Below are 144,179 nucleotides of genomic sequence, written 5' to 3'. Positions count from 1 at the left end.
GGACTTTCAAAAAAATTTGAATTTCATCTAGATAATAAACTTTTTATCGTTAAGTATAGATCATGCAGTATTTGGAATATATACCAAAAAATGATACATTGTTTATCTAAAATTCTAATTTAACTGAACATCCTGTATTTTTATTTGCCAAATCTGGCAGCCTTCCATGATGCCACTGATAGGGTAGGAAGACAAAGTTCTACAGTTTGTGTAACTAGCCTGTTTAATTGGCTAACAAGCAGATAGGAAGTAAGTGGAGCCAAACTAAAGAAGCCAGGAGCCCCAGAGATGTCCAATGGGTGGAAAGAGACAGAAGAAGGAGATCAGAAACAAAGGATTGGAAGTGATTATGAAGCTACCACCAATGACCTAGGGTTTGTTCCTTGTTGCCAAACCCAAATCCATCTCAGGTCCTATGTGTATTTTAATTTATCATTTGGGGCAGCTAAACATGAGTCACAAAGGATTCACAAACTACAGACTCTCTTAACTGTGTTCATAGCATTTTTGACTGAGTTCTAGTTCACTTAGAGATTAACCTGTAGTCTGAATGGTCATTCTTTTCTAGGTGTCAGTGGTGTTGTTGTTGTTCAGTCACTAAGTCAAGTCTGACTCTTTTGCAACCCCATGGACTATAGCCCACCAGGCTCCACTGTCCATGGAATTTCCCAGGCAAGAATACAGGAGAGGGTTGCTGTTTTCTTCTCCAGGGGATCTTCCCAACCCAGGGACTGAACCCACGTCTCCTGCATTGGCTGGTGGATTCTTTACCACCGAATCAGTATAACTAACATCGTTTGTTGGTTCATTTTCATAACAAAATTCCCTTCTAGAAAATTCCAACTGGTCTAAGAAGAAAAGAATGTTTTCTCTACCCAAGACGGGCTACATAATTTATGAGACTCAGTGAAAAATAGTAATGCCAGTCCCCTTTTTCAAAATTGTTATGAATTTCAAGTGGGAGACATTAAACTGAGCATGGGATCCCTCTAAGTGCAGATCATACACCGGTGACACCAACACTTTTTAAACCTGAATCATGACAGTGAAAATCCATATACTTAGAACTAGGCATTATTATGGAAGAAGTTTGGACTCATTTCAGAACTCACAGAGATAAAATAAACCAAGCAGAGATAGGGTACACAGATAGGACAGACTGATTTTGAATGGGTGAACTCTTCCAGCAGGTCTCCCTCTCCGTGTTTCCTTCCAAGTTTTTTTTTAACATTTTCATGTGACATTATTTACTTACAGATCCTCTTAGTTCTATTACCTCTGACTGTCCTTTCCTTTCCATCTACTTCTGTTCTGCCTCATCACAGAAAATCATGTTTCATATACGACCTGACACCACACAGTAGAGTAAGACAATTCCTCTCTTTGATCTGGGCCCTACTTGCTATCACAGTCTAACAATATGTTAGCCTTTTCAATAGCTGTGTCATGCTTTGGGCTTATATTAAGCTAAGATTCAATGAAAATCCTTCAATCTAGTCCACATGACCTAATCTAAGTCAGGACCTGAGTTTCTGAAAATTCCCTTTACATTTGTCAGACTTTTCATCTGCCTGGCTTAAACTTCAGCTCATTGGTTTCATGCAGCATTCCAGCCAATTGAGATCACTTTGGAAATGGATTCTGTCATCTATGGCCTTAGCCATCTTTCCTGGCTTTGATCCACCTGCAGATTTGGTAATTTTGCCATCCATGTCTTCATACACATCCCTGTTTAAAATGCCAGGGCAGGGTCAAGGACAGACAGGACCCTCTACCAGAGACTTGGTCTGGAGTGACACAGACAATTATAGCATTCCTCTAGATAGGGCCTGTCAAGCATGGGAGGAAGTAGGGGAGGAATCATAAGAGGAGCTTATTTGACTTTCCTTAAGAAGTGAGCAGTTTGAAGAGTTACTTGAAATATTTTTTAAGGGAAAGTGTTAGAAACTCAAGTATCGCCAGCAGAAGAACTTAGATGTGCAAAGAGATACCAGTAAGCACAAGACAAGTTAAGAAAGGAAAAAAATAGGGGGCAAAAGAAAAAGAACCGGGGCAAATAGGAAGTATTAGAATAAAAAGGAAGGATGCAGAGAGGTCAAGAGGGAGAGATGGAGAGAGACCTCAATGATATCAGTTCTAAAAGTCATGTGTCCTTGTTTTAAGATTTATCACTTCCTGCCTCTGAATGCAAAATGAAGCTAATAGCCAGTCCTCAAATAACCTCTCTGGTGATTATAATAATTGAACTTACGGGCCACATCAGATAAAAATCAGGATTTCCTGAGGCTAATCCAAATGACGTGAAACTCTTTGAGGTTTGGATTCTACTTGACACAGTGGTCATATTCCTCTCTTATGAAAAATAGAATTAACATCCTTCTGATTTGAATGAAATACTGCCAGGAAAATCAACTGAGAATAACTGAGAAATTGTTCCCTTGACTGCTCTTATTAATAACTGTTGCCCTCAGCAAATAGTAAGAGTAACCTTAAAAGAAAGCTGAAGAGGTAAAAAATTTCCTTTGTTTCCTCTTCTGTATTTTGTAGTAAGGCACTTCTGGTTCAGTTCAGTCGCTCAGTCGTGTCCGACTCTTTGCGACCCCATGAACCTCAGCATGACAGGCCTCCCTGTCCATCACCAACTCCTTGATATAAAGTTATATTTTATTCGTCAGCTTTTCAAGAAGAGGATTAAAATTAAGGGCTAATTTTATTTTAAATTTTATTTTTTAATTTATTTTTGGCTGTGCTGGGTCTTTGTTGCTATGCGTGGGCTTTCTCTCATTGTGAAGAGCAGGGGTTACCTTCTAGTTGCGGTGCATGGGCTTCTCATGCACGTGACTTCCCTTGTTGTGGAGCGTGGGCTGTCGAGCGCAGGCTCGGTAGTTGCAGGCTCAGTTGTGGCACACAGGCTTAGTTGCCTCAAGGCATGTGGGATCTTCCTGGACCAGGGATAGAACCAGTGTCCCCTGCAATGGAAGGTGGATTCTTAACCACTGGACCATCAGGGAAGCCCTAATTTTATTTTGATTGCAATGCCATCATCTGAATAGGTGAGCAGAACTCCCCTTTATCCATTCACACAATATGCTCAGCCACGCCACCCATTTACCACCTCATGTACCCTCACTCTCCCAAGGTGTGGCCGTGATGTCTCTTCTGCTTGGAATGCCTTTTCTCCTTTGCCTGCTTGGGGTAATTGCTTCCCATCCTCTAAAGGAGGATTTCAAGCATCACTTCCCTAGAAATATTTCCTAATCACTTAGATAAGGGATGCAGATGTCCTACCTGGGCTCCTGAATGTAGTAATATAGTCTCTTTCCTCTCTTAAACAGAATATTAAGGAGGGAACTGATTATTGTTCATCACTAAGTGCTCAATAATTAATATAGGGCATAGAATATTGTGGGTGTTCAGTAAATGTTTACATAGAGAGGAGGGCAAGGAAGAAGAGAGGAGAAGAGAGAAAGGGCAGGAGATAGGAATGGACTGTAAAATCCATCCTGTGGAATGACTTTTGTAGTACAGCACCTGAAAAGAAGAGGTGACATTTAAAAGACTCTTCTAGTCTTATCATTCTAGTCTATCTTTTTATTTACAAGTTTTCATCTATCAGAATTCTGAAATTTGATTCTATGAGTCAAAGAGAAGACAGATGACTATTTGGCAGAGCTGTACCACAGATATTCAAGTACACTGATGAATGTCATCCTGTTAGTTCAAAGAAACCTTCAAGTTTCTGATGAATGTTCAAGTGCACTTCGTGATAATATTTATAGCCAGTGCATTATAATGAAAGAAGAGTATGTTGATTAGTCCAAAGCAATATAAGATACATTTTAAATATGTAAGGGAAAAGTAGTGGAGATTGATTGAACAATTTTCCATTAGAGAAATAAAACATAGCTTTATCAAAGGGAATTTGGAATATGATAAACTTCTGATGGGGCTTCCCATGTGGCACTAGTGGTAAAGAACCCACCTGCTAATGCAGGAGACACAAGAAATGCAGGTTCGATCCCTGCATTGGGAAGATCCCCTGAAGGAGGGCATGACAACCCACTCCAGTATTCTTGCCTGGAGAATCCCATGGACAGAGGAGTAAAGAGTCAGACACAACAGAGGTGACTTAGCACACATGCACGCAAACTTCTGAGGAGTAGTTCAAACTACTCCAAAGGCCAAAGACATGCTACCCAAGAGCTCATCAGCATTTCTTAGCCTCTGCCTCTTGCTACTGTAAATGTAGCAGATACTCTGTTAGGAAGTGGTACTCAGGGAAGGTTGACGTATCTGCAGATTAGTGTACTTTGACTCCCAGAGAAATAGTAAAGTCATTTTTTATCAAGAATTTTAGGAGACTTTCTTATATGGCTGCAAATTGTCCCTAAGTGACCTCTTAACCATGCAAAAATATAAAGTTCCTGACACGGACCCTGAGGAACACTGTCATTTCCTGCTCCATCATAAGAATAGGATGGATTCCACACCTAGAGATTGAGATGAAATTCAGAGCTGTAACATGTAGGTTTTCAATACCACTGAAATACCATTAAAATAAATATACTGGGCTTCCCTGATGGCCCAGAGGTTAAGAATCCACCTTGCAATGCAAGGGACACCGGTTCAATCTCTGGTTGGGGAGGATCCCACATGCTGTGGAGCAAGTAAGCCTGTGTGCCACAACTGCTGGGTCCACTCGCTGCCATCACTCATGCCCACATGCCTAGAGCCTGTGCTCCACAACAGGAGAGAAGTCACCGTAATGAGAAACTCAGGAACTGCAATGGAGAGTAGCCCCCACTAGGCAACTAGAGAAAGCCCAAGTGCAGCAACCAAGACCTACCACAGCCAAAAAATAAAATAAATAAGTAAATAAAAAATATTTCAAATAAATGTATTAATATGACAAAAACTTAAATACCCTTTGGGGGAAAAAACACTATGAAAAGAAACACTCAGGGACAAGCCCCTCTGTCCAAGTTCTTATATGCATAGTTCTATGCCTTTAATGTATGGATGTGAAAGTTGTCATGTATGGATGTGAGAGTTGGACTATAAAGAAAGCTGAGCACTGAAAAATTGATGCTTTTGAACTGTGGTGTTGGAGAAGACTCTGAGAGTCCCTTGGACTGCAAGGAGATCCAACCAGTCCATCCTAAAGGAGATCAGTCCTGGGTGTTCATTGGAAGGGCTGATGTTGAAGCTGAAACTCCAATACTTTGGCCACCTGATGTGAAGAGCTGACTCATTGGAAAAGACCCTGATGCTGGGAAAGACTGAAGGCAAGAGGAGAAGGGGATGACAGAGGATGAGATGGTTGGATGGCATCACCGACTCAATGGACATGAGTTTGGGTAAACTCTGGGAGTTGGTGATGGACAGGGAGGCTTGGCGTGCTGCAGTCCATGGGGTCGCAAAGAGTCAGACATGACTGAGTGACTGAACTGAACTGCACTGATGTGCCTTTAATGTATCAGAGTAAAGAAGAAAGTTGGATGTCCCAGACTGATCTCTCTCCTAAAAATGCATCTCCAGGATTCCTACTGTACATTTTTACTGGAATATCCCATCAAACTGTAAATTTAAGAAACTGAAGTCTCAAATCCTAATTCCTATTCCTAAAAATATTTCCCCTTTTCTGACTTACTTCTATCAGTGGGGCACCTGAGGAGATGCTCAAAGAAGATAATTTCCAGGTGAGGCAAAGGCCTAGTGAACGAGGATCTACATGGTGTAGAAGCTTCTGAGATACAATTAGAGAGGGAGACAATTGATAATACTGAGAGTTAGCTGATGGAGCAAGACCCATGAAGAGGTGAAGAGGGATAAAATTAAAGGCAGTTTTGGCTTCAGATTAGCTTTCCATCAGAAGATAAGCTTTAGACAAGAAGAAGGAGGAAAGGATATGAACAGATGAAGGTAATTTTGCATACTGGAGAAGAGGAACAGAGGCTTAAGGTAATTACTTTTAAATATGTTTTCTTTTCTCTGTAAGATATCAATTGAGACATTTTGTAAGAGCAAAGAAATGAGATGAGACAAAGAAGCAGTAGAGAATTTGAAAAGAAGTAAAGAAGTCTGAAATAACTGCTATAGGGAAAGAACACAGTTGACCCATGATGTGTCATGGAAGGCCCAGCTATTTTTTCAGGTATGTTAGGTAAAAGGTTGTTAAGGGGAAAAAAAGAACAGACTCTTTTGTCAACACAGTAATTGTCTGAAAAACTAAGAATTTATGTTGAATAGGAAAGAGACAAATAGACTGGAAGAAAATGGAAGAATCAAATACTTGGAGATCTTGTTAAGATCAAAGAGCAGGTTTAGAAGGAGCAATGAGTGAGAGAAATGGAAGATTGAAGACACAGAGTAAGATATCAGAGTTTAAAATAATGGAGGTGGAGTAGTTTGGGGCAAAAAGATCTAAGACTTGTCTGTGAAAGGGAGAAACTAAAGTTACACAGAGGTCATGGGGTTAAGAAAGTCAAGAAGCCTTTGGATAGATCATATGGCTTCCTCCATGACTCAGCAGGTAAAGAATCTGCCAGCAATGCAAGAGACACAGGAGATGCGAGTTTGATCCTTGGGTCAGAAAGATCCCCTGGAGGAGAAAACGGTAACCCACTGCAGTATTCTTGCCTGGAAAGTCCCATGGACAGAGGACCTGGCAGGCTACAGTCCAAGGGTTGCAAAGAGTCAACATGATTGAGCAACTGAGTATGAGAGCACATGGACATTGTGGTCACCCCTGGTGCTTGTGGGGCTAGAAGTGGATCAGGCATTGGAGGTGAATGTGGGGAAGGGACCAGGAAGATGTCTGTATGAGTTGTGGAAGGGAGCTGTGATACAGTGAGCCCGAAATTCAACAAAGGACAATTATGTACTTGAGGGTGTAGAAGTTAATTACTTCCCAGGTGGCTCAGTGATAAAGAATCTGCCTGCCATTGCAGGAGATGGCAGAAGATGTGGGTTCAGTCCCTTGTCAGGAAGATGCCCTGGAGAAGGGAATGGCTACCCACTCCAGTATTCTTGCCTGAAAAATCCCATGGACAAGGAACCTGGTAAGCTACAGTTCACGGGGTCACAAAAAGTCAGACATGACTGAGCACACACACACACCTAAGAGTTAATGGCCTGTAAATGATACTGGGATGTAAGAATGCTATTTTCTCTTCTGGGTCTTGTGGTAGATGGAGTATAGCAAGGGCAGTAGGAGAAATAGTGTTCTTAGGAGAGAACCTATGTTGTTTACAATAGGAGGAAAAGGTCAAAGATGTAGAGAACTTTGGTTATTATGGTCCAGGAGTGGGAGCGAGGGGAAAGTGAGAAGCTAGTCTTGGAAGTGGAAATAGAGTATGAAGGAACACAGCCTCCAGGGAACTTTTCTCCTCACTCCCCTTATCCCTCCTCCTCTGCACCTCTAAAAACGAATGTCCTCAAGTACAGAAACTGAAGGGCATCCTTTGGCATTCAGATCTTCTGAGTCATTGTACAATAATGTCTTCCAAGCATCCTCCTAGCTTCTGATGAAGTTACACACTGCCCTGAGTTCAGACTCTATGAATATCCCAGTTTTCCTTGGGTGGCCCAGCATGTTGAGATGTATCAAGGGTAGGTATTTATTACATGCTCTGACTGCAAGAAGCCTTAGTAATCCTGTCATATTCTGATTCCTGCCATCCTTCTTATTTTATGGCAAGGTAAATCAAAAGCCAGGGCTTCCCTGGCTCAGACGGTAAAGAATCTGCCTGCAATGTGGGAGACCAAGGTTCAATCCATGTGTCAGGAAGATTCCCTAGAGAAGGAAATGGCAACCCACTCCAATATTCTTGCCTGGAGAATTCCATGGACAGAGGAGCAGCCTATCGCCCATGGGGCTGCAGAGTCATACACAGCTTCCATTTTTTGGCCTCCCAAGTAGTGCTCGTGATAAAGAATCCACCTACCAATGCAGGAGATGCAGGAGACCTGGGTTCCATTCCTGGGTTGGGAAGATACCATGGAATAGGAAATGGCAACCTGCTCCAGTTTTCTTGCCCAGAAAATCCCATGGACAGAGGAGCCTGGTGGGCTACTGTCCACGGGGTTGCAAAGAGTCTAACATGACTAAGCACATGTGCAAAAAAAAAAAAAAAAAAAAAAATCAAAAGCCAGAGGAACCCTTACCAATAATTTCTCTGCTGTGTCCTTTCTAAGAGCTCAGGTCTTCAGCTCCAAACACAAGCATACTCTTAGGATTTAGGCATGAGATCCTAGCAAAGGATCGCTCTTGTGCCTTATCTTCTGTGAAAATCTTTTCCATCAAGTACCCCAAGTGAAGCCATTCAGTCACTGACATGAGTTGCATATACTTTTCACAACAGCAGATTGAAGTAAAGGCCATGGTCTAAAAGTTCCAGAAGATTGCTGGGCCATGACATTCAAACTAACAGTGCCAAGATGGCTGGTGATGAGGAATTCACAGCCATTCTGATCTCACTGGGCTTAGCTGTCCCATCTGGCAGAGAGGGGCACTTGAGCTCTCTTAAATGGTTAAACAGGAGATCTATGGGTAGAAAACTGCCCTTCACATTGAATATCTTCTACCTGCTTTTATGGTCTTTCCTCTCAATTACAATGGTCTGTCCCAAGATAAGATTTCTGAGGTCCCAAGATAGGACCTGAGGCTGGGCATGTCTCCAAACCAGATGGTTCAAGTTCTAGGTATTGGCTTCTCCCCACCAACTCTATTCTAAATATTATTATTAATAATAATAGAAATTATTAAAAGAATTAAGGGAAATTATTAAGAGAAATAATTAAGAGAAAATATTATTATTAACAATAATAGATGTTGATGAGATCTTATTATGTAACAGACACTTCATGTATGTAAATAGATTCATTTAATCACCTCAATAACCTTATCAGGTCAGCCTCATTGACCCCCACTTTTTAGATAAGGAAACTGAGAAGTTACTATATCCAAGATCGCAAAGCTAGTAAGTAAGTGGTAGACTCATTCTTTAAAATCAAACAGTCTGAATATGGAAGCCTTGCTCTTACCAGTATGTTATACTAGTTCACTTATTTTATAAAGATAGAGATAACAGATAGATGACCAACAGGTTCTTGAAAAGAGGTTCAACCTCCCTAATCATTAGAGAAATGCAAGTGAAAAAAACAATGAGATATCACCTCACACATGTCAGAATGGCTATCATCAAAAATACCACAAATAACAAATGTTGGAGAGGATGTGGAGAAAAGGGGAACACTTGTACACTGTTGGTGGGAATGTAAATCGGTGCAGCCACTGTGGAAAACAGTACAGAGGTTCCAGAAACAACTGAAAATAGAACTGTCATATGACCTAGTAATTCCACTCCTGGGTATATATCTGAAGAAAATAAAAACACTAATTTGAAAAGATACATGCACCCAGTATTTGTAGCAACATTATTTACAATAGCAAGGATATGGAAGCAACCTAAATGTCCATTAACAGATGAATGGATAAAGAAGATGTGATTCACACACACACACACACATACACACGGGGTACTACTCGCCCATAAAAAGGAGATTTTGCCATTTGTAGCAACACAGACAAGCTTGGAGGGCATCATGCTTAGTGAAATGAGTCAAACAGGGAAAGATAAATACTGAATGTTATCACTTATATGTGGAATCTAAAAAAATTATACAAACTAGTGAGTATAACAGAAAAGAAACAGACTTACAGATACAGAAAAAAAAAATTAATGGTTACCAGTGGGGAGAGGGAAGAAGAGAGGGGTAAGATGGGGCAGGAGATTAAGAGACACAAACTACTATGTATAAAATAAAAGATATATTGTACAGCATAGAGAGTATGGCCAATGTTTTATAACTATAAATGGAGTACAATCTTAAAAAAATTGTAAATTACAATGTTGTACACCTGAAACTTATATAATACTGTAAACCAAGTCTACCTCAAAAAAAAAAAAAGAGAGAGATATGGAGCAGTGTGTGGTTGTTGCAGATTGTATATTTCACTAAAATAGATCTCTCCATAGGTAGAATGAGTGCCAAAGCGAGGGGGTAAAATTCCTCAAGCGGTGGCTCAGTATCAGGGACAACATACTGGGGCTTCACCTCAAGGACGGATGGTAGGAGACAGTCAATTTAACAGAGAGCATTGAGTTGAAACTTAGGTGAACTTTTCAGAGTCATTTGAGTGGATCCACTAGATGTTAACCTGTTCTATACATACACATGTAGGATTATCCTATCCAGTAAAACTGGGGACACCCATCACTTCAAAGTGAAAAATATGTTATTATCGTTCTAATGAGACATCTCTTCCAATGAAACTCATACTGAAAAAATGGCAGGGGTGAGATTTCAAGTCACAAATAGCCAAGAGTATACCTGTTTCATGCCTGAACTTGAATCATTTGCCAGTCAACCCACTGCTCCAGGGTGCAAAATTGCAGTTGTCTTTACTGACAAGTGCAGCCTGGTGAAGGGCGGGGAGGGTGGAAGGGAAGGAGAAGAAAGGAAGTGGTCCTTTATCAGCCAGGTCCAGGGCCACCTGCATTTTAGACAAAATTGCATCTCATCCTCACAGCAACTTCATTAAATAAACATTATCTCCACTTTACAGATTAGGAACCTGGGAATCAGTCATATAACTAACAGAGGGGTTCTTCTCTGAGACTTCAAAGCTGCTAGGTTTTTACTATAACATTCCACATACTCATGTACAGGTAGGAGGAATGGCAACTTCCACAAGGGCTTAACGAACAAAAGAAGCTGAAGCTCAAGTCAGTATAAGTAATGTTTGGTGTGCCCAGGGCAATTATATCCTTGATTCACTTGGCATGAACTGAATCGGGAGAAAAGCCAGGGCTCTGTGCCTTTCAACCATATCTTCCCTTCTGTCCTAGATGCAGGCTCCACGGGGCTTACTGCCAAATCACCTTTCTGCTTCCAACCTCTGAAAGCCAAGTGGGGTAAAACCACAGCCTGGCACAACTAAATAAAGACCCGGTCCTCGTATTGTACAGATCAAGAGACTGAAGCCCAGAGAGAGGTAAAGATTTATTTAAGAACAGTCAAGAGTTAGGGTCAGAGCCGCAACTGGAACCTGGACCTTTTCTCCAGACAGGTTTTTAGGTGACAACAAGGCTGGTCCTGGAAAATTAACAATTCTATGCCACATCTCCTTAAATCCTGTGTTCAGGTTTAATTGCATCTTTCTGGGGATTTCCCGTATGAAAATATCAGTGAGGATGAAGAGGGTGTATTTAAGATCAGGAGACATATTTATTTGAGAGATAAGTATCAATGGGACTAGCGTTAGAAGTGACTGGGTAGAAACCAAACTCTCCATTATGAGGTCTAAATCCCAAGCTACATATGTATGAGGAGCATCAGAAAACCCTGGCCCTAGGCTGTTTCAGAGCAGGGTACCTGATGTGGACAGTGATGTTCACTCTGAATCTTGCTCCGTAAAGCTTGTGCTACATACTGTCTATGTTCTCACTCTGGTTTATAACTCCCTGGCCTTTCCATCAGAGGATTACAATCAAAGAACACGAATCTGCTTCCTACAACATACAGGATCTTTGGGAGAATGAGAAAAAGGGCCCATTCTCTGGGGCCTTAGCCTCATGGATTATTGAGCAGAACATGGGCTAGATTTCTGCCCAACTCACCTCCTTCAGACACTCTATTGATACATAGCCCAAATTGCACAACCATACTGGCCTATACTGGTCAGTGGCAGTGGCCTTCTGTTCCTCCTTCAAAGAGCCCAGGTAAGTTAGGAGAGTCTTTTCATCCATGTACTTATAATTGTTCACAGAACCTTACCAACCAAATGTGGGTGGAGGAGAGGGTGTTACTTAAGCAGATGCAACACTGATGGGAACTACTCAATTTTAATTGAAATTTGTTCCACTCATTCCTGAGGTAGAGTCTAACAAAAACCCATTTCAGCTCCTGATTTTGGGGTCTTTCAGACTTTCCTAAATGGGAAGTTGGCATGTAATTCTTAGCACCTTCTCTTTGAAGTAGTATCTGACACACATACCTCAAATGATGTCTGGTGAGTGAAGGAAGGAAAATGGGAAAAAGGAAAAGAGGGAGGGTGGGAAGAGCAGGGAAGGAGAATTCTCTGAGACAAAGATCACGTCTATGTGATGAAAAATATAAAATTCCGAGATTAACCTTGGGCCATGCAACATTCAGATGACTGATGCATGATTAATTGGGCTGAATGGTATGTCTAGGTGGTAATAATCTCTATATGTCTCTCTCCCCTACCCTCAGTCTGCAGGTCTGCAACTGCCAGACAAAACTTGAGTGGATGTGTTTGGCACCTGAGAGACAGGAACACACCACTTAATAATAGGCTTTCTGTGTATGATGCTTTGCTTGACTAGTAAGCACATGGCTTCCTGAATGGTAGGTTCCTCCCAAACACCGTGGGTTGCTCTCAACCACAGCATCAACTACTAAATGGAGAGAATTTCTAGAGTCAGGGCTATCAGAGATGGTGATGAGATATTTGGAAAACATATTTGGGGGGCAAAATGACATGCTAAGAGAGAACAAAAGAGAGACCCTTCATAGCAGGTAGAAGCCAAGGAGCTCATCCCAAGGGAAATGGGCAGTGGCATTGTTAACATACCTTTCTGAGGAAATCAGGGTGTTGACTCTTCACAAAGAAAGCTCCAGTACTTTGTTTTGTGGGGTGATGAAATGAGTTCTTGCTCATCTCCTTATTGGCGCTACCATAAACATTATCCACAATAACAACAGGAATGTTAGTAAGTCGTTATTGGATGCCTTCTCTATAATACTGTCAGCAGGATTTCTGGGCTGAGTTTCTGAAAGCCCTCATCTTCTTAAAAACCCTTACAGAGAGAGCCTTAAAAAGTAGCAATATTGTCAATTTAAGATTTAGAGATTAAAGCAAGTGGTTTTCCATAAACTCATTGAATAAAAGAAGAAAATCCATGTCCCAGGTTTGAGAGATCCCAAAGTGTAGACTGAGAAAAGTAAGCCTCCTCTTACTTGTTTTGGGAAATTTCATCCAAGGAGAAGAGTTCTGGCTGAACACTGAAAACCTGGTCAAAATCTCTGCAATGCCTCTCATGTGTTTTCTGACGAGGAAAAAGTCCTAATGATTGTTGACTGCTGTCCCCTGCCAGGGCAGCAGAAATTCAGGTATGTCACTTAAGACAGGAAGGACTGTTGACCTCAGTGTTAGTTGATGTCAGACTCTGTGGTTGTTACTGACAATAGTAAGATCAAAAAAAGTCTCAGAAATCCCAAGGAGATATGGTTCTTCTCAAGCCACATACCCAGTGGCTCTAGTTTACACTCCCAATAATTTGTTCAGGCTGCATAGTTCTTCGTGATGGGAAATGAAGCATGACACAGGCCCAAAGAGTGTGAAGAGTCCTGGTGTAGTAGTATTTAAATTTAAATTTCATTTTAATTTTTACTTTTATAGGAGTAATTTATGAATATGTAACATATCAAACAGTTCTGCTTATGATGAAAAGCAGTAGTCTCCTGCGCTATTCCACTTCCATCCCTGGTTCTGTTCTCAGGAGTTTAGAACTTTTATTAGTTACCTCCATCAGGTTATATTTCTTAAGGCCCACTGTGGTATTGGAGAAGACTTTTCAGAGTCTCTTGGACAGTAAGGAGATCAAAATAGTTAATCCTAAAGGAAATCAATCCTGAGTATTAATTGGAAGGACTGATGCTGAAGCTGAAGATCCGATAGTTTGGCCACCTGATGCAAAGAGCCGACTCATTGGAAAAGATTCTATTGCTGGGAAAGATTGAGGGTAGGAGGAGAAGGCGGTGACAGAGGATGAGATGGCTGGACGGCATCACTGACTCAATGGATGAGTTTGAGCAAACTCTGGGAGATGGTGAAGGACAGGGAAGCCTGGCATGCTGCAGTCCATGGAGTCACAAAGTGTTGGATACAACTTAGCGACTGAGCAACAAATCAGGTTATGCACACATTCTTATACCTCTACTTCTTGATTAATCAATTTTAAGCATTATCTGTTGACTCCCATTTCTGGAAGTTGAAGATTTGTTTCAGTATTCCCTTGAATAATTTTATATTAATATTTTTTGATTATTCTAGTGATCATATGTTTTATGGATTATATGTCTAATTTTAAATAATAAATTTCATTGCTTGTTCCATCAACTTTTGACAGGGCCTCTTGACTCCCTGTTTTATGTGAAGATGTTAATTTCCATTCAGTTTTTCCCCCTTCCATGTGCCACTACTGTCAGCACATTTTTATCTTTATTTCATTAAGCTGTTAACATATGCATTCTGCCTGCAATGACAACCAAGTCTTCCTTGGTTTCACCAAGATGAATCTAAAAGCTGCAAACCAATCAACAACACTTACATTAGTATGACAATGTAAATATCGTCCAATGCTGGTTCAGGTATCACACTAAGATTACATTTTCTCCTCCAATGTCAGGATCCCTCAGCTGTATAAAACAAACCAGTCCTAACATCAAGGTCAAATCAAGGCATCTGTTTTCTTCGCTATCAATCAGTTAAAATTATGCTACATTTTCATTTGTTTCTTATTCACCTTATATCATATTTATCTTATATTAGTATTGTTCCTACACAGTTAGTAGTTAAATGATCTGTTTCTATTCACCTATTTTCATCCTTTTTGGATATTTTGTTTTAGATATGTTTCCTAGACAAATAGAGTTAGACTTTTTAATACACAATTTTGGTCTTTATTTAGATGAGTTTAATTCATTACTATGTTTTGTGATTGAAAATGCATTTTAGATTAATATCACCATCTTAATTTGTGTTTTCTATTTACTGTCATTTTTCTTGTGTTTTTTTTTTCTTTTTTTCTTTTTGTCTACTTTCATACCCTCATACAATTTCTGGGATTCACTTCTCTTTTTTCCTTCCATTAATTAATTAAGCATTATTAAAGATAATATTTCTATTCTTAAATTTAAATTTTATTTACACTATGAGTTATTCATTTTTTCTTGTAAGATTTATAATAATTCAGTATTTCTATTATACTCCTAACCAAAACACAGGTCTTAAGATGTTAGACATTGAATACCATCCCCATCATCTTATTGTTACTTAGAGTTATGGTTTTAACTGTATTTAAAAATATACAGAAATTAGGGTTGTGTTTTTTACACAAAAGAGTTAAACTACTGACATATTTTATTCCATATCCCATGTCTTCTCTCTGTCTGTATTTTTCCTTACTAAATTACATCTTTAACAGTTCTTAATTTAATAAGGTTCTATGGATGATAAATTCTTTTGGTTTCATATAATTGAACATAACTTTTCCCCTCTCAGTAATGAATCACAGTTTGTCTGTATAAAAAATTTCTTGCAGATGCACATTTTTCATCAACTCCATTATTTGCTGTTTTCTGACTTCCACTACTGCTGATATTAAATCTGCTGTTGATATGTCACTACTCTGTATATAATAATTCATTTTTTCCTGGAAGATTTTAAGATTATGTCTTTATCCCTGATGTTCTCCAGTCTTATTGTGATGTAGTTTGGCATTTTTATTTATCTTGCTTGCTACTGGAAATACATGTCTAACCTGACTGAGGGCATAGATTTTATTTTGTTTGCTGTTATATTCCTAGAGCCTGGCACAAAACAGGTAACCAATGAGTATTTTGAAATAAATCAATGTCTTTCTTCAGTTTTTAGAAATTCTTAGCTGTTCCTGCTTCAAATATTTCTTCTCTAACTTACTTCCATCCCATTTCTGGAACTTTTATTAGGCAATTGTTGGAGCCTCAAAATCTATCCTCTATGTCTTTTAATGCTGTCTCAGTTTTAATTTGTCTCTGCATGACATAAGTTCCCCACTAATGTCTTCATTCTTAAATTTTCAACTGTGTCCAGTTTTGAAAGTATGCTTGACTATAAACACTATTTTTATTCCAATGATTATATCTTTAACAGCCTCATTGACGTATAATTTAAATATAAAATTCACCCATTTTAAGTGTACAATTTGAAGGTTTTTGGTAAATTTATAGAGTTGTAGATCCCTCCCCATAATCCAGTTTTAAAACATCTCCATCATTCAAAAAAAGTCCCTTTAACTCATTTGTAGTCAATCCTTATTTCCATTGTCAGTCTCTGGCCATCACTAATCTAATATGTTCCTCTATAGATCTGCTTTTTAAAAATTTTTTTTGACATTTCAAATAAACGTAATTGTACAATGTATGGTCTTTTGCATCTGGCTTTCATTTAATGTGTTGTTTTTAAAGTTCATTCCTGTTGTTATATATATATCAGTTCATACCTTTTCCAAATGATTATATGTTTTATTTTCAAGATTTTGATTTGGTTCTTTTAGTTAGCCAATGTTCTAGTTTCATTTCTACCTATTTTGTTTATAATCTTATGGCCTTTTAAAGGGAAATTATGTCTCAATTTATATATTTTAGTGTCCTCAACATATTTATGGTTAATACCTTATCAGACCATTCTATAAAGCATTTATCTGTATTGAATTCCTGTTCTAACTGTAGATTTTATTGGTTTATCTTTGTTAGCAATAAATTTGTGTCTTGAGATTTTGCTTCATTTTAAGTGAGAATTTGTTTTTTATCTTATGACTTTTTCTCTCTCTCAACCTCTCTACTCATCTTTCTTTGCCTATCAGTTTTTAAATTAACTTCACTCAGGCTTCTGTGTCCCTATTCAGAACCTGGTCTCATAACAGTGGATCAGCAATGATATTAAGGATAGGGCAGATCTCATCGTATACTGTTCATTGGGTGTCTCGGCTTACCTCCTGGTTGCAAGACTGTGATCTTGACACTGGCCTCCTTGGCCTGCAGTTCACTAGAAGTTATGGTCTTAGGCAACAATTAGCAGTAGTTCATTTTCATTCTCTTTTCAAAGTGTTGAGGGTGCCCCACTATCACTCAGGGCTTTGAGCCATGTCTCTGGATTCACTCTCCTCTCTCATTTGAGCGTTTTAAATCCTTTTCACTTTATAAAAGCCAAACTCCCTGCTGCCCCAGCTTCAGTTCTTTTCACTGTTTTGAGTTTCTAATCCTTTGGGGATTTTGAATATATTTACCTGGTATTTGAGCCCAGTTGCATCTTTTGCTTTTTTTTTCTTTACATTTTATTTTTATTTTTGCTGTGGATGGAGCAAAGTGAGTTTTCATGGTAAAAAGCCTCTGTACCACCCTGAAAGTCTATTTGCTTCATATTTGGGTCATGACTCTGTTTTCTTTATTTCTTAATTCTTTTCCTTGAATTTCTAGTAGCTTTTTTCTTCTTCATTTATTTATATTTATAGTTCCCTCAAATTTCCCAAGTTGTTAAAAATATTGTTGTTCAGTCACTAAGTCGTGATTTGGATAGAATTGGGAGATGAGCTGCCCATAAGACTACTAAAGCCAAAGATATGCTGAATACTTTCCATAATTTTAAGAAAATCCCATTTCAAAATCATTTTTGACTTATTAGGCATCATGTGGAAGCTTTGTTTGTTTATGTGGACATATAATCAACCTGTGTGGCCTCAAACACAGTTAACGATTAAGCCAGTTCTTACCTCTGTTGCCTCTGGGAATATCTATGTCAGTGATTCCTGTGAAGTTAAGAATTTAGGCGTACATCAGAAGAATGTCCCAATAACAGTAAGCGATGTGGTGTCATCATCAGCCCTTGAGCTGTGAAGTCAGGTTTCCAGGGTCTTCTTGGCTCTGTTGCTTATTGGCTGTGTGACCTGGGGCAAGTTACCTGTCTTCACTAACACTTGGTGGGTTTCTTCTTCTGCAAAATGTGATTAATAGTAGTCCTTACCTCACGGATTTGCTGTGAGGCCTTTCTGTCCCTTAGCAGTAATTCAAGTTCTGAGTGATGTATCATTCTGACTTTGAAGGTTCACAGTCATTGACAAACTGCCTAGGTGGTTTCTACTGAGAGGAACAATCCCTATTTCCCTTGTATTGGTTGCCTTTGTCTACTATAACTATGCTGAAACATCTGTGTCCCCTTGGCTCACCTGGCACAAGGACATTGCAGGTCACTCTATATTCCACCTTATCCTGACCTCCCCAGGCCCACTGGTCTCACTTTCATTTTTGTCTTTCTAATGTAGGCATGAGAACATTTTCACCTTGATTTTTTTAAATTATGGTAAAATATATACAGCTTCCCTGGTAACTCAGTGGTACAGAATTCACCTGCCAATGCAGGTGGGTTTGATCTCTGGGTCAGGAAGATCCCCTGGAGATGAAAATGGCAACCTACTCCAGTATTCCTGCCTGGGAAATCCCATGGATAGAGTAGCCTGGCAGGCTACAATCCATGGGGTTGCAAAAGAGTCAGACACAACTGAGGAATGAAACAACAACAAAATAAACATAAAAGTTTCCATTTCAACCATTTTTATGTGTACAATTCAGTGGTATTATTGTTTGTATTCACATTGGTGATGTACAACTATCACCACTATCCATCACCATGACTTTTTCATCATTCCAAACTGAAACCCAGTACCTATTAAATAATTACTCTCCATTCTCCCCTCCCCATCGCTGATAACCACTATTCTACATTCCATCTATGAATTTGACTATTCTAGCCACCTTGCATAAATGGAATCACACAGTTTTTGTCATTTGCCTCTGGCTTATTTCACTCAGCATGTTTTATAGGTTCATTCTTATTGCAGCAAGTGTCAGATTTCATTCCTTTTTAAGGTTGAATAATATTTCATAGGATGCATAATAATATTTCATTGTATGTGTATACCACGTTTTATTTATCTATTCATTCATCAGCAGATATTTGGGTTGTTTCCACCTTTTGGCCATTGTGAATAATGCTGATAGAACTAGTGTTACTCGCTCAGTCCTGTCCAACTCTTTGCAACCCCATGGACTGTAGCCCACCAGGTTCCTCTGTCTATGGGATTCTCCAGGCAAGAATATTGGAGTGGGTTGCCATTTCCTTCTCCAGGGGATCTTCCCCACCCATTGATCGAACCTTGGTCTCCCACCTTGTAGGCGGATTCTTTACCATCTGAGACACCAGGGAAGCCCTGCTGATAGATTATTGTTATGGAAATATATGTTTGAGTTCTTACTTTTAATTCTTTTCAGTATTTAGCTAAAAGTGAGATTGGTGGATCATAAGGTAATTCTACGTTTAATTTTTGGAGGAACGGTCACACAGTAGAATAGGAACTTTTGAAGGTTCTTCCACACCATGCAAGGGTATGCAGGACTCTGAGAAGCTGCCTAAGGCCCCTTTACATAGTGATCTCATTTAGGCAATGCTACTCTTCAGCTCAGGTGTCTTCTTAAAAACTAACACTTCACCACAAGCAGCGGCATCTCACCAGGCACCACCCTGGGGAGCTTGAAGGTGGTGCTCTTGCTCTAAGAGCCCCCTAAATGTTAGCAGAATAGCTGATGTGTTTCACCAATATTCTTCCTGAGACTCAGTCTGAAGAGTGAAAAGGGCAGAAACCACTCATAAAGCCAAGTTTCTTTCATGTCCCCTCTGATTTTCCTTCTCCTGCCAAGTCCTGGAAATTTTACTTCCTTTTGGCTAGGAAGACTGCTGTTACATCATCCTATATTGTTCCAAAGTCAATAATTATAGTATAAACTTTATATTTGGATTTTGGCTTTTGACTTTCAAAGCCAAACTTCTAAACTTAAAAATACTTTTACTTTCAAATAGCTTAACTCTTGCAATTTAAAAGTCTCTACTTGCACTCACTGTCTATGCTATCAATTTCAAGAGCTAACTTTAGAATTCAAAGCCAAGAATTTAACTTTTTGTTCTTGGCTATATAGGCCCTCCCCTCTAGGGCAATACCTTTAGAAACTATTGCTGCTACCCAACTGATCAGAAGAGGACAGTTTCTCAGAAAAGCACAAGGGCCAAAAGGAGAAAGCCTTCCGTATCTTAAAACAATTTATACTTGTTAGCTTGTTAGCTATAGTACAAGTTCATGGACACAAAGTCTGTTACTTAAAGTGGACTTTCCTGGTGGTACAGTGGTTAAGAATCTGCCCATCAGTGCTAGAGACATAAGTTCGATCCCAGGTCTGGGAAGATTCTACAGGCCTAGGTGTTAGGGGAAGCATACTGATTGAAACTGCCCACCCTGGCCAGGCACCATAGTAACCATTCCCATGAGTTGTTTTATGACAGGAGATCTTGGTAAGAAATACGGAACTAATAAGCCACCACCAACCGGAAGAGTTTGGGAAAGGTCGAAAGGAGACACTGCGTGTCCATCCACTTCCCAGAATCCCTCTCGCTAGCATCCATCTTGGCTGAGCGATGCATGCGCCACCAGGAAAGACTCTGAATTAGAATGATCAGCCAAAGACCACCCAGAAACTAATCCCATCACCATAAAACCCGATACTGTGAGCCAGGCGGCAAAGCAGTTCTCCTAGGTTCCCTTACCCTCCTGCTCTCCATCGGGGTGCCCTCTCCCAATAAAATCTCTTGCTTTGTCAACACATGTGGCTCCTCGGACAATTCATTTCCGAGTGTTAGACAAGAGCCCAGTTTCGGGCCCTGGAAGGGGTCCCCTTTCCTGCAACATAGGGACTACCAAGCCCGTGGGCCTTAATTACTGAGAGTGCTGCCCTAGAGCCCCTGCTCCACAAGAGAAGTCACTTATTCTGAAATAAGAAGCCCACACACAGTAACTGGATGCCACAACTAGAGAAAGTCTGCACAGAGCAACGAAGACCCAGTGCGGCCAAAAATAAATAAATAAATAAAAATTGAACAACAAAAAATTATTTTAAAAAAGAGCTTCTGTGGGTAGGAAACCAGTCCCAGAGAAAAGCCTGCAATGGTTTATAAAAACCACAGCATAAGAGAACATCAGAGAGTTCAGGGAGCTGGTAACACAGAATAACAGTATTCTCATGCACGCTGGGACTGGGATCCTAGGCAGATACCAGAGAGATGGTACTGGTGACTTTGACATACTCTATATGGGGCTGACTAAATTTAAAGGACCAGGAGCAGGGTAACATACATGGCATGGAAGTGATCCACTTACACTCTAAAGCGTTCCTGGTATCCCTGTGTTCAGCCTATAAAACCCCCCAAAGAGATTCAACAGGACCATGTACTTTTGATGCAGTTATCCTTTGATTATCTAGATGCTCTTAGTAGATCATTATCTGGGAAGGAATTTTCTCAGTAAATGTGTGTATGTGTGTGTACGTGTGAGAGATTTTTAAATGAAATTTGTTTTGCTTATTATATATATCAAGGAACAATAATAACAAAGCCCACTTCTGAATCCCACAAGCACAACCACAGAAAAGAACCATAAAATTGCTGAAGGCTAACAAAGTTTGATTGAACCAGGCTTTGTGATTTGAGATTCAAGTTTTGTTGAATTCTAGTCTTTAGGTTTGCCCTTGAGTAGCTGTGACTTTGGCTAGGTCATGTTGCCTCTTTCTGTGCTCTTCTTCCTTCTTTCACTTGCAAAATGAGGTTAATTATAGGTATCAGCTTCACTCCCAGAGTGGTTTGTGGTTGTTGACTATTTTAATTAGCAAGTCTTTTAGTACCAAGAATTATCAACACATACCATCTACAATCTTTACTGGTAACTGTATGGGTAGAGATGTAAATATCACATTTCAGAAGTTTTTGACAACACGACTTAGCGACTGAACAAAAACAAAAACCACATAAGTGCCAGTCTCTTTCAACAAGTACCCATTCGCAAGAAATAAATGTTTCTGATATTGTGCAGACATTAAGACACCTCTCCATGAATGCCCTTTTGGGAAAATAAAATCTTAAATCTCAAGATGCTGGAAGGAAATGCAAATTAGCTTCATCATCTTCATAATAAATATTAGGTCTTTGTCATTCTTGTAATATCTCCTTTGGCTTTGGTGAATCTTACCACGTTCTTTGTTGCCAAACTTCTCCATGTTTGTAGAACACAGGTCATAGAAATGGGGATATCTTTCCCAAGCAGAAAGAGGCACACAAATCTTCTTAAAGTTAATGGGACTATCCCATATTGTGTGATATTAGAATGGCTAATTGATCACTGGCCTTCAGACAATGTTCTCCTAGCACAAATTTGTTTCACCTGAAGGTTCATGGGACACAGTGGGAACATTATGTGCCAGCAACCTGCTAGTGCTTATGCACACCTGATCTCACCTAGTTCCACAACCACCCTAACAGTGTTTTATACTTGAATAAACTTAATATTAGAGTTTAAGAATCTTCTTCCTATGACCACACAGCTATAAAGTAACAGAACCAGGACTCAGACTCAGATCCCTATGATGCCTAGCCCAGATTTTTCCTGAGATGATATATGAAAAGTATTCAGAACAGTCTCTGATTCGTAGCAAGTTCCATTTAATATTGGCTATTCCTTAAGTCATTGTGAGACACTCCAGTGTTTCTCAAAAAAGCATTTCCTCTTTCTTCTGAGAATGATTCCCATGTGGCCAGGACAAATGTGGAGACACTGCTTGAAGATGACTTTCTTCCCACATCTCATTCATACCACGAACTTGAGAACAGGCATTTGTCCGATTTATAAATTCAGTTCAGTTCAGTTGCTCAGTCGTGTCCGACTCTTTGCGACCCCATGGACCGCAGCACGCCAGGCCTCCCTGTCCATCACCAACTCCCGGAGTTTACTCAAACTCATGTCCATCGAGTCGGTGATGCCATCCAACCATCTCATCCTCTGTCATCCCCTTCTCCTCCTGCCTTCAATCTTTCCCAGCATCATGGTTTTTTCCAATGAGTCAGCTCTTCACATCAGGTGGCCAAAGTTTTGGAGTTTCAGCTTCAACATCAATCCTTCCAATGAACACCCAGGACTCATCTCCTTTAGGATAGACTGGTTGGATCTCCTTGCAGTCCAAGGGACTCTCAACTCTCCAAGTCTTCTCCAACACCACAGTTCAAAAGCATCAATTCTTTGGCGCTCAGTTTTCTTTATAGTCCAGCTCTCACATCCATACATGACTATTGGAAAACAGCCTTGACTAGACAGACTTTTGTTGGCAAAATAATGTCTCTGTTTTTTAATATACTGTCTAGGTTGGCCATGACTTTCCTTCCAAGGAGTAAGCGCCTTTTAACTTCATGGCTGCAGTCACCGTCTGCAGTGATTTTGGAGCCCCCCAAAATAAAATCAGGCACTATTTCCACTGTTTCCCCATCTATTTGCCATGAAGTGATGAGACCGGATGCCATGATCTTGGTTTTCTGAATGTTGAGCTTTAAGCCAACTTTTTCATTCTCCTCTTTCACTTTCATCAAGAGGCTCTTAAGGACACCCTATTTTCCACTTTAAAAGCCAGTCGTTAAAAGTTGTTTGACATAATATCTTCCTTCCATATTTTGCCATCCATCTGACCTTTCCAGTAGATGTGAAGTTGCTGACATTTTCTTGAAGTCCCCAGAGGGCACTGGGCCAGCTACCATGGGTTCACCTCTTTCTTTAACCTCATGAAGATGTGATAACATCTTGTGACTTGTGTGGGATGTTCCTCTAAAGCACTGAGCACAGATACAAAATTTATGAATAAGGCAGACTTGTTTTGTCTTTGCTTGGGGGAGATATGAAAAGTCATGAGAGTATCACATAGGAAAGACTCAAGAGTATTTTCACCACAAAAAAAGACATGATAACTACAGGACGTGATAGAGGTATCAGCTACTGCCCCAGTGATAATCACATTACAGTGTATAAGTATACTAAATCAGCATGTTATACACTTTAAACATATGCAATGTTAGAGGTCAATTACATCTCAATTAAAAGAAGAATCAAGAGGATTTTATTGATCTATAAGCTTCTCTGTGCAAAAGTTCAATTTCTTATTAACATTCTAATCCTGTTGATTTTTTTTTAAAGGTTTTATTTTTTAAAAACTTTTTATTTTATATTTGAGTAGAGCTGATTAACAATGTTGTGAAAGTTTCAGGTGGACAGCAAAGGGTCTCAGCCATACATATACCTCTATCCATTCTACCCCAAACTCCCCTCCTATCCGAGCTGCCACACAACATTGACAGAGTTCTCAGGGCTATACGGTGGGACTTTGTTGGTTATCCAAAGCACTGTTGATTTTTCACACACTGAAAAGAGGCATAGAGTTCCTTCTCTAAAGGAAAAATATGAAATATGGACATATCTTTTACATAAATCGTGTGCCTCTACAGTAGCCGTAGCAATAACCACTCTGGAGTTCCCCCTAAACCTACACTTGTTTTGCTGCCATGTGTCGCTAGCCACTGAAGTTCAGTTATGTGTGAAACTAGTTTTACTTTTATGTTGAATTTAGCTTACGTTCTAGTGGTTAAGAATGAAAAAAAAGTAGCTGGGGTTATTAGAGGAGACATTAGCAAACTCTAAGGTTGCGAGGAAGAAGAATGAGAAAGTAGATTCAGAGAAAGAAACACTTCAGAAACTCTCTTTCCCTCCCCTTGTGAAATCCCAAATATATTGACACAAAAATGTAGTTTATTATAATATAATTAGGGTGACAATGCTCCCTGACTTGCCTGGGACAGCCTCTGTTTATTCTTGTTGCCCTGGCATGATTATTAACTTTCACCTAAATTCTTTGAAGTGTCAGGTTTAGAGAATAAACTGTATATGGTCACTTTATTTATAATCTAATCTTCAACATTCTGGTTTCATGCCTATATAGTATTTTTCAACTATCAAGGATTAGAGTTCAGCAAGTCAAAATTTTAATTTACATCTAATCTTCCTCACACATGGGTGTTTATAGAAATGTTGCCACCATTCTAAGAAGATCTGACAAACATTCTAGAATTAGTTTAACTAACAGAAGGTCAATAGCTTTAGCAGAATTTTTGAGATCATGTACTGTCCTTTCATACAAAATGCTGTTTTATTAGATTGTCAGATGAAATCCAAAGTCAGATTCTATACAGGGCTATGTAAAACTGTCTTTTTTTTCAGCCATGCCTTCACACCTAATTGGTTGAGGTAGGATGATATATGAGATGAGAATAGTCCTGTTTTGTATGATAGATATATCTACTGGCATAGAATGGTATTAGATTGAAGACCAGCCAGACACAATAGATTAGCAACAACAAAAAAAGTAAGTAGTAGACAGTTGGCTTCAGCATCCTCATTAGATCAGACTTACCTGCCTGGCATCAGTCTGTTATAGTTAGGCAGTCCTCACAAGGCAGTTAAATCTTTCAGCATTCACACTTCAGCTTAAGGGGCATTGTACAGGAGACAGGAATCAAGACCCTCCCCAAGAAAAAGAAATACAAAAAAGCAAAATGGGTGTCTGAGGAGGCCTTACAAATAGCTGTGAAAAAAGGGAAGAGAAAAGCAAAGGAGAAAAGGAAAGATATACCCATCTGAATGCAGAGTTCCAAAGAATAGCAAGGAGAGATAAGAAAGCCTTCCTCAGTGATCAGTGAAAAGAAATAGAGGAAAATAATAGAATGGGAAAGACTAGAGATATCTTCAAGAAAATTAGAGATACCAAGGGAACATTTCATCCAAAGATGGGCTCAATAAAGGACAGAAATGGTATGGACCTAACAGAAGCAGAAGATATTAAGAGGAGGTGGCAAGAATACACAGAAGAACTGTACAAAAAAGATCTTCATGACCCAGATAATCATGATGGTGTGATCACTCACTTAGAGCCAGACACCCTGGAATGTGAAATGAAGTAGGCCTTAGGAAGCATCACTTCGAACAAAACTAGTGGAGGTGATGGAATTCCAAATGAGCTATCTCAAATCGTAAAGATGATGCTGTGAAAGTGCTGCACTCAATGTGCCAGCAAATTTGGAAAACTCAGCAGTGGCCACAGGACTGAGGCCACTGAAAAGCTGGCCTTTTGAAAACTGAAAAATGAAAACTGAAAAAGGTCAGTTTTCATTCCAATCCCAAAGAAAGGCAATGCCAAAGAATGCTCAAACTACCACACAAATGCACTCATCTCACACGCTAGTAAAGTAACACTCAAAATTCTCCAAGCCAGGCTTCAGCAATATGTGAACCATGAACTTCCAGATGTTCAAGCTGCTTTCAGAAAAGGCAGAGGAACCAGAGATGAAATTGCCAACATCCACTGGATCATCGAAAAAGCAAGAGAGTTCTAGAAAAACATCTGTTTCTGCTTTATTGACTATGCCAAAGCCTTTGACTGTGTAGATCACAATAAACTGTGGAAAACTCTGAAAGAGATGGGAATACCAGACCACCTGACCTGCCTCCTGAGAAATCTGTATGCAGGTCAGGAAGCAACAGTCAGAACTGGACATGGAACAACAGACTGACTCCAAATAGAAAAAGGAGTATGTCAAGGCGGTATATTGTCACCCTGCTTATTTAACTTATATGCGGAGTACATCATGAGAAACGCTGGGCTGGATGAAACACAAGCTGGAATCAAGATCACCAGGAGAAATATCAATAACCTCAGATATGCAGATGACACTATCCTTATGATAGAAAGTGAAGAAGAGCTAAAGAGCCTCTTGATGAAAGTGAAAGAGGAGAGTGAAAAATTTGGCTTAAAGCTCAACATTCAGAAAACCAAGATCATGGCATTTAGTCCCATCACTTCATGGGAAATAGATGCGGAAGCAGTGGAAACAGTGGCTGACTATTTTTGGGGCTCCAAAATCACTGCAGATGGTGATTGCAGCCATGAAATTAAAAGACGCTTGCTCCTTGGAGGGAAAGTTGTGACCAACCTAGACAGCATATTAAAAAGCAGAGACATTACTTTGCCAACAAACGTCCATCTAGTCAAGGCTATGGTTTTTCCAGTGGTCATGTATGGATGTGAGAGTTGGACTATAAAGAAAGCTGAGCGCCAAAGAATTGATGCTTTTGAACTGTGGTGTTGGAGAAGACTGTTGAGAGTCCCTTGGACTGCAAGGAGATCCAACCAGTCCATTCTAAAGGAGATGAGTCCTGAGTGTTCATGGAAAGGACTGATGTTGAATCTGAAACTCCAAAACTTTGGCCATCCTGTTGTGAAGACTCATTTGAAAAGACCCTGATGCTGGGAAAGATTGAAGGCAGGAGGAGAAGGGGATGACAGATGATGAGATGGTTGGATGGCATCACTGACTCAATGGAGTTGAGTTTGAGTAGTAATAGTTTGATATACTTATCATAAGTATATCATTTATTCATAAATTTATTCATAAATGACTCATATGTTAATACACTTTGCATTAAGACATGTCTCAAAGGTAACATAAGACTTAAATGAAAATGTAGCAAAGGATTTAACAAAGGGATTGAACCACTGTAGATATTTTATAAATGGAGTTTTACATCCCTTATTTATTTACCATTTATTCTATTGTCAACTACAGATTGGCATTCCTTGAGTAAAATCTGTTTGGTTATGGTACATTCGACTTTTAAAATGCTTTTAAGTTTGCTGAAAAGTGAAAGTGGAGTTGCTCAGTGATGTCCAGCTCTTTGTGACCCCATGGACTGTAGCCTACCAGACTCCTCTGTCCATGGCATTTACCAGGCAAGAGTACTGGAATGGATTGCAATTTCCTTCTCTGGGTCTCCTACATTGCAGGCAGACGCTTTACCATCTGAACTACCAGGGAAGCCCTAATTAAGTTTGCTAGTATTTTATTTAGGATTTTTACATTTATTTCATTATTAAGATTGGGCTGTAGTTTTTTTCTTTTCTTCTGCTATTCCTCATTAATTTGGTTTCACAGAATTAGCCTCACAGAATGAGTTATCAAGTTTTCCACCTTTTTCAATTTTCTGTAAATAACAGTGTCTTAAAAGTTTTCATAGAATCCATGTTTAAAAGAATTGGACCTGATGCCTTTTTCAGAGGTAGAACTTTGGTAGTGTTTCTCATTTCTTTGGTTATTAATGAGTTCAATTTCCACCTCTTCATGTGTTTTCATGATATATTTTTCTTAGATAATACTTTATTTTGTGAAAAGTTTCTCTTTATGAACAGGTTAAACTTTGAGTATTCTCACAATTCTAAAGTTTTTGGATATTCACATTTTTCTGTTAATTTCAGGGGTTTTTTTGTTTGTTGTTTGTTTGCTTGTCTTTGCATTTTCTGCTATTTTCTCTTTCATCAGTTTTGCAAGATGACTGTTTGTTTTGTTAGTTTTCAGTGAACCATCTGAGACTTCCCTAATGACTCAGTGGTAAAGAGTCTGCCTGCAATGTAGGAGATGCAAGAGTTGCAAGTTCAATCCCTGAGTGGGGAAGATCCCCTGGAGGAGGAAATGGCAACTCACTCCAGTTCTTGCCTGGATAATCCCAAGAACAGAGGACTCTTGTGGGCTACAGTCCAAAGGGTCACAAGGAGTTGGACATGACTGAGTACAAGCATGCATTTAATGGATCAGCTATTGACTTTTAATCTATTTTACTTGATCTTTCAAAAGCATTAGACATATATTTTCTGTTTCATCACTTAGCTCTAAGTGACATAAAATTCTTTAAAAAGAAACTGGGAGCGATGAGTGGCCAATGTGGTGGACTCTGAGCTTACCTCCTCTCACTGGTATGTGAAAGTTATAGCTACTGTTTCCCTGGTGGCTCAGTGGTAAAGAATCTGCCTGCAATCCAGGAGATGCGGGTTCAATCCCTAGGTCAGGAAGATCCTTTGGAGAAGGAAATGGCAACCCACTCTAGTATTCTTGCCTGGAAAATTCCATGAACAAAGGAGCCTGGAGGGCTACAGAGGTCACAAGAATCAGACAAGATTTAGTGAGTAAACCACCACCACAGAGCAATTATTGATGAGAAAGATCAGAAAGCTAGCAGAAAAGATATACAACTAAAGATATAAAGAAGAAACCATAGTGAGATGGGAAGGAGGGGTGGAGACAAAGAGTCAAGATCTATATCCACAAATAGGAAGATAATAACAATAGCAGAGGTTCTCCCAAACGGACAGGGGTCCAAGCCCCATATTGAACTCCCCAGGTTGTGGGTTCTACACCAGGAAGGCAAGCCCCCAGAACATCTGGTTTTGTAGGCCAGTGGGGTTTTATTTTGGGAGAGCCAGAGGGCTGTGGAAAATAGAGTCTCCACTCTTAAAGGACACACACAAAATCTCATAAGCTCTGGGATCCAGGGCAGAGGAGTAATCTGAAAGAAGCCTGAATTAGACCCATGTGCTGACCTTGGAGAGCTGCCTGAAGAAGCAGGAAGCAACTGGAGCTCACTCTGGGGATATAGACTCTTGCAACAGCCTTTGTTCTACCACAAAGGCACTGGTACTGGCAAGCACCATTTTAGAATCCTCTGTTTGGCTTATTAGGGCTGAGACCTGGCTCAGCCTACCAGCCTGTCAGTATGTATGGGGCAACTTAGGCCACACAACTAACGCAGCTCCACCTACCAGGAGGCTGGATGGCTTAAGACTTCCTGAACTCACAGTCTCCCTAGTACCTAGCGCCATCCACCAAAGGACCCAGGACACAACCCCACATACCAGTGCACAGGCACTAGCCCCGGTGCCATAGGGCCCTGCAACCAGAGATCCTTAACCTAGCATCACCCAAGAGAGTGACAGAACTAGCCCCAGAACCTGGCCTCATGCAAGCCAGAACAAATGGATAAATTCCTTGAAATGTACAATCTCCCAAGACTAAGCCAGGAAAAAATAGAAATATGAACTGACCAATTACCAGTAATGAAATTGAATCAGTAATCAAAAAATTCCAACAAACAAACGTCTAGGACCAGACAGATTAAGAGGAACTAACATGGTGTTGTAGGCCAATTATACTTCAAAAATGAACAAACAATCACATAGAAAAAGAGAACAAATTTGTGTTTGCCAGTGAGTAGCAGGGGTTAGGTGGAAAGAGAAATGGACGAATGCGATCAAAAGACACAATCTTTTGTATATAAGATGAGTAAGTTCTAGGGATATAACATACAACATGATAAATATATTAACACTGTTGTGTGTTATATACAAACATTGTTAAGGAGTAAACCCTAAGAGTGCTCATCATAAAGAAAAATAACAACAACAAAAAAGAAAAATATATTTTTTTATGTCTTTAATTTTATGTTTATATGAGATGATGGATGTTCACTAAAGTTATTGCAATAATAATTTCTTGATGTATGTAAGTCAAATCATTATGATATACAACTTAAATTTTAAAAAGAGAGAGAGAAAGAAAAAGGGAGCGAGGAAGAGGAAGGAAGGAAAATGACAGTAATTTACAGGAAAGCAGGGCCCTCTGGAGGCTAAAATTTCAGTTTAGTGTTTTATTGAGATCGTACTCTATAATCAAAACTAATAAAGTAGAAACCAAAGGAAGATAACAGGGAAAAAATATTTCATTTGTAATAACGATGTATAAAGCACGAATTTAGTATGTAACATGAAATACATACAGTATATAAACACATAAAATACTAGGCAGTACTTATGTGGTACTTACTGTGTGCTATATACTATTTTAAGCACTTTTAATATATTAACCCATTTCATCTTCATAATAACTCTAGGAGACACTATTATTATTGTCCCCATATTATAGGAGGGAAAAATGCAGCACACAAAGGTAAATAGGTTACATGGTTAGTTAACAGGACAGCTAAGTTTGGTACCCAGGCCATCTGATTCCTGCATCCGTACTCTAGAGCACTATGCTTTACTAAAGGCTGCATGCATACAAATACACAGAAATTATAGAGTTGTAAAAGTACTGGGAGAAATAAGAGAAAACTTGAGTAAATGGGAAACCATATCAGGGTCTCTGATTTTGAAGATTCCATTTTAAAATATATGAATTCCCCAAACTAATCTATAACTTTTTATTCTATCTCAAGCACAAGTCCAGTTTTTTAAAAAATGTGGGATCTTGACAAAATATTTCACATGCTCATTTTTAAGAATAAACTTTAGAGTATCCATGAATATTTCTTTTAAAGAAGAGTAGTAAATGAGATTGCCAGCCAGAAATTAAAACTTTAATAATTAAGACAATATAAACAAGTAAATAGAAACAGGTCAGGAATAAGCCATCAATAGAACAAATGGCAAATGTAGAAAGTCTATATATTTATACATATATAAGAACTTGGCATATGGGAGTATGTAATTTAAAATCAGAAAGGAAGATGAATAAATAACTCACTAAACTATATAAGAAAAACATTAAATTAGTGCTTAATTGCTCAGTCCTGTCCAACTCTTTGCGACCCCATGGACTATAGCCCACCAGACTCCTCTGTCCATGGGATTTCTCAGGCAAGAATATGGTAGTGGATTGCCATTTCCTTCTCCAGAGGAGCTTACCAGAGATTCTAAATGTAAAGGATGACATGATTAAAACAGTAGAAGGAAACACACTTGAATCTTTGGAATGGAGGTTACCTTTCTAACCATGACCCTAAAAGCAGAAACAGTAAGAAATAAAATGATAAATTTGGCTACCTAAAAATGAAAAGCAAAAACTGAAAAATTATTCTCTCAGTTTCTTCCTACCTGCTGATTTTAAATAACATTTAAAAACTTGTTTGTTAAAGGTGTGTGGCACTGGTGTTTCTAAGAGGATGACACAGACTTCAACATAATGTTGCCTAAGATATTTTATCAGAATGGGAGGGTTTGTTTTCCTTCCGCCTAAATGAACAATAAATAACCATGTATGGGGATGATTGACATCCTAAAGTGCTCTTATTCCTGGTGGCCAATAAATCTTTCATGATTCTCAAACTGAAAGAATATGTTCTTAATAGACACTCATTCTTTCAGCACATATTTAATAACTACTCAGACCAACATACAGTGCTAGACTATACGGGAGGAGCCAAACTCAGAAGCCATTGATAGTGTAGTAAAAAGAACACTTAACAGGAGGCATAACTCTTGGGCTAGTGCTTAGGACAGTTTTTTCCTTTGACAGGTCTCTTGATCTCTCTGACCCTCTGTTTGCTTATCTTTCGTAAAGTAAAATCAAAACTTGGAGAACTGCTATGCAGATTAGAGTCAAACAAACAAACATTTATTGAGCTCCTACTCTTTGCCAGGTTCTTAGCATATATAATAGAGTTTCTGTAAAATTCTACACAAAATTATATTGGTATCATAACAAGTTCCCTGCTCTAGTGGATGTAAAAGTAAAGCGGGGGGGGGGAGCAAAATAGCATATATATAATTAGTAATAGCAAAATTTGAAAGTGAGGAAAGCTCTACCAGGGAGAAAAAAGAAAGGATCAGAGAAGATTAGGGAATTCATCTGGGAGGCTTGAGCTGGACTTGAAAGGTGGGTGGGTATTTGGGCCTTTAAAGTTGTATGAGAAGGATTACATAGACAGAGGATAGGATATGAGTAAGAGCAAACAGAGGAAACGAAAGCAAAGAGAATATGAAGAAGACAACAGTACTTTAACAAGAGTATGGGATAGACGAAGGTCAGCAGTGACTGGAAAAAGTTTGGAGTCAGATCACGCAGAATCCTGAAGGCTGAACTAAGGAGTTCGGACTTTATCCCTTAGGGAAGGAAAACTTCAGTAAAACGTATAACTGACATAATACTGCTGTGGAGTTGAATCCTGGCCCTGTGCTCCCTAGCTATATAATTCTGACATCACCTAACTTCTCTAAGAGGCTTCCTGGGTGCCTCAGCAGTAAAGAATCTGCCTACCAATGCAGGAGACGTGGGTTCGATCCCTGGGTCAGAAAGATCCCCTGGAGGAGGATATGGCAATCCACTCCAGTATTCTTGCCTGAAAAATCCCATGGACAGAGGAGCCTGATGGGGTACAATCCAAAGGGTCACAGAGAGTCGGACACGACTTAGTGCCTAAACAACAAACAAATCTTTCTAAGCCTCAGTTTCTCATCTGTATGATGGAGATATTACTACCTTAAGTCAAGTTCCAAGCGCAGCATCCTGTAAATAAAAGATGTTTGATATGGCATAGTCATAATGCATAAGCACTGGCTGACTACTGAAGGGCTCTGATGGAACAGTAGACACAATCTAAATTCTACAGCACTGTGCAACCTAGATCAGAGGCTAGGAGAACAGTTAGAAGAAAACTACTGCAGTCTAGGAGTCCTAGGGGATACAGAAAAGTTGAAGAAGGATTGAAATCAGTTTCAGAGAATATCTTAGGATAGAATATAATTAGGCAGATTTTGGACACAGAATGAAAATACAGTATAGCGGAGAGAATGACAGGAAATAAACTACAAACTAAATTCTGGAGGAGGTGAGTGGGGATGAGAAAAAGAATCCAAGGGGAATAGTAGTCTTTGCCTGATTTCTTATCTGTTTTTATTCTGTGATACAGAATGCATTTTTGTATGTAGCATAACTTGGGGAATAAGGTAGGGCATAAATATTGAATGAAAATAGTCTTAAAAGAGAAATATTTATCCATAGAAAGAAGAGAGTAAGAAAATGCCAAATGAGGCTACAAAGACATTTTGAGACAAAAAGACAAAAGTGAAGGAACACAGATTCTAATTCAAGAAGAATGTGACATCATCTGCAAGGAACACAGTAGGTTTTATATATATGACTATAAAATTGTAGAAATAGTTTAATTAATTTAGATCAAGATTTCTCAATCTGGGCACTATTGATATTTTGGACTGGATAATTTATTCTCTTTTAGGGAAGTGTGCGACTTACCTTTCCTTTTTAGAATATTTAGCAGCATCTTGGCTTCTACCTATTAGATGGCTGTGGCACACCTTCCCCAAGTTGGGACAAACAAAAATGTCTCCAGACATGCTTAAACGCCCCCTGGGAGACAAAAATACCTCTGGTCTAGGTGTTGTTGGGATATGATTAGAGGCCTAAAGATATGGACGTTGTCTTGTTTGAGGCTATTTCTCACATCTAGAACATTGCTGGCACATACTGACTCTCTAGATAGGTAGGTAGGTAGATAGATAGATAGAAAATGATGGGAAATAGTAACTGATAATTGGCATTGAAAGACTAGATGAAGTTGCATAGCATATATTTATATTTGAACCAATGAGATTGTTTTATAGTTTTCTTATTTTTCCCTCAAATTATGGAGAGACCAAGTACAAAACAGGTGAGACAGAAGCCAAAAGAGGAAATTATTTAAAGGAGAAGCTGGTAAAATAATGTTAGTTGTTTTTGCTTCCAGCTATTTTTCTTTTTGTTATTTCTATAAAAGGTAATACAAGTTTATTAAATGCCAATTAACTTTGTACATACTGAGCACAAAGTAGGTGTTAAAAAATTTATTTGTTAAGTTAATCTATATCCTAAAGCACAAGATTGGGTCTAAAGTTAAAATAAGAAGTGGTATGCAAGTGAAGTTGAGGAATAGGATAGAGATAGGTTTAAAAAGTAGACCTTAACTACATCTTTGTTACTAAAAAACAAAAGAAAACCTCATTGAAATAAATGATACAAAAATTGATTATTTGCTAGTTCTGGATGGTAGGAATATCTATGAATATTAGATATTCAAATAAATAGAAAAATAAGGAAAATAAAATATGAAGTGGTGAGAACTGCTGTTTATAAAATCTTTTGACTTATGGAAAAAGCTTACCCTCAGTTTTCCATAAAATTATTTTTCCTGCATATGGAAATGTAACTATTAATATAATATCCTTTTTATCAAATCTAGTTAAATGCCCTATCTCCTCTATTTTCAAAATATACAGTATAAATACAATGAAGGATACCCCAAACAACATTCAGTTCTGTTCAGGTCACTCAGTCGTGTCTGACTCTGCAACCCCATGGACTGCAGCACGCCAGGCTTCCCTGTCCATCACCAATTCTCAGAGCTTGTTCAAACTCAAGTCCTTCGAGTTGGTGATGCCATCCAACCATCTCATCTTCTGTTTTCCCCTTCTCCTCCCACCTTCAATCTTTCCTAATATCAGGGTCTTTTCCAGTGAGTCAGTTCTTTGCATTAGGTGGCCAAAGTATTGAACTTTCAGCTTCAGCGTCAGTCCTTCCAATGAATACTCAGGGCTGATTTCCTTTAGGATGGACTGCTTGGATCTCCTTGCAGTCCAAGGGACTCTTAAGAGTCTTCTCCAACACCACAGTTCAAAAGCATCAATTCTTTGGCACTCAACTTTCTTTATAGTCCAACTCTCACATCCATACATGACTACTTTAAGATTTCTTTTGGAGAGAATAAGAGAAGCAATGGTTTTCCCACCTTTTATAAGGATGACACTGACTATCATAGATATCTTTGACATTTGTTGTAACTAATTATAGCTTGAATTTGCAAATTTAGACCTTAGGAAATATTTATTTTATAAGTTGGTTCATTTTTCGTTAGGTACATAGTAATGCTGTGATGGCTTTTGTGGTTCAAACAGCTAGATTTCCACAGTTGTGGTTAATCTGGTGAAATATCTAAATGAGTTATCTAATCAATTCTTCTTTGTTAAACTAATACAGCATTATCTCCTTTTTATATTCCCATACCTCTCAGGACATTAATTTTCTCAGGGAACAACTAGTTATCGATGTGAATGTCTTGTTTTCCCTGCCATGTTGATAGAGTAGCATCATTTTCTCTCTCCAGTTAGCATGGTTCCTCCACATAATGTGTGCTTCAAAATAGTTGATGGATAAATCAGTGACTGAACAATTACACCTCACTGGGTGGAAGTCAGAAGACTTGTATTCTGGACCTACCTGTGTAATTCTGGGCAAATTTTAAACTTACTGGACCATAAGATACTGTAACTAAGTAGGCTTTCCCAGGCAGATTTCTCCCCCATATCCTCTCTGAAGTACTTAGATAACAGTAGTTGATGCACATTCCCTGAGTTGTTTTATAGATGCTAAAACCACCCCCAAATGGAAGAAATTAATCACTTGATGATCATAAGCATGCAGCCCCAACCTACTGGTGCCTAAGGATCAATAATGTTAACCCATGTGACATCGCCCTGTTACCCTCAGCCAATCAGAGAACTGTGTACAAGCTGATCACATGCCTTGGGATGTCCCTCCCGCACCTTGCCTTTTAAAATGCCTTGCTGAAACCCATGGGGTCGGGGGGGAGGTGGGAGGAGTTCTGGCTTTTTTGAGCGCTAGCTGTCCTGAACAACTTGCTTGGTCACCCTGCAATAAATGCTGCACTTTTCTTCACCACAACCTGGTGTCAGTAGATAGGCTTTACTGAACTAAGGCAAGTAAATAAGGATCCAAGTTTGGTTCGGTAACAATATGAAAGGTGTTAGGGTAAACGTTATCCAGGCATGTGTTAAAGTATAGAGTTAGCTTTTTCATTTTCCCCAAGGAAATGGACACCAGCGTAACTGTTTACACCCGCCTGTGTCTCCTTTGGAGGGTATGGAGTCAAGTATAAGCATGGATAAAGTTTTCATCTTGGCCTGAAACATAGCTTACGTGAATTTTCAGTATGCGAAAGAAACAGGGAGCGTGTGTGGTATGAGACGGCTCATACTTAGAAAAATGTTCAGAAGTTGGATATGTGAAACAGAAAATTACTGACAGTGTCTCCAGAGACAAATGTTGCAAACATAATCTACAATAACATTTGGCTTCTTTATGTGAAAACAAAGTAAACTACATGAATATGAAAGGTTATATTTCTCTTCTATACTTGTGAAAATGTCTTTACATGCTGATACTACCACAGCGCTCTTCTAGCACTATTACTAGTTTAATTAGATGACATATGTTGTGCTAAAATGTTTGGTCTCAACCTATTTATGTGAAGGAGTTCCTTACTGATCAAAAGATAGTATGTGAGGCTACACCCATAAATTTGCAAATTTGAGACAATAAGCTACTTATGCAACACATTTGTGCAATGTTATTTCATTCCATATATCCAGATTTTCTCCATGATCAGTTTCAGACTAATCTGCAATTCTGTTTCAAGATGGTTATCTGACATATTCATACTACGCTCACTTTGGCTGGTATGTGTGTGGCTGTAATAATTCATACACATTAGTGCTCTTGTAAAAACATAGAAAACCTAAAAATGAATAACAAACAAAATCTTGATAGCTACTATTTCAAAATAACCTAGTGCCAGATTTTAAGTGAATTAAATATTCATTTCAGACCTTACTCCAGATGGAGCACTGTACTAGTTACAAAGTATATAATTAAGACAAGGTCCATGGTTTACCATCTCAAGAAGCCTGTGGTCTGTTGGGGAAGCAGACACAAAACAAATTTAATGCAAAGCATGAAAATTTCCTAAAGCGGGATGTTGACGACAACTCCAAGTGCAGAAAAGGTAGCAACCAGTTCCAAGATTGTGCTTCCCTGTTGGCTCAGTGGTAAAGAATCCTCCTGCCAGTTCAGGAGACACAGGTTCGATCCCTGGGTTGGGAAAATACCCTGGAGAAGAAAATGGCAACCCACTCTAGTATTCTTGCCTGGGAGATTCCATGGACAGAGGAACCTGGCAGACTACAGTCCATGGGGTCACAAAAGAGACAGACATGACTCAGTGACTAAACAACAACAATTCCAATATTATCAGTGGGAGGTGGAAACATCTGAACTGAACCTTATAGAATAAATAGGATTTCAACCTGTGATTAGAAAACAAAATAAAAGAGCAGACTTCCCTGGTGACTCAGAAGGTAAAGCGTTTGCCTACAATGCGGAAGACCCAGGTTCGATCCCTGGGGCGGGAAGATCCTCTGGAGAAGGAAATGGCAACCCACTCCAGTACTCTTGCCTGGAAAATCCCATGGATGGAGGAGTTTGGTAAGCTACAGTCCAGGGGGTCACAAAGAGTCAGACATAACTGAGCGACTTCACTTTGCTTTGCTTCAGCGTGTGATTAGAAAACAAAATAAAACAGCAGGAACAAAGACTTGGAAGTGGTAGGGGGTGGGGGATGTTCAGAGAATGGCCAGTGGTTCAAGGTTTCAATGTAAATGGGGTTGAGTAAATAGTTGTTCCATTCCAAGGATTTCAGACTTTATCCTGTATGTAAAAGAAAGATGAAAGAGTGTATAGCAGAATGATATTCTCAGTAAGTTGTTTTAGAAATATCATCCTTGGGGACTTCCCTGGTGGTCTAGCGGTTGAGACTTTACCTTCCAATGCAGGGGTTTTGAGTTTGATCCCTGGTGGGGGAGTTAAGATCCCACATACTTAGTAGCCAAGAACAAGAAATAAAGGACTAAAACATGAAACGGAAGCAATATTGTAACACATGCAATGAAGACTTAAAAAAAAAATCATCCTGGCATCAGTGTACAGAATTATTTGAAGAGATGAAAAATAACTTCAGACAAGGATTTGTGAGCTTATTAAAGATTTTTTCCTCGTTTTTGCCTTTTCATTGCTTCCATACTGGGCCTGGCATATAAAGTATGTTCTCAAAAATGTTAAACATTATTGCTACAGCCTCAACAGCACAGCATGTGAATCCAACAATGAAACTTAACATCATCACAGGAGATTTCCACAAAAGTGTGGAATTAATCTAGATAGAAGGGGAGTTCCCCCCTTCCTTTATGGCTTATCAACTTAGCTTATATTCAAGTGTGTCTAAGCATTTATTTCCTCCTAGATTCAAAATAGTAGTGATGCAAATAAGGGTGAATTAAAACTTACAGGGAAAACTAATTGTCCTAAGATTCTCTTATATGCATAATTTTAGAAATGACTAGAAACATTAGCAACTGAGATAAAATATAGATGATTCAGATGTAAAGTTCAATGTAGATAAAAAAGAAAACTTTTAGAAATTTCCAAAGATAAGCAGGGAGAAAATCTTTGCAAAACATATAGCAGGCCAAGAACAAATATTCCTTCTAAAGAGTATATGGCCTAGCTAAAAGCCTGGATTCTGAACCAGACTACCTGGGTTTGCAATTCTGTCTTATACTTTTTAGCTACTCATACTTTTAACACTACTCATTAATAAGTTAATTAGATACTTAAGTTCTCAGTGTCCCCGTTTTCTTATCTGTAAATTGGGGTTTGCAATATGGTATCTAGTTTATAAACAGTGGCAAAATGTTTATAAAAGTATTTGTCACATAGTGAGTGCTCAATAAAAGTTAGTTATTTTTAAACTATTATTAATGTGGCAGAGACTACTATGTATGTCCCCAAATTTGTTCTCTCTTTCTTATTTTAGTAAAAGAATCTCCAAGTTGTGACTATGCAGATGACAGTCAGAATAAAACCTGAATTTTCTAACCTTTATTACAGATAGGACTTACCATGTGACTAGGGCATGGTCAATGAGGTGTAAGCAGAGATGTTACATGGCAGCTTATGGGAACCTTCCTGAACAGACAGCTAGATATGTACCAGATTCTCAAACAGAATGAAATTGATAAGGGTCAGTGAGAAAATAGGGCAACAGGAACTCTCAAATGTTGCTGGTGGGAGCATAAATTGGTACAATCATTTTGAAAAACAGTTTGTCATTATTGAATAAAAATGAAGATATACATATTTCTCAATAATCAAGAAATTCATTCCTAAATTTATATCCTAGAGGAAGGTATATACATACTAAGATAAACATACAAGGATGTTGACAGCAGCATTATTTGTAGTTTCCCAAAAATAACAATTCAAAGGCCCATCAATAGTAGAATGTATAAACAAGTGAGGTATATTTATATGATGGTAGTAATTCAATAATGAAATTGAAATAATATATACATACAACAACACCCACTGAATAGAAGAAGCAAGAACCAAGCTAACACAACAGTAAGATTTGAAAAATAGGCAAAACTGTATCATTTAGAAGTATGTACTTGGGTGAAACTCTAAAGAAAAGCAAGGCAATGATTATCATAAAGTCAGGATTATAGTAATCTCTAGATCTAGGAGGAGATTTCCTGTAGGGAGAATTGTGATTAGAAAAGAAAACAGAGAGCTCCTGAAATTCTTGTAATGCTCTGTTTCTCAGTGGAGTATGCATGGATGTTCCTTTAAAATAATTTTTAAACTATGCATTGTCTTATGGACTCTTCTATATGAACATTATATTTCATGATTTGAATTACAGATTATATAAGGAAACATTGTGCCCTTGGTCTCTCCTCTTTTTCATTCCTTCCTCAATCCTGCTGCCTGAAAACACAGATACTGTCACCTGAGACCATGAAAACAAGGATCACAACCTAGGAAGTTCAGTGTAATGAGCTGGAAGGTAAGTCCCTGAAGACTTTGTGGGAATAGCTGCCATATCAGTTTTGAAATGTTTGCTTCTATATGTCATTTATGTGAAAGAGAAGTAAATTTTATATTATTTTGGAATTTTCTGTTTTTTACATAGCTAGATTTGATATTAACTAATATACCTATATTTTAGATCTTATAAAAGACAACCTACTCAATAGAAAAATTGCCTGAACCTACTGCATGACACGAGGAACTCTACTCAATGCTCTGTGATGATCTAAACAGGAAGGAAATTTAAAAAAGGGGGATATATACATACATACATACATACATATATATACACACACACACACACACCTATAGTTGATTCACTTTGCTGTACAGAAGAAACTAACATAACATTGTAAAACAATTATACTCCAATGAAAATGAATTTTAAAAAATTGCCAGATTGCATCCACACACACAATCCTTAGGCAACTAGGTCTTGGAAGAAGAAATCCAAGAGGGCTCATAAACTTCTAAAAAGTACTTAATCTCAGCAGCAATCAGAGAAATGCAAATTAAAACAAGATAGTATCTTTCATGCATCAGATCAGCAAATATATTTGAAAGTGAAAGCCACTCAGTCACATCCGAGTCTTTTAGACCCTATGGACTATATAGTCCATGGAATTCTCCAAGCCAGAATACTGGAGTGGGTAGCCTTTCTACAGGGGATTTGCCCAACCCAGCGATCGAACCCAGGTCTCTCGCATTGCAGGCAATTCTTTACCAGCTAAGCCACAAGGGAAGCCCAAGAATACTGGAGTGGGTAGCCTATCCCTTCTCCAGAGGATCTTCCCCACCCAGGAATTGAACAGGGGTCTCCTGCACTGCAGGTGGATTCTTTACCAACTGAGCTATGAGGGAAGCCCAGCAAATAAATTTAAAGAGCAATGTATTCATTTCTTTTGCATATTTAGGAAAACGGTTTCTCTCAGGCACTCTTAACATAAAATGCCACAATTTTTGGAAAGTAAACTGGCAATATCTATTAAATCTGAAATGCTGCCATTATGTGAGTCAGCAAAACAACACAAATCTATACCATAGAAATATCAGGAATAATATTCAAGATCATATGTCCAAAAATTCTTACAGCAGCATTATTTTCACAGTAAAAAAGTGGAAACAATCTATAAAATCCATTAGTAGTAGAATGTTTGGATAAATTATGGTATATCCTTCCTATGAAATATGTGACTGTTTAAAAATGAGTTGAATCTGTTTATCTTGAACAGGAAGGTTGTTCAAGATGTATTGTTTAGGGAGGAAAATAAGTTACCCATTTTTAAATAGATGGCCAACTTATTTTGCATAGGCATGTCTGTATAAATTGGTATGAACATGCAGGAAAGTGTGAAAATATACACCCCAGATGTTAACATCATCTACCTGGGAGTTGGGGGTAGTAATAAAGACTACTTTTCTGTATCCATCTTTGGATAGTTTCACTGGCTACACTGAGTATAACTATGTGTTACTTTTGTAATTTTTGCAAAATTATTCAAATTAAAATCAGTTCTAATAAAAGATATAGAGCCAAGAATGCAAATAATTAATGTATCTCAATGCCAAATGAACATCTTCACACTTTATTCTTGTTGAACATTAAAACATAATGCTGTAGCAAATTGTACCAACCTGTACAAAATAGAATTAAGGTAACTTATTGTGGCTTAACCACTCACCTTTCATTGGTATTTCAATAATAACTTAAAAAGAACCCATGTATTAGGAATATAAATAAATGTAAGTGCTTGCAATTTTCTGGGAAGGAATCTAATGCCAAGTTATGTCACAGGAAGGAACTCAGAAGTTACGAAACAGAAAGGGATAAGTCTTCTTCCTCCTTGGGTGGGTCTAGAAACTTCTGAAAGAGTCTGTTGGTGAAAAGGTGGCTGCTAATCGAGATATAACTATACATGCTCAGTCGCTTCAGTCGTGTCAAACTGTGCGACTGTAGCCCGCCGGGCTTTTCTGCCCATGGGATCCTCCAGGCAAGAATACTGGAGTGGGTGACCATGCCCTCCTCCAGGGAATCTTACAGACCCAGGGATCGAATCCGTGGTGTCTCCTGCGTCGGAGGAGGATTCTTGACCGCTGAGCCACCCCAGAATCAAGGTATACACTTTGCGTTTCCCAATTACAACTCGTCATCTTCCTGCCCTTCCCCGAATGTTCTTCGTCCACTGAGGCACGACCAACACCTAGTCAGGCATGTTTAGAGTCATGTTTGCCTCCTCCCTTTCGCTTTCCTCTTTCCCTGAATGTGGTTGCTAAATCCTCTCAGTCTGCCCTCTGGGACGCTTCTGCCCTCGTGCTCATCAGGCCCTGCCACCTCAGGAGCAGCCACACCAAAGAATCCCAGACTCTGACTAGTCGTCGCAACTTTTCACACAGGCTCCATCGGGATTCCCACCACCATCCTCACTGTCACCGTTCAGCCTGTGCGGCGAAAGTCTGCTCACCCTTGAAGACCTCTGCGTTAACCATGTTCCTGCTTCGGCCCTCACCTTCTGAAGCCGCGGCAGCAGAAGGACCCGCTGCCCGAGTGACAGGATAAGGTGGGGCGTGGCCTGGCCTGGCTAGCCAATGGAAGCTCTGAGTCCAAGGTCAGAGGTCACGTGTCCAGTGGGCGGGAATTTTCTCTTGTGGAGAGCGGTAGTAGGCAATTTCCTGAGAAGCTGGAGAGAGGCGTTAGGCAAGGTATTCTTGAGCTGAGAGGAAGACAAGATCTTGATGGGGCTAGAGTATGGCAACTTTCTGGAAAACAGATCTGTGAGGTCCGGCTCACATGGTCCTGTGGGGACAAGACAGAACAAGAGTCCACAGAACCTGACTGGGCGAGAACAGAGGATGTGAAAGGAACAGAAAGGCCAATAGGATTTCTAACCAGAAATTAGGCTGCGTAAATTAAACGACTTGAGAATATATACGTGAACCTTACCTCCTCTGCCATTTGACATGGTGAAAGTGTGGTCTTTGTGTAAGGAAGTAAGGGGAGAAGTCTCCCGATGCCTGATGCTGTGGGAGATTACTCACCAGTGTGTGATCTTAAGTAGTCTTGAGAATAATATTCCACTGCATATTTGTACACTACAAATATATACAGTTTTTCTTTGTCAATTCTGCTCAGTAAAGCTGGGTGGAAAAAATCTTGAAAAACCTAACTTCTCTAACATTGTGCCTAAGATCCTGACCTAATGATTCGCATGCATTTTCATTTTGGCCCAGTGACAGGAGGAAGCATTTTCATTTTGGCCTCCTGACGGGAGGACGCACAGGAGAGATAAAATTTTTAGAAACAGGTAAGGAAAACTACTTTAGGAATTACTGCAATTCAAAAGATGAGTTTTTAAAATACTTTCTCTCGAACCATGATTTGCTTGTTTTCCCCCGTGTCTTGGATTTTAGAAGTAAGCCATTTTCTCTCCCTTCCTATCCACCCACCACTATGAGATGGATTCAGATATCTGTAATGCCGTGAAATACAGTTGATAGATGAAAGAAATTTTATGAATGTAATTGGCAAAGGTTTTTTTTTATTAGTATGTGTCTAGCATGGACTTAAATGGTTAACTTCAATACAACAGTAATTATTATTTAAGGTAGTTGATGGGAGTGATGAATCTGACATTGATAGAATATAGGCTTCATAAGAAAGGAACATTTAAGAAAAATGCCGACAATAACTTGAATGTTATTGAATAACTTGAATGTTATAATAACTTGAATGTAAAGTAAGTAGAGTTGTGATTTTTAACTTTTTCTGGTGTCAGGCACAATCGGCTAATTTTTTCTGGAAGTGTAGTATCAGGAAGTAGAAATTCTAGTATCAATATTTGCTTCAGATATCAGTGATACACTGTATGGAAAAGGTACAAAAGTACAATGGTTGGAAATATTTCCAGAGAAGTAATCACCAGTTAGAAGATGCTATGTTGGCATTGTTTAGCTAAGAGCAAAAGAGGGCACTGACATTCTGTGTTCCTCACATTTGTTGGTATCAGAATCTAACAGTATTTAAAATATTCAGATAGCTTATGGGGTTTGTTTTCATTGGAGCACTTACTGTAATATTCAAAATGTCTTCTGATTCATTAATGAAATGAAATAATTTTATTCTATATTAAGAAGTCAGCTCTTAGGTTTTTAATCCAGTAGTTGAGTAGTTAAGGATGTTCACTTGATAATAACTGTAAATAGGAATAGTTCATAACCAATTAATATAGATGAGTCCTGGTGAGCACTTTTACCATTAGGAAATAGGTAAACCTCAAACAAATTTAGAATGATAATAAAACCAAGGCAAGACCATTTGAATTAAAATATGTTTCATTCACTGAAAGCTTATTGACAAACTACTAGTGTATGAAAGCTAGTTTATATCTGAATTCCTCACAATATTTTAAATGATTGATCAAAATGCTAAGAACTTCCTGATAAGCTGGACTATGTCCTAGAGTAAATTTTCTAAGCTGTAATTCCTCTGATCTTGTTACCATCTTAGACTTATTCAGCTTTCAAAAGTTTATTTATTGGGACTATCCAGGACTAATGGATGTATTATTACTATTACTATTATGTATAATACAGTTCAGTTGCTCAGTTGTGTCCGACTCTTTGTGGCCCCATGGACTGTAGCATGCCGGGCTTCCCTGTCTATCACCAACTCCCTGGAGTTGCTCAAACTCATGCCCATTGAGTTGGGGATGCCATCCAACCATCTCATCCTCTGTCATCCCCTTTTCCTCCAGCCTTCTTTCCCAGCATCAGGGTCTTTTCCAAAGAGTCAGTTTTCCACATCAGGTGGCCAAAGTATTGGAGCTTCAGCTTCAACATCAGTCCTTCCAATAAATATTCAGGACTGATTTCCTTTAGGATTGACTGGTTTATCCATCCCAAACTATTAAATAGTTTAATGGTTTAGCTATTAACTGGTTTATCCATCCTAAGATATTAAATAATTTATTCATCCTAAACTATTATGTATATGATAGATAAACAGCAAGGTCTTACTGTATAGCACAGAGAACTATATTCAATATCCTGGGATAAACCATACTGGAAAAGAAAAGAAAAAAATTTTACTTCATTAGGTAAATTTTTTGATTTACTAAAAATGACCCAATGACCTAAAAATAATATACTATAGTTGCTTTATTCCAAATGGAGTAACTAATAGGGAATTTAACTTAAGGCTTTTTATTTTCTTGGGACTTCCCTGGTGGCTCAGACGGTAAAGCACCTGCCTACAATGCAGGAGACCTGGGTTTGATCCCTGGGTTGGGAAGATCCCCTGGAGAAGGAAATGGCAACCCACTCCAGTATTCTTGCCTCGAAAATCCCATGGATGGAAGAGCCTGGTAGGCTACAGCTCGTGGGGTCGCAAAGAGTCTGAAATGACTGAATGATTTCACTTTTTATTTTCTTAGAGAGTGGAATTTTCCAAATTCTACCCCACTGCTTCAGCACAGTTTTGCCCTTGGTTCACTTAAGAAATACGGTTATCATGAGAAAACCATGCTATTAGTCTTGTGAACCTCAGCCTCTTTTGCAACAAAATGATGATTTTAAATATATTGCAATCCACCAACTAGGATTGTATGGATAAAATAATATGAAAAATATATGAATAATTTTATACCAGTGTATATATTATTTTCATATTAGATTTAAATCATAGTAATGTTATTTTCATAGTTAAACTTTTATCATTCTGAGTCTTTTTAAAAAATGAATGAACCAATGTTTTGTGACTAAGAATGGTTTTCTGCTCCCAGCTTTGCTATTCTACCAAATATTTCTTTTTAATTTTTGTATTTCCAGATGTGAAATTTGTACTGCTTTCAAAGAAAGAAGATATGTTTCCAGCATTCAAATATTGTGCAATAGATTATTTGAATGAGGTAGGGTGTTATTAGGTCATGACCTGATTACTAAGAATTATGATATGAAAATGTTATCTACATGCACTATATATTGTGATCACTTTTTAATAGTCCTTAGAGTAATCCTTAGTCCTACTTTGAAATTCACTAAAAACTACTTTCCAGTTTTAATATACCTTAAAAACACTATTTGGGGAGGAAATTGTTGCCAATTTAATGTGAATTTGAAGCTGTCAATGGGAAAAAAGTGGAAACTGTTAGCAAGTTTGGGCTGCTTTTATGGATGATCTTGAGTGATTTTTCTCAGAAGGAATGGGGAAAAAATAATTCCAGTTATCTCTATGATAAAATGACTGTAACAGTATGTATTAGTCCCTTACTATTTTATCATTTGATCTTTTACTCTTTTGATGGATTATGTCATTTTGATGACCACAACTACTCCATGAGGAAGATACTATTATTACACAGGTTTTACAGTTTTATAGGTTAGACAAATGATGTCTAAAGAAGTTAAATACCTTGTACAAAGCTGAAATTCAAACCAGGTACGTTGTTAAGAAACTAATTAGATTAATTGTCACACACCAGTTCATAGTTCTTGCCATCTTATTATTGTATCATAACAGGGAGGCAAATGTAGCATTGCAAGGGAGGCATATGTACCACATATGTGGTAGGGAATCAGAAGTCATTGTTATACAGATGTATTTATGAATGTATTATCCACTTGAAAAAATTAGTCCATACACAAACTTCCTCAGACTTTTATTCTTGCCCATGGTATCTTAGTTTCCCACTGGTGTACCACACCCCCATGATACAGTACAAATATACTAATCAATGGCAAATCTTGCAAAATATACAGGGTTTTGTAAAGTTCATGAAAACAGTGTTGAAGAATCACTCAAATAACAGGTAAAGCTATTATCAGATGAAAATCTGACAAAATTAGATCAGATAACAGGTAAGACAAAGAAAAAGGTTTGAATATCAAAGGAGTCAGAGATGCCTTGGGAAATTTTGATTAAATCTTCAAATATTTTCTAGAAATATCTTGTTTATGATCACAGATGAAGTAATGACTAGTATCACGCATATCATCATATAATACAGTTTTGAGGGAAATTATGACAAAGCACTTATAAGCTAATTACAAACAAAATTTAATTAAAATAAATTTTAATTTTTATGACTTTATTTTGTTTTTTAGGTAATGTTCCATTTGATGATGAATCTTTGACTTTTGACTATGAAACTTTGGTCCTCATTATTTATGAATTACTTAACTCATCTTTTCTTCATACTATTTATTCTTAAATAATTAGGGCCTCTTATTTAGTATGTTATTAAGCCTTTGGCAAACATAAAACTCTTGGGAAATAATGAAAGAAACTATCATTTTTCCAAATACATAGAATAATGAATTCGTGAAAAGTTGGGAGTCACTGAGGAAATTTGCTTAAGATGAACCTTGAAAGGTGAATAAAATTTTGACAGCTAGAGAAGAGTAACAGGGCATTTTTCAAAGGCATCCTGTTGATGGGGAAGTGACCACTAAATGTTAAGAGGGTAGTGATTGCTCTATTTAAAGACTACAGTTAGTATTAAAGAGCAATGGGAAATAAAGCTGAAAAGTAAAGGCAGAACCAAGCATAAAGAATTTTTATTTACATGCTTACTTAACTGATTTAACATCCTTTTAAAATTTAATTATTAGATTGTTTTAAATTGAGTAACATATTTGCTGGATATCACAAGTGAAACAGTACAAAGATGTAGAAAACAAAAGTTAAGATAGCCATATTATACTAAAAGTGAAAAACAGCACTTTGCTAAATGGTGTATAAATGATACGATCCCATTTTTTTTTTATGAAACACACACAGACATTTTAGCCTAATCTAGAAAACAAAGTATGTAGGAAAATATACTAGACTAATTGGTATCACTAGGGACCATGACTTCCTCAGTTATGTGGTTCTGTGTTAGATATTTTATAGTGAACATGTATTACCTTTAAATGAAAATAATACAAATTTGAAACAATAGAGAATTTTAATATTTTGGAATATGACAGATAAATATTTTTAATTCAATATATATTAAAAGATTTCATAATCTTTCTTACACAGAGTGTGGTTAGAAAGAAGTTGTACAAAGATGCTTTATTGCTTCGGATCCCTTCATGTTTATATCAAGATGACAATTATCCTGCAAGTGTTACTGATAATAAGTTTAGGAGGCCATGGACAAGAGGTATGTTTTATTTTTATTTTTTAAAAATCTATTTTTAAAAGTATTTCAGAGTTTAGCATAATAAATTATTGAGAAAATGCACTGTTTTCTCATTATGTAAAAAATGTGTTCCTATCAGACTTCCAAGAAGTTTATAAATTAATATTTTTATGTGACAAAGAATTTAGGTGACAAAGTAAGAAATTGGAAAGCTTATACTAGACATGAATAAAGCAAATAAAAGATATGTAAATGATGAAGTCTTAAAATATTCTGACATTCTACTATTTGTATTACAGTAGGATCTTGCCCAGCTGTATGAAGGCTACTCTAAATTGTAGTGATACACTGACTATAAAACTATTTTTTAAATGAATATGTACAAAGTATCATCTTTTGCTTTGGAAAGTGTCAAGTAAGATGAAAATAGAATTGACCATTAGCTTAATTAAATGTAGATCGATAACCTTGATAGGAGTGGTTTCCCTGGAATATTATGTATGAAAACCTGATCAGAGTATTTTGAGAAGAGAATGCATAGTGGGTTGTGAGATGGTGGACATAGTGAGCTCTTTTGAAGAATTTTGCTATGACAGTACATAGAAAAATGTAGTTGCACTAGCTGAAGGGAGAAATGAGTTAAAGAGAATCTTTTTTAACATGTGAGATTAAAAATATATGCATGCATGATAAGGAAAGAGACTATGAAATGTTTGTTTGCCAAAGGAAATAATCTTGGTAAAAAGAGAGAAAATGATGATGCAGGAAAGAAAAAAGCTAATAAAAGAGAATAGAACCAAGAGCACAGTTGGAGGAGTTGGTGTTAGAAGCCAGGATGGTTCTTCTACTGTGATAGAGATGGAGGCAAAGATTGTAGGTACTTATGCCAGTTAGATGTTAGAATTGGTGGTGGAAGATGAGGCTGTTCTTCTCTACTTATATTAATTTTCTGACAGAGAGTGGGTAGGGGGATGAGTATCAAAAATTTGAAGGGAGGTGTCAAATGTCTTGAAGAATGAGAAAATCCTTTTTATTAAAAGGATATTAAGATGAATTACTATTATCATCTGTCAAAGTTGGATGCCCATTTAAAATTTATGGTCATAATTTGAAGTGAGCTCATTCAGAATGGCTGGGTGAATATTTTTTTCCAAATAATTTTTAATTGTTCTAGTGTACATATACGCATATGAGTTTCTGGGGGATCAGATGGTAAAGAATCCGCCTGAATTGCAGGAGACCCAGGTTGGATCCCTGTGTTGGGAAGATCCCCTGGAGAAGGGAATGGCCACCCACTCCAGTATTCTTGCCTGGAGATTTTAATGGACAGAGGAGCCTGGCGGGCTACCCTCCATGGGGTCACAAAGAGTCAGACACGACAGAACGACTAACATTTTCACTTTTAGTGTACATATACAAAGTGAAGACTAAGGGTTTTCTAAGTTGATATAAGGGAAAGAGAGGCAAGGGACTTGACTCTTTGTAAGAGAGTGATTATGAGGCTGTGGAAACTAAACTGTATGAGAAAGGAAATGAGGACATGAGGGAGGATGAATATTGTAAAAATGATAGGGTTAGTGAACTGAAGGTCTCGATCAGGTTGGAAACAAGATCAATAGTAGTGCGTGCTTCCTTGCATGCTAGGTCGCCTCTGTCGTGTCTGACTCTTTTCAACCCTATATACTGTAACCTGCCAGGCTCTTCTGTCCATGGGATTTTCCAGGCAAGAATGCTGGAAGGGGTTGCCATGCCCTCTCCAAGGGATTTTCCTGGCCGGGAGAAATATCAATAACCTCAGATATGCAGATGACACCATCCTTATGGCAGAAAGCAAAGAAGAAATAAAGAGCCTCTTGATGAAAGTGAAAGAAGAGAGTGAAAAAGCTGGCTTAAAACTCAACATTCAAAAAAGGAAGATCATGGCATCTGGTCGCATCATTTCATGTCAAATAGATGTGTAAACAATGAAAACAGTGACAGACTTTACTTTCCTGGGCTCCAAAATCACTACAGATGGTGACTGCAGCCTTGAAATCAAAAGATGCTTGCTCCTTGGAAGAAAACCTAAGACAAACCTAGACAGCCTATTAAAATGCAGAGACATTGCTTTGCTGACAGTGGTCCATCTAATCAAAGCTATGGTTTTTCCAGTAGTCATGTATGGATGTGAGAGTTGAACCATAAAGAAAGCTGAGCACTGAAGAATTGATGCTTTTGAACTGTGGTGTTGGAGAAGACTCTTGAGAGTCCCTTGGGCTGCAAGGAGATATAACCAGTCAGCCCTAAAGAAAATCAGTCCTGAATATTCATTGGAAGCTGTAATACTTTGGCCATCTGATGCAAAGAACTGACTCATTTTAAAAGACTCCGATGCTGGGAAAGATTGAAGGCAGGAGGAGAAGGGGATGACAGAGGATGAGATGGTTGGATGGCATCACCAACTCGATGGACTTGAGTTTGAGAAAGCTCCGGGAGTTGGTGATGGACAGGGAGGCCTGGTGTGCTGCAGTCCATGGGGCTACATAAAGTCAGACACAACAGAGCAACTGAACTGAGCTGATAACTTTGAAAAAATTACATTTGTGAACAAATAAAGGTAACACCATAATGTAAAAGGTGAATGTTTGGCTTCCCTGTGTTGTGTAAAAGAAAATTCCAGAAGCTAATGTTTACCATTCTCCTTTCTAGTTTCAGCTGTTTCAATTTTGGGAAAGACAGATATCTCAGTCTTGGATCAATGGAAAGCAAGTCTCACTGTGGAAGACTTCCTTGAGAAGTATGTGTCCTTAACCCCAAATTTCCCCTTTACATCTAGAAGATGAATAGTAAGTTCCTCAGTTACCTAAGAGAAAAAAATCCTTTCATTTATATCCTCACAGGTTTTCTTCTTTTATTCACAAAACAAATCCTAGTCTGAACCACAAAGAAGGGTTTAATCAAAATTATTTATAACCTCTTTTTTTAACCTTTCCCTCATTTATCACATATTAACAGTTTTCTGTGCATTATTTTGCAAGAGACAGAAATAAAACCAAGATGCTATTATGCTTTTAACAATAAGTGAAATTTTGGTAGAAAGTATCTATAGAAAATCCTTGATATTAAAATCAGTCTTTTTATCCTTGTAGTATAAATGCAGACTTAAGGCTATTTTCTAACATACTTTGTCAAAACATTATTTATTAGTAGTCTAGTCATTCATCAAATACTTATCAGATACCATGTTGTGTGCTGGATACAGGATAAAAAATTAGATTCAGTCACTACTCTCAAAGAACATAAGAAAATAGAGAATAAGAGATTTATAAATAAATAATACAATAGAATGTGCGAAGTACAATGACATAGATAGGAATGCAGAGCATAATATGAGGAAGAACATCTAACCCATTCTATGTTGTTCAGGTAAACACAAAATAGAGATTTTAGTGCAAATGTAAATAATTTACTCTGTTGCATCACTTCATGCAGAGTTCTGATCAGACCCAAAGGATTTAGTTATTTTTCAGATTTTCAAGTTTTAGTAATTTGCTTTCCTTAGTTACAATTTGAAAGAAACAAATCACCACCTTAAATGTGTCCAGACACTAAGAGAAGCCCAATATACTATTTCTGTCATCTAAGAATTTAAAATAAGGTTAGGAAGATAATATATGAACAGAAAAAACTGACAATGTTAAGAATTAAATGATAATATAAAATGACCCTCAAAAGGTCTATCACAAGGTATAAGGTCAATGCAAAGTATCTATCACAGGACTAAACTCTAGAGCAGGGAGGACGCAAAAAGGTGTAGTGGAAAGAGCTTTGTGCTGTGAACTAAAAGATGTGGATTTTAACTCTTCATTTGAAAAGTTAAGTACTAACTAGTCAATGAGCCGTTTTCTCTCTCTGACCCTCACTTTTCATTTATTTATTTTTGGCTGTACTGGGTCTTTGTTACCAGTAGGCTTTCTCTAGTTACAGAGAGCAGGGACTACTATTTGTTGAGACTCGTGGCCTTCTCCTTACCGTGACTTTTCTCCTTGCAAAGCACGGGTTCTAGAGCCTTGGCGCAGTAGTTGTGGCATACAGGCTTAGTTGCTCTATGGCACGTGGAGTCTTCATGGACCAGGGATGGAACCTAAGTCCACTGCACTGGCAGGTGGATTCTTCACTGCTGGACCACCAGGGAAGTCCCTGACCCTCACTTTCTGATTAAGTGTAAAGATGATGGGCCAGTGCTTCTCAAACTTTAATTTACATATGAATCACCTGAGAATCCTGTTAAAAATGAAGATTCTGATTCAGTTCAGTCTGCATTGTCTAATATGCAGAGATTCTGCATGTCTAATATGCCGTCTATAGGGACATGACTAAAGTGACTTAGCAGCAGCAGCAACAATATGCTCCTAAGTGTGCTGATGCTACTGGTCCAAGAACCTCATTTGAGTAACAAGATACAAGATAATCTCTAAAATCTCTCTTCTCCCTATGAGTTAGATTGGTAGAGCTGTGCGTTTATAAGCAGGAGAGATCAACTTCATAAAGAAGTGGGAATTGAGCTTGTGTTGGACAAAGGAGAAACTAACTTGAAAGAAAGCATTTCAAAGGAAATAGTACATCTGAAGAAACAGAGGCAAGAACGTGGAACAAGCAACAATCAGGCTACTTTGGCGCACACAAAAGACTCTTGTATGAGAGAAATTCGAGGCCCTGAAGGAATGGGCACCCTGTCGTGTCTGACCCTCCGTTCATTTTATAGTACCTTCAAGATAGAACCCATGGCAAAGAAGATGGAATCTGTGGCCCCATCCAAGGATAAAATTCACATTTCTCTGCCTCCCTACAGCCAAACGTTGCCATATGACTAAGCTCTTCCCAAAGCATATAAGCAAAAGGGACTTACGCAGTTTCTGGAGAATGACTTAAAAGGAAGCAGCGTGTTTTTCTCCTTCACATTTTCTCCGTCCTGATGTTAGAATGCAGATGTTGGCTGCAGCAACCACCTTGGAGTATACGTGATAAGAACTAAGTCTAGGAATGGCAGAGTGGAACAAAAGGAGTCTCAGTCCCTCATAAATGGGGAAACTACCTTACTAGCCATGACCTTCCAGCTTCCTTGTGTGTGTGTTAGCCATCATTAGTTTCAAGTTTGTCTCATGAAATAAAATTTAATTTTTAATGAACTTAATTTTTTAGAGCAGTTTTTGGTTCAGAGCAAAACTGAGCAGAAGGTTTAATAGGCTTTCCCAAATTGAAATTTAATTTTAAATTCAGGAGCTTTGTTACATAATGGAAATTAAGATCCCATAGGTTAAGGGTTTAGTCCTATGAAACTGCCCCTGCACTCTATGCTTCAGAGGCCATTTGCAAGGTTATCACCTATGCTTCTGACTGACCAGCTATAGATCAGAGATTCCAACAACCCCCTCTTTGGGTTCAATCAACTTGCTGGACTCATAGACTCCAGCAACTATGAATTCTAGACTCATATAATTCACAGGAATATTTTACTTGTTGAATTATCAGTTTACTATAAAAGGGTATGACTCAGAAACAGTCAGATGGAAGAGATAGATAGGGCAAGACGTGGGGAAAGGTCATGGAACTTCCATGTTCTCTCCCATCACCCTGCTTTCCCAGCACATCCATGTGTTCACCAACCTGGACGTTTTCTTAACCCAGTCCTTCTGTGTTTTTACAAAGGCTTCATTACATGGGCAGGATTGATTACATGATTGGTCACTGGCAGTTGATTCAACTTCCAGCCCCTCTCCCCTTCCTGTAGGTCAGAGGAGTGGAACTGAAAGTTCTAATCTTCTAATCACATGGTTGGTTCTCCTGGCAACCAGTCACCATCCTTAGGTGCTTCCCAAAAGTTACCCTATAAACATAGCAAAAGTCAACTTTAGCACTTAAGAAAGTCCAATGACCTTAGGAGCTTTGTGCAAGAAATGGGTATGAAGACCAAACATATATCTCTTATTATAAATCTCAATATCACACATATATATGTGATCCTTTGTGACCAGCCTCTTTTACTTGGCATAATGTTTTTAAGATTCACCCCTGGATCAGGAAGATCCTCTGGAGAAGGAGATGGCTGTCCACTTCAGTATTCTTACTCGGAGAATTCCATGGACAAAGGAGCCTGGAAGGCTACAGTCCGTGGGGTGGCGAAGAGACATGACTGAGTGACTAACACTTCTTTATTTTGTAGCATGTATCAGCACTTCATTTTTTATGATCAAATAATATTCCATTATATGAATATACCACATTTTATTTATCCATTCATCATTCGGTGGACATTTGTTTTCACTTTTTGGCTCTTATGAATAATGCTGCTATAAACAGTTGTTTTTCAGTAAGTATGTCCAACTCTGCAACCCCATGAACTGCAACATGCCAGGCTTTCCTGTCCTTCACTATCTCCCAGAGTTTGCTCAAACTCATGTCTATTGAGTCGGTGATGCCATCCAATCATCTCATCCTCTGTTGCTCCCTTCTGCTCTCACTCTTTCCCAGCATCAGGGTCTTTTCTAATGAGTCAGCTCTTTGCATTAGGTGACAAAAGTATTGGAGCTTCAGCTTCAGCATCAGCCCTTCCAATGAGTATTCAGGGTTGATTTTCTTTAGGATTGACAATCTCCTTCAAAAGCATCACTTCTTTGGCGCTCAGCCTTCTTTATGATCCAACTCTCACATCCATACATGACTACTGGAAAAACCATAGCTTTGCAGGCAGTTTGTTTACTGTCTGAGCCACCAGGGAAGCCCCATAAACAGTTGTGGACAAGTTTTTATGCAGACATAAGGTTTTATCCTTCCAGTAGTGAAATTGCTAGATCGTATGGTAACTTTGTAAATACTTGTTTTCCATGCAGATGTACCATTTTATATTCCCACTAGCAGTGTGTGAAGGTTACAATTTATGTCTTGCCAACACTTGTTATCTGTCTTTTTAATTATAACCATCTTAGTGAATAGCTCATTGCATGTCATTGTAGTTTTGATTTTCATTTCCCTGATGGCTAATGATGTTGAATGTCTTTCCCTTTAATTGTTGTCTGTTAGTATATCTTCCTTGGAGAAATTACTACTCAAGTTCTTTGCCATTTTTAAATTATGTTATGTGCCTTTTTATTAATGAGGTTTAAGAGTTCCTTATGTATTCTAGATCCAAGTCTCTTATTAGATATGTGATTTGCTAAAATTTTCTCCTGTGGATTGTTTTTTCCCTTCCTTGATGGTATCCTTTCAAGCAGAAAATTTTTGAATTTTGATGAAGTTCAATTTATCTAATTTTTCTTTTGTTATTTGTACTTTTGGTATCAAATCTAAGAAGGCTTTACCTAAACTAAAGTCACAAGAATTTACTCCTTTATTTTCTTATAAGAGTTCGCCTGTGATTTTTTTTAAGACACAAAGCAGTTCATGAAATATTTCAGTTATTGGTGGATTATGCATTTCATCATTGGTATCCCAATAAAATCCAGTGTTCTTACCACGTCCTCCAAGATCCAACATGATCTTGTCCTTGCCCACCTATCTAACCTTACTCAGTTGCAGTCAACCTGACCTTTCTGCTTTTCTTTGACTATGTCAACCTTGGTCCTCTTCTCCGAGCCTCTGTACGGCTTGCTCTTTACCATTATTTAGGTAACTGTAGCTCCTCAGAAGGCCGTTCACTAACTACTCTCTCTAAAACATACCTTTTGTTATCCCTCTGGCTATTACTTGATGTCCTAATATCTCGTTTTATTTCACTCATAAGAGTTTTTCACCCCCTGACCTTACGTTATTCACCTATGTATTTGTTTATCATCCCATTAGCATGTAAAACCTTACGAGGTCCTTACAAGGACCCTGCTTTGTTCACTGCTCCACTCAGCACCTAAAACGGTGCTGGCACTTTGTAGACACTCAGTAAATATTTCTTTTGAGTTAAGAAACTAGTGAACGGGAGTGGATGAATTTACCCAAAAAAGAATGACATAGAAAGAAAGCAAAGACGATGCAGACTGAAAGCCCAGGAAACATCGGGATCTACAAGTTAGGCAGAGGAGGAGGTACCAGTGAACAAAATATAGATAATATTGGACAAGGAGGGAGAAAGAAAACCTGGAAATACCGGTCTTTAAAGATCACTTATGGTGAGGGAAAGAGAATTGACAGGGTTTTCTCAAAACTTCACCAGGCTTCTGTGGTGGCTCAATGGTAAAGAATCTGCATGCCAGTGCAGAAGACACGGGTTCAATCCCTAATCCAGGAAGATCCTGTGTGCTATGGAGCAACTAAGCCCATGTGCCACAACTACTAAAGCCCACACGCCCCAGAGCCTGTGCTCCGCAACAAGAGAAGCCCCCATAGTAAGAAGCCCGTGCACCACAACTGCATAGCAGCCCCTGCTCACAGCAACTAAAGAAAAGCCTGTGCAGCTGCAAACACCCAGCACAGCCAGAAATAAATAAATAAAGTTATATTTAAAAAATAAAAAAACTATAGTACCAACAATTCCTATTGAATATTGTCTCTGTCAGTCATATTTTTAAAGTAGTTATCTAAGCACTAAATTTAGAAGTCTCTAAAGATCCACATAGGAATCATCATTCTCGTGAGTAATATGAAACTGAATGAGCTAAAAATTTTTTTCTGGTACCTTGTATTTTTATAAAGAATAAAGCAGAAACTCTAGAGATTTTTCTGCACATGATTTTAAGATACGGCATATTCATTATTTTCTCCAGTTCACTAGGGAATTATATTGATTTTAGTTCTTTCAATCTGTGTAGGGTTATTAAGGCTAAATATTTTAGGATATCATAAAAATATATATTAGAATATGTGGCCACATTGCCAATAGTGTATTTATTTATTGGAAAAATTCAGTAGAAAGTTCTCCTTTAAGTTCAAATATCCTGATGATATAAACAATGGTGGATATATCTGGGTCAGTCAGGAAACAAGCAAGGTACAGGTAGGGTCAAGGGAACCAAAAAAAGTTCCCAGGACTCACAATGCCTGGAAGTAATTACCACCCTAAGTTTGAAGGAAAAGGGGGACTGAAGTAACCAACACAGTAAGAATTGCAGCTACAAGAGAGATGCTGTCTGATTAAAGATGTAACTGTTGGTTGAAGAATGCAGCTATCCCTCCAAACTGTGGCCCCAAAGGGAAAGATTTGGGAAGAATAATATTTCAACCTATTTATTTTCCTACTTTTGATCTCCTGCCAATGCTTCCATTGGCTAAATTCAACCAGAAGACTGGGCAAGGGAGTTTAGTTGGTTCATTGAGATCCATCTCCTAGGATGTAGAATAGAATATAAAAGGTTGAATAATGACATGGAAAAGCAGACATTGACTATCCAGCACAAGGACATTTTGGCAATGCGTGGCAAAGTCTAAAAATCTATGTACCTTTAACCTCATCATTTCCATTTTTAGGAATTGCACTTTGAGAAAACAGATAAGTACACAAAGATATTCCTTGCATTGTTGCTCATAATAGCAAACAAGTATAACAAATTTAAATTTCCAGTAACAGGGAACTAGTTGAAAAAATTATTTAGCTATACAATGGGATCTTGTTCATCACTCAAAAACTGAAGTGAATGTACATTGATTGACATGTAAATGTTCTCATGCTTCATTGCTTAGTAGAAAAGAACAGGTTACAAAATACTATGTATATGAATCCACTTTTGTTTAAAAATATTCAAAAATAATTGAGAAAATACTTATTTTTTAATTGATCTCTTGAATGATGGATCTATAGGTAATGTTTTCTATATCTGTTGGAATTTGGTAGCTTTCTACAATGAACATGTATTGCTTGTTAATAAAGATGTTTTAAAATAAGATATACACAAAATCAGTAATTTTCGTATATCATAGAAAAACAGTTACAGGAATGGTGACCCAGCTTAACTGTGAATTTGATGAAATTGTTCCGAGTTCAAACCCAAACTCCCAAACTGAAGCAGAGGAAGCCAGCTTGTATACCCATATGGAATACAAGGAATTCTTTACACTTGTCAGCTGCTTAGAAAAATGTCCGTCACTTCAAGCACAGAAACAAGGTAAAACATTTGTTATTTCCATTGTTATAAAACATTTCTTACTAATATATAAATTTTCATTTCAGTGATTTTTTTGTTTTACTGGATTTTTTTTTAAAATTTTGCTAAGGATATCCACCTCAAAATTGAAATTCAAAGCTTTGCCACATTAGTGAAATATTTTCTTTCCCTTAATCTCCTTTTTGTAATTTAGTTGTTTTTGGAGTTTAAGTGTGCTGGGTTTCAAAATAGCCTCAGAGGTTTCATCATAGGTTGCTCACAACATATTGCTATAGTGATATTAGTATCTCTGTAGAGATCTGATGACATGACAATCTGGTATAACATTAAATTATTAGATTGTTAAGTAATAGTTATATTTTATTTTCCCATTTATTCTGAAGATTTTCAATCTTATCAAATTAATGTGAAACCATAATTCAACATGGAGATAAAATAGTTGCAGTGTTAGGTCAGGAAGTTCACTCAGTTTTTATGAATTTACAGTAAGTAATACTTAAAGATATATTTTATCCAAATTATATTCTAAATCTGATGTTGTAAAATGTTTATCCAATGTGACTGGCAAAAAATTATATTTTTACTTGCTTTTTTTTTTTTGACAAAGAAGTAGTGGTTTTTTTTTCTTTTTCTTTACGGATTTTTTTCCATTTATTTTTATTAGTTGGAGGCTAATTACTTTACAATATTGTAGTGGTTTTTGCCATACATTGACATGAATCAGCCATGGATTTACATGTATTCCCCATCCCGATCCCACCTCCCACCTCCCTCTCCACCCGATCCCTCTGGGTCTTCCCAGTGCACCAGGCCCGAGCACTTGTCTCATGCATCCAACCTGGGCTGGTGATCTGTTTCACCCTAGATAATATACATGTTTCAATGCTGTTCTCTCGAAACATCCCACCCTCGCCTTCTCCCACAGAGTCCAAAAGTCTGTTCTGTACATCTGTGTCTCTTTTTTGTTTTGCATATAGGGTTATCGCTACCATCTCTCTAAATTCCATATATATGTGTTAGTATACTGTATCTTCCATAGACATTCTGCACACTTCTGGTGTTTATTTCTCAATATTTGTATGTTTGTGGCCATAATGAACACGTTTTTCCATTAATTTTTGACTAGGTTCATATACATATATATATGCATATATATATATATATTTGAAAACCATTTTTTTATAATTTTTTATCAGTTTAGTGAACTCAATTGTTTTCATTTCGTTGTATTGGGTTTTCTGCCAAGAATAACTCTATCCTCTTTCCTGTCAGTAGATCTCTTTTTTGCTTTTTTTTCATAGCTAACTAGCCAAAATTTTGTTTCCTTATGACAACTTAACACTCCTCTACAACAGAGGAAAACAGTCTCCTTATATCTGTATTGGTACATATACCAGTGTCATAGGGTAAGAGATCCAGGGAATGTGTATAGTCATAAGACTATAAGGAAATAGCACCTCTGTTAAAACCTTCGTACAGGTAAAAAGAACATCGGTTGTGGTGTGATGCTGCCCTCAGGTGGCTCAACAAAACAGAGTGGTTAGAAAAAAAGACCTCAAAACTGATATGGGATGACCCAGAGGGATGGGATGGGGAGGGAGGTGGGAGGGGGGTTCAGGATGGGGAACACATGTAAATCCATGGCTGATTCATGTCAATGTATGGCAAAAACCACTACAATATTGTAAAGTAATTAGCCTCCAACTAATAAAAATAAATGAAAAAAAAAAAAACCTCGATATGAGATGTCCCCATGGACTCCCGAAGTACTAGGATGAGCCTTTAGGAAGGAAAGACAGCTAGAGGATCAGTGTTTCAAAGTGGAAAGTGGAGATGGGGATATAAATGAATGATTTTTGAGTCTTTACTATTAATATGACTTCATTACTATTTATGGAATGGATGTACGAATGAATCTTCTTTAATTATTTCAGCTAAAGCCTGCTTAGACTTGGTGGTGATTAGCCAGCTTTCTCTGGCATATCTTGGGACGTTCTCAGCCAAAGATTGTGGGGAACTTAACAAGTTCTGATAAACAATCTCTTATGTCTTATGTCTCTTATCTCTTAAACTAGGAGGCTAGTTTACATAACAATTTCTCTTTTGGTATTTTAAGTTAGCACCAGGCAGAGGCGTGGTCCTGGCCTACCTACTGGACACCGTATATTTATTATGTACATGCGTACCAATGATGTATCAAATAGTTGGTCATGGGAGACCTCAGTTCATACTATCCTTCTCGCATACCATTTAAAATTACTTAACTGAAAGGCCGCTGCCCAGAACAAGAGACCATTGCTCCCCCTTCCATCCCTGGACCTAGAAACTGCTAAAGCACTGATACTGTTAGCTAAGATTCTAGAGTGACCCAAACATGACAGAGTGAGGATAGAGAGGAGAAACCCGTTTCAGCAGTTAGGTGTTAGCAGTCGTGTTTTCTAACATGTAAGCTCCATCACACTTCTCTAGAAGATACTTTGCTATATAGCTTTCATTGTAATTTTATAACAAATGTGTTTGAACGACTTTAGAGTGCTAGAATCAGAGTCGGTCTCATTTGTAGGCTTTTTAGACCATCTCCATTCCCTAGGGTGAATCTCTGGAGACGAATTGGAGACCTTACGAGATAAAATCATGTAGAGAAGAAAAGACTGGGATCAGCAAAAGTCAAATGCTTTTATTTCTTTACGGTCTTGTTAAGGCTAACTGACTAGTTTGAGGCATAAGACCACGAGATAACTTCCTCCATTGATTACATTAATTTTACTGGGGAAAAAATCTGAGCCTTTACAGCTCTTTCAGGATATTTGGTTACTGCTCAGTGTACTGTACTGTGCTTTATCGATTGCTCAGTCGTGTCCGACTCTTTGTGACCCCATGGACTGAAGCCCACCAGGCTCCTCTGTTCAGGGGATTCTCCAGACAGGAATGCTGGAGTGTATAGCCATTTCCTTCTCCAAAAGATCTTTCCAACCCAGGGATGGAACCTGGGTCTCCTGCATTGCAGGCAGATTCTTTACCATTTGAGCTACCAGGGAAGCCCTGCTCAGTGTACTGAATGTGAATTGTGAAAGTGTTAGTCACTCAGTCGTGTCCGACTCTGCGACCCCATGGACTGTGGCTCACCAGGCTTCTGTCCATAGAATTCTCCAGGCAAGAATACTGGAGTGAGTTGCCATGCCCTGTACTAAACCGTGTTAAATTTTTTTGAGCTTCTACCTCTGTACCAGTACCATGCTACACGATTTATTTGCACAGTACAATGAAGAACTAAAGAATTTAAAATTTGTTTGACTATTATGTATAAAATAAGCTACAATGATATGTTGTACAACAGGGGGGAATATAGCCAATATTTTATAATAACTATAGGTAGAGTATAACCTTTAAAAATTGTGAATCGGTGTATTATACACCTGTAACTTACATAATATTGTACATCAACCATTCTTTAAATAAGTAAATAAATAAAATGTGTTTGTAAACCCCAACTGTATCAATGGCTGACTACAGTAATTATCTAGATCCTTTTGTATAACTTTTAGATTTGTTCTTATTCTATTTCTTATTTATTTTCAGATTTGTCTATTGATGAAGAAATAATTTTTGTAAGTTATTTGATGGCCTATAAAAGTCACCTACCAACTTTGCACACTCTGTTGAGTAGGCTAAAACTATTTTTAGTAAAGGATCCCTTGCCAGATTTCAAAGCACAGATCTCCACAGAAGCTAAATTTTTCAGGTACTTAATTGCCCAGTGTCGTAAATATTTTTAAGAGGAGAAAATATTCTTTGTATGTTCACAAGTCTAGATGCTATCAATCATAGTGTTTTATTATTACCTCAGGTCTAATTTTAATCACTATGTATTTTGACTAACTACATTTGGTATGTACCTTGCTTTTAGTAAACACTAATTTAATGTTTTATTTTTTGTTAAGGGAGTGTTTCTCTTTTCAAGGAGATGTAAAATGTTTTGTGAAAGAAGATTTTTACATGGATAAAGAGGACTTTTGTCAGGAGAAACTGGAAGATACAGTAGGTTTAAATGAAGCTGTAGTATTTGCTTTCAGTAATTTTTAAACTAAAGTTAGTAAATCATACTTTTACAAGTTGTGGTAATATACATTGACCATCTATTGTTGTCAAGTTAAAAAACTCAATAATGAGCCGAACATGTATCAATTAAAGAGTCAAATATACTTCAGAGGTAGCAGTCTAAACCTTGGCTATGCATTGAAATTACTTGATAAATTTTAATAAAATTCTGAAGCCTGGATCCTACTCAGATGTATTCTGATCTAATTGGTCTGGTGTGCATCCCAGGTATGGGGAATTTTAAAACCTCTCCCAATAATTTTAATCAATATACCTGGTATAGGACACTAAGAGGTTATATATACATTGGTCTTAAGACATTTAAGCGTTTCTATTTTTTACAAACAAAACTTTAACACACAGGGTAAAAATATTAATTCACCTGTTAGCTCCTTTTCTCCAGTCTCCTCCTTCTTCTCCTGTTAATTCTGAGAGCTATGCATATGTAGTCTCACGTGTTGAAGAATCCAGTTCTGCTGGAATGAGAGAAATAAATTCTGTGGAATGCAGTAAAGATCCATTCCATTCCACCTGCTCTTTTTACTCCATTCACCAACTTTCATTTTGAAATGTTATTAACACAAAAGAAAATGTTTCTGTATCTAGGGATATTGTACATCACTAATGTAAACAGTGGCCATGAAGGATTTTATTCAAAGAGAAAATTGCTTGTAATATATTATTTTTGGCTGCTACACTTACTTTTAAAATAAAATATCTGCAAAGCATTAAAGTTTTTGAGTGTGGATTTAGTTATTAAATTATACCAATTAAGCAAATGTATCTTTTTGTGAACTCAGAAATATTTGTTTGGAAAGCCTCACTAAAAACTTGTCTTACCTATATATTATTTTAGTCATCAACTTTGCTTGAATGTGAATTGTTAGTACCTATAAGCCACAAACCAGAAGTTGATATTCCATCACTCTCAGAACTGAAGGAGTCATTAAACTTAATGCCAGAAATAATAAATTATGCAGATGAAAATGAAAACCTTTCCAAAACAGGTGAGAATTAAATGGGTATGTTTGGGTATAAAGGGGCAACATTTGGAATCGTGGTGATAGAAATGTTCTGTGTCCAACTTCAGTGTTAGTATGCTGATTGTGATGTTGTATAAAGTTTTGCAAGCTGTTACCTTTTTACATGAAATCTCTGTATATTATTTTTATAATTCCACATGAATCTATAATTATGTCAAAATTAAAATATAATTTCAAAAGGCCTCCCCAAAATCTCTTACTTATTAGAACTTCTTAATAATGTTTGTTACAAAAGTTCTTGTTCATTAAACCTTTTCTGAACCTTCAGATTTTTAAAAAGTTTCCCTGGTGGTGATAGTTTAGTCGTTCAGTTATGTCTGGCTCTTTGCAACCCTGTGGACTGTAGCCTGCCAGGCTCCACTGTCCACGGGGTTTTCGAGGCAAGAATATTGTTGCTGCTTCCTTCTTCAGGGAAACTTCCCGATCCAGGGATCAAATCCGGGTATCCTGTATTGCAGGCAGTCTCCTGCATTGCAGGCAGATTCTTTACCAATTGAGCCACTAGGGAAGGTTCTTACCTGGCTCTAATGGTGCCTAAATGACTCCTCAGAGGAGTCATTGAGAAATGAACTGAGAAATGAACAAGATTACAGAAAACCAGTATCATAGTATTTTTGCCAAAACTAGACTTCCTTTTTTTGTCTTTTCAGATCTTACTATCAAGCATGGAGTTGACCTTGAGGATATAAAATGCAGCTCCATTGAAATTTTGACCATTCAAAATCAATATGAACCAGAGTACAGGCAACCAGGTAGAAATTTTTAATAAACCACTGAGTTTATCAGGGGATATCTATATATGATGTTAAAGTACAATACATTCACATATAAAGTCTACTAAGAGACAGTTTTCATGTTTAAAACTTGATTATTGCAAACCAAGTTCTTTTATCTATCCCTTACATTTGTTCCCATCATTAACATCCTTCTAGCATCAAAATTGAATAATACATAGAACAGTTACAAAGATTGAAGAAGAGGAATGAAGGAAATAGCATTAATATTAAAAACAGAAATCTTATAATTTATAGTTCAGTAATAAAATTTCACCTCAGTATTAACAATCTAGTTTTGTAAATTTAACTTTTTAATCCCCAACGCAATCCCATCATTATTGTTAATATTACTATCCTACCAAATTTGGAAGGTCAGAATCATCTTTTGTTCCAGTGTAATGCCAGACTATGTTGCTTTTGAAGTGTGCTGACAATACTGTTATTTAGTTACATTTTTATCTGGATCAAATTAATCATCTATTTGGAAGTTTGCTGTTTTGTTTATGAGAGTGATAGAAACACATTGGCTCCGTATCACAAATGATGATTATTTTTTCAAACCCAACCTATAAAAACATAATTCTGTGCTAGCCCACCTAGGCTCCAGACTTTTTTTTTTTTTTTTTTTACGGGCTCCAGACTTTTTAAGGTGAAGAATTACTCTCTATTAATACTGTTTGCTTAACATCACCAGTATTTAGTACAGAGATAAAAATAGCACTGTGTCCTAAGTACTGACAGTATTAGTTGTCAGAATTTAAAACATTATTACACATGAAGTCTTAGAATTTATCTTAAATGGTAAATTTAATAAAGTTCAGTTATCATTGTATTTTTTAAAAATCACCATTATCATAGCTGAGACACCATGTGATATATTATATCTATATATCTCCATCTATTATATAGATGGAAATCTAAAACTGTTATTTTGTATTTCAAATAACCCAAATTTATTTCGACTGAAAATTTTTGTTGTAACAGAATGACTGGACATAATAGTTGCTTACAGAAGTCACAAATTATACATATTTATTCAATGTTTATATAACATGATTTTTATTAATTTTTATATGTTCCAGAAGAGTTAGAAATGCCATTAACTCATCTAGACCTAACAAACCACCATTCTTCAGTGAATTCATTATGTGCAGAACTTCAGACATTTCCATCTTCTCCTGTTTGTAAAATGTAAGTAAAGATTATATCTAGAACTCAGATTGCAATTCAGAAGAAGCAATCTTTAATTAAATCTCTCCATATAAAGTTTCCAAGATATTTCTGTGAAAAAAGTGTAAGAGATTAAATGGTGTTTATAATAAGAAACTGATGGGAATATATGAATATATATGTACATAACTGTTTTTATATGCACAGAATATCTTTAGAAAAGGACACATGAAAATCAAGTAATGTTGGTTGAGCCCAGAAAGGAACTGGGCAAACTGGAAATATATAGGAGCTAGTAAATGATGGAGCTAGGCTCTTTTATACTTTAAATATTTTGAATGTGAATATAGCACTATCAAATATAAACAACTCAAAAATTTTAACTTTAAACCATCTGCTTAGAAAATTGCCAGTGGATGCTTACCAATGACACTGCCTCTATTGGCACTCATTACCATGAAATACAGTGTAGTAGTATATTGATTTGCTAGGGCTGCCATAACAAATACCATAGACTGAGTGACTTAAACAATAGAAATTTATTTCTTCATAGTCTAGAGGCTAGAAATATGAGATCTGGATATCAGCAGGGTTGGATTCTTTCTGAGTCCTCCCTCCTTGACTTGTAGAAAGCTGTCTTCTCCCTTTGTCTTCATGTGGTCTTCCTCCATGCTTGTCTATGTCCTGATCTCTTCTTCTTAAAAGGATACCAGTTTTACTGGATTAGGACCCACGCTAATCGCTCCATTTAACTTAATTACCTCTTTAAAAGCCTTACCTCCAAATATAGTCATTCTAAGGTACTGACAGTTAGGGCTTCAGGATATGAATTTGAGGGAGAACACAATTCAGCCCATAGTAAGTAGTTAATAGCCCTGAAGTACAGCCAGATTGTCTGGCTCTGTCATTTATCAGCTCTGTGATCTTAGTTGCCCTGGGCCTCACTTCCTTATCTATTATATTGGGATAATAATAGTACATACTCTGAGTTCTTAGTTGTGATTGGCTAATCTGCCAGAGGAGAATGCTGTTGGATTACTGAAAGCAACTGGAGCATCTCATCACTAGCTGCTCAGGCTTCTACTAATGGTCTAAGGAGAGTGTCACAGCATAAAATAAAGAAAGCTGACGTTGAGGGCACCAATTATCTTCATCTTCTGGCAAATAGGTATTTCCTTTAGGAGCAGTAAATTTGTTTTAGAGCTATGCAGAACTCTACCATGAACTGCTGCTGCTGCTGCTGCTAAGTCGCTTCAGTCACGTCCGACTCTGTGTGACCCCATAGACGGCAGCCCACCAGGCTCCCCCGTCCCTGTGATTCTCCAGGCAAGAACACTGGAGTGGGTTGCCATTTCCTTCTCCAATGCATGAAAGTGAAAAGTGAAAGTGAAGTCTCTCAGTCGTGTCCAACTCTTAGTGACCCCATGGACTGCAACCTACCAGGCTCCTCTGTCCACGGGATTGTCCAGGCAAGAGTAATGGAGTGGGGTGCCATTGCCTTCTCCGTACCATGAACTAGAACTGCCCATATCAGATATGAGCTCTAACAAAATAGCATGGGACAAATACAGAAACTCCCTGTAATTTGTTTAAATATTTTAACCCCTTTGTTAAAGTGCAAGATGTTTATTTGCAGGGCCTATATTTCTATTTGTATGTTTTCTTTTATGCTTTTACTTACTCCATATACCCTTGTTATTGTTGTTAACTCTCTAAGTCATGTCCAATTCTTTGCAACCCTATGAACTTTAGCATACCAGTCTTCCCTGTCCTTTACCTCCCAGAGTTTGCTCAGACTCATGTCCATTGAGTCAGTAATGCCATCCAACCATCTCATCCTCTGTCCCCTGCCCTCAATCTTTCCTAGCATCAGGGTCTTTTTCAATGAGTCAGCTCTTCATATCACGTGGACAACGTTTTGGAGCTTAAGCATCAGTCCTTCCAATGAATATTCAGGGTTGATGTCCTTTGGGACTGACTGGTTTGCATCTGTTAAGGCAGTTTGTCAACTAGAAATGAAAACTAGCTGGAATTAATATAATCTTGAATTTCTCATAATGAAAGTATTTATTTAAACTGCAGTAAACTCATTTTAATCACACACGTTTTATACCTACTTATTGTTATAATTCAAACATCTAATGAGAATTTATGAAATTAAGTCTTATCTGTGCTTATGATTTGCCAGTTAAAACAAAAAGACTTTTAAATTAGCCAAAGGTTTTAGGGCCTTTTGAAACAACTTTAAGAAACTGTCTCATCACTAGCAAATCATTTCCATTTGTTCATGAACATAAAAACTTAAAAATCCCTTTTTAAAAGTAAATTTACACATTAACTGTGAAACTGAAAACAAAGAGAACAAATATTTCTACAAAACAGAAAGGAAAAATAATATGTAATATTATTGTACTTTTAACTTGCTTTTATAGCCCTAATTACTTTTGTTTCAGAACACATCATTTTGGCTTGAGATATAACCAGTTAACAAATATTTTTAGTTCCTGCTATATGTAAAGCTCTATGCTAGATTTTATGGTGCTAAAAAAATGTCTGCATGGTGTTAAGCCTTTTTTCTACACTAACTGATTGCTGAATTGTGAATATATTTTGATATATGACCAAAGAAAATACCAAATTCAGACATGTCTTCAGAAAGCTCAATTAAGAATGAAGTCATCTGTCTATATTATGATCTTCTTCTGGACTTGGTTTGCCTAAATATTTATCCTTCCCTTTACTTTAAGATAATCATCTACAATCTGAGGTGTCAGTTTGTCAACCGACCTTGGCAAGGTTTAAGAACAGTCCAGTTTCTCAAATATTACCACCACATGCAAGATTTTTGGGTTATGTGAGTAAACTGGGTGATTTAGACTTAAGATCTAGTTGTCTGCTACTACCCAGAATTGTCAATTGAACTAGCAGTACTTATAATTAGCATGTTCATGTATGTTCTGTGGGGCTTCCCTGGTGGCTCAGATGGTGAAGAATCTACTTGCAATGCAGGAAACCTAGGTTCAATCCGTGGGTCAGAAAGATCCCCTGGAGAAGGGAATGGCTACCGGCTCCAGTATTCTTGCCTGGGAAATCCCATGGACAAAGGAGCCTAGTGGGCTACAGTTCATGGGGTCACAATACGAACGGAGAAACAGAATACAATCACTTCTCACTTGGGAGGGTGTGGGAGTTTGGGGCATAGATTAAAGGGTTTGTGAATTAATGGTCTCTTCCCTGTTGTTCTTGTTCCGTCGTTTAGTTGTGTCCGACTGTTTGTGACCCCTTTATTTCTACACTAACTGATTGCTGAATTGTGAATATATTTTTATATGTGACCAAAGAAAATATCTTTGGACTGCAGCATGCCAGGCTTCCCTGTCCTTCATCATCTCCCAGAGTTTGCTCAAACTCATGTCCATTGAGTTGGTGATACCACCCAACCATCTTGTCCTCTGTCATTCCCTTCTCCTCCTGCCCTTAATCTTTCCCAGCATGAGGTGGCTAAAGTATTGGAGCTTCAGCTTCAGCATCAGTCCTTCCAATGAATTTTCAGGACTGATCTTTAGGATTGACTAATTTGATCTCCTTGCAATCCAAGGGACTCTCAAGAGTCATCTCCAACATCACAGTTCAGAAGCATCAATTCTTCAGTGCTCAGCCTTCTTTATGGTCCAACTGTCATATCCTCACATGACTACTGGAAAAACCATAGCTTTGACTATATGGACCTTTGTTGGCAAAGTAATGTCTATTCTTTTTAATACACTGCCTAGGTTTGTCATAGCTCTTCTTCCAAGGAGCAAGCGTCTTTTAATTTCCTGGCTGCAGTCACTGTCCACAGTGATTTTGGAGCCCAAGAAAATAAAGTCTATCACTGTTTTCATTGTTTCCCCATCTATTTGCCATGAAGTGATGGGACTGGATGCCATGAGCTTCGTTTTTTGAATGTTGAATTTTAAGCCAGCTTTTTAACTCTCTGCTTTCACCTTCACAAGAAGCTCTTAAGTTCCTCTCCACTTTCTGCCATAAGGGTGGTGTCATCTGCATATCTGAGGTTATTGATATTTCTCCTGGCAATCTTGATTCCAGCTTGTGCTTCATCCAGTCTGTGCTTCATCCAGGCATTTTGCATGATGTGCTCTTCATATAAGTTAAATAAGCATGGTGACAGTGTACAGCCTTGACATACTCCTTTCCCAATTTTGAACCAGTCCATTGTTCCTACTACCTACTAATTTTTTACCTCATACCTACTAATGAGCTGTATTTACTGATTTACACTGCTTGTCATACATACTTCCTTCTCTCCTCAAAACCAAAAACACAGACACATCACTCACTTACCCACAAAACTAAAGGACCTGAACTAAATTTTAGGATCTTTTACTTCCTGAAAAGGTAAAGGAGACAGAAATTTTTTATAGTTCTGGTCCTCAGCCAGTAGAAGCTCCAGAAATTCTGTTTAGAATGGACTTGGATCCATTGTTATATTGTATTATATATATTATCTAATATTAAACTTTAACTCTTGTTTTTCAGTAATTTGCTTACTGCTGAAGAATCAGCTAACAAATACCATATGCTATGGCAGTTAGAAAGCTGCCGAAGCTCTCTGAACTCATTTTTGATTAGAGGTAAAAATTGATTTTGAAGGCTAAATAAAAAGTATAGATGAAAAGGTACAATCAGTAGAAATGTATTGTTGTTGGATGTGCTGCTCTGTCCATGGGATTCTCCAGGCAAGGATACTGGAGTGGGTTGCCATTTCCTTCTCCAACTCTGTCCCTACTTAAGCTATAAAGTAATGGAAAGCTCTGTGCCACAATATCTAAAATGATAGTTATCATAAAATCTGGTAAAACATATCTTATTTAGGCTCATTATAATGAGAAAATTTCTGATTTAATAAATCTTACATTAATCTTTCAAAATATTATTGAATGTATTAATTTAGTAATTACTAAAATGGTCAAACAAAACAAAGTTTTATTTCCTGCTAAATAGTAGAATAATTTTAACTTCATGATATTTCCATAGATTGAAATAAACCTTTATGTGACTTCTGTTGCTATAATATTTTGGACACAAATATTAGCATCTTGAAAATGAAATACTAAATATGTTTGTTTTATGTTTACTCTAATTTGTAAAAATCTACTTTATAAGAGATTTCTAGTGTGGCTCTGTTTTTTTGGTTTTTTTTTTTTTTTTCATTTTTTTGCTCTGTGGATTGTTTCTCATATTTGTTGTTTGGTTTGTTTTGATTTTTTAAGTGCCAAGAACTGAAGAGCCCAACAATCAATATTCACCAACAGATTTGAAAAAGATATTTTCTGTTGAAGAAGAAAAACTTGTGGTTAATCCTATAAATGCAGAGTGGTGGAAAGAAACAAGACTAAATCTGACAGAAACTTTGGAACCTCTAAGTACATATTTGTGTCATAATAATTTATCTTCCGATGATACTAAAGTGGAGGCATTTTTACCTACAAGTGTGCCTCAATTAGAATGTAAGTATAATAGTAAATATCACTTCTGTAAATATTTTCAGAATGAGAAAATATTAGATATTGGCTTTCCAGGAGGCAATTGGGAAAATACAACTAAATTCCAGCATTTAATATAGCTCTGGCTCTGCCAGAATTTATAACTTTGACCTTCACTAAGCCCCATTTTCTTCCTTGAAAAAATGATGAAGTTTGACAAATTAATCCTTAAGTCTCTTTCTGTTCTAAAATTCTGTAGTCTCAGCTTTAAATCTCTAGACGTTTTCAGTTAAAGAGACCTTATTTCCTTTTATAAATGATAATTTCTAGCCCATTTTCTGTTTACATCAGCCTAGGTGTAAACCAGCACCATTATTTTTCGACCTGACAGCTGAGTTTTAAGTGTTCAGTAATGTCTAGTAATCTCTTTTCATCAATAGAAATCATCCTTTGATACCAAAAGGTTTAGTCATTGGGCATTTTTAAACTTGACACAATTTAAGTATTTTATTTAGGAATTTTATATCTGTGGATTTTTTAAAAGATTTTATTCAGGAACTTTTTCTAGTATTTTATTTAGGAACTTTATGTCTATGTTCTCCCAAATTCCTTGAGCATATTTATAATCATTACCTTGAACTCTTTACTGAGTAGATTGCTTATCTTCACTTAGTTCTTTCTGGGGTTTTATCTTGTTCCTTCATTGGGAACATAATCTTCTGTCTCTTCTTTTTGCCTAATTCACAGTTTTTATTTCTATGTGTGGGGTAGGTTGGTTATGTTTCCTAGTTTTGGAAAAGTGGTCTTTTGGAGCAGTTGTATATGTCCCAGAAGTGCACTCCCTTCTGGCCACTAGAGCTCTATGCGCTAGCTATATGCACTAGAGCTATATGCAGTATATGCACTATGCACAGCCCTATGTGGGCTGTTGTGGTAGATTGACTAATGTCAATAGGTGTGGCTGACCCCTTGTCCAGTTGGTTGCCAAGTCCAGCTTTTGTGTGGAGTCCACTGGCCACTAGTGGCTGGCTGTGGACCTGGGGAGCCCAGGATTACTGTTGACCTACTCATGGGTGGAACCAGGTCCAAGAATGACTAGTTGCAAAGGTGGGAGTCCTGGATCTAGTGTCAGCCTGCTGGTAGGTGGAACTGGTTTTCGACTTGGTTAGCTATAGGGTTTGAGGCTGGGATCAGCCAGATAGTGGGTGGGTTTTATACTCTCAGGTGGCTGGCTGAGGAGCCCAAAGTGTCCCAGAGCTGATGTTAGCCTACTGATGGGCTGTGGTAGGGCTCAGATGATCCAGGACTAGTGCCTACCTACTGGCAGATGGAGCCAGGTCCTGGGATCTCATAGCTGATAATGGCCTCCTGGTGGGCAGGGTTGAGGCCTAAGAGATCCTGGGCTGTTGTCCAGCCGCTGGTGGGCAGGTATGGTTCCTTGGCCTTCTGGTAGACAGGACCACATCCCAGGGTGGCCGGGGTCTTGGGGGGCCTGCTGGTAGGTGGTACTGTGTCCCCACACAGCTAGCTCCTGGGCCTGAGGAATCTCAGTACTAATGCCCAAAAGGCTGGTGGGTGGGGCCTGACCCAGTGCTAATAAGCTAGAGGGAGGATTTCAAAATGGCACTTATCAGCACTAGAATCCTCATGGCAGAACAAGTGTCCAAAAGACAGCTACTGCCAACATCTGTGTCCCGAGGGTGAGCTCCAGTTGCCCCTGCCTTCTTGGAAATCTCGCCAAGGTCAGCTGGTAGGTCTGACTCAGGCTCCTTTGCCTCTGCCCTGGGTCTCAGGGTGAGTGAGATTTTGTGTGCCTCTTTTGAGAGTGGAGACCGTTTCCTACAGCTCTCCTGAAAGAAAGCCTTAGAAGCCTTCAAAGTCAACTGTTCCGGGGGCTCGCCTTCCTAGTACATGTCCCCAACTATGGAAGCCAGATGTGGGGGTCTGTAAATGAAATTCTGGTTCATCCCCTAAAAGGAATCTCATACCCATTAGCAGTCACTCCCATTCCCTGTCTTATTGATTTGTCTATTCTGGATGTTCTGTAGAAATGGAATCATGTGGTCTTTTGTGACTGACTTAACTTCATTTAGCATGTTTTCAAGATGTGTCCATATTATAGCATGTGCATACCTTAATATAAAGTATTGATCAAGTATCTTGTCAAATCTTTAATTGGTGTTCTTTTAAAATGTTAAGTTATAAGAGTTGTTTATATATATTGGAAATAGTCTTTTTTAAAGTGTGTGTATGGAAAGTATTTTCTTCTGGTCTGTGGCTTGCTTGGTACATAAGTTTTTGACCCTTACCTTTGAAAAACTGTTACCTCTAGGGCTGTGAGTAGCAGTAAACCTTTTGGCACTGGGCTGGAAATATTTCTTGGCCCAGTAACCTTAGTTCCAGTAGTAGGAAAAGAGGTGCTGAATTTTTATCCTTTAAAAAATTATTTTATTCAGAGAAAACATTGATTTTAGTATATGTGCTGCCGAAGCGAGCACTCAGAGAAAACATTGATTTTAAAAGCAGTAAACAAAGTCCTCTTAAGGATCATATTATAAGAACCTAGAACTAAAGTTTATCTTAATACCCTAGTAGAACACCCATTTGGGCATGAAAATCATTGGATATTTTTGTTTTCCATTTTCAGCATCGTTAGAACATGAAGATTGTTCCTCTCCTCTTACATTTATTAATGAGCAATCTACAAATGATCATTTATCACCTCCACGAAAGACTCCATCTCCAACTAAAGAAGTATCAGACTTGCATCTTTCTGATGAATGTATCTCTGCTGAAAGACCAAGAAAAGAAGAAAAACCAAAGAATGACCTAGAACTAGGTTATGGAATAATCCAAAATAAAGAAAATAAAGATCACTTGGAACTTGATAGCCCGGTACCATCTACTGAATCATCTTCCTCTTCAAAAATTGAAAAAGCATCTTTTAAACATGGTAAAAAATGGGAGAATAATTTGGACCTTTTGAGCGACTTTATTATGCTGCGAAATAAGTATCCGACTTGTACCTCAAAGACTGAAGTCACAGACAATGATGGAAAAGATGGTGGGTAACTTAGTAATAATTTGGTGTAGGTATGATAGTTTTAAGGACTAAACAGATAATTTATTATAGAAAGTAAAGAAATAAAGTTCTTCAGGTAAAACATGTTATTCTTCAAAGAAAATATCATTGATTCATGACACATTGTATAAAGAGATAGATATAGGGTATACAGGTATAAATGTAGATATGTATTTTCCAAAAAATTTAAAAGCACATTTGAACTTGTAAGAAAAGCCACTATTTGTAAACACACTTTCTACAACTTAGTCATACAGATTCATAGTATTTCTAACTTTTGCTGATCTTTCTGCCATTCTTTCTTCTCTTTTAGCTCACAGTTCTACATCAATGTTTTAACTTATGTTTTAATATGTACTTAAGAATCTTTTGTCCGTTTGATTGCTTATTACTCCTTTTAACTTTTTCCAAAGAGTTTCTGTTTGACTTGTAACTGTTTTACATTAATTGCTTATAAACATATCCAAGTAGTATATGTAATATCATTTCACTCCTGGTAAAAAAAACAAAATTCTAGAATTCTAATACTCTAAAATGTGTTTGACATAGGTTACCCAAGTGAAACAAGTATAAAACTATTTATGAGAGTTAGAGTATACATAGGTATAACTATCCTATGTACTATTAATGTACACAAGGTCTTGCCCCTGAATAAACCAGAAGTAAAATATATACCAAAAATTAGTTTGAGGGTCCAGTGAGCTTGCTAACTAAACTCTCCAGAATTGTGGAGAGTAGCTTCCCAGCCCCAGGCTATGCTGGACTAGGCCAAGATTCCCCATGATTGGGGAACTGCTTGGGATTCAAGATGTAGAAAAGCAGAAAAGAATGCTTGTTCCTTGTGTACAGTGTGATATGAAAGCCTTTTATAGATCTATTTAAAGTTACAATACTTAGTCAGTACATTTTCACAACGAAAAATTCAATGAAAATGCAGGAAGGTACTTAAAATCCCAGAATTTTATGACCTTTTATGTTGATATATATTCACTGTAAAGTTTCTTTTTACATAACTTGACCACCTTATAACCTCCCTTCCTAGGAGACAACTCTATATGTAACAGATCTTTCTAACCAATTTGCACCATAATTCAGAGCATAATTTCTATACATTGAAAGAATGAGCAAAATAGAAAGAATTATCCTATGAATGTAATACATAAATAGGAATTTTTATGAGATTTTTTGATTCCAGGCTCAAGAATGTTTTCAGTTTCTATTCATATTTGAGGCAAAGAAAAAAGAACTCAATCCAAAATTAGCACTGACATCCTTTTCTGGTTGTCATACTTGTGATGATATCTTGTAATAAGGGATGTTGGCAACAGAGAGAGGAAGCAATAAGAAAGGAGAAAAAGATAAAGAGAATGTTTTCTTATTAAAAAGTTAGCCATTAATTAAACACTTAAAAGAATATTCATGGCAGGTGGGAATGCTTCTGCAGTCTTGATGTTTCTTGATGTTAGTTTTATGTTCCTGGCCTCTTTGTCCTTTAATGTGTTCTCCCTAGAGGACCTGGAATGAATTATGTGTATTGTAAATTTGAAAAAGAGTAAGTTGGCATAAGCCTAAAGGAATGAGCTGCCCCACAAGTAGCAGGCCTTCTCGTCTGCTTCTCTATGTCATACATATTTTCCAAGCAGGTCCCCAACCATGCAGAACCCTGGCCCATCCAGTATAATCTGGGTCAGGGTAGGTACTCTGCCGAATTCAGGTGTTTATTTAACAAGCTCACCTGACTCTCAGACCAAGCTTCTTTCTCCAACTTAGTTTTAATAACAGAAGTAATGTTTTGGTATGTATTTTTATCTCTTATCTTATTTTACAGTTGATGCCAGTGCAGGGAAGAATGTTAGAATTTATTAGACCCCCTCAAAAACTCTGATTTTTTTAATAAAAAAAAAGATTCTTTAATCATAGCTACTTACATTATTTATACTTGCAAATAATAACAATTTAGTTTAGGATATTTTACTCTCTTTTTTTCTACTGTGTATTTAAAGCTCATAAAAGAAAAGTACGGTTATTGAACATTGTGTGCCAGGCCCTAAATAACTTTTTAGAGAAAAATATGATACTGTCACTGACCTTGAGAAGCTTCCAGTATAATAGAGTGTACCAGATTTGCAGATAATTTCAGTATAATGCTGTCAGTGCCAGGAGAGTATGCCGAGCGCTGAGGAAACAAAAAGGAGAGGCACTTTGCTGGCCTGGAAGTAGAGTGTGCAGTTACATAAAGCTTGTTATAGAAAATGCCTGAGAGCTAAAAGGTAAGTAGCAAGAAATGAGTTGAACGTTGACTTAGCAACTGAACAGCAACAACAAAGTAAGAAGTGGTCTAATTAAGAAAGGATGGAGACAGGTAGGGTTTGGGGCCTAGGAGAGGATTAGTAGCAGAGGAGGGGTATATGGGCAGTCACAGAGAAATGAAGTAGAATGGAATGTCAGGTGTTTATAACGCCTTATAACAATACTCAAAGTAGATATATTGATCCATATTATACACATGAGAAAACTGAGGTTTCATCAGAGTTGGGATTGAAACACTGATTTGATGCCAAAGTTCTTTCCTTTATTACCATTCAGCTTCCTACCCAGAACCATGTTAAGTCCAATGACCAGGATAGTGGTTCAGTTTAATACTGATGCATTTCAAAGAACTTTAACAGTTATGATCATATTACAAGAAAGCATTTTAATCAACATTAAGTTGCCCTGAACAATGCAAATTAATGTTTTCATTAGAACTTCAAAACGAAGAACTTTCTTTGACTCTTCAAGAAGAAAGCCCTATTGTTTGTAATAATAAAACCCTAGAGAAAACAAATCAGGAAAGGAGAGCAGATAATGTCATCGAAATTCCAGCATCAGGTATATATTATGCTGTATTAAATGCCTTAAAATTAAGTAAATTTGAAAGCTCATGTATTAAAATGTTTCAAGATGCTAATGTGTTTCTCAAATTTAGGTATCTAGAATATACCTTATTTTCCATGTAATTTTGTTCACTTGTTTCAGATATTTCTTCATTCAAGTCTTACTTTCAAATTATTTCCAAACTCAGAATTCCTTATTTACTGCCTCTGCCTTCCCTGACTTGCCCTACTCTGGTCCTCTAAGTATTATTTCTTCCTTCATTTAACTTGCTGATTTCCTGCATTCATCAGAGAAGAGCAAACTGCAGCTCCTCAAACTCTGACTCTTCTGCCCAGTCTGGAAAAATAAACCGTTAATGGTTGCTTTCTCTGTTCTCTTACCCACCATCAGGGTGGTGTTATTGATTCCTATACTGATTTAAATGACTTGTTCTGCCATAAAGAAAACTGTTCTTTACATTGACTCCCAAAGAACTGCCTGCTTAAGAACATCATGCTCATTGTGAAAATCAGTAAGGAAATAGATGCTAGTTCTTTAGCATCATTTCATCTCTCAGTTAAATTTCATTTATGACCTTTATATGATAATACAAATCTTTAAATACTGGTCTGGTGAAAACTAAAAATAATTTGTCACTGTTATAAATGTATTCAGTTTAAGGTTATAAACTAGTAGTGGAGGGAAAAGAAAAAATATTATGTGTTTCTCTTTATATGGCTCCTCATACCTCCCCTGCCAAATTAATTCAAATAAACAAGATAGCCACAACATTATACTTATTCTACAGAGGTGTTTTTTGTTTTGTTGTTGCTAGTCTATTTAGAATAAATATCCTAAAATAAGCTGTTATACAGTCTCATGATTTTTAACTCATGGGACTTTGGGTGGAGTTCAGGTTTCCATGAAGTACCATGCATAATTGGTTTGTCAAAAAGAACATACCATCCTTATAAAAACACTGCTTTTAATGTTTTTATTTTTGCAGATAGCCAGTGCCAAGCATATTGTCTCCTGGAAGCAGCAGCTTCTCCTATCTTAGAAAAACTTGTATGCCTCTGTACTCTTCCTGCTGCTAACTGGAAATTTGCTACCGTCATTTTTGACCAAACAAGGTTCCTCTTGAAAGAACAAGAAAAAATAATAAGTGATGCTATTCATGAAGGTGAGTGCAAATAAAAGTCACGCTATTTAAAAGAATATGAGTTTATGGATTATTAGAAAATGCAGAAATTAGTCACAGATGGAGCCATAACTATAGTTCAGCATATGGCACCCACAATCCAAGATCAGCTAAGCAAGGATAAAAAGGTAAAAAATACAAGTATTCCCTGCTTTTCATGTTTGCACTATGCCACTTTGATTTTATGAAAGACCTGCATAAGTATATGTTTTCACTAGCTGAAAGAAATCAAAGAGGATTTTCATTTTTATGAAAAAAGGTATTTGCTTCTTTACTCCATTTCAGTGTATGAAAGTTTTCATAGGAACGCCCTGTTTTCAGACAGTGGGGGAAACCTGTATCTAGGATAGACTACCCGTAACTGTTCTCCTGTTGCTCCCGATTCTCAGTGATCAAAGTTTATTTGCTTTGATCTGCATTGATTAGATCAGTAGTTTTCAAACTTTTTAGCAGAACTCTTTGTTCAATGAATATTTCATGGCATTCCATTATATAAAACAGAGAAAAGCAGAGTTTCTCTGATTAACTTGTGCCTAGAATCCTGTCTTCTTGGCCCCCTTTTGCATGCAGTCTATCCAAAATCCAATCTATCCAATCAATAAGGTCTGGAACTACTTTCATGAAACATATTTATTAGATAATTCACCTGTCTCTATGAGTACCTGTCTTGTTGAAGTCATATCTTAGGGCAAATATTCTCAGGTGTCCACCTCCAGGTCAAGGTATTGCTTTGTGTTATGATCCCCCACCTTTATCTAAACCAGTTGGCAAATTATGAGTAGTTTAATTTTCTTCTTGTTTCACAACTGGGAATCATTGACCATTTTCCCACCAGGAGTAGAAATAATTGAACATTCTTTGGGACCAACAACAGTGTGAGTTCTAAGATTAGCTGTCTGGGTTGGAATACCAGCTCCATCATTTTTTCACAGATTGACCTTGGACAGCTACTTAAATATGTTAAGACTGTTTTCTCATTCATAAAATGAAAATCATAATGAACTTGTCTAATAGGGTTATTGTTATAAGCTCAATGAAATAAACAGATTATATATAGCTTGGCACCTAATAAGCACACAATAAAAAACCACATTTATTATTGTTAAGCATTCTGATATATAGCCTAAAATTCTAATGTATATCCTGTTTTTAAACATGTTTTTGCTTACCTAGGTAAAAATGATGAAAGAGAAATGACATTCAAGTATGCTGCTCTTTTACACCTTTTGGTAACAATTAGAGATGTTCTTTTAACCTGTAACTTGGACACAGCATTGGGTTGGTGTGAAAATTTTTTATTTCCTCTTTTCTTCTTATTAAAATGTTTCCTTTTCTGAAAAAGATGCTTTGTAAGAAATTATGTAGCTTCTTTATTCTCCATTAAACCTTATATGCATCTTGACAAAATATAATGGATTATATATTTAATTCTCTTTATGTTCTTTAAAAGAAATTTTCTATAACAACTACCATCACCTAGAAAAATAGGTTTAGGATTCTCTATTCTAGGCCTGAATTATAGACTCTTAATAGATTTGATTGTGTAATTATTATCATGCATTTGCTTTCTAATGTAAGACGACACTTTGCCATATTCGTTTTAGGTCCTCATTGAATGTTTGTGACTTTGAATATTTGCTAGATGAAATATAGCTAAATTATTAATACTAAGATCTTTTGCAATTATTTTCACTTGTGCATGTAAATTAGGATATGAATTAATTCAGTATTAAAAATCAATCTATTTTGAATGTATTGAAAATTTTAAAGATTTTGGAAACTTTTTCTAAACTATTGAAATCCTTAAAATATCTGTTTTACTACATTACTGCTCTCTAGACCCCTTACTGCAAGCTGTTTGGACTTGCTTAGTAATGATGTATTTATAGGATTATGTTTTATAACTTAAGTTTCTAGAATCCATTGGCAGTCCAGTGGTTGAGACTCTCTGCTTCAAACTGCAGGGAGCGCAGGTTCAATACCTGGTTGAAAGATCTAGAATCCTACATGCACATGCCCTGCAGTGTGGCCCTCTGTACCCCCAAAAAACCGTTATACATAACGTGAAAATAATTTTTCTCTGATCTGTGACCCAGATGTTTTCTCTTATATATGACCCAGACAAATAGTATTTCTCTAAACCAAGGTTTTGTTAAGTATTGGGCAGCAGCAAGTTATAACTGTACTCCCTCTACAATACTGGGAGCTATAATACTTGACCAAATATTATATTATTACAACAAACTGTGAAAAATACTTAAAGAAACGGGAGTGCCAGACCATCTTACCTGTCTCCTGAGAAACCTGTATGCGAGTCAAGAAATAGGTGCTCAGGGCTGGTACACTGGGATGACCCTGAGGGATGGGATGGGGAGGGAGGTTCAGGATAGGGAGCATATGTACACCCATGGCTGATTCATGTCAATGTATGGCAAAAACCACTACAATACTGTAACATAATTAGCCTCCAATTAAAATAAATTAATTAATTAAAAAAAATAACCTTACATGGAACAACTGACTGGTTCAAAACTGGGAAAAGAGTACAACAAGACTGTGTATTGTCACCCAATTATTTAACTTTTATGCAGAGTACATCATGCAAATTGCTATGCTAGATGAATCACAAGCTGGAGTCAAGATTGCTGGGAGAAATATCCACAACCTCAGATATGCAGATGATACCATTCTAATGGTAGAAAGTGAGCAGGAACTAAAGAACCTCTTGATGAGGGTAAAAGAGAGTGAAAAAGCTGGCTTGAAATTCAACATTAAAAAAACTAAGACTATGATATCTGGTCCCATCACTTTATAGCAAATAAAAGGGGAAAAGGTGGAAGCAGTGACGGATTTTACTTTCTTGGGTTCCAAAATCACTGCACATGGTGACTGCAGCCATGAAATTAAAAGTTGCTTACTCCTTGGAAGGAAAGCTATGACAAACCTAGACAGCATATTAAAAAACAGACACATCACTTTGCCAACAAAGTCTGCATAGCCAAAGCTATGGTTTTTCCAGTAGTCATGTACAGATGTGAGAGTTGGTTCATAAAGAAGGCTAAGTGCTGAAGAATCGATGTTTTCGAATTGCGGTGCTGGAGAAGACTCTTAAGAGTTCCTTGGACTGACTCAAACCAGTCAGTCCTAAAGAAAATCAACCTTGAATGTTCATTGGAAGGACTGATACTGAAGCTGAAGCTCCAGTACTTTAGCCAACTGATGCAAAGAGCTGACTCATTGGAAAAGACCCTAATGCTGGGAAAGATTGAGGGCAGGAGGAAAAGGGAGAGGATGAGATAGTTAGATAGCGTCACTAAATCAATAGACATGAACTTGAGCAAACTTCGGAAGATAGTGGAGGACAGAGGAGCCTGGCGTGCTGCAGTCCATGGAGTTGCAGAGTCAGATATAACTTAGTGACTGAACAGCAATAACCTTTAGAAAGCCCAACATGACACTCTCCCTTTCTTCTCCAATTAAAGCATTTGAATGTTGACACTGGGTCAAGTTGTCTTGTCTCTATTCTCAGACAACGACAGCCCTAGTTTACAGGACCTGAAACTAATATAATGGTATAGTGTCACATGCCCTTCTGTTTAGTCTCCTGTCTTCATTATACTTTTCAGCTTCCATAAAAGATTGTCAGTCCTACCAACAGCTAGGCTAACTATTAAAGCAAAATAGTAAGACAAAATATCAGAATGTAGAATATCTGGGCTCCCAGGGAGAGTACAGAGAAAGGCATGGCAACCCATTCCAATATTCTTGCCTGGAGAATTCCCATGGACAGAGGAGCCTGGTGGGCTACCATTCATAGAGTAGCAAAGAGTCAGACACAACTGAAGCGACTTAGCATGCAAGCACACAGGGAGAGTACAGCTGTGGCACTCCTGCTCAATACTTAGCAAAATCTTGAATTAGAGAAACAATATTTATGGAGGCTTAGTTAAAGTATATTCACCTTTAAGTACTCTACATTTTGCCATAAGATTAAGTGAGACCGTTGAGAGCTATATACTCTGGGATTGTTTTTGTTCCTCAAAGAAATGCATTTACTAAATCAAACTTTGGCATTACTATTTGGTTACCTTGAGGAATACTCATAAAAGTAAAATCTTTGTTGGAAAAATGTAACTTCTTAAACCCTAGCTACCAAGCCATGATGAATAACTTGCTGCCTTGGATATTTTTAGTGGAAGGCTTTCTCACTCTTCTAAACCTCTCAAAATCAAAGAGCAAGTTAGTGTGACCTCCTTTCGTCTCTGTGAATAGTGGCAGCAGAAAGAAAGGTCCATATGGTCTGGCTACCTACCCTGGACCCAGATTCTGTATTTTCTCTCAACTTCCAGTTTGTGTGTCTCTCCCAAGCTAGCAAGGTAATGAGTTTTAAGGTTAAAGGTTTAAAGTTTCACTTCTGGGCTTGAACCCAGAAATAAATTTGGTATTGTGTAATGGGTACCGTAATAGAGATCCATAGTAACAGCACAAAGGATGGTGGTGACGGTTATGCTTTCAAGGGGAATATTTTCTTTAAATGAGTGAGAGTTTGCCAAGTAAATAAAGTATGAAAAGGTATTGTTGGCAGAATTAAGAGCCCAGAAAAATGATTCAGTGAGTGTGTGACAAACAGTTCCATGTGGCTTAATTGAAGAGTACAAGGTGAAAAACCATGAGAGCTAAAGCCTCGAGAAATAAGAAAGAGTCAAATCATGAAAAGCCTTTTCAGCTACAAAAAAGACTTCAGTCACTATTCTGTAAATGACAGGAAACCCCTGGAACAGGGAAGCGACTGGACTGTTTGTTCTTCAGGTTACATCTATTGGCAGTACAGAGAATCAGTGGGAAGCTTTGAGATTAGGAAGCAGAAAGAACATAAGTCAATCTCTAAATTGCCCATTATTCTAGCTGTGTTCATTTAAAATTAGAATTAATATGTACATAATATAAAAATAAAAACAAGAGCTTTATACTTGTTATTTGTTATTGTATGTATTGCCCAAATGTTCACTGACTAGCTGATCTACATAAGTTACTCAGCCAGGTCTCTACTCCAGTAATTCACAAAATTTATTGTGCAACAGAATCACTAGGAGAAATCTTTAGACATAGGAACCCCTGGGACTCAATCTAGATAGAGTTCTTGGATATGAACTTTCAAAGGTAGGTCTCAAGACTGTGCTGACAGTTGCTTTTAGAGAGTTTGAATTTAGGCACTGCTGTTTTAGCAGCTACATAAATTGATTATCATATATAAATATGGATTATGAGAGTTTATAGACTAGTGAGGTTGTAAATCCATGTACACAAATAACCAGAAATCCAGTGCAAAAGCTGTATAGATGCCATACCAAGAAAATCTCAATGAAATGTATTACCACAGGACTTCTTGGCAAGTAAAGTGTAGATTCTAGGGTTAAAGAAGAAGGCAGTAGCATTTAATAAGTCAGAAAGCAGAAAAGGATGGGGAATATTCGAAGAATCTGTAGAGTATATCCAGTGATATTGGTATCATATAGCTTAAAAATAGACGTTTGGTATACATTTCTCAGCTTTGCTTAATTTTATGGGGATCATTCCGACCCAGAGACTGAACCTGGGTCTTCTGCATGGCGTTCAGATTCTTTACCATCCAAGCCACCAGGGAAGCCCAGTAAAGGAAAATTTAACTGTCTCTGCTATGACCCTTATTTCCCTTTTAGATTTTTACCATGGAGTTTCTAAAAGAACAAAAAGACATGCTTTTTTCCCTACTTTTGTTTTTAACAGGATATTTGTCAAATGCAAAAGATATCTACAAAAGTGTTTTTGGTTCCTGTTTGTATGACATTTGGCGACAACTGGAGATAGTACAGTTTATAAGGGGGAAAAAGCCTGAAACCAACTATAAGATACGAGAACTGCAATGTCAGATACTAAATTGGATGCAAAGTGAACAGCAAATTAAGGTAAGTATTGAAATAAAGCAGATTACAACAATCAGCTCATATAAGAATTGGATGTAAGATAAATTTTTGCATTTAATTTGAAATTATGAAATAATGTAGTGTATACAATTTGGTCCCTTGACAGTTTTCTCCTTAAGTAAGTTCATCAGACAGAATCAAACCCAGAGAAAGGATCATTTGTATCATTATTCACATGTCTTGAATTTTAAAAATACTTTCATTTTTATTATACATAGTTTTCTATGGATTGATTAGTCCTTCAAATCTCAAAAATTTTGTTTTCTGCTTGTAAGTTCATGAACATATACCTAACAACAGACCTCTGATAATTAATTTTTAAATATTGAGCCATAATCTTCCATAATTCTTTTTAAAAGCACTTTGTTTATTTCTTGGATTATATTGGAAATTTTTGCCCGTTCTGCCTCAAGCATTGGACAGAAACTTTGCATAAATAAAGATTTAAGAGAAAATACCTTAAAAAAATCTTTTCAAGCAGTAAAAAACATCTACCTATGGCTGATTCATGTTGATATTTGACAGAAAATGCCGAAATCCTATAAAGCGATTATCCTTCAATTAAAAAATAAATATTAAAAAAAAAACTTTACACTAAATCTGGAAATAAATTTGGCCTTTTTCTTTGTTTTCCTGTATATCCCTACTGTATCTTTATATCCCCAACCCTACGGTTATTGGATAGCATAACCAACTCAGCGGATATGAATTTGTGCAAACTGGGAGATAGTGAAGGACAGGGAAGCTGGGAGTGTGGCAGTCCATGGGGTCACAGAGTCAGACACGACTTAGCCACTGGACAACAAGAAATTTAAAATTGGGAGTGATAGCATCATTGCAGGCCAAGATGCTCTCTTGGTCTCTCCCCTTCAATCTACAACCAGGAAAACATCCACAGCTCGACACAGGGGCGTCCGTCCAAGACACCAGGACCCCACACACTTGCCGTGGCACCCACAGCCTCAGATAACTGGGCAGCAGGGGCACTGAGGCCCGTGGCCCTGTCCCTCCAGCCAGCTGCAGAGCCACCCACAGCTCTGACGCCGCATCCTCCCCCTGCAGTGGGTGAGCCGAGAAACCTGAGAATACTGGACAAGGCAGAGGCACACATGACCCCGGTTCCTCCTCCTGCCCGTCCCCCTCCTCCTGCAGTGGCAGCGCGTGTGACTCACGGGATACCAGGTGAGACCACCATCCTAGTACCCTAGGCAGTGAAATCAGTAACACCAGAAACAGCAAGGCATCACATCCCCAGAGGCACAAGCAGTGTAACAAATGCATGGGTGACAGCTCTGACACAGACTTTACAGGGTCAGTTCAGTTCAGTAGCTCCGTCGTCTCCGACTCTTTGCGACCCCATGGACTGCAGCACGCCAGGCTTCCCTGTCCATCACCAACTCCCGGAGTTTACCCAAACTCATGTCCATCGAGTCGGTGATGCCATCCAAGCATCTCATCCTCTGTCGTCCCCTTCTCCTCCTGCCTGCAGTTTTTCCCAGCATCAGGGTCTTTGCAAATGAGTCAGTTCTTCGCACCAGGTGGCTAAAGTATTGGAGTTGCAGCTTGAGCATCAGTCCTTCCAATGAATATTCGGGACTGATTTCCTCTGGGATGGACTGATTAGATCTCCTTGCAGTCCAAGGGACTCTAAGAGTCTTCTCCAACACCAGGGTAACCAGTGCCAATACTCAAACCACAACCAGCAGCAGTGAGGGTAAGGGAAACCAAAAAACTTGTACTGTAGTGCCACCTGCTGGAAAAAAAGAGAAATACTTCTATATATAAGAGAAATGACAGCCTCTTCAGTAAGTGGCGCTAGAAAAACTGGACAGCTGCATGTAAGAGAATGAAATTAGAACACTCCTGACACTATATAGAGAATGAGATGGTTGGATTGCATCGCCAACTCAATGGGCATGAGTTTGAGTAAGCTCTGAGAGTTGGTGATGGACAGGGAAGCCTGGCGTGCTGCAGTCCACGGGGTCGCGAAGAGTCGGACACGACGAAGTGACTGAACCGAACTAAACTGAAAGCCATATACAAAAATAAACTGAAAATGGATTAAATACCTAAACGTAAGGCTGGAAACTATAAAAATCTTAAAGGAAAACATAGAACATTCTGACATAAATCACAGCAAGATCTTTTCTGATCCACCTCCTAGAGTGATGAAAATAAAAACAAAAATAAACGGGATCTAATTAAACTTAGACGCTTTTACACACCTAAGGAAACTATAAATAAAAAGAAAACCCACAGAATGGGAGAAAATATTTGCAAATGAAGTGACCGACAAGGGATTAATCTCCAAAATATATAGACAACTCATGCAGCTGAGTATTTAAAAAAAAAAAAAAATTATCTGAGAAGAAGAAAAAATACAGAAGGTAGCAGAGTGTTTATTTAAAAAAATAACAGCTGAGGACTTCCCAAACTTGGGGAAGGAACTGGGTATACAAGTCCATGAAGCTAAGAGAATATACCTAATTACCTCAATGCGAACAGATATTCTCCAAGATACTGTCAAAAGTCAATGAAAAGGAATTTTAAATACAGCAGTGAGAAAAGAATGGCAACCCACAAAGGAATCCCTGTTAGCTATCAGCAGATTTCTTAGCAGAAACTCCACAGATAGGAGGGAGTAGAATAACAACCTCAAAATACTGAAAGATAGAAACTGGCATCCAAGAATACTTTATCCAACAAACTTATCATTCAGACATAAAGGAGAAATAAGGGCTTTCCCCTACAAACAAAAGCTGAGGGATTTCATCAACACTAGCCCTGCCTTATAAGAAATATTGAAAGGACCTCTTCTATCAGAAACAAAAAGGCAGAAGTACACAAAACTTTGAGTAAGGTAATGAGTAGATAAACAATTGGAAAATTGCAACTCTATATCAGAATAGGTTTTTAAACACTTTATATAGCATAATGGTTAAAAGGGGAAATATCAGAAAAAAAAACAATAGCTACTTCAATTTGGTAACAAATACAATATAAAAAGGAATAAATTCGAGAAAACAGAAACATAAAAGGGGAAGAAGAACAGAATCCATATAGGCAAATGAAGATAAGATGCTATCAGCAGAAAAAGTACTATTTTACCTATGACATATCTTACACAAACATCAGGGTAACCACCAAGCATAAATCCAGAATGGAGACACAAAACATAAAAAAGAGGAAACTGAAAAAAAAATTAGAAAACCATCAAACCAAAATGAAACATGAAGAAACATTGGAAACATAAAACAACCAGAAAACAAAAGATAGAATGGAGGTACTAAATCCCCACGTATCAGTAATCACCCTACGTGTAAATGGAGTGAGTTCACCAGTCCAAAGACGCAAAGTAGCTGGATGGATTTAAAAACAAGAGCAATTCAAACCTGTCTGGTTTAAATTTAACACTTACAATATGGGCAGAGACTACTTATATAGTCATCTATATTAGAATTCTTGAAGAATTGATAAGAATGCCCTGCCCCCAAATGTTTTCCTCATTGATAATTGATCTTCAGTTCAGTTCAGTCGCTCAGTCATGTCCAACTCTTTGCGACCCCATGGACTGCAGCACGCCAGGCCTCCCTGTCCATCACCAACTCCTGGAGTTTACTCAAAATCATGTCCGTTGAGTTGGTGATGCCATCCAACCATCTCATCTGTTATCCCCTTCTCCCGCCTTCAATCTTTCCCAGCATCAGTCTTTTCCAATTAGTCAGTTCTTCGCATCAGGTGGCCAAAGTATTGGAGTTTCAGCTTCAACATCAGTCCTTCCAATGAATATTCAGGACTGATTTCTTTTAAGATGGACTGACTGGATCTCCTTGCCATCCAAGGGACTCTCAAGAGTCTTCTCCAACACCACAGTTCAAAAGCATCAATTCTTTGGTGCTCAGCTTTCTTTATAGCCCTACTCTCACATCCATTTGATCTTACCAGAGTTTATTCCTTTGTGTTTAAGCACTGATATCTTTTACAATACAAATATTTACTTTGCCAACTTATTGTCATTAGTTTCATGTAACCAGTTGTTTGTTATTTTTGTCACTGTAGCAAAAGAATATTACAAAGAATAATCATTCAAAAAAAAAAAGAATAATCATTCAGTTATATATATGAAATTCTTATTTTTGATCAGGTGCTGATTATAATAAGAATGGATTCAGATGGCGAAAAGCGTTTACTCATTAAAATCCTTAACAAAATAGAAGGTAGGGAGTTTTAAATTATCCTTAATTTAATAACAAATGCTTGGACATATAAAAATGTATTGATCTAACCAAGTTTTTAATTAAGATATGGGTAACATACTATAAAATTCACACTTTAAAATGCATAGTTTGGTGGGATCTAATCTGTGTTTAAATCAATGTGGACTGTAAGTCTGAAATATAAATATACAATGATGTACTTATGTATATATTATCATCATTATTATTATTAATTGATACCTTTTATTGTTAAAGTTACTAATGTTACAGACTATTTACAAACCTATGAGTAGGTTTCATTAACTCAGCTTTTACAAATGAAGAGACTAAAATTCATAAAGTTGATGCATCATGCCAAAATCACAGGTAGTAAGTGAGGGAATCAGGGTTTGAACCTAAGTCTCTCTTGTTCCAGGGTCATTGTTCAACTCTTCTGCCGACTATCGCCCCCTGTCAGCCCTTCCATCTCGTGGTGTGGAGCCCATTGCTAAAACATGAACTCTTCTCCTTCTTCACCTCCTTGTTTTAAGGGAAACTCAACTTTCCCTAGATGATAATGCTTCCCCTGTATACCTTTCATATAGAAGCTGATAATTTTCTCTCTGTATGTATATAAGAATGAGAAGGCCATTTTGTGCTTTCCATTATCCTTTTCAAAACTTTATTCCTCCATCCTTTGAGGCTATGCCATATTGCCATGTCATTCTCTACTACCCCACAATCACCCATGAACAGTTTTGCACTTGGCTCATGGTACTCTCTTTATTCCTGGTCTTGCCATTGAACTAGATGTCTTTAATGTGACTGATTCACTCAACACCCTGACCTTATAATTTCATTTGTCTTCATAACAAATATACTCATTCCTTGGCTTTGCTATCAGCCTTTTGATAATGCAGAACTATCCTGCCTCTAAACTTGAAACTCTCTGTCTATAGCTACCTCGGGCTGTTTCATGATCTTCAGCATTCTAAAGATTATAAACTTTCAACTCCTTTTTTCATTTCTTTCTTCTTCCATATTTGGTGATGGCCATCACTTTAAGCAATCTTGTCCTTCTATTGTACCTTCCATTTAAACTTCAGCTCTGAATCAATCAAGATTTCATCTCTCTATCCCTACAGCCAAGATATTGTGCATTATTGGAGAAAATCAAGTAGATTGGTACCACTACAAAATCAGGCTCCCTGAACTTATATGGGTTTTTAATACTTCTCAATAATCTTTTATATGTTCTTAGCTTCCATACCTATCATACTAACGGCTATACCATACACCCCTACCATGCCACTCATCCCCTCATTTTGAGAAGGGAATTATGCCTTCTAATGACCTTTAATTGAGTAATACTCCTCCTCAGTTCATCTTCCCCACCATCCACAAACTTACATTCATTTCTCCTATTCTTTTATCTTTCCTCCCTTCTCTATAGAGGAGGGTGACTCTCCACCCTTAAAAAGTCAATCTTTCACTTATGCTGTGGATCCCATCACTTCCAGGAGTCTCGAACACTTTGTTCTATCAATTATTTCCCAGCCAGCCTTCTCTAATAACTCTCTTACTCTTTAAGTTTTCCAGTCTTAAAGATAAAATACCACCCTCAACCTGTGTCACCCTTGATTTATTCTCTTCCCTCTATAAACTGCGTCTTGTGCCATCTTCTAAAATATTTCTTTGCTCTGCTCCTACCAAACTAGTTATCATGCTGCTTCCTATCTCCATGCCTTTACTCCTCCTGTTTCTGCTATCATTAATACTCTTCTCTCTTCTTCAGGAAGCTAACTCCTACATATCCTTTAAAAATGAGTTAATTTTTTCAAAAAACCAGCTTTTAGCTTTGTTGATTTTTGCTATGGTCTCTTTAGTTTCTTTCGCATTTATTTCTGCCCTAATTTTTAAGATTTCTTTCCTTCTGCTAACCCTGGGGTTCTTCATTTCTTCCTTCTCTAATTGCTTTAGGTGTAGAGTTAGGTTATTTATTTGGCTTTTTTCTTGTTTCTTGATGTGTGCCTGTAATGCTATGAACCTTCCCCTTAGCACTGCTTTTACAGTGTCCCATAGGTTTTGGGTTGTTGTGTTTTCATTTTCATTTATTTCTATACATACTTTGATTTCTTTTTTGATTTCTTCTATGATTTGTTGGTTATTCAGAAGCGTGTTATTTAGCCTCCATATGTTGGAATTTTTAACAATTTTTTTCCTGTAATTGAGATCTAATCTTACTGCACTGTGGTCAGAAAAGATGACTGGAATGATGTCAATTTTTTTGAATTTTCCAAGACCAGATTTATGGCCCAGGATGTGATCTATTCTGGAGAAGGTTCCGTGTGCACTTGAGAAAAAGGTGAAGTTGACTGTTTTGGGGTGAAATGTCCTATAGATATCAATTAGGTCTAGCTGGTCCATTGTATCATTTAAGGTTTGTGTTTCCTTGTTGATTTTCTGTTTAGTTGATCTATCCATGGTTGTGAGTGGGGTATTAAAGTCTCCCACTATTATTGTGTTACTATTAATTTCCTCTTTCATACTCGTTAGTGTTTGCCGTACATATTGCGGTGCTCCTATGTTGGGTGCATATATATTTATAATTGTTATATCTTCTTCTTGGATTGATCCTTTGATCATTATGTAGTGTCCTTCTTTGTCTCTTTTCACATCCTTTATTTGGAAGTCTATTTTATCTGATATGAGTATTGCGACTCCTGCTTTCTTTTGGTCTCCGTTTGCGTGAAATATTTTTTTCCAGCCCTTCACTTTCAGTCTGTATGTGTCCCTTGTTTTGAGGTGGGTCTCTTGTAGACAGCATATATAGGGGTCTTGTTTTTGTATCCATTCAGCACTCAAAATGGATTAAAGATCTAAATGTAAGACCAGAAACTATAAAACTCCTAGAGGAGAACATAGGCAAAACACTCTCCGACATAAATCACAGCAAGATCTTCTATGACCCACCTCCCAGAATATTGGAAATAAAAGCAAAAATAAACAAATGGGACCTAATGAAAATTAAAAGCTTTTGCACAACAAAGGAAACTGTAAGTAAGGTGAAAAGACAGCCCTCAGATTGGGAGAAAATAATAACAAATGAGGCAACAGACAAAGGATTAATCTCAAAAATATACAAGCAACTCCTGAAGCTCAATTCCAGAAAAATAAACGACCCAATCAAAAAATGGGCCAAAGAACTAAACAGACATTTCTCCAAAGAAGACATACAGATGGCTAACAAACACATGAAAAGATGCTCAACATCACTCATCATCAGAGAAATGCAAATCAAAACCACAATGAGGTACCATTACACGCCAGTCAGGATGGCTGCTATCCAAAAGTCTACAAGCAATAAATGCTGGAGAGGGTGTGGAGAAAAGGGAACCCTCTTACACTGTTGGTGGGAATGTAAACTAGTACAGCCACTATGGAAAACAGTGTGGAGATTTCTTAAAAAACTGGAAATAGAACTGCCATATGACCCAGCAATACCACTTCTAGGCATACACACTGAGGAATCCAGATCTGAAAGAGACACGTGCACCCCAATGTTCATTGCAGCACTGTTTATAATAGCCAGGACATGGAAGCAACCCAGATGCCCATCAGCAGATGAATGGATAAGGAAGCTGTGGTACATATACACCATGGAATATTACTCAGCCGTTAAAAAGAATTCATTTGAATCAGTTCTAATGAGATGGATGAAACTGGAGCCCATTATACAGAGTGAAGTAAGCCAGAAAGATAAAGAACATTACAGTATACTAACACATATATACGGAATTTAGATAGATGGTGGCGATAACCCTATATGCAAAACAGAAAAAGGGACACAGAAGTACAGAACAGACTTTTGAACTCTGGGGGAGAACGTGAGGGTGGGATGTTTTGAAAGAACAGCATGTATATTATCTATGGTGAAACGGACCACCAGCCCAGGTGGGATACATGAGTCAGGTGCTCGGGCCTGATGCGCTGGGAGGACCCTGAGGAGTCGGGTGGGGAGGGAGGTGGGAGGGGGGATCGGGATGGGGAATACGTGTAACTATATGGCTGATTCATGTCAATGTATGACAAAACCCACTGAAATGTTGTAAAGTGATTGGCCTCCAACTAATAAAATAATATTTAAAAAAAAAAAAAAAAATTTAAAAAAAAAAAAAAAAAAAAAAAAAAAAATGAGTTAAAACATTTGGTTAGGAAACCTTAATTTGAATATGTTCCCTCTCTATTCTCAGGGTAGTATGTGCATCCTTCTAAGGCACTTCTTACCATTCTGGGCTGTAATAACTGATGCTCTTGTTGGTTTTCCTCACTACAATTTCAGCTTCTAAGGATAATGACCCTGTCCTGATTTGTATTTCCAGCACCCACAAAAATGCCTGGAATATGAAAGGCACTTCATAAAGATTTTTTGAATAAATTAGTGAGCTAATGAATACCTCCCCACGTGCCCTATTTAGACTAAGACTAGTGGAAAAGATTTAACTGAAATACATGCAAATATTGTGACTAATATCTGCTTCTCAGAGCAGTTAGTAATAATAAGCTATTAAATTATAGTGATATGAGAATGGAAGGCTCTTTTAAGGAGAGCCTTATATTGTGCTATTTTTTTGATGATGTTATCATGTGCTAGAATCCAAATTTTCATGCTTGGATCTTATTGTTTCATTCAATTTTCTAATCTTGGGAAAATGAGTTCATATTTACCAAATTCACAAGATCCTTACTAGTACCAAAGTGTTCAATTCAGTTCAGTTCAGTCACTCAGTCGTGTCCGACTCTTTGCGACCCTATGGACTGCAGCACACCAAGTCTCCCTGTCCATCACCAACTCCTGGAGTCCACCCAAACCCATGTCCATTGAGTCAGTGATGCCATCCAACCATCTCATCCTCTGTCGTCCCCTTCTCCTTCTGCCTTCAATCTTTCCCAGCATCAGGGTCTTTTCAAATGAGTCAGTTCTTCACATCAGGTGGCCAAAGTATTGGAGTTTCAGCTTCAACATCAATCCTTCTAATGAACGCTCAGGACTGATTTCCTTCAGGATGGATTGGTTGGATCTCCTTGCAGTCCAAGGGACTCTCAAGAGTCTTCTCCAACACCACAGTTGAAAAGCATCAATTTTTCGGCGCTCAGCTTTCTTTATAGTCCAACTCTCACATCCGTACATGACTACTGGAAAAACCAAAGCCTTGGCTAGATGGACCTTTGTTGGCAAAGTAATGTCTCTGCTTTTTAATATGCTGTCTAGGTTGGGCATAACTTTCCTTCCAAGGAGTAAGCATCTTTTAATTTCATGGCTGCAGTCACCATCTGCAGTGATTTTGGAGCCCCAAAAATAAAGTCTGCACTGTTTTCACTGCTTTCCCATCTATTTGCCGTGAAGCGATGTGTTAGAGCAAATACTTAACCGTTGTGGAGCTGAAGCCACCACAGTCGTATGGACAGTCAGGGTAACTGGAAACTTTAAAAATATATTTATTTATGGCTGCATCAGGTTTCAGTTGCAGAGCATGGGTTCAGTAGTTGAGGCGTGCAGGCTTAGGTGACCGATAGCATGTGGCATCTTAGTTCCCCAACACTGGAAGGTGGATTCTTAGCCACTGGGTTACCAGGGAAGTCCAGAAAGGTTTTTAAAAGCTAGTGAAGTGCTGACCAATGCTAGCATTATTAAAACAAAAGCATTTGAATAACCAGAGGAATATTTCTGTGAAGAGCTGCGGACATATTCCTGCCGCACAGAAAAGAAGCTTTAAACCTACTTAATGGGGCACCTTTTCCTTCAATGTCAAGTAAAATACATTGACAAATTATTAAAAATGTATATATATCAACTCTAGGCTTCAGGCTGAACATTCCTATTTCTTTTGACATTTAGGATTATATCATTACTACTCTTACTATTTTGTTTCAACAAGGTCTACTGATACAAAAATATTAACTCTACGTATTGATAAATGTTTTTACTCTCTTTGCAGCTATTCTCTGTATCTAGGAACTAGGCCTTTTTCTGTCTAGTATTAGAAATAAAGATGTGGGTCCATATTCCATGTGTTTGAAAGATCCTAGTAACAAGCTTAGCAAGTAATCTGCTTTGGGGTCAAAGCTAGTACAAATCACTTAGAGAGATTAGGTTTTAAATAATATGACCTTACAAATTATAAAAGAGAAATAGTACTAACTCCCGTCTTATTATCACCAAAACTACTGTCATATCAAGTCAAGCAAACAAAAACATGAACTTATTAAACATTACTATGTCATTATTATATCACACCTTTGAGAACTCTACAGTTAACAAAAGTTCACGAATAGAGTGTAGAATTTATATGAACTGAAATTGGCTATTCTTAAACCAACTGTGTCTACCAAAAATAAACCGTACATGTGGATATAATAAATTTGATTATATTTTTTAAAAAATAACATAAATAATGTAAGTAATTTAAATATAATTAAGAAGCATGAGTGAATCTATGAAATAGGTAGTGTACAATAAGACTTCTTTTTCTTACACAGAAAATAGAAAGGAAAAAAATTCCTATCATAGTGAAATATCATCTCTTGCTGTTTAGTTGTATACTTAAAATTTTGGCTAAAGTAAAGGTAAAATCTACCATAATTTTTCGCAAAATAGAATGAACTACATGGAGCTGGTGTGTTTTTTTACTTTAACATTAAGTTTTTGATCCTTTTTATTATCTTACATAATAAATTCAGAATTTCCTTGCTTATAATTACACAGCATACACACACACCAGAAATAGTGCTCATGGCTCAAACTTTCTGATTTCCTAGACTTAGAAAAATGATCCTTGTTCATGGACCTTTAATTCATTTTTATGGTAGTAAAATATATGACACACCTAAAAATAAATATGAAAATATAGTGAAAAAAAAAACTTTTCGTATTTCTCTTTTTTTCCCAACAGGTTTGACACTGACTGTCTTACATTCAAACAAAAGAAAAGACTTTCTGGAATCCGAAGGTGTTTTAAACAGGTGAAAATGTACTTATTCATCTATGGGTAATAGACATACCAGTTCCATAGGAAAAACACAATTTCTCCTAGAACTTTTTAAAAAAAAGTTTAATAACACCTGAAATTAATGTATGCCTTTACCCTCTTCCTGAAAAATTCTTTAACTAAGTTCATTGCCTTATGTATTATTGTTGTCCAGAATTTTTGTTTAATCTTGTTTTAATATCTCCAGATTATGATTTGTATTGTTAGTGTCGGTACAAGAAGTACCTCTTTAGACTTACCCTTATTTTTAACCAGTGTTTTCATTCAGCATTACTTCTTATATTTTCTTCCTTCTTCTTGAGTTTCCTTCTTCCTGTAGTGCATCTTTTAGAAATTCTTTCAGTGAAAGCCTACTAATAATAAATTTAGTGTTGACTTGTCTAAAAATGTTTTTACTTTGCCTTATTTTATGTAGAAATTATTTCTAGATAGAAAGCAGCAGTAGAGAATTTTAATTATAGTAAATGCTATGTTGTATGAAATTTGAAGATGGTTGGAAAGATAAACTTAAGATATTTAAGTATCCTTCATTTTGTTGTTGTTAAACCATTTATGAAGCCAGCCCATTGAGAAAAAAAAAAACCATTTCAAAGTTGTCAGGTTTTATTCTACTATGAATATATGAATTATCAAAGATTAAAATCTCCCATCTGTAAGGAAATGAGATTGATTTCTCATGGTGGTTTGTGTATTATTGATAAGAATCAGGTAATAAAATAGGGTCCTTTGCATTTCAGGATCTGAAACAAGTCCACGGTTTTTTTATATTCTAGTTTTTTTTTTAAGTATTACCATCAAAAAGAAATATGAAAAGACATTAGCACAATTGGAGAACAAATCAACAGGAAGTACACCAGTGTCTTTCCAAGATGAGTGGGCATAGATTAGAGAAGAATTTTCACCAAATAGCCAAAGCAGTCATCTTTTAGCATTCCAAGGGTATAATGATACAAGTCTAATTCTCTTTTCTCGGCTTTCTTTTGTCTTTAGTACAAGTTTCTGTGTAGTTGTACCCAACCAATACATTGGAGCAGATTTCCCATGGAGTAATTTCTCATTTGTGGTGGAATACAATTTTGTAGAAAACTCTTGTTGGACTGAACATTGTGAAAAACTGAATATTCCTTACATGGCCTTTAAAGTGATTCTTCCAGACACAATTTTAAAGAGTAAGAATATAATTTAAATTCTTTTCTTGCTCCATTAACATAAAAATTTTCTGTTTTTTTATTTCTGATCTATGGAAAGAGAATAAGCTATAGCGTTAGAAGACTAGAGGTCAAGCTCTCACTTCTCCATCATCTGTGTGACGTTGAACAACGACTTTAACTAGCTCTTACCTCATATTCCCCTTTTGAAACTAGCCTTTACTGATTCTATTTCTCTTCATTGCTTTAACTTCTAAACTTTACTTATAATAACATAATTTAATTATATCTAATCTTAATCTGACTTCTATGCAACAGTATTTTTACTGAATTTCAGGGAAAATATGTAATAGTATGTCGACTGACACAGAGAACTTTTACTATGCAATAAAAATTGTGCACAAATGCTTGGAAAAGAGTCTAAACCACTTTACACAGCATTAGTTTTCTTTGTATTTCTCAGTAACGCTTCACATGACTGAGGTTGTGAATTCTCAGATCCACTAAATTAAAATCCCTGTATGTGTTTAGTCACAGCGCACACTCTTTCAAAACTTGCCATAAGTTACTTTCCATCCACCTCCAGTAGGAAGTTTGAATTCTGAGACATTCCAACTCAATTCTAAAAATACAGTCACCATAATTATTACTTTGGAATCTTTGATATATAGAATTAAGTGTTGCTGTTCAGTCGCTAAGTCATGTCCTACTCTTTTAGAATTGTGTTAACATCATTAAATGATTAAAACATGGGTCCAAGAAAGGATAATACATAAGCATTCACCTTTGAACTTAAATTATTCAAACAATTCCTTATTTGGGCCATTTACAATGCTTTGATTTTCTACTATTATACCACAAGATTTATTAGGAATTTATGTATCTTATATATCTCTATGTATTTGTTCTCAGAAGTAAAAACTCCAAGGTAAAATGAGTTTCTGGGTCAAAGGTGTGCACACATTTATATATTGCTAATATCTTTGCAGAAATTTGATCCCAATTTATATCTATGCAGAAAGTGTAAGAAGATCTTTTCCCTCATGGTTTTACTTTGAGTAGGTATTATTAATCTTTTAAATTTCTGAGAGGATTAGAGACAGATAATATTTTTCAGTTGTGTTAATTTGCATTTCTTTGACTGCATCATCTTTGACTGTGGAAAATTCTGAAGGAGATGGGAATAGCAGACCACCTGACCTGCCTCTTGAGAAAACTATATGCAGGTCAGGAAGCAACAGTTAGAACTGGACATGGAACAAAAAACTGGTTCCAAATAGGAAAGGAGTATGTCAAGGCTGTATATTGTCACCCTGCTTATTTAATTTATATGCAGAGTACATCATGAGAAACTCTGGGCTGGAAAAACACAAGCTGGAATCAAGATTGCCGGGAGTACTATCAATAACCTCAGATACGCAGATGACACCACCCTTATGGCAGAAAGTGAAGAGGAACTAAAAAGCCTCTTGATGAAAGTGAAAGAGGAGAGTGAAAAAGCTGGCTTAAAGCTCAACATTCAGAAAACTAAGATCATGGCATCTGGTCCCATCACCTCATGGGAAATAGATGGGGAGACAGTGGAAACAGTGTCAGACTTTATTTTGGGGGGCTCCAAAATCACTGCAGATGGTGACTGTAGCCATGAAATTAAAAGACGCTTACTCCTTGGAAGGAAAGTTGTGACCAACCTAGACAGCATATTAAAAAGCAGAGACATTACTTTGCCATTACTTGACGTCTGGTCAAGGCTATTGTTTTTCCAGTGGTCATGTATGGATGTGAGAGTTGGACTGTGAAGAAAGCTGAGCACCGAAAAATTGATGCTTTTGAACTGTGGTGTTGGAGAAGACTCTTGAGAGTCCCTTGGACTGCAAGGAGATCCAACCAGTCCATCCTGAAGGAGATGAGTCCTGGGTGTTTATTGGAAGGACTGATGCTGAAGCTGAAACTCCAATACTTTGGCCACCTCATGCAAAGAGTTGACTCATTGGAAAAGACCCTGCTGCTGGGAGGGATTGGGGGCAGGAGAAGGGGACGACAGAGGATGAGATGGCTGGATGGCATCACCGACTCGATGGGCATGAGTTTGAGTAAACTCTGGGAGTTTGTGATGGACAGGGAGGCCTGGCATGCTGCTATTCATGGGGTCGCAAAGAGTTGGACACGACTGAGCGACTGAACTGAACTGAACTGACTGTATCATTTCATAAGTGAATTGATCTTGCATAGCCATTCTTTTGTAAACTGCCTGTTTATGTCCTTCATCCACTTATCTATTGAGGCATATAATTTTTGTCTTATTGATCTATAACACTCCCTATGAATTATTGTACATAACTTTAAATTTTGATATAAATCAGTATATATATTTATACAGGAAATGTCCAATAAATACTAATTGAATAAAGCAGATGTTAACATTCAGGTAGAGTACGATCTTATTTTTTCCTTTCTTTGTTTTTTCAAGTGCATGTACATGTGTAAGTATAGACAAGTAAGCGTGTAGGAAAATAGTGTGGAAGTATATATTGAACTCTGTTCTTAGTATATAGTAGTTTTAATAAGTCATAAATGTTTTATTTCTGGGTAGTAGAATAACATGGAGAAGGAAATCGCAACCCACTCCAATATTTTTGCCTAGAGAATCCCATGGACAGAGGAGCCTGGTGGGCTGCTGTCCATGGGGTCTCACAGAGCCAGACATGACTGAAGCGACTTAGCATGCATGCATGCGTTGGAGAAGGAAATGGCAACCCACTCCAGTATTCTTGCCTGGAGAATCCCAGGGACAGAGGAGCCTGGCGGGCGGCCATCTATGGGGTCGCGCAGAGTTGGACCTGACTGAAGCGACTTAGCAGCAGCAGCAGCAGTAGAATAACATGTGGTTTTTATTTTATTCTTCAGCCCTTTATTCTGAATTCATATTTTTTCAATGTTTTATCTTTTATTTTATACTACTATGTTTTATTTTTATACTACTCCTTGAATATACATCTGTTATTCTCATGTTTAGTAAAAAGGAGGATGAACTGAGGGGTGAGTAAAAAGAGGCATATTGATAATTTTTTTCATATTTAGGAAGCACCTTGCTGGATAGTTTTGGTGGTTTTCTCTTGGAAATTCAGATTCCATATACATTTTTTGCATCTGAAGGACTTCTTAATACTCCAGAAATACTACAGTTGTTAGAATCCAAGTAAGTTATTGATTTCATAACTTTAGCAGAGATATATATATACCCCAATGGACTAAATATTATGTTATAATGTGGCACTATTTCTTTCTGATTCAAGCCTGGAATTATATCACACAGGATAGTTTTCCATAGAGTTTATGGAAGAGTTTATACTTCTCTCCCTAAAGCACACCATCATACATATTAAATATTGTCTTTTTTGGTATTTATCAATTTTGTAGAGAAATAATATTTAATTATTTCAATTCATATTTTAATTGCATTTCTACTGTTACCAACAAATATGAACATTTTATGTTGGGGGTGGTTTTTGTGAACTGCATGGTCATATCTTTGGGTCACTGATATTGAGAATGAGTATTCTTATTTACAGGACTTTAAATACTGCCTAGGGACTCCCCTGTGGTCTAGTGGTCAGGACTTTGTCTTCCAATGCAGGGGGTGTGGGTTCAATCCCTAGTTGGGGAGCTAAGATCCCGCATATCTCACAGCCAAAAAAAGCAAAGCAAAAAACAGAAGTAAAATTGTAACCAATTCAATAAAGACTTTAGAAAAAATATTGCCTTGGAAACAAGATTATGCAGTTCTGCATGAATTCTCAAGTTTTTAAACCTTTAGTTCTAAGGTCATGCCAACATTGAGAATTTTCAACTGATATAAAAACTATCATAGCATACAAGCTGTCACAGAAGACATTGGCTTCTGTGACATTAGACATTGGGCTCTCTATATCAAGGAAGGATAATTATGCTGTGACCTTAGTTAAAATGCAGAACTATTTTCCATGCTTTTATTTTTGTATCTTAAGACTGCGGGGCATTCACAGAAAACTATGAGCTTATAAAAGTTAGTTAAAATCTAGATCACCTTTCAGGAGAAAGAAAAGAGAATTCTGATAAATGTAGACTGTCTTGTTTAATGAATTATTACTTACAGAGCCAGAATAAATTGATCAAGATGTTTATAATAGGGGGATTCCCTGGTGGTCCAGTGGTTAGGAGTCCCTGCTCCCACTGCCCAGGGCTGGGTTCAGTCCTTAGTGGGAGAACTAAAATCCCACAAGCTGTGCAGGCACTGACAAAGGCAAAGCCCCCCAAAACCCCAAAACCAAGCAAATACAAAAGATATTTATAATAGTATCATATACAGTAATATTTAGCAAAATACATAAGGCAGCACATATCTCAACTAATCTGTCATAGACTGAATAATTCATAGTCTGTATAATTCATAGCCTATGAATTATTCAAACTCAAGTTTATAAAGTAGAATAAATTGATGTGTGAAATTTGCAAAGTCATTCAAATAGTTTAATATGCCAGAGAACAGTCTAGTTTTTCTTAAAGAATTTTTCTTAGCCATATGTCACCCCAAAATACTGTATTTTATAGCTATAACATCACACTAGTGGAGAGATGCTGCAGCGAGTCACTGAAACTCTTTGGAGGTACAGAGCATTATGTGGTGATGACAATTGATGAGCACACTGCTGTAATTTTGCAGGTAAAACCATAGAGTAAAAAAATGTAAATCAAATGTATTAAAATGTATGTGTAACCATGTAATCTATTATTAGAGGTTATAGTTTAAAGAGCTTAACTACACTGTATTCATGATTTCTTCCAAAACTTTGCAAAAGGGTCATAAGTGCTAAAATCATCACTATGGAAAAAGGCTATTACCAACCTTTTTCAATACCTTATAATTTTTATCATGCTTTAAGAAGACAAAGCAAATATAAAATCTTTAATATTATGTCAGTTCAGTTCAGTTCAGTTGCTTAATCATGTCTGACTTTTTGTGACCCCATGGACTGCAACACTACAGGCTTCCCTGTCTGTCACCAACTTCTGGAGCTTGCTCAAACTCATGTCCATCGAGTCAGAGTTGCCATCCAACCATCTCATCCTCTGTTGTCCCCTTCTCCTCCTGCCCTCACTCTTTCCCAGCACCAGAGTCTTTTCCAATGAGTCAGTTCTTCGAATCAGGTGGCCAAAGTATTGGAGCTTTAGCTTCAGCATTAGTCCTTCCAATGAATATTTAGGACTGATCTCCTTCAGGATGAACTGGTTGGATCTCCTTGCAGTCCAAGGGACTCTCAAGAGTCTTCTCCAATAACACAGTTCAAAAGCAACAATTCTTCAGTGCTCAGCTTTCGTTATGGTCCAACTCTCACATCCATATGTGACTATTGAAAAAACCATAGCTTTGACTAGATGGACCATTGTCAGCAAAGTAATGTCTCTGCTTTTTAATATGCTGTCTAGATTTATCATAACTTTTCTTCCAAGGAGCAAGCATCTTTTAACTGCATGGTTGCAGACACCATCTGCAGTGATTTTGGAGCCCCCCAAAAAATAAAGTCTGTCGCTGTTTCCACTGTTTCCCCATCTATTTGCCATGAAGTGATGGGACCAGATGCCATGATCTTAGTTTTTTGAATGTTTAGTTTTAAGCCAGATTTTTCACTATCCTCTATCACTTTCACCAAGAGGCTCTTTAGTTCCTCTTCGCTTTCTGCCATAAGGGTGGTATCATCTGCATATCTGAGGTCATTGATATTTCTCCCTGCAATCTTGATATCAGCTTTTTTAGCATACTTTAAGAAGATAGAGCAAATATAAAATCTTTAATATTATGTATTGATCTACTTTTAAATACATTTATAGAATAATTATAGTGTTAAAACTTTTAAAAATCAAAGTCTAGCCACTGTTTCTTAAAAGGGAGTAACATACTAATCTGTGATTGATAGTATGAACTCTAAAGTAAGTGGGGATTGCCTATAAATAAGGCAGTTTTTTAAAAGAGGGAGAGAAGATCTCTTCAAAAATTCATATATTTTAAAATTTAAGGCATATGAATCTCCCTGATATGTTTGCTTGATTGGAATACAAATTACAATTAATTTAATAGTGTGGGAGTGGAGAGCAGAAACCAGTTTGATGGTATGGGGTATACATTAAGGTAGAAGTCTGATTTGACAAGCAAATATAATAATGTAAGAATTATATGACAAAAATCTGCTAGAAAAGTCCTTGTGGGATATTGTGTCTTACATATTTAAATTTCTTAAATAACAATTATTTGTGGAAGGGATATCCTGTTTGGGAAAACTTTTAATCCTTGCTTACATTACATAATTTACTGTTAGAATAAAATACTTTCTGAATTATTCATTCTATCAAAAGTTAATTTTGTTAAAGGAGATAAGGGATTCGAGATCATTAGAGAGAGATTCCAATAAATCTATTAACAGCTGCTTTTTCATCTTCCTTAAATAAATATTTAGTGCAGATCATTCCATAGGGTTTTGTCCTTAAGAGTAGTCAGATCCCAGTCTACAAAGGATTTTGCCCAAATAGGAGCACTCTGTAGGCTGCTTTCTTCCTGTCTAGGACTTTGGGAGGTTCATGAACCCTCCTGGCTGAGGCTCTCATTAATGGTTTGACATCTACTGTAACTTTCCCCCTACTGCTTTCAGTGTGACTTTCATTTTTCCATAAAAAGCCCATACCAATGCTTCTTCTCAAGTTATAATGTATATATCATAGATTCTTGAAATATAATAATAATTTCATAACAACTGGTCAACCTAGTGAATCTGTTTATTTTATTTATTTTCTGGTAGGACCTAGAAGAATTAAACTGTGAAAAGGCATCAGACAATATCATTATGAGACTGATGGCATTATCATTCCAATACAGCTATTGTTGGATAATTTTATATGCCAAAAAGCCATTAAACTCAGAGTAAGTAAACACTTCTCCATCCAAAGTCACATATATATCTGTTAAGCTATTCAGTCTTATTCTTTGAACAAAAGTAGCTATGTCAATTTTCCTCTTGTTCACCTAGTTTGCTTTAAGTAAGGGATTCTCAAGGTGGAAGCAAGTCCATAGGAAGACAAATCAGAATTTGGGAGATGATCTATTTCCCCTGGAAATAGAGCAAAATCATCTTTCCCTCCTTTTCCTCACTAAGAACTGTTGCCTTAAGTGTTTCACTTTTTGTACATTTTTAATTCATTTTTAATTCATCTGTTATTAGGTTGGTGCAAAAGTAAAATTGCAGTTGGTGCAACAGCTATTGAGGTTCAAAAATAATTGCTAGTGACTTTTGCACCAACCTCAATTACTTTTGTCCCAGACGCAATTATTATCACTTTTGCACCAACCGCAATTACTTTTTTTTCCATTTATTTTTATTAGTTGGAGGCTAATTACTTTACAATATTGTAGTGGTTTTTGTCATACATTGACATGAATCAGCCATGGATTTACATGTATTCCCCATCCCGAACCCCCCTCCCACCTCCCTCTCCACCTGATCCCTCTGGGGCTTCCCAGTGCACCAGGCCCGAGCACTTGTCTCATGCATCCCACCTGTGCTGGTGATCTGTTTCACCCTAGATAATATACATGTTTTGATGCTGTTTTCTCGAAACATCCCACCCTCGCCTTCTCCCACACAGTCCCAAAGCCTGTTCTGTATATCTGTGTCTCTTTTTCTGCTTTGCATACAAGGTTATCGTTACCATCTTTCTAAATTCCATATATATGTGTTAGTATACTGTATTGGTCTTTATCTTTCTGGCTTACTTCACTCTCTATAATGGGATCCAGTTTCATCCATCTCATTACAACTGATTCAAATGAATTCTTTTTAATGGCTGAGTAATATTCCACGCTGTATATGTACCACAGCTTCCTTATCCATTCGTCTGCTGATGGGCATCTATGTTGCTTCCATGTCCTGGCTATTATAAACAGTGCTGCGATGAACATTGGAGTGCACGTGTCTCTTTCAGATCTGGTTTCCTCAGTGTGTATGCCCAGAAGTGGGATTGCTGGGTCATACGGCAGTTCTATTGCCAGTTTTTTAAGAAATCTCCACACTGTTCTCCATAGTGGCTGTACTAGTTTGCATTCCCACCAACAGTGTAAGAGGGTTCCCTTTTCTCCACACCCTCTCCAGCATTTATTGCTTGTAGACTTTTGGATAGCAGCCATCCTGACTGGTGTGTAATTAAGAAACAAAGGGAGAAGAACCAAATTAACAAAATTGTAAATGAAAATGGAGAGATCACAACAGACAACACTGAAATACAAAGGATCATAAGAGATTACTACCAGCAGCTCTATGCCAATAAAATGGACAATTTGGAAGAAATGGACAACTTCTTAGAAAAGTATAACTTTCCAAAACTAAACCAGACAGAAATAGAAGATCTTAACAGACCCATCACAAGTAAGGAAATTGAAACTGTAATCAGAAATCTTCCAGCAAACAAAAGCCCAGGACCAGATGGCTTCACAGCTGAATTCTACCAAAAATTTAGAGAAGAGCTAACACCTATCTTACTCAAACTCTTCCAGAAAATTGCAGAAGAAGGTAAACTTCCAAACTCATTCTATGAGGCCACCATCACCCTAATTCCAAAACCAGACAAAGATGCCACAATAAAAGAAAACTACAGACCAATATTACTGATGAACATAGATACAAAAACCCTTAACAAAATTCTAGCAAACAGAATCCAGCAACATATTAAAAAAATCATACATCATGACCAAGTGGGCTTTATCCCAGGAATGCAAGGATTCTTTAATATCCGCAAATCAATCAATGTAATACACCACATTAACAAATTGAAAGATTAAAACCATATGATTATCTCAATAGATGCAGAAAAAGCCTTTGACAAAATTCAACATCCATTTATGATTAAAACTTTCCAGAAAGCAGGAATAGAAGGAACATACCTCAACATAATAAAAGCTATATATGACAAACCCACAGCAAGCATTACCCTCAATGGTGAAAAATTGAAAGCATTTCACCTAAAATCAGGAACAAGACAAGGGTGCCCACTCTCACCACTACTATTCAACATAGTTTTGGAAGTTTTGGCCACAGCAATCAGAGCAGAAAAAGAAGTAAAAGGAATCCAGATAGGAAAAGAAGAAGTGAAACTCTCACTGTTTGCAGATGACATGATCCTCTACATAGAAAACCCTAAAGACTCTACCAGAAAATTACTAGAGCTAATCGACGAATATAGTTAAGTTGCAGAATATAAAATTAACACACAGAAATCCCTTGCATTCCTATACACTAACAATGAAATTGTTAGAAAGAGAAATTAAGGAAACAATACCATTCACCATTGTAACAAAAAGAATAAAATACTTAAGAGTATATCTACCTAAAGAAACAAAAGACCTATACATAGAAAACTATAAAACACTGATGAAAGAAATCAAAGAGGACACAAACAGATGGAGAAACATACCGTGTTCATGGATTGGAAGAATCAATATTGTCAAAATGACTATTCTACCCAAAACAATCTATAGATTCAATGCAATCCCTATCAAGCTATCAACGGTATTTTTCACAAAACTAGAACAAATAATTTCACAATTTGTATGGAAATACAAAAAACCTCGAATAGCCAAAGTAATCTTGAGAAAGAAGAATGGAACTGGAGGAATCAACCTGCCTGACTTCAGACTATACTACAAAGCCACAGTCATCAAGACAGTGTGGTACTGGCACAAAGACAGAAATATAGATCAATGGAACAGAATAGAAAGCCCAGAGATAAATCCACGAACCTATGGACACCTTATCTTTGACAAAGGAGGCAAGAATATGCAATGGAAAAAAGACAACCTCTTTAACAAGTGGTGCTGGGAAAACTGGTCAACCACTTGTAAAAGAATGAAACTAGAACACTTTCCAACACCATACACAAAAATAAACTCAAAATGGATTAAAGAACTAAATGTAAGACCAGAAACTATAAAACTCCTAGAGGAGAACATAGGCAAAACACTCTCCGACATAAATCACAGCAGGATCCTCTATGACCCACCTCCCAGAATACTGGAAATAAAAGCAAAAATAAACAAATGGGACTTAATGAAACTTAAAAGCTTTTGCACAACAAAGGAAACTATAAGCAATCCCTCAGATTGGGAGAAAATAATAGCAAACGAAGCAACTGACAAAGGATTAATCTCAAAAATATACAAGCAACTCCTGCAGCTCAATTCCAGAAAAATAAATGACCCAATCAAAAATTGGACCAAAGAACTAAACAGACATTTCTCTGAAGAAGACATACAGATGGCTAACAAACACATGAAAAGATGCTCAACATCACTCATTATCAGAGAAATGCAAATCAAAACCACAATGAGGTACCATTACACGCCAGTCAGGATGGCTGCCATCCAAAAGTCCGCAATTACTTTTGCACCACAGTTACTTGTGCACCAACTGCTTAACCTCAATTTCTTTTGCACCAACAGCAATTACATTTGCACCAATCTATTAAGTCATTCTTAAATCACTCCTCTCTAAAAATCATGTGAAATACACTAACTAACTAGCATCTTACTATACTTTCTTCCACTGATGCTCTTAACTGAAAAATTAACCCCCAAACAATGCCAAGACACTGGCTAAAGTTATCATCATGTGTCTCTCCTTGCCCTCATTCTGAGTTTTATGAATATACTGCTTTCACTTTCTCCTTTTACTCTTTGAAATTCGGCTTTTGTCTCTTCCTTTGTACTGATCTCTCTCTCTCTCTCTCAGAGGTCACTTGTCATTTGTGGCTTTTTGATGATCAGCTCCAAAAATATTTTCACTTCATTGCCCTGAAGTATTTAGACTATTGGTCAGTGCCTTCTGTCTTGAAACTCTTCAGTTCCATGGCACTTGCATGTTTTTGACCTTCTATCTCATCATTTCTTCTCTGACTTTACCTCTTCTTCTTTCTTGTCCCAGTCTTGAAGTAGATCTGAAATCTCTTTTTTCCTTCTATTTTGTCCATTAGAAATATCCTCTCGATAGCTTCAGTTAACATCTTTCTGCATATAATTATTGTATTTATGTATCTGCAGCCAGTCTCTCTTTGAAATCTCTGACATATGTCTCTAACTTTACATATAATATTTCCATTCTGATATTCCACAGGCTCTCAAACCTAACATAGTATGAATTCACTATATTCTCTATTCCTGCCCAAAATTCTGCTCTCTATTCTGCTCTTTTCTTTCCTTTAGCTATTTATGACCATTGCCTCCCTTTCAGTCACCAAGACTGGAAAACAAATACTGTAGATTCAACCAGTGTACTTCCTTTTTCATCTCTCTCCTCACTCTGTCTATATTACCAACATTTTGATTCAGATTCTCATCATTTTATGTGGACTATTATAACAAACTACCAATGGTTTCCCCACCTCCAGATGGCTCTCAATGTTACTCTCCATAACCCGTCATATACACAATTAATATTCCCAAACCAGGCTCATATTATTTCGCTCTGATAAAATACCTTCACTGACTTCCCCATTATTTACTGAATACATAGACCATTCACCCTAATATTCAAAATCTTCAGAATATAATCCCAACCTATATTTTCAGGCATACTTTTCACTGCTTTCTATTTCAACCTGAAGTTCTGCTCATTGGCTTGCAAACAGGCTCCTTGCTTTCCTACTTCTAGTTTTGCTCATACAGTTCTGTCTTTCTACAATATTCCCTGTGTATGCATGCACACTCCATCCTGTCCAACTCTTTGTGACCCCATGGACTTTAGCCAGCCAGGTTCCTCTCTCCATGGAATTTTCCAGACAAGAATACTGAAGCAGGTTGCCATTTCCTTCTCCAGGGGATCTTCCCAGCCTAGGGATCAAACCTTTGTGTCTTGCAACTCCTGCTTGGCATACGGGTTCTTTACCAGCTTAGTCACTGGGGAAACCCAACCATCTGCCCTACTTCCTCCAACTATTTCACCTGGTGAAACTGCGCCTGTTTTTTAGGGCCAATCTACTTTTTCTATTCGACCTTTCTTCAATATCTTCCACTCATGCTTACAGATCAATATTTAGTTGTAAACTTTCCATCCTTCAAACTCCTTAGCTCCGTGTTTTTTCCTCATCTTTGATATTTATCATGTTTAGTTTTATATTATCATTTTGGAGCCCTTGCCCTATAGCACTAACCACATTGCTTTCATGTGATAGATTCTTGGTAAATACTTCTTTATTGAATGAATATATCTTTCCAAATAAACTGCACACTAGTCATTCACTTTTTTAATCTCTACAATACTACATAAACCATACCACATCAGTCATAGTAGAAGTTTCAAAAATATTCTTTAGTTATTAGATAAGGCACAGATATCTTATTTAGCATTCTTGTTTGACTCCATTTTTGCTTATCTTACTGAACCAAGCTCTTCATATACAATTATTATCATGTGGGGAGAAGTGTAAGTCAGAATGTAAGCATATGAACAACTTGATTCTTATTCCTTCTTCTATTAACAATAATCTCTGCTGCTGCTAAGTCACTTCATCTCTAGCACTCATTTAACCTAGTTTTTCCTTTCTACCAGAAAATAAAAATTAAAATAATTATTCAGGTCTCAAATCTTCACTTTGAAGATTAATAAAGGCTATAAAGCATTTTAAGCTTTATCAAGAACTTGGAAGTATTCTGGATAAACAATTGATTTGAAATTTTTTTAAGTTGTTTTTAGATTGGTATCCACCTAGAGGTGCAAATGTAATACAAGAAATAATAAGAGGAGATTTTCACTTATTTTTATCCAGATTTTCATGAAAAAAAATAATACTCTGAGATAGATTTATGTTCAGGATGTGAAGAATTGTCATTTATTCACAACAATATATTATTCTAAAATGTAATTCTTTTCAGACTTCTAGGTATCTCAGTTCCATATTTCTAGAAGATTGGAACATTTTAAAAGTATCTTAATTAGGTGACCAAATGAGGAAAATTGAAGCTACAAAATAAATTGTTCCAGTTATGACCTTAGTCACTCATGCCATTAGTTCTTGTTTGAGAAAAAGTGCTAGGAATCCCCAAGACAACTCCCAAGTTTGGTGCTTTGTTAGGAGTATTCATAACACTGAGCATATTCTTGTGCTCATGGCTATGATTTATTACAGTGAACAGTTACAAAGCAAATTCAGCAAAGGGAAAAAGGGAATGGAGCAAATTCCAGAATAAACTAGGAGGAAGCTTCCGAGAGTTGTCTCCTAGTAGAGTCACACAGAACATGCTTAATTTTCCCAGCAACGAGTTGTGCCCAGACTTGTGAAATGTTGTCTATCAGGAAACTCGCCAGACTCTCAGTGCCCAGGACGTTTATTAAGAGCTAGTCACAAATCAAAACTCTAGACTCCAAAAAGAAAGCAAGTGTTCAATAGAAACCACATTTTTCATACAAACAGTTTAGGTACAGTGAGCCTCTCTTATCAGTCACTCTTATGAAAACAGCTTGTCTGAGAAAGAAGCCAGCAGACGAAAGAAGAGGCAGGAAATTAAGAAAGCCATTGTCTCAGTAACGTGGTTTGAATTCCTTTGTCCAACAACGTCTTCTCCTGGACCCATAGTGATATGAACCAATAAATTTCTTTTTTGTTGCTTGGAGTACTTAAAGTGGATAAAGGTAATAGAAATAGTCACTCAGCTCAAGAGCCACGTCTGACCTGCTTAATAACTATAGAAGGAAAAAAGGGGTGTTTTTAATAATTATTGAGATATAACTGATTTATAAGATTGTGTAAGTTTAAGGAGTACAATCTGTTGATTTGATATATTTATATGTTGTTGTTTTGTTTCTGTTGTTTAGTCATTGAGTCATGCCTGACTTTTTGCAACCCAATGGACTGTAGCCTGACAGGCTCCTCTGTCAGTGGGATTCTCCAGGCAAGAATACTGCCTGGGTAGCCATTCCCTTCTCCAGGGGATCTTCCCAACCCAGAGATCAAACCTAGGTCTCCCGCACTGCAGGCAGATTCCTTGCCATCTGAGCCACTGGGGAAGCCCCTGTGTTTATATACTGCAATATAATTATAATTATCACCTCAGCGTTAGTTAACACCTCTGTCACATCACATAATGATCATTTTAAAGAGTGGTTTTTTTCCCCCAACAGTTCAGGGAAAAGCCTCAGGGAGAATTCTAGTTATTCTTACTTTGGTCATGTGTTCATATCTGAACCTAATACTTTGGCCAGGAAGATGAAGTATTCTAGTTGGCTAGGTTTCAATCACATAGCCATCCCTAGGGCCAGTAAGAGGATAAGTTAAACTTCTCCCCACCCCGCCCCCACCCCCCACAGAGCATTCTCTAGGCTTAACAGTACTGTTGAAGAAAGGAGGTGGAATTGTTTTTACAAAAGAGTGCTAAGTGGACAGAAAATATGACATTATGAAATGTGGAAAATAAAATTTTTAATAAGTACAATCAGACATCAAATGAGTAGAATATAATAACATATATATATATATATATATATATATATATATATATATATTTTTTTTTTAGGTACCATCTTACAGAAAAGACTCTTCATCACCTAGCACTGATTTATGCAGCTTTGGTTTCATCTGGGCTAAAATCAGAAGAACTGGATGTAAAGGTATTCTTTTCCTATATGTTTGTTCATGAGTATTTTTCATAAACCAAAATTATAATGAAACTCAACTGCCCTGTGAGAAGAAACATTAAATGGGTAAACTAAAAAAATATTGAAAGCCATATAAAGAACGGTTTTCAAACTAACATATATTCTTTCCACTTAGATTTCTTCTCTAAAAGCTTTTAATGAATTTAAATTCATAATTTGTCTCTACTACTGAGATTTTTTTTAAAAATGTCAGAATATGAATAAAAATAAATATCCCTTGATCAATAATATTCACTTATGGAAGATATACTGTTTTTTTTTTTCATTTATTTTTATTAGTTGGAGGCTAATTACTTTACAATATTATAGTGGTTTTTGCCATACATTGATATGAATCAGCCATGGATTTACATGTATTCCCCATCCTGATCCCCCCTCCCACCTCCCTCTCTACCCGATCCCTCTGGGTCTTCCCAGTGCACCAGGCCCGAGCACTTGTCTCATGCATCCAACCTGGGCTGGTGATCTGTTTCACCCTTGATAATATACATATTTCGATGCTGTTCTCTCAAAACATCCCACCCTCGCCTTCTCCCACAGAGTCCCAAAGTCTGTTCTGTACATCTGTGTCTCTTTTTCTGTTTTGCATATAGGGTTATCGTTACCATCTTTACTGTTTTTATCTACTATAAAATAGAAATCTTATGACATATGAATAGAGCAGTACCTGGGTGATCTCTAATCAATCTCCTTTCTTGGCTTTTTTCAATGTCCCACTCTGACGTTTAGATAGTTTCTCCAAATGGAGGGCTCAGTTCTTTACTGTTATCACTTTATATTCTTTCTTTGATAAACTCAGACATATCCCACAAATTTAGCTTTCATGCCTAAGAAAATCCTTAAAATTTTCCTAACTTTTCTTAAAGTCTGCACTAATATTCTAGAATTCTACTAGAAATGCCTACATGAATATCCCACAGGTACCTCAAACTCTGCATATCCAAAACACAACTTCTTATCCTCCCCCAAATTTGTGTTGACCTAAAACAAATAGATGGCCAGTTATTTGTGCAGTAAAAATGGGTTTGTACGAGATCAACAAATAATTGCAATTCAGGGTCTGCAACCATGAGAAACCATGGGAAATATGGGAAACCATATACAGGTCCAGGCACAGCAAGGAGAGAGGAACTCTCTTAAAGAAGGAAAAAGAAAGTTGGAGAGTTATAATAAACAAAGAGTCCATTGGAGGAGTTGAGAATTCAAAGTATAGTGACTTTTCATCAGTGGAGTTGTGACAGTCTCTCACTGTCTGAACTCTTGCCAGGAAAGAAGAGGAAGTCTGTCTTCTTACTGGACTCTGCTATCATGGTAGGACATGGGAGCTCCTCCTTCTGGTCTTCTGGCTCTATTTTAAGTAACATTTCTGTTAATTTTTACACCTAGTTTATGGCATTACTATTCTAAGCTAATCAGTAGCAAAATCTTCCCTTTAACTCTGCAGGTCTCTAGATTATGCCTCTCCTTGCTATTCCCATTGCTGTTTCCCTAAAGGCAGGCTTTCACGTCTCACTTGGAGTTTTAAGGTGACTTCCTAATTAATCTCCTTGTTTCTACTCTTTTCCCACTCCCATGCATCATGTATGTTGACACCAATTACATTTCTGAAATACAGATGTGATACTTCATTACCTAGACTGCAAGCTCCTAAAGGAAAGGGAATATGTTTTTCCATTTTTGTCTTCCTAGCACTCAGCACAGAGCGTACATAGCAAGCTCTTGAAAAATATGCTGTTGAGTTCAATTGTCTTGCTCAAAAGATCTTCTGTAGCTTCCTACATCATCAAAATAGTGTTCACCTCAGGTGATTCAAACTCCTCCACAATTTGACCCATAGCTTAGTTGCTCTAACTCTTTGGGACCCGATGGATTGTCGTCCATCGCCAGGCTCTTCTGTCCATGGAATTCTCTAGGCAGGAATATTGGAGTGGGTTACCGTTTCCTTCTCCAGGGGATCTTCCTGACCCAAGGATCGAATCCTGTCTCCTGCATTGCAGGCAGGTTTTTTACCATCTGAGTCACCAGGGAAGCCCTAGTAATCCTAGACTCCTTAAAGATATTATTCTACTCACCATTTCCTGAATATGCCTCCACACTATCACCTCTCAACCATGTGATTCTGTCCTGTCTTTCCCCTGAAATACTACTCCTTTAAACACTATCTCCTTTAAAAAAAATTTGCCCCAATTATACTCTCTCAAGGTAAATCTCTCCTCCCATCCTCCCAATAACATTTCATATCTTTATTATAATATGAGGTATTTATTCATATATCCTCCACCCTGGACCATGAGAACAGGCCCTTTTCCTTGTAAAACCTGTAACATTCTAGCACAGTGTTTTGTACACAATAAAAATATTCCACAAACATCCACTGAAATCAGTGAAAGCAGAACCTGTTAAAAAATCATCAAATGATCTATTTGAAATAAAATCCAGATAATTTTGATCCTATGATGCATTTTTAACAAAGAAATACAATTCTTAGAAAAGTTATCTAAATAAATGTATATTTCTCATTCATTCCAGGGAGTTTTCATCACTTAATTAGCCTCTTTTCTCTTCACTTAATAGTGAGCAGTCATATGCAAAACATGCTTTAGAGAATCATTTTATTCCTCTCTACATGAGGTATCTAATACCAGTAAGTGACACTCTTCAGGTACAGTGGCGCCTACAGAGTATATGTTCCAAGGAAGGCACTGGGGATGAAATAGGAATTACTGCTCAGGCACAATCCATTCCAAATAAAAGTCTGTTCCTACCTGACTCCAACTATTCCAAAAGCTTTTCAAGTTTTCCTAATGCTTTTAAAAGTAGGTCCATTTTTCCATGAAAGTTGAGAAACAAGTATGATCAATTTGCTCTAATTCTGTTATCAATATATCACCAATACTCAAGTCTCCCATTCTCCTACTTGATGACATTGTTACATTAAAGAGGGTTACCTAGACATATTATTTTAGAATAATTTGGTAATATGGCTTTTGGCTTTTCAGTTCAGTTCAGTTGCTCAGTCATGTCCAACTTTTTGCAACCGCATGGACTGCAGCACACCAGGCCTCTCTGTCCATCACCAACTCCCACAGTTTACCCAAACTCATGTCCGTTGAGGTGGTGATGCCATCCAACCATCTCATCCTCTGTCGTCCCCTTCTCCTCCTGCCTTCAATCTTTCCCAGCATTAGGGTCTTTTCAAATCAGTCAATTCTTCGCATCAGGTGGCCAAACTGTTGAGTTTCAGCTTCAACATCAGTCCTTCCACTCAACACTCAGGACTGATTTCCTTTAGAATGAACTGGTTAGATCTCCTTGCAGTCCAGGGGACTCTCAAGAGTCTTCTCCAACACCACAGTTCAAAAGCACCAATTCTTCAGCACTCAGCTTTCTTTATAGTCCAACTCTCGCATCCATACATGACTACTGGAAAAACGATAGTCTTGACTAGACAGACCTTTGTTGGCAAAGTAATGTCTCTACTTTTTAATATGCTGTCTAGGTTGGTCATAACTTTTCTTCCAAGGAGCAAGCATCTTTTAATTTCATGGCTGCAGTCACCATCTGCAGTGATTTTGGAGCCCAAAATTATAAAGTCTGCCACTATTTCCACTGTTTCCCCATCTATTTGCCATGAAGAGATGGGGCCGGATGCCATGATCTTAGTTTTTTGAATGTTGAGCTTTAAGCCAACTTTTTCATTCTCCTCTTTCACTTTCATCAAGAGGCTCTTTAGTTCTTCTTCACTTTCTGCCATAGGGTGGTGTCATCTGCATATTTGAGGTTGTTTATATTTCTCCCGGCAATCTTGATTTCAGCTTGTGCCTCATCCAGTCCAGTGTTTTTCATGATGTACTCTGCATATAAGTTAAATAAGCAGGGTGACAATATACAGCCTTGACATACTCCTTTTCCTATTTGGAACCAGTCTGTTGTTCCATGTCCAGTTCTGACCGTTGCTTCCTGACCTGAATACAGATTTCTCAAAAGGCAGGTCAGGTGGTCTGGTATTCCCATCTCTTTCAGAATTTTCCACAGTTTATTGTGATTCACACAGTCAAAGGCTTTGGCATAGTCAATAAAGCAGAAATAGATGTTTTTCTGGAACTCTCTTGCTTTTTTGATGATCCAACAAATGTTGACAATTTCATCTCTGGTTCCTCTGCCTTTTCTAAAACCTGCTTGAACATCTGGAAGTTCACGGTTCACATATTGCTAAAGCCTGGCTTGGAGAATTTTTGAGTGTTACTTTGCTAGCATGTAAGATGAGTGCAATTGTGCAGTAGTTTGAGCATTCTTTGGTATTGCCTTTCTTAGGGATTGGAAAGAAAACTGACCTTTTCCAGTCCTGTGGCCACTGCTGAGTTTTCCAAATTTGCTGGCATATTGAATGCAGCACTTTCACAGCATTATCTTTTACAATTTGAAATAGCTCAGCTGGAATTCCATCACCTCCACTAGCTTTGTTCATAGTGATGCTTCCTAAGGCCCACTTGACTTTGTATTCCAGGATGTCTGGCTCTAGGTGAGTGATCACACCATCATGATTATCTGGGTCATGAAGATCTTTTTTGTATAGTTCTTCTGTATATTCTTGCCACTTCTTCTTAATATCTTCTGCTTCTATTAGGTCCATACCATTTCTGTCCTTTATTGAGCCCATCTTTGCATGAAAAGTTTCCTTGGTATCTCTAATTTTCTTGAAGATATCTCTAGTGTTTCCCATTCTATTGTTTTCCTCTATTTTTTGCACTGATCACTGAGGAAGGCTTTCTTATCTCTCCTTGCTATTCTTTGGAACTCTGCATTCAGATGGGTATATCTTTGCTCTTCTCATTTGCTTTTCTCTTCTCTTCTTTTCAAGTTATTTGTAAGGCCTCCTCAGATAGCCATTTTGCTTTTTTGCATTTCTTGGCCTTTTGCATTTTTGGTCTTTAGGGCCAAAAAAATCCATCAGGTTGGATTACTTTTTTATTTCCAAGCATCTGGAAAGCCTAGCCATAAAAGGAGTATTGGGAAATTTAAACATATTTCTTTAAACTAAAAGAAAATACTGCTAATATTTTACTGTTAGTATATCATGCCATATTGTACTCTAAAATCCAAAAAACATTCTATAAATTTCTTAAGAACTCTCTTTGCAGAAAAATGTATAGATACACACATGCAAATTTTTGAAAACAATGTTAGGCAGAGGTTCTTGAATCTCCCAAAGTCTAGCTAGGAGCTCCAGAATCCTCACCCTAGAGTATAGGCAAAATTCATTACCATTATAAAATTAGGCCCTTTAAAATAAAATTTGTATTTAAATGTCTTAGATCTTCTCAAAACATCTAAAACTTTTAAAAAATAGATCTGGAATCAAACAGTGTATTTCTGTTGTACTCTGTATATTTAATATAAAGAAAGTCCTTCTTTAGCATGCATATGTTACTGTTCAATCAGTAAGTCATATCTAACTCTTTGTGACCTCATGGATTGCAGCATGCCAGGCTTCCCTGTCCTTCACTATTTCCAGGAATTTGCTCAAACTCATGTCCATTGCTTTGTATTTGTTATTCTTGTGAAAGAAAAGAAAATGTCATAATTATTTTTGTGAGGTTGGTACAGACTTTGTTTCTTAAGTTTCCACCACTGGACAGAATATTTATATTATTAAGATATGATTGTTTAGGGCACTATTCTCCATCTGCTTTAAACTGCTAGCCCATGAATTAGTTATCTTTCTGTAAACAAAATCCAAAAGATAAAGAAGATAAAAATAGAAATGAAAGCGGAAGGAAAAGGCTGGCATTTCAGAAGAGAGAGGACATGGAGATAAACATAAGTGACAGACAGGAAGTAGGGGATATTTAAAAACTCCTTTTAGAGTTAAGTTTAACACTTCCCAGGTGGCTCAGTGGCGAAGAATCCACCTGCCAATGCAGGAGATACAGATTCCATCTCTGGGTCAGGAAGATCCCCCTGAAGGAGGAAATGGCAACCCACTCCAGTATTCTTGCCTGGGAAATCCCATAGACAGGAGCCTGGAGGGCTACAGTCCATAGTGTCACAAAGAGTCAGACACGACTGAGTGACTGAGCGTGCAGTTTTAACAAACACACATTGGCAGGGGTATCTTACCATCAAGTGAGCCATGACTGGGTGAACAATTCCAAAAAACATTCTGAATCAAAACATATTTTTCTTTTTGAATACAACATCAAATTAAGCTGTAAACATCCTTATTTTTCAATTTTGTTTTTAAAAAATCTTGCAGTATATCTTTCATTCTTATTTTTACTTGAGAACTATTAGGTTTAACCTACAAAAAAGCAAAATATTAAATATTACTAGTGACATCCAAATTGCTTTTTCTTCTAATACAGATGAAACAAAACACCAAATATGTTTAAAAGGCTATACTAATAAATGCCAAATGGAAGTGAAGAAAAACAATTTAGTTCCAAAAATTAGAAACTATAAGGATATCATATTTAAGGAAGAAAAATAAATTGTTTTTCCTCACAAATGAAACATCCTGAATTTTACATAGATAAATTAGTAAATTATATCTAAGTTCAGTTCAATTCAGTCGCTCAGTCGTGTCTGACTCTTTGCGACCCCATGGACTGCAGCACACCAGGCCTCCCTGTCCATCACCAACTCCTGGAGTTTACTCAAACTCATGCCCATTGAGTCAGTGATGCCATTCAACCATCTTATCCTCTGTTGTCCCTTCTCCTCCCGCCTTCAATCTTTCCCAGCATCAGGGTCTTTTCCAATGAGTCAGCTCTTCACATCAGGTGGCCAAAGTATTGGAGTTTCAGCTTCAGCATCAGTCCTTCCAGTGAACACTCAGTACTGATCTCCCTTAGGATAGACTGGTTGGATCCCCTTGCAGTCCAAGGGACTCTCAAGAGTCTTCTCCAACCTCACAGTTCAAAAGCATCAATTCTTCGGCGCTCAGCTTTCTTTATAGTCCAAAATAGTGTTCAAAGATTAGAATCTACTGGGGTTTTGTTTCTTCAAATTGTAAACAATTTTTGAATGATATATTTTGCTTCCTAGTATTCCCTGTAATCTAACATAAAAAATATATTTTAGCTTATAATTGCCCCAGGAGTGGAAGAGACTGCACTGATGATTCGACAAATTGCTGACCACAATTTAATGACCTCGAAGAGAGATCCTCATGAATGGTTGGATAAGTCCTGGCTTAAAGTTGCACCATCTAAGGTTTATTTTCTAACATATAAATTAGAGATTTGCAGAGCAAATATAAATATATGTACTTGAATTCTCTGGTAGCATTTTCTTGTTCTATCATGCTTGCATTAGCATATGTAACAATATGCCATAATGTGCAACATTTATTTAGACAATTTTCTAGAACTATGAGTATTTTTCAACTTCATAAAACTATTTTAATGGGATCTTATTTCATGAACTTTCAAAATGAACTTGTTATAGGGTGACCTAATGGCTTCAATGTCTAATATTTTAAGAATATAATAATTTTTCTAATTCCTACGTTAAAACATTCAAGAATAGCAGATATGAGAATTGCACAATTCTATCATTCCATGTGTCGTCAATAATTCAATTATGTAATTCAAAGTGAAAGTAGAGTTACGAAATAGTTATAAGATTAAGTAGTTAATTTTTAGAAATTCCTTTTGCTTAAGCATAAATATTTCCAGGTTCTCATACCAACCTAGTGTTTGTTACCTGATTTTTAAATATATTCAAATCCTAAAATCATGGAAAGAGGATGGAGATCATTATGTATTAACATGGAATGACTTTCAAAATATATTAAATGAAATGTAAAAGTTGCAGTTCAGAGCATCCAGTACACTACCATTTGTGTAAGAAAGGGGGAAATTAATGTTTACATGTATTCATTTATAAATGAACAAAATATCTCTGGAAAGATACCACAAAATGATATCATTGATTATCTCTACAGAAAACTGAGGTAGTAGAGTAGGAATGGGACTTTTTACTATATACCTTTTGGTCCTTTTGAATTTTGAACCATGTGACTGTTTTACCTACTCAAAAAATTAAATTATAAAACAAATAAAATATTCATATATATTAAATCACAGGACTTTTATATGCATAAACAGAATATAGTACTATCAGCAAGTATGGGTATGATTAGAACATTTTTGTGTGTATGTATATGCAATTTCCTTCCTACCAACCCATGTCCAATCTACTAGCATGTCTGTCATTTGATATAATCAAAGAAGGTACAAAAAGTCAATGTAACCCAGAAAAAAAAGGAATTTAGTAATAAATGTGGCTGCTACTTCTAGACATTTTTGAGATCTTTCTGAAAACATATAATTTTAGTCTTAGATAGAAGTTCTTCCTGTACTCTTCACAATAAGCCTTTTCTGAAATTATAATATCTGTTAGACATCATACACATGGTTTATCTTAACCAGACTGTGATGGCATACAGTCTACAAAGAAAGAGCTGAAAAAATCTTGAGCTATATAATGAAGTCCCCTAAAAGGTTTCTCATTAGAAGAGCTATCATTAGATAACAACTATCATTTGAAGGATATGAACTATAATGAATCACTTTGGATGAGTGGTTAGACTGAATGAACTTTAAGATCCTTCCCAATTCTGGGTGTTAGAATCTTTACTGACAGACAAATTTCTTTCCCTCCTGGCCATACTATTTTCCCCAAGCATATCAAATTGAGTGGTAGGTGCAATGACATCAGTTTTAATCTACTGGAGAAAGCAGAGTAAAAAGACCACTTCTGATTATTCCTTAAACTTTTTTCTAGGAAGAAATGTACTTACTTGATTTTCCAAGTATTACTCCGTTGGTGGCTCAGCTCATGTTAAATAAAGGACCTTCACTGAACTGGATATTGTTAGCAACTCTTTGTCAGCTTCAGGAACTCCTACCTGAAGTTCCAGAAAAAGTGCTAAAGGTTAGTTATTTGAAATACATATTCTTCTATGAGTCTATTTCCTTTGCATTTGAGTATCTATTTTCACCATAATGGTTTTCAAAATGAAGGTATCCAGGTTTGTTTTGGACTTCAGAGAGCGAAGAAATAATCTACTTAAGCTAAATTTCATATAAAGTTTTCACTGGTTGTCAATTACTTCATACATTTTAAAGTTATAATTCTGTACAAATTGTTTATCACATTTCAGATCATTTTGAAGTGTTATTATGCCCACAGATATTCAATTACACACTCTAACGTGTTTTCATCATCTCTTCCAAACAGTTCTGGTTCCTTCATTATAGTAGTAGTTAAAGAGAACTTTAGACCTATCAGTAAAGTCTCTTTAATTTTTATGAAGGAAATGGTATTCATAGATAACTTGTGTAACTAAAAATTCTATCTTAATTGATTAGGAAATAGATACAAATTACAATAAGTTTTTCTTTTAATGGGAGCCAAATTATGTTCTGTTCTCATAGATCAATATAATATCTTTGAATGGACTTATTTATATTTTTCCATATAGTTAAGCATCATTATTTATATTTACTTGATGGATTTTTATGTTGCATATTTATTATATTAATTAACTTTATAAATTTTGTAGCATTTTTGTGGCATCACTTCCTTATTCAAGATTAGTCCTTCCATAACAAAATCACCTCAAATTTCATCACCTCGGGAAAACAGGGATCAGACTAGAACCTTTACTTCTCAGAGTTCAGCTTCTGCGTCTTCAGATTCTGTCATTCAAGAACATAATAATTATCAATATTCAAATTTAGGAGAGAGAGTACAGGAAGACATCAACAGTGCTTCAAATTATAACTCTTCCCTTATGGAATTAAAAGAAATGCCAGGCATTTTACCATCTGTGAGTTCTTACAATCAGACCAGCCATTGGAAAGAGTCTAGTTGTAACCCTAACATGGTACAGAATAATTCTTTTCTGACTAATATAGAAGCAAGGAATCTGTCTGGTAATTCTTTTCTGAACCAGAATGATTCAGAGTCAGATGTCTTTTCTTTGGGTCTAACAGAAATGAATTATGAAACTATAATATCACCAATTGACACTCAGGAGAAAGTCACCCCTCACTTTATAAATTATCAGAAAAAGGGAACACATGAAAAAAAAGGACCTATAAAAAAAGAATTGTCAGCTCCTGTCTTTTCACTTGAGGGTTCTCAACCTCCTCTTCATTGGAACTTTAAGAGAAATGTATGGGAACAACAGAATCATTCATTCAACTTACAGTGTGGAGCAGAGCAAAGTACATGTGACAAATGGTACTCTCAGAAAGATAATTTATTCATTAATCAGCAAAAATATCAGTCGGATGAGTTAGAAGGCTTCATCTGTGAAAGTCCAAATGCTGGGACTAAAAAGACTTTCTGGAAAGAATTACCATCTGTCCCCAGTTTGGATTTATCCTGTGCTTTTGACTCTAATGTAAATCAAAAAGAATTCAACAGTCTTTATTTCTACCAAAGAGCTGGAAAATGTTTAGGACAGAAAACGCGCTCTGAGTCTTCATCTTACTCAAGAGACAACAACTCATTAACAGGTAACATGATTCAATAGTTAATAAAACTATACTCTAAAGTAATTTTAAAAGATAGAATCATCTCCAAATAAAAAAAAATGTTTTAATTACTACACTTAAGAATCTTCAATAACTTTGGCATCAAAAAAATAAAAATTCTAATTATAGACTTTTAAGAAAATAAATGCAAAGAAATTATGTCAATATCTTGTAGCTTTAGATGAACTAAGCATTTAACTGAAGAAGTTATGGCTGATTCATGTTGAGGTTTGACAGAAAAGAGCAAAATTCTGTAAAGCAATTATCCTTCAATAAAAAATAAATTAATTAAAAAAATAAAAACACAGAACAAATCTAAGTCAAGCTAAAGGCTTAAAGTAACAAAAATTAAGTACAGAAATTAGCCAATTAGAAAAGTGGCCTCTTTGTCAAGCTGGGATATTTTATGAGCTAATATTGATTAAAAGTTTATTACATTCCCTTTATGTGAATTATTTAATTCTGTTAGTCCTATTTAATAGATACTACTATTGGTTCTCTATTTTCCAATTGATGTTTTTGAATATTTAATCATACCAGTTTTTAAAAGGACAATTTTATTTTCCCATTTTTGGTTATTATACCTTTTATGTATTTCTTATTGCATTGGTCTGAGCATTTAAAACAAAATATTAAGTTCTGATGGCTATACAAAGATGCCCTTACTATGATGGGAAAAAAACAGAAAGGAGAAGTTGGAAGTTTCAAAACTCCTCTTTTGCACAGACCATTTTGTGAGGCCAAAGGGTGCCAAAGAATCTTAAATTCTTTGTTTTATTAAAAGAGGATCCCCAAACCATATAAGTTCTAGAATTCACAAAATTTAGATTTGGTCCCATAAATAGTCATAATTTGTTTTTTCCTGATTTTAAGGGAAAATATTCTTTCCCTAGTTTTATAAGAACTTTTGCAAGAAATAAATGCTGAATTTTATTCAAACATTTTTTGGTTCCTATTGGGGAAAATCAAAATGTTTTCTCTCTTGACATTAATATCAGTCAACATTTACAGGTATACTAATAATCAATCATTTGTGTCATTTGTCTGATAAACCTAATTGGCTTTTAAGGAGTGATTTTTTAAAATATGCTATTGAATATGGTTACTATTTATTATTTGATTTTCATATCTACATTCAAATGAAATTAACTTATTGTGTTCTTTATTTTTACTCTGTCAAGTTCTGACATAAATTTGTCCAGAGCTATTGGTATAACATCAAGATAATTTTCCATTTGTCTTGAATGTATATTTGTGGTCTCTGTGATAATAATTATCTTCTGCATTGCCTTTTAAATTTGCTCAAAAGGTATCCAGCACTTGCAATTATGAAATTACATTGCTGGGATAATTACTACCATTCTAGGTATTTTAGTCTCTCTTTTTATTAATTTAATCAATCAACCTCTGCAAGTATCCAAATATAGAATATTTCAAAGTATGTTATATCTAACACAGTCATGAAAGGTGAGTCTATACATGATCAGAGCTCAGGATAAATTCCTCAACATTACAGATATGCACTAAGAAACAGACTTAATGAAGGAAAACTTAAAAGCAAGAGTCTTAAATCCAGGGAGATTTAATTATTTGTTCAAGGCATGAACGTACTTACATGTATCTTACACTAATTAGTATCAGGCTTTTAAGAATAGGCACATTTATGCTAAAAATTTAATTTTTAGTAGTCAATTTTTATCTCAGTTTGGAAATTTCAACACTGTAAATAGATGATAAAGAGAGAAGATCCACCTGAGCATTTGAGAAAAAAATAGCTACACTTACTATTATCAGAAATAAAACGGTTTTCTTTTTTTTCCTTTTAACAGATATCACGTGCTTACAACTACCGCAATTCAAAAAACAACGTCTTGTGTATGAAAAAGTCCCTGGTAGACTTGACGGACAAACTCGTCTGAGGTTTTTTTGAAAGAAAAAATAGTGCTGCATGCCACATTTCATTGTTTTTTTTTATGATAAACCAGTAATAAATTTAGATTTGATCATATATCAAAGAAAATGCAATTGTTCTTAGATGTTCTTGATGTTCCTATATTAAATTTTCATAATATATATTCTACTTTATAGTTTATCTTTATAAGTATTCTAATTAGCAAAATATTATTATAAGATCCTAATATCTCCCCAGTTCACCTAAATATCTTGAACCTTTTTTTAAAAGAGAGGCAGAAAACCTTACTGGATGTATAATCAAAGGGTTATTTTGCTGTCTCCTCAAAAGCCCGCTGCCTCCCGCAAGTGTTTGAAAGGAGCTTCCATCTCAGTCTGACTTTCTGAGTTCAGAAGTGAAGATCACCACAGCCCACCCTCCACCACCAACTTAAAACCTAGGGCAGGATTGAAGTTAGAGAACTTCCAATCAAAATGTTGTCTTCACAAACGAAATATTCAAACAAATCACTAAGAGAAAACATTTGCTACCCACACGATAGCCCAAGGGCTTACATTCCTAATGTACAACGAATTCCTACAAATTGATAGGCAAAAGACAACGTAATAGAAAATTGGGCAAAATTTGAATAGATATTTCATTGAAGAAACAAAAATAGCCAGGAACATATTTGAAACCGTATGTAGCTTCATTATTTATCAGACAAATGCATACTAAAACAATAAGCTATCATTTTTTCACCTATCAGATCAGCAAAATTTTTGAGAATTCATAATATCAAGTGTCGGTATACGGGAGAAATAATGCTTCCCCGTACGATTGGAGAAGATAGTTGGTATATTTTTTAATGGATGACTGTAGGTTTCTAATTACTGTAGTAATTATATTCCATTGAATACATTTAAGAGAAAGATGTTTTAGTTTTATTTTAAAATGTCAACATTTCTAATAAAATTTTATTCTTGGCAGCTACTTAGAGTTATAATGAAACTTTTATATGTCTCTAAAACGGAGGTATGGAAATCTCTGGTGGTTCAGTGGTAAAGAATCCACCAGCTATACAAGCAATGTGGGTTCAATCCCTGGGTCGAGTAGATCCCCTGGAGAAGGAAACGGCAACCCACTCCAGTTTTCTTGCCTGGGAAATCCTATGGATAGAGGAGCCTGGCAGGCTACAGTCCATGGGGTCACCAAGAGTTGGACATGACTTAGCGACTAAGCCACTACCACCAGCAAAATGGAGGTGCATGGATTTTGAACATTATTTTAGCAAAAATGGTTGAAGACCATAGGCATACTCTTCTTGTCTCTTTCCTGGCTTCTGAAATGGTCACCCTGTTACTACCAAAACTGATTTCTACCTTCTGAGATCCAATCGACATTGAGACATCACCTCACTTGATTTCTCTTCAGTGTTTGATACACATCCTCCTTTTTGAAACAGGCTCGACTTTAAATCAACTCTCTTATTCTTTTACTACACTTTTATTTATATATAGGATGTTTGGTTTTGCTTGAGTATGTGGAGGGTAGAGACTTCAAAGAGAAACTATTTCTGGAAATTTTATTCGAATTTCTACTGTACTTTCTTAAAGTTTCAGCAGGTTTGCTCCTAAACCAAGGTAAGGCTGTCTTCCCAGCTTGCAGATCTCCTTGATCCCGTCTTTAATCAGCTTGCAGAGGAAAGGACTTTCTTCAGCACCCTAGACTGAGGCAAGCTTAGGCCAAGCTATCAACACACACCCCTCTGCCTCCTCACCAACACAGTGAAAGCACCTGAGCCCGTCTGCCTGCATTTCTCAGTGATGCTTGGTGTTTAAGGACACATTCACTCCGCCTGGGCCTGGAGCAGCTTCTTGTGCTGTTGCCCATCAGAGGCAAGAATTCTGGAGCAGGTAGCCATTTCCTCCTTCAGGGCATCTTCCTGACCCAGGGATCTAACCCGAGTCTCCAGCATTGGCAGGTGGATTCTTCACCACTGCGCCACCTGGGAAGCCCATTATCAGAGGCATTATTGAGAGGCAGGTTTTGTGTTGGTACCCTAGGAACAGAGAATAAAGTAAATGAGCTCTGCTTCAGCACCATCTGAAGCAGTTGGGTTGGTCCATAGAAGCCTGAAGGGTCTGGAAAGGCCCTTGTTAGGGGCTTACAAGTGTCAGTCCAGCCTCCAAGGTCCTCTCCCAAACACCACATCACATGAAATTATTTAGAATAGTCCCAACTTCCCAGTTTCTTACCATGGAAACCTCCATTCTTTCTGTGAGAGCATTTCCCCATGAGGTTATTTTTTTTTATGTTTGAAGGGGAGTTACTTGCCCAAACTTAGATCTATGACTGGTAGTTGTGATGCTCACCCCCGAGGAGGTGGCTTCACCCCCAGGTTCCCAGGCCCAGCCCAAACTGTTAGACTCATCAGAACATCAGCTGCCCTTGCAGTTGTAGGGGGAGGTAAGATACTCCTTCCCTGGCCCCTGAGACTCTGCATACAACTGGGTAAACACCAGGGTGTCCCACTCTGCCCCTCACAGTAAGAGCCTGGTTTTTCTCCCCCAGTAATAAGCCTGCCTAAAGCAAACAATCCAACAATTTTAAGTGGGAGTAGCCTGGGTTGGTGGGGATGGGGAGTGCAAACTGTAGCAATCCAAAATGAAAGCTGAAAAATACGTCTTCTGCTTTTGCTTTTTTATTTGGTTTATTGTTTTTACTATACAAGGATTTCAGATTTCATACTTATCTATTTAAATTGCTTGTTTATTTAACTTGTTTAAATTTAATTTGATCAAGTATACACCTCTTCTCATTTTTGACTTCTGGGTTTCCTGCTTTTTTTTAGGAAGCTCTCTTTTACCCTGAAGTTACACAACTATTCTAACTTTTCTTCTGATGCCTTTGTATCACCTTTCTTTAACCTATGTGGAATTTTTTTACAGAGTATAATACAGGCCCAATTTTTATTTCCTTCTGAATGGATAGCCAGTATTGCCAGCACCGTTTGTTTAATTATACTTTCCCTTGAATAGGAAAAAGAAAAAAGTCAGGCCTACTTCTGTACTATTATGATCAATTCAATCATCTAGTTGTCTATTCCTAGGACCACAATAATATTATTTTGAATTTGTTTTTTTTTTAAGTCATATCGTTTTGATTCAGCAGTTTCAAAGTAAGCTAGTACCTGGTAAGGCAAGTTTTACCCTCCCATGTTTTATACACACTCACACACACACAGTTTTAAAAGCTATTCTTGGACACTTTATTTTCCATATAAACTTTCAGTTATTTTAACCAGCTTCCCTTAAAAGATAAAAAAGGAATTCCAATAAATCTACATTAAATTTTAGTAAGACTGCATTTTAATGACATCGTCCTATAATCCTGAAATTTTAGATTCCGTTCTATAAACATTGGTAAAATTTTCCTTGATTCTTGCACTTTTGTTAAATGTATTCTCAAGTATTTGTTATAGCTTTGTCATTAAAGTAGAAATGGGATACATTTAAGACACAACTATATTCATATGTGAGATGTCTATATTTTTCCTGTACTATCTTACCAAGTTTTTGCCAAAGGGAAAATGAAATCAAGAGGTGTTTTTGTTTTTTTTTTTCCAACACATCAAAAGCTGTACATAATTAATGTATACAACTTAATGAGTTTGGAGATAAGTATATACCTATGAAACCGCAACACAATCTATGCCATAAACTTACCCATCACTTCCAAAAGTTTCCTTCTGCCTTATTATTTTTGTGATAAGAACAATTTACATAAATTTTATCCTCTTAGCAAATTTTAAAGTATATAGTACAGCACTGTTAACTATAGGCACTGTGCTGAACAGTAGATCTCTAAGGCTAACTCATCGTTTATAACTGAAAATGTGTTTTTTAATGGAGACTTTTTCTAAATGCTTATTGTTGTTAAGATGGAGAACAGAAAATGTTTAAATGCTAATAAAAGGAATCCAACAGAGAAGTGGAAGATAAAGGAAAAAAAGGACAACTGATAATATGACACTTCAGAGAAGATGAACAGATCCACAGATTGAGTAAGTGGGTTAGAAAAGGGACATCTGAATTTTGATCCAATGGAAGGGATTTAGATCACTTAGATTTGGAAGTTTAGTGGCTGGAAGTTAAAGGAGTTCCAACTAATGACTTCTACATTCTCTACTGTAACACTACTTATGTTCAAAGATATCCCCATTTACCTATAGATTTATCCATAGCTAGACAGTGTATTAAAAAGTAAAGACGTCACTTTGACAACAAAGGTCCATATAGTCAAAGCTTTGGTTTTTCCAGTATGGATGTGACAGCTGAACCATAAAGAAGGCTGAGCGCTGAAAAACTGATGCCTTTGAATTGTGATGCTGGAGAAGACTCTTGAAAGTCCCTTGGACGGCAAGGAGATTAAACCACTCAGTCCTAAAGGAAATCAATGCTGAATATTCACTGGAAGGACTGATGCTGAAGCTGAAGCTCCAATACTTTAGCCACCTGATTCGAAGAGCCGACTCATTGGAAAAGACCCTGATGCTAGGAAAGATTGAAGGCAGGAGGAGAAGGGAACCAAAGAGGATGAGATGGTTGGATGGCTCCCCTGACTCAATGGACATTGAGCAAACTTAGGAGATAGTGAAGGACAGGGAAGCCAGGCCATGCTGCAGTCCATGGGGTTCCAGAGTTGGACATGACTTAGCGAGTGAACAAGAATACATAGCTATCTCAAAGAGCAAATGTTGCCAGTAATTGAGATATTTCTGCATATCATACCTATTTTTCACAAAATTCTACAAGGACTTATAGACAAAAACTTCACTTCCCACTTTTAGCACTCAATCGCCCAAGCAAACAAAATCTATGAAGCCTTAAAACAAAATCAGACATAAAATATTGCTGTCATTAGTAGAAATTAAGCAGAAATTTTATTTCCAAGTTCTTCAAAGATTAAAACAAACACAAATAAAGTATTCTTTTAAGTGTCCCAAATTAAATCAAAGGCACATCATCAAAATAATATACCTGTGACATTAAAAATTCATTTAGGTTGTCATATTTTCACATTACTTTTTAAAAATCATTTGCAATGCTCTGTAGATCACATTTAAATATGAAATTATTTAGTATTTTTTTTTAAGTAAAACCACCCCTATAAAGTAGAGGAACTTAAGAAGACAAAGATCAAATCTGCTTCATATACAGGATGGGGCAGTCTCATACAGAAAACAACATTCATCTTTTCAACAAGGTTGCTAAGAAAGAGATCCCATGCTTAGTGTTGAAAATAAAACAATCTCCTCATTTAGAAAAATCAAGACATCATTTGAGTAACAAAGCCCATTCTTCCCCCAATTTTACACTTGCATGTCTTCATTTAGAAATTATAAATTCATGAGAAAAGAACAAATTTTGTTATGGTATAAAGATCTTAGTTGGGAACAGCAAATTACAAATATTCAATTTTTTAACAAAGAATACTGTTTTCCTTCCCAAAATGTAAACATCTAGTAAATAAAACATACAAAACATTCCAGGCATAGAAACACTAGTAATTCACTTAATGAAAGAAGTGTATTTTGGTATATTTGGTGGTAAGGTTTTTGTTTAAGTATAAAGCACTTCAACAAAGAATCAGGCCATTATTATTTAAAATCTACACCTTCACCCAGTTTCCTTATTTGAGTAGAAACATCAATTTCTGTAGAATGTTGGCTAAAGGACCAGGTCACAGGAAAGGTCCTGTGAAATATCTAGAAGTCATGTGGTTAGAGAAGTGTTTTCTTGAAATTTGGAGGCAGTCATTCATCAGTTTGTGCTTGAAAGCATTCTTCAGCGAACTTCTTCTCTACTGTAAAGAAAATTTGGTAGGTTTTCACTTAGTAAGATTTATACATAAAATTAACTAGCCATTATTTCATAGGTCACTTTAGGGTTCTCAGAGTAGAAAGTAACAGGTTTAATATCAGAAAATCCAAACCACACCATTGAATGAGTAACACCCGTGAAAGTGCTTTGTAAAAAGACAAATGCTATGTCAACATAAGACTATTATTTTAATATCATAAATGTAGACATTTTCCATTAAAAGATACAATAGCACCTAATAGTATTATTACTTCCTTTTTGTTAACATGAATAATTTCCTTTTCAAGTATATGAAAAAAGATCTAAGATGATTACTTCCTCTATTAACACCCCTTGTGTATGTGTGTGCACTCAGTCACTCAGTTGTGTCTGACTCTTTGCGAGTCCATGGACTGTAGCCTGCCAGGCTCCTCTGTCTGTTCATGGAATTTTCCAGGCAAGAACATTGGAGCGATTGCCATTTCCTACTCCAGGGGGTCTTCCCAGATCAGGGATCGAAACTGCATCTCCTGCATTGGCAGACGGATTCTTTACCACTGCGCCACCTGGAGAACCCATAAACACTCCTGAGAATATGTAACTTGAAATATATTGGCTCCAAAAGACTAATAATTTATGCCCTGACCCCTTTTAAAAAAAAAAGTGAAAATATGAATTGAGACCCCATACAACACATTAGAACTCAGGAAATGTAGGCTACCCTTTAAAGAGGTGTTTTCATTTCAAGAATACATTTTTAAGGCTCTTTTAACCCTACTCACACTTGGCCCAGTTACTACATTTGTTCCTCCATTAATACACAGAAATACATTCTGAAAGCCTCTAGGAAAGAAATCACAGCTGGTAGCAGGAATGAGTCTCCTCTGCAGAGTCCTTAGTCCCAAGAGTAACAAGTCAGTTGACAGCACCAAGCAACATCACAAGTCCAGGATGGTGTAAGGACAGAGGAGACAGTATTAAGGACAAGAAATTACTGTTGGCCACGTCAGTTCAAAAGCTCAAGTTCATAAGGATATTATCATCTGGTGAGTTCGTACAAGGGGACTGAGGCTCTCCTAATTAGATGTATTCCACAAGCAGGCAGATTAGAGTCACCCTTCAGGTAAAGCTGTGCATTTTGCTGGGATTTATTTTAATTCCCTCAAGAACAGTAAAAATGTAAAACTCAGTTGCCCAAGTCCTTTGGGAAGCCCCAGGAGAATCCCATGGCCCCAAGATGGCCTGGGGTAGCATTACTCACCAGTCTTCAGAGTAAGGCACAGGATCTGGGCTCCCGAAAGGGATTGCTTCCAGCTGGAACACCCACCAGCAGAGCATCCTTGCAGGCATTCTGCATGCAGTATTGCTGAAGCTCTGCAGCCGCCTGAGAGACCTGCAACAAAGGGACAAGAGCTCTTGACATGCTGCTCACAGCCAGATCCATCCAGCAGTCACTTGAAACTCTGAAAAATGCTTGTACAACCTGATAAAGGTCACACTTTCTACAACCTCCAAGAGTCTCTTTTTGCTGCAAGTTCTAATAATTGAACTCCAAAGAGGGAAAGTTACAACTCCTATGAACTTTGATTTAGGGCCTTTTTGTTTTAGTGGCTTATTCAACCAAGGAAAGATAAAACAGATTTTTCACCCATATAGAATCCCGGTTTTGAGACAAAGTATAAAGAAGTAGCTTATCCTAATGTGCCCTTTACAAATTTTCACTTATAAACCACACATTGATATATCCAGATTTGCCATGCGACAGACTGTTTTAATATTTACAAGGCTTGGTGGAGCCTTATCCAGTCTGCTCAAAGCAAGTGATGAGGTTCCTCCATCATGCTTTTGAAGCAGAATAACTTACTGGTCAAGAGTGCAGCCTCTGGCACATTACTTCTCACCTGGGAAATGTATTTGTAATAGTGCCTACCTCAGTGAGTTGATGTAATAATTAAATGAGTTAATGCACATAAAGCACTTTTCCAATGAGTTAGCTCTTTGCATCAGGTGGCCAAAATAATGGAATTTCAGTATCAATCCTTCCAATGAATATTCAGGATAGATTTCCTTTAGGACTGACTGGTTTGATTTCCTTGCTGTCCAAGGAACTCTCATAAGTTGTTAATTCAAAAGAAATCTGGAACCAATTATGCTCATGCTAATTATGTCTCCTTCAGAGGGAACAGGGGAACTCTACACATGATGAGTGGAAAGAGACAATCTCCTAAGACCCCCAGAAAAGTGGGACTAACTAGACGCTAGCCTAAAGAATATGGTCAAAAAGTTAAGGTGGAGGATATGCAAAGAAAATAAGAGAAGAATTAAGTGGTAGGTATTTCTCTTGCACTTTCAAGGGGCAGAGACTCTGGCCTGGGAGAGTGTAAGCCCAACCCTTAGAAGTTGTATCCTCTCAGTTGAAGTGGGCTAATCCCCACTCAAATCATATCCCTTTCCTTGGTCTGAGCCCAGGCTGACCCATCAACTTCTGAGAGACTTCTCCAAAGCAAGTAAGGGTCCTTGGAAGGATACTGAGCATTCCAATCAATGGCAAGGGGTACCTTCCATCAAATGCTACCAAACTAGTATTCTGCTTTATTTACCAGTTAGCAAGTCTGCGAAAGAGAAGACATCTCTGGATGTGCTGAGAAAACCCATCCGTCACTGAGCCCTGAAATGAGGCAGACCAGAGACCCTGGATGGTTCTGACTCCCTAAGGTGCTGCCTGAGAAAAATGCTGCCAAGCACCCTAAACCACACTCCCATGAGGACGCCCCACAAAGAAGCTGCGTGACTTTGAGCAAGTCATTCGACTTCTCCAGGCCTTAGTTTCATCACCTGTAACTATTTTTAAAATGTAGATAAGAATACCTCCCCCAGCTACTTCCCAGGATAGGTAGACATCTGGCTCACAGTTTTTCTTTCCATCTCAGGCCCCAACATCATCCTCAACATTTCCAGCAATCCTAGTTTCCGTTTCCTGAGCTCCTCTCCTCAAACAACCTTCTCCTCAACACCAACAGTTACAGCCAACACCGCTCCGCATCTGAAATTTCACACTCCAACATCCTACCTTCTGATCACAATCTCTCCTGCTGCTTCCTGCCTTCTCACTACACCTGCTCTTTGATCTCAAGGGAAACATCTCTTCCTTTTTCATCTGGCCCATCGTAGGGAGGCTGGCTCTGTTCCTTCTCGGGTCAGCCTTCTAGCCAGACCCTCGGACTCCTTGCTCTCCACTCCCATTTCTATATTTCTGGCAAAAATCCCTTGCTAACTCACTACTTGGATCAACCACCATTCACCACAGATGCCTGGGTGGCCAAAATGCTGCTGGAGACAAAAGAAGAAAAAGAAGATGGAAAATAAGACAATCAATCTCACAGTAGCTAGGTCTTCGGAATCTCCGAATGTGTCTGCTGGGGGTCCTCTGGCATTCCCCACAGTGCTCTCTCCCCCATCCTCAGCTCTTGTGACTCCATTAGTTCCCCTTTTTTCTGCCCCAGAAGAACACTCCTATTCCACAAAGACATTTGTCATCATACAAGTTTCTCAGGCCTCTATCTGGAAATATATATGTTTACACATATCCTTCCTCCTTTCTTATCTCAGAAGGTGTCCCTCCAATCCCAGGCACCCTTAGACTCCTTGTCTCTACCTCCAGCTCTCCTCCATTTGTTTCTCCCCCTGACCTAAAAATACAGTGTGTTCCTTCCTCTCAACCTCAAAATACAGCTTTTCATTTCCTAAATTAAAAAAAAAAAAAAGTTTCCTCTTTAAAACCAGATTTTTTTTTTCCAGAAAGTGTCACAAGTGTCTGCCTATCCTATTATAATTTAGATTTGGCTTCTAAAACTGTATGCCACTGAAGCCTCCTTTGCATCCCACAACTGTCTCTTTATCTTGTATATAATCTTCACATCACTTTCTGAAGTTATTTAATTTACTGGTTAATATGTTTATTATTTACCTTCCCCCAAGGAATCACCATATTCTCAGCATACAGAATAGGGCGTGGTCCGGAGTAAAGGCTCGATCAGGTGCACCGAGTGCCACAGTAGCGTTCATTCATTCACACACACATTCTACAAATAATGCTATATACTAGTTGCTAAACACAATTACACACCAGAGGCTTTTTATCAAGTGACTAAACACTGGACACGTTGGACTAAGGCGCCAGTTTTTGACAACCTCCCCTTCCTCGCTGCAGTACCCTGGCTTTCCCTCGCTTCTCTTCTGACAGCCATCTCCTTCAGCCGGTCCCTGGGTTCCACGCTCGGGTAAGTTCAGTTTTCACCCCCTACGGTCTTTCAGCTTTGTTCTCTGAGCTTCGGCCAAGGCAGTCAAACGCCTCCCGGGCATCCCTGCAAAGGTCCACGTATCCGAAACTGAACGCACCATCTCTCCCCGCTACCGTGGCGAATGGTCACGCCATCCATCCCGTTACCAGGCCAGGAGCCCGAGCAGCGCCCTCCTCCCTCGCATCCTATCAACCCATCACCGAGGCCCGTCCGTTCAGTCGCCTCCGCAGCTCTAGACCCCATCCTCCCGCACCAGCCGAGTTCGGGGAGGGGAGGCCACCGGCCAGTCGCCCCATTCCTGGTGTCCTGGCGTCTGTCCCGCACCCCGACTGAAAACTTGACCGCCCCGGGGCGCTCGGTCCCGGCAGCTCTCGCGGAGACAGGAGCTTCTCCCCGGCGCCCCCAGACCCGGCCTCCCTCTCGGGTCCCCGCGCCGCCGCCTCTCCCGGGCGCTGGGGTCCGGGCCCGGCCCTGCGCGGACTCCCACCCACAGAGGCCGGGCCGCGCGAGCCAGGCCGGGCGCCGTCCTCGGGGCCGCCCACCGCGGCAGGCTCCCCGGCTAGCGCGGGGGTCGGCTCCGCAGCCCTCCGCCCGGGAGCGGCCTGCTCCCCTCCGGGCCGCGGACGGCGGGGCGGGGCGGGGCGGCCTCCGCGCCCGCGGCCGGGCGCCGGCCTCACCTTGATCCTCTCCACGCCGGCCTCCAGCTTGAGCTGCTCCACCAGGCGCTGCAAGGCGCTCACGCTGGCCCCGGAAGACATGGCGGCGGCCTGGGCTCCGAGAGGGCGGGCGGGCGGCCGGCGGGGACACGCGCGGCCCGGAGGCGCGGCACCGCCCCGAGGCGGGGAAGCCGCTGTGCCCGCCCCGCCGCCCGCCCCCCGCGCCCGGCCTCGCCACGCGGCCGCTCTCCGAGAAGACAGAACCACGGGTACGCGACACCTCGGGGTCCCGAGTTGACCTAACTCTGCCTTCTAAGCCGAGAGGGTACCTGCGTCCCCACGTGTCCCCCAAGCCGCGCCGCGGGGCCCACACAGGGGCGCCGCCTTCCACCTCGCCGTCTAGGGCTTCCTTCCAGGAGGAGCAGGAGTGCGTGTGGGGCGTGGGGGATGAAGAAGGCGAGGACGCCTTCCTGGAGAATCGGAGCTGTGTGTGGCTGGAGCGAGGTGTGCAGTGAGTGGGAGAAACAAGGGACCCGGTGTGAAGGTTTCTAAGCGTCAGAAGGTGTGGTCCTCCGGAGATGTGGGACGGTGGGTGGGGTTCGATGGAACGGAAACAAGATTCCATTTTTATTTGGGGGACCCTAGTCTCCCCAGCAGGAATTGAACCTGCACCCCCTGCAGTGGAAGCGCGGAGTCTTAATCACTGGACCCCCAGCTGCTGCTAAATCGCGCCAGTCGTATCCGGCTCTGTGCGACCCCACAGACGGCAGCCCACCAGGCTCCTCTGTCCCTGGGATTCTCCAGGCAAGAATACTGGATTGCCTGGTGGGTTGCCATTTCCTTCTCCCCTGGATCCCCAGGGAAGTCCTCAAAACAGGTTTCTACAATACTCTGTAGCTGTTTTCGACCGGAATCCAAGCAGTTGACTTGGTAGGGTCAGTAGAATAAGCAGCATAAAATCCAAGACCCTGACTTCTTTGCCGAACACACAGAAAGAAATTCAGTTCAGCTCGCCTCATTCCCATCTCGTCGTTTAACTGTAACCATTGTCTCTGTTGTGCTGCATTTTCTTTTTTAATAGTAATTAGTTTTACAAAACTGGCATCATTACTTACATGTAAAATGTTTTGTTGATATTTTTCACTTGATGTATCGTGAATGTTTCCTTATTATTCTTGTGTGCCATTGGATTTGTCAGAACCCACTTAAACTGAGTAATCCAAAAAGGTCATATGCTAGTTTGAGTAACTGAAAAGCTCGGGGACTTTAATGGGTTTAATTGCCCAAATAATAGCTGTAAGGCTCTCATTCTCCCATCTCTTCACTCTGCTTTTTCTGAGTGTTGGCCTTGTTTTCTTCAATGGTAAATAGACTCCCTGTAGTGCTGTGAAGAAAGTTCCATGCTTCCATTGTCCCAGCCTAGGAAACCCAAGGGCAATAAAGCATCTTTTCTAATCGCTCCAGCAAAAATCCCCATAATGGATCTCACTGACCTTATTGAGTCATGGGTCCACTCCTGAACCAGTCACTATTTGAAGGCGAGGGTTGTGTGGTATTGGAATGCTCAGATTAGCTGCACCTGGCCAAGAGCAGGATGTGGGGCGGGGTCAGCCCCACCTCCAGTGGGTGCTGTGGGGTACCACCCAACTTCCCATTTAGGACAAAGGCACTGGTTCCCCCATCTGCTGGGAGTGGTAGCAGCTGGTGCCTCTCGCCTGAGTCACTCTGGAAACTGCCCTGAATCAGAGCCACCGCTCCCCTTGTCAGCTCTCATCCAATGACCGATGTGGGATGTAAGAGATCTGAACTCCAGCCCCCTCAGCTGGAGTTAGCAGTGGTGGCTGCAGCTTCCCTGGTGGCTCAGATGGTAAAGAGTCTGCCTGCAGTGTGGGAGACCCAGGTTCGATCCCTGGGTTGGGAAGATAGCCTGGAGAAGGAAATGGCTACCCGCTCCAGTTATTCTTGCATGGGGAAGTCCATGAACAGAGGCTCCTGGCCAGTTACAGTCCATGGGCTCCCAGAGAATTGGACACAACTGAGCAACTGACACTTTCACTTCCTTTCACTTGAAGGCCGGGGTCATCTGAGGCCTTAATGACAGTTGCTTCACAGTTCAGCTCTTCTCTCTGCTTCACTTCCAGTCCCTGGACCACCCACCCCGCCACATACCTATTGATTTTGACACTCCCCAACAAAATTTCCCAGGTAAAGAATCTGTCTGCCAACGTAGGAGATGCATGTTTGATCCCTGGGTCGGGAAGATCCCCTGGAGAAGGAAATGGCAGTGCACTCCTATATTCTTGTGGGGAAAATCCCATGGACAGAGGAGCCTGGCAGGCTACAGTCTGTGGGGTCGCAAGAGTCAGACACGACTTAGCGACTAAACAACAAACTTTCTTCATGAAAATCTCCATCTGAGTCTGTTTCTCTGGGGAACCCAAACTGATGTTTTCTCAGTCCATTCAAACTGTATAGACTGAAAGAGGAAGATCAGTTTCCCAAAGAAAAACCAGGATGCTGATACTAGAAGTGATCCAGGGGTAGTCAAAAAAGATATGCTCTTCACTTATTATTTTTAATGACTATGTGATATTCCATTATGCAACTGGATCAGAATTTATTCAGCTACTGCCCTATTCTTTTTTTCATTTATTTTTATTAGTTGGAGGCTAATTACTTTACAATATTGTAGTGGTTTTTGCCGTACATTGACATGAATCAGCCATGAATTTACATGTGTTCCCCATCCCGATCCCCCCTCCCATCTCCCTCTCCATCCCATCCCTCTGGGTCTTCCCAGTGTACTTGTCTCATGTATCCAACCTGGGCTGGTGATATGTTTCACCCTTGATAGTATACTTGTTTCAATGCTATTCTCTCAGAACACCCCACCCTCGCCTTCTCCCACAGAGTCCAAAAGTCTGTTCTGTACATCTGTGTCTCTTTTCCTATTTTGCATATAGGGTTATCATTACCATCTTTTAAAATTCCACATATATGCGTTAGTATACTGTATTGGTCTTTATCTTTCTGGCTTACTTCACTCTGCATAATGGGCTCCAGTTTCATCCATCTCATTAGAACGGATTCAAATGAATTCTTTTTAACGGCCGAGTAATATTCCATGGTGTATATGTACCACAGCTTCCTTATCCATTCATCTGCTGATGGGCATCTGGGTTGCTTCCATGTCCTGGCTATTATAAACAGTGCTGCGATGAACATTGGGGTGCACGTGTCTCTTTCAGATCTGGTCTCCTCAGTGTGTATGCCCAGCAGTGGGATTGCTGGGTCGTATGGCAGTTCTATTTCCAGGTTTTTAAGAAATCTCCACACTGTTTTCCATAGTGGCTGTACTAGTTTGCATTCCCACCAACAGTGTAAGAGGGTTCCCTTTTCTCCACACCCTCTCCAGCCTTTATTGCCTGTAGACTTTGGGATAGCAGCCATCCTGACTGGCGTGTAATGTACTGCCCTATCATTTAACACTGTGGTGGCCACCTTAAACAAACAGCTTTTTGCATGTCTTTTATTTCCTCAGGATGCATTCCTAAAAGTGGAATTAGTGGATCAAAGAATATATAAGTTTTTAAAACTTTTTGCCACTTTATCATCCAGAAGGTGATAGCAATTGTTATTCCCACCAGAAGGCTATTTCTTTGTACCCACAAATCTGTATTGTGGTTCTCTATTTCTACTGACCTAATAGATGGAAAAGGATGCCTGAAGTCTTTTAGATGTCTTAACGGTTGAGGTTGAACATTTTTTTCTATTCATCTTGTTAGCTATGTGTTCAGTCTTTGGGGTGTTAGAAAGAATTTTTCCTGTCTCCTGACAAATTTTAAAGCCCTCTAGTGGCAGTTCTCTCACCACAAGGAACTTAACATATTCTAGTCAAAAAATGAAAGTAACGTGCTGGAAACATGACTAAATTGTTGACAGAAAAGTTATGTTTAAAAAAGATGTGGCAAAGAATTCAAAGATACAGACTGGAAGGACTAGGAAAAGCTCATCTTAGATGGTGAGACCTAGACTTTGGATACGGGTGTGACAGATGGAAAGCAAAAAGGAGAAAGCATTCCAATGTGGAGAACGGGAGACCATGGAATGAATCAGTTAATGAATGAAGAAGGTTCTAGTGAGTAATACAGGATACAAAGCTGTTAAGACTACAAGTCACAGGAGACTTCAAAAGAAACAGAATTCTGTGGCAGTGGGGTGGCCACATGGTGAGATATTTTAGGAATATTAATCTGCGATGAAGACACAAGACGAACTGAAGCTGGGGAGACAAGACTTCAGTAAAAGGTCACCAGTATGTTAGAGACTGTTACACATTTTCCCCCCTTGGTTAAGAAAAAAATTTCCACTGTTTCTAAGAACCTCAGTACTTCTAGAAATGTCAGTGTCCTTCTAAAGACAAATATTTCATTTGTTTCCCTCTTCGGGTCTATAATTCCTCACTTCTAATATGTATTTTGTCACCTTTTAACAGTGGGTTATTTTTTCCAGAAAAGAGGCTTTAAATCACTCTTTTCCAATAAATGATAAAATGAGGTGTTTTCTTTCTGCTACCTTCAGTTTTCTAAAAAGAAACAGGAAAACATTAACAACTATATTTAATGTGACACAATATAATGTACCATAAAAATCCATGTCACTTCCTTATACCCACTGCATTATTTTTAGACCTTAGAATAATGAATCAGGAATGAACGATTCACCAACAGGTTTATAGATTCAGCTTCTCTGGAGAGATTTTTTACAGGCTGCTTAAGACTTTGGGAGGCAGTGTAACTTAGGGCTACTTGATGTCCTTTTGAACAACCATTCCAGGCATGCCTCTGTATCTTGCTGGAAGGATCCCTTCCATAAATGTAGGTCTTGAACTAGTGAGCAGATTATTTGCTCTGAAAGTTAATTCTTTTCTGAGCTGTAATCTCAGCTGTTTCACCTTGTACCCCAGGGGCAACAAGGGGCAGGCAGCTGATTTTAAGACACAGATCCCAACCCTAAGGAGTTTCACTTTTTCACTCTAGCACAGTACTCTGCACAAAGTAAGGAATTCAAATACCTATTAAAATAGTAAAGAAACAACAGTTTAGTAATCACTCAACAGTATTACAATGGATTTTTAAGAAAAAAGACTGTCTTGTTCTCTCTGAAAGGCAGAGGAACTCATTTATTGAACATTTAATATAGGTCAGGCATTTTACCCCATCTTGTTTAATTCTCATAAGCATCCTATGAAGTTAGTATCACATCAGAGATGAAAAAAATGGGGTTCAGAGGTTAACCTGTCCAAAGTCAAGCTGTTAATCATTTGTAGGGCCAGGAGCTAAACTTTGGTCTGTGCTCGGTCCCTCCCAACTCTTTGCAACTCCATGGACTGTAGTCCACCAGGATCCTCCATCAATGGAATTTTCCAGGCAAGAACACGGGAGCAGGCTGCCACTTCCTATTTCAGGGGATCTTCCTGACCCAGGGATCGAACCTGCATCTCTTGTGGCCCCTGCATTGGCAGGACTCTTCACCACTGTGCCATCTAGGAAGTCCCCATCCTAAACTTGATCTTAGCCAAATGGCCAAGAAGCACAACTTTGATCTGGCTGCAAAGCCTGAACCATGCGACTGCATTCTGCTCACTCGTCTTGAGGTCACAAAAGAAGACACAGTGAAATGGGAGGAAGTTTCTTCATCCCTAATGAAGTTGGGGAGGAGTCTGTAAGAAATCCCATATGTCTCTGACCTAAGGTCATGTGACCCATTATATACACAACTGTCAAGGATAAGAAGCTGATTAAGTTTATGACAAATTATGTAGGTTTTTTACTTAAATGATGTATAACATTTCTCAATTGCAAGCCATCTAATCTACTTAAGACCCTAAACCTATGTAAATTTTCAGGCTTATAGATTAAGTCCTGATTCTCTAAAAAGATCCCCTCATTTCACAGATGAGGAAACCAGAAAGGTTAATTTCTTTAGCAAATTTTATTTAGTTGTTAGGGTTCAGATTTGGCCTTAGTACATACTTAAATGTGAAGAGGATTGCATTTTGTAAATAAAATTATAATTCATCCATACACAACTATTTTGTATCGGTATCAACATTTATCTGCCTCAAGGGCACAATTATAACTCCAGAGACCATGTCCAATATAAAGTCTTTAAGTAGCTAGACCTAGTCATACTAATGTCCAATAAAAGCCATTTCTCTTTAATTTCCACAGAACTTTCAGTTTGGGGCTAACACACTGGTTTATAACATTAGCAGAATGTAAGCTTAGCAGTTGGCTTCCACTCAGGAAAAATGTTTCCAAGGCATGGGTGTTAAAAGTTTACTGCCCTTTCAAGTCCAAAAAATAAAGAATCTCAAAGGAAATAAACTACAATTTTCTAAACATACATTCAATAGTACTAAAATAGTTGTCAATTCTGTAAACTGAACTATTTTTGCATATTTTAAATTTCTGTATACCACTTGTATTTTAAATTTCTACGTACCACTTGTAGTGTTTAAAATTCTAGTCATGGTCCCTACTTGATAGATATGTTATGAAACTGCAACCTACAATTTGTAGAACTTGGAGAATTCATAAAGAAATAAGACCAATGAAGGAAGGATCAGTTTTGAAATCTGCTATGAGGATATTTGAAGTGAATGTAACTCTGAGGGTAGTTTTAGCACAGACCTCAATTACATGAAGTCATAATAAACATAAACCAATAAGCAACTATGCTTTGTAAACTCCTGAATTTCAAGTAAAAAGGAAATGGTGATAGCTCTAAAATGAAGCTCAAGAAAGGTTTTCTAACTATAGTGGGGTTCTGGGATCCCCTACTCAAGATTCTTCTCCAGATGTTTCTAGAATGGAGAAGCTCTTGGGTTTTTGGTGGGGATGGGCAGAGTAAGGCGACTACTAGTAAAGATACCCAGGATACTTGAATGACACTTGTGATACAACTAATTGCCCTTCCTTTCCTCCAGGATTTTGAAGCATAAAGCCATTTTACTAAGGAAAGGGGAGAGGAGAATCACTGTCCTGTTAAGGAAAGTCCATTCATCTTACCCATTCAAGGCCATGATTCCAAAAGACAGACCAAACTTTTACCAAGTAAGCAGGTTGCCAGGAACAGAAATGAGATTCCTATATAAAGACCAAAAGAAATACAGCAATCTAGCATATATGCAAAATAATATCCAAAGATACACTGTTTTCAACAGTCAACCTTTATGAATGCTAACACATTCAGTCCTTTTATTTTTCCTTATCACCACGTTTAAAAAAAAAAAATACAGTTAATCATTAACGTATTTGAAATTTTAACAGAAGGGCAAGTACCTACATTTCTTTCCGGTCTTTGTAACATATGGTACACACTTTCATTCTTAGATAATACTGTTGTGTGTCAAATGTATGATAATGCATTCACTGAGATAGGGATTACTGACTCTATAGACAACTGCAGCACCTTTCAAAGGCATTTATCTATGGTTAAGAGTTGGGCATTTGGGGTTTGAAACACAGCTTCCTATAACTTAGGGCTGTGACTTCTCCACCCTCCCAAAAAAGAATGGATGCATAAAACACTTTCATCTGAAGTCTACAAAAATATAAATATTATATAATTTTAGAGCTGCAAAAGGACCTTAGTGATAATCTAGCCAGACTGCTCCCCTGATTTTCTAATGAGGTAATTGAGGCCCTCACTCACAGAAATATATAATCCCCCTCAGGTCTTTCGCTGTATTAACAAGTTTGGTGAACTTTTCCCTCCTCCATCTTTGCATGTGTCAGATATTTGGGCTGAGCTCTTGAAAGGCCGAGTTTCCTTGGAGGAGAAACTGATGCTGCCTATCTACTATACTTTTATGCTACATCTGTTAAAATAATACAGAAGCAATATGTTAATCTTTGACTTAAAATGGCATACCAACAAACTTGGGATATATTGCAACCATTTTATTAATATGATGGGCTGGGATATATCTTTTAACAGGAGTACTGACCAGCTACCATGAATGTGTTTCGATACTCTGTTCCAGTATCATACTCAATTCAGTCAAATTACGTGTGAATTACTTTCACTTCCACACGCATAAAACATTTACATTTCATTGTCTGACAGAACAGCACACACCCATGCACTTCTTCTTTCTGGTTTAAATGCATGTAAAGATGCTCACATAAAATAGATTTTTCACTAATCAAGGACATCATAATACATGAACTTTTCATTACACTACTTTCGCTCTGTCCGTTTTTTTTTTTTTTTTAATTGAAGGGAAGATTAAGAAAGCAATGCTGTGTTACAAAAAGACCTTCTTCTGAGGTCCTCTTCTGGAGAAATGTTTGCGAGCACAGTTATAGTCTTATAATGACTGTAATCAAGACCATCCCACAAGGACAGGAAGGTACATTCACTCTCCTGGAGAGTTTCTGATCTTATTAACAATATTATGACTGGGGGGAGATAGTATAAAGACAGCCCAGCAGAAGACTCTCCCAGAGAGATATTTTGAACTTATTTCAATCCTATAATGACTGTCATGAAGATGACATGATAGTTGAATTCGTTTTGCTGAAGAAGTTTGTGTCTAGAAAGACACGCTCAATAATGTGATCAAGTGGTGTTATAATTACGTTCTGTGAAACTATCAGAGGTCACAAAAGCAGAAAAATGTAGCACTGTAACAAAGAATAAGGAAACACTTTTGAAGAATAAACACTTAACACGTAATATTTTTAAATGATATCTAATAAATTTTCATGTCAAATTTTTAACTAAAGATATAAAACTTTTAAATGGCAACTAATAAATCTTCCTGTCAAGTCTTTTAACAAAATCCACAAATCGATTATAAAAATTGAACAATCATAAATGTCTTATGTATAAAGTTTGAAGGGAAAGTTTAAATGTCTACATTATTCTGTTTAATCTAATTCTTGAGGAATTTTAGTTACTGCTGAGGTGCAGTCGATACATTGCTAAAATAATTCAGTTATGAAAATAGTATCACAGTTAAGGTTTGGCATAGCAGCATTCCAGCGGTCTTCAGTCATCCACAAACGTCAGCCGTCCAGGCCCTTCATTCTTCATCCATCTCCTATATCTTTTCCATCTAGGGTCATTTGCCAGTCTTTTCTTTAGTTCCTCTTCTTGCTCTTGTTTGTAGACCTATAAGTATAAATAACACGAACTGACTTGACAATCCAAAGAGAAACATTTTCATTAGCTTTATGACATGTTTCCCTGATGCTGATAACAATTGAGGGCAAAAGGAGAAGAGGGCGGCAGAGGATGAGAAGGCTGGACAGCATCACCCACTCAATGGACATGAACTTGGGCAAACTCCGGGAGATAGTGAGGGACAGGGAGGCCTGGTGTGCTGCAGTCCATGGGCTCGCAAAGAGTTGGACACAACAACTGAACCACAATAGCATGTTTATATTTTTCAAATATGATTTTAGGTAAAAGTTCCCAATGAATGTATTGGTTTGTCTTCTGAAAACTATGCACCAAAAAATACTAAGCAATTAAGCAGTTTAACATTCAGTGTTAAATTAAAAAATAAAAAAAGAACAACTCATGCAAGAACGAGTGTTTCTTCCCACTGATTTCTATAACCTGGAAATACATTCTTTTCTTCCTTGAAATTATATGGAAGGTGAGTTT

At 37.7% G+C, this 144,179-nt stretch overlaps 3 protein-coding genes across 4 annotated transcripts in view; 1 reads left to right on the top strand and 2 right to left on the bottom strand.

Annotated features, from left to right (window-relative positions):
• Positions 1-46,110: 46,110 nt before the first annotated feature.
• SHOC1 (shortage in chiasmata 1) lies at positions 46,111-123,716 on the top strand. Its single transcript, XM_065946754.1, has 27 exons — positions 46,111-46,155; positions 48,273-48,396; positions 51,064-51,151; positions 58,258-58,442; positions 62,022-62,184; positions 62,384-62,498; positions 63,397-63,547; positions 64,234-64,335; positions 65,442-65,550; positions 70,069-70,163; positions 70,803-71,039; positions 73,663-74,079; positions 76,843-76,968; positions 77,960-78,136; positions 79,328-79,432; positions 83,921-84,099; positions 88,262-88,334; positions 95,267-95,336; positions 96,353-96,531; positions 99,592-99,709; positions 101,101-101,212; positions 103,341-103,462; positions 111,095-111,188; positions 118,320-118,451; positions 120,027-120,176; positions 120,808-121,768; positions 123,616-123,716. The coding sequence occupies exons 1-27, from the start codon at positions 46,111-46,113 to the stop codon at positions 123,714-123,716; spliced, it is 4,530 nt and encodes a 1,509-aa protein (XP_065802826.1).
• Positions 123,717-128,599: 4,883 nt separating this feature from the next.
• On the bottom strand, positions 128,600-134,667 carry GNG10 (G protein subunit gamma 10). Of its 2 annotated transcripts, none has more exons than XM_065946428.1 (3): positions 134,520-134,667; positions 130,803-130,934; positions 128,600-129,545 (listed from the first exon to the last, which is right to left on the bottom strand). In XM_065946428.1, the coding sequence occupies exons 1-2, from the start codon at positions 134,598-134,600 to the stop codon at positions 130,809-130,811; spliced, it is 207 nt and encodes a 68-aa protein (XP_065802500.1). In that variant the 5' UTR covers positions 134,601-134,667; the 3' UTR covers positions 128,600-129,545; positions 130,803-130,808. The 2 variants fall into 2 exon arrangements, with proteins under 2 accessions (XP_065802500.1, XP_065802501.1); XM_065946429.1 differs by lacking the exon at positions 128,600-129,545 and adding an exon at positions 129,818-130,107.
• A 5,806-nt stretch (positions 134,668-140,473) lies between these two features.
• Positions 140,474-144,179, bottom strand: part of DNAJC25 (DnaJ heat shock protein family (Hsp40) member C25) — a 20,582-nt gene continuing 16,876 nt past the window's right edge. The window contains exon 4 of the mRNA XM_065946427.1: positions 140,474-143,681. Coding sequence (XP_065802499.1) covers positions 143,559-143,681 — 123 coding nt within the window. The 3' untranslated portion in view covers positions 140,474-143,558. The remainder of the gene's footprint in view (positions 143,682-144,179) is intronic.

This window comes from Muntiacus reevesi, chromosome 10 (assembly GCF_963930625.1).
Source record: "Muntiacus reevesi chromosome 10, mMunRee1.1, whole genome shotgun sequence".
Taxonomy (NCBI): domain Eukaryota; kingdom Metazoa; phylum Chordata; class Mammalia; order Artiodactyla; family Cervidae; genus Muntiacus; species Muntiacus reevesi.
Note: the sequence above shows the minus strand (reverse complement) of the source record. Positions and strands in the feature narration are given on the sequence as shown.

Excerpts from the sequence above, each read along its gene's own strand:
- SHOC1 (XM_065946754.1), top strand. The coding sequence starts at position 46,111 with ATGTTTCCAGCATTCAAATATTGTGCAATAGATTATTTGAATGAG. Across the intron at positions 51,152-58,257 it reads GTGGAAGACTTCCTTGAGAA|AAAAACAGTTACAGGAATGG; the intron begins GTATGTGTCCTT and ends CGTATATCATAG. Across the intron at positions 111,189-118,319 it reads CAGAAGAACTGGATGTAAAG|CTTATAATTGCCCCAGGAGT; the intron begins GTATTCTTTTCC and ends AATATATTTTAG.
- GNG10 (XM_065946428.1), bottom strand. The coding sequence starts at position 134,600 with ATGTCTTCCGGGGCCAGCGTGAGCGCCTTGCAGCGCCTGGTGGAGCAG. Across the intron at positions 130,935-134,519 it reads CCGGCGTGGAGAGGATCAAG|GTCTCTCAGGCGGCTGCAGA; the intron begins GTGAGGCCGGCG and ends CCTTTGTTGCAG.